The 121,896-nt window shown below is 38.8% G+C and overlaps 2 protein-coding genes and 1 long non-coding RNA gene across 3 annotated transcripts; 1 reads left to right on the forward strand and 2 right to left on the reverse strand.

Annotated features, from left to right (window-relative positions):
- Nucleotides 1-36,688: 36,688 nt before the first annotated feature.
- LOC307156661 lies at nt 36,689-37,765 on the forward strand. The gene is made up of 4 exons (XR_013820765.1): nt 36,689-36,784; nt 36,864-36,974; nt 37,056-37,121; nt 37,406-37,765. It is a non-coding gene; the product is annotated as an uncharacterized lncRNA (long non-coding RNA).
- Nucleotides 37,766-63,557: 25,792 nt separating this feature from the next.
- On the reverse strand, nt 63,558-102,035 carry LOC307157315 (NACHT, LRR and PYD domains-containing protein 3-like). Its single transcript, XM_079869182.1, has 12 exons — nt 101,955-102,035; nt 101,569-101,686; nt 94,645-94,849; nt 86,460-86,615; nt 82,840-82,995; nt 77,240-79,093; nt 76,942-77,115; nt 74,569-74,733; nt 71,704-71,874; nt 66,983-67,156; nt 66,849-66,895; nt 63,558-66,549 (listed from the first exon to the last, which is right to left on the reverse strand). The coding sequence occupies exons 3-12, from the start codon at nt 94,791-94,793 to the stop codon at nt 66,026-66,028; spliced, it is 3,570 nt and encodes a 1,189-aa protein (XP_079725308.1). The 5' UTR covers nt 94,794-94,849; nt 101,569-101,686; nt 101,955-102,035; the 3' UTR covers nt 63,558-66,025.
- An 11,846-nt stretch (nt 102,036-113,881) lies between these two features.
- Nucleotides 113,882-115,152, reverse strand: LOC307157636 (uncharacterized protein; the record flags this gene model as incomplete). Its single annotated transcript, XM_079869563.1, has 3 exons — nt 114,990-115,152; nt 114,696-114,824; nt 113,882-114,171 (listed from the first exon to the last, which is right to left on the reverse strand). The coding sequence occupies exons 1-3, from the start codon at nt 115,051-115,053 to the stop codon at nt 113,882-113,884; spliced, it is 483 nt and encodes a 160-aa protein (XP_079725689.1). The 5' UTR covers nt 115,054-115,152.
- Between the last annotated feature and the right edge of the window lie 6,744 nt (nt 115,153-121,896).

Here is a 121,896-nt window from a genome sequence, read left to right on the forward strand (position 1 = left end):
ATAAATGGGTTTAGTTAAGCCTCACCAGTGCGTCGGCGCACTGAAGCGTTTTTTTTTTTTTATTTAGTTCAAATTTACTATCAGATTTAATGTTATACCTTGACAAACTATACATCATTAAAAAGATATAAGACTCAAGTTTCAGTTTTTGACCACTATTGTATTCTGAGAAACTTATAGTGACAGTTATGTCTTAATTTGTGTCAGGAGTTATGAAATGAAAAAATGAGTCGATACCTTTGATATGAATTATGCGCGTCAGCCTGTTCCATTCATAAAAAACTCCCGTGCTGTCATCATGACAGCGATACACAAAACAACGTCCCTCAGGGCTTTTAGCTAAAAAATGTGCAGACTTGGAGAAATATTGATATATTCTCATAGATTCACATCATATTTCTATAGACAGGAATAATATTTATTGAATTTATACCCAAATGCGTCGATGTAATCATTATGAGCGCTTCTTACTGAGATGTGTTGTGTTTTCAATTCATACCAATAGCCTGAGGGCGCTATTATGCACAATAATAGTCCATATATGGAACATGAAGAAGAGCCATGATCATGTGACATTCCAGGACGTCACTGATACACACAAAGCTAACACAACAGATATCGCTGTAATATGCAGACACAGACGTTTTGAAGACAATAAACATGATTGCAATGATATTTGACTTGCCTGTGTTCTTCAAGCCATGCCAGGTATTTTCATAATAATAGATTATATTTATAATGTAATGCTAATCGATATAGACTTTGCATCGTGCAGAAAACTATAAATAATATGTTTTCTGTCTGATTTTTTTATCTGAAGCCAAATTAGATCACAGAAGATTATTTAAAACACTCGACTTGCGTTATAAAAGTAAGTTTGGAGCACAAACATGGTTTTAATCTCATAAATGGTCGTGTATTGATGGTGTGCTAAGCTAACATGCTAGCTAGCCCAGGTGCACCTGCCACCTGTTATTCTTTTATGATTTTTTTTCTAAAAAGGAATGCTTAGCAGCTACTGAAATGTTTTAGTGCATTTGATACAGTTTCAACAGTTTTTTGTGAAGTGAGAACTTTGATAAAAGAAATTAGGGATTGAAACCCTATGAATAGCCTGTGAATAGCCAGTCGTTAGTAACTATAATGCAGACAAAAGAAATGCATATTTAGAGCCATAACCAGGCTGGAGAGGTGTGAATGTGTGCAGGGGGAGACTGAGACTGAATGGGGCTCGTCTGCACCACAAAACAATAGAGACAAAAGACTGAATGGATGCTTAGAAGACGACTAAACATCAGTAGCATTTTTAGAGTCTAATCAAAATAAAGTAATTTGACATGATCTTGAAAAACATATAACTAAATACAGAGTTTTAGACTTATCATTTTCAGATTTTAAATATAACATGGTCACACATGTGGCTTTAGCTGCAGTGCATTTCTAGATTGCTAGAGTGCCAACTTCAATTGTATTTTCATGAATATGTTTCATAAAAATAAATTTCTAATAACTTTACAAAACTTTGAAGCTATTTAAAAAAAAAAAAATTCATTATGACAATAATTAATTCTACATTTACAATAAACTACCAGGTGTCAGCTTTCAAATGAGATCATACTTGTGCTTTTAGTGCAAAGGGTTCATGAACTGTATCTGTTTCAGTTTGGGTATGTCATTTCTGGGGATTTTTCAAAAGTGGGGTTGCAGCTTAACAGGTTAATAAATGCAAAACTAAAGAGATTATATGAGCTACGAATATAAACGTACGTAAAAATGCAAACAATAAAACAAACACACATTTAACCAAACAAGAACATACGTGATCAGAATGAATGACGCCAGCCACACGGGCGCTGGTGAATTAACCCCTAGAGAATAATTAACCAGAGCTGCCTTCCTAAGGACAAAGACGATGTGTTCGACACCCTCATGATTCACTTAATTTGAAACGCAGATGTCTGTATGTCATTGTTGCTACAACGAAATAATTCAAAACGAAAAAGGCTACTATCTGATTATGTAATCCATTATGTGCATTTCTCTCTAGGCGCGTTCACTATACGGAGATGGCGATCGTCAACTTCATTTGCAGTCGACACTGTCAGAAAACACTAGTTTATTAATAAAAATCAATGCACGCGCCACCGGATTTACAAATGCACATCTTGCTTGTTGGACGCACACATATTATGTCGAAATAACGAGATATTATGTTGAAATAACATTATTATTAATAATAGCCTACATCTTTTAGAATAGTTGATTGAATGCTGAATGTTGCGCTTGTTCAATTTAATCAAATTAAAACTTTAATTGTGATCATTAAAATAATTGAATATTATTAAAGTTTTGCGCAGCTCCCCCCGTCAATGATCTAGCACCCCCTCAGCACATGCGTTAAAAATTCTCTGGCGCCTCCCCTGCAGAGAAGCTACATAGGCAGTGTCTTTTTTTTTTTTCGTTACCTCCAACCCCCGTTTTGAGTCGCCGGATCCACCCCCCCTCTGCGCTCCGGGACCTCCCACTTTACAAATTAAGCACTGCTAACATGTACAAGTTCAAATAAAGTTTTGACAATTTTTGTATAAAAAGATAAACCTCACATATTTCAGACTTTAAATGATTTTTTATAAAAAGAATGAGTCAAAAAAAGATAAATTACTGACATTTACAATGCACTTTAGCTTATCTTTTATTATTAATAGTAAAATTAGGTCTGATTTTCCCGTGGCGTCTGTCGTTGCTATGCAACCATGCACTGCGCTCTACACAATGATAAAGTTCCACCACCGAAAAACGCCAGGAAAAAAACGAGCGCGTCTCTTCAATTATGAGCGCGCTTACCACGCGCCTACATTTGAATGAACTTGAGCGCGCAAAAGGCGCGATATGTGAACGGCCTGTTGGCGAGCTACCTCAAATCAGGCAACGAGCTACAGCTGCTTGATTACTAGGTTCTAACTCGTGTCGTGGCAGCACTTTTTCCCCGCTAGTTCCATATAATATTTTCCTTGCACACAAAGTGCAGAAACATGCTCCTGGTTGCCGGAGTTTTTGACACCATCTTCCAAAGGGCTTTTCGTCTCTACCCACCTCCTCTATCCAAGACCATTTATTCTTTATGCCTTTATCGACAAGTTTGGTGTCTTCCCCTGGCTTCATAAAGTTGCACTCCATGACTTTGGCTATGTTTCGCGCTGCCAGTGTGGGAAACACATTCCTAGTGTATGGGAAACACAAAACAAATTCGCACGTGGAGTGACTGCTGAATCAATCTGATTGGCCAAAACCAAAGACCAGCCCCTACCCTATTACCAATTGGCTGAAGTAGGCTTACCGGTGTGGTTTAGTGAAAGCGCCTCTCAGATCTTGGGATAATTGTAAGATCACGCGAACGCGAACCTGATTTTTTTTTTTTTTTCGCAGACACGTCTGTGCGCCGGAGCACTATCAGGCCTGTATATTAAATATTAAAGAGAATCAGTGACGCAGGAACACAGTTGCTCATTCTCCATTGACTTGGATTATGAGCTCATCTTGCTCTGCGCATCGCTAAATGTCCCCGTGTGACGCTACTCGCGATTACTGCCACCCTGTGTCCATTTTAGGAAATACATGTCATTGTGTGCTTTTTCTGTACCCTCTCATTCAGGCACGTGCAGAGGGGGGGGGGGGGGCGTTGGGTGCTCGAGCACCTGCCCCTTGGTGCCCAAAGTGCCCTTTTATCAAGGCAAAATTTCCTCTCCTTTTTTTGTAATTAAAGGCCCTTTTGTGGATGCCTGCCCAACCTAACTATTAGTAAAATTAATTAATAATAATTTAGCCATAAATGAAATGACCTACATGATGACCTTTCACCTGACGAACTCATCCGGGACGATTCCTTACGCTGCACGCACATTTTTTAATTTCGCGCGGCTACGCGTACTACCAGAAGATATCTTCAAATCTGCGGCTGTTGGTAAGTGGCGTTTCATTCTCAGCGAAGTGATTTTGATGTTTGTTTACTTATTATTATTATTTTACAAGGACGACGTGAAGAGAGCATGCAGAGATGTTGTTTATACTGCAGTGTGTAGGCTGTAGAAGTAACTGTTTTCCTGAATGCCATCAAGATTGAAACCGAGACTGATTTCATAACAGGTCAATAAACATATAGTTAAAATTAAGTCACTTACATTTGAGACGCAATGACTGTTTTTGTTCTGTTTCTGCAGCGAAAATAGTTCCAAACAAAGATCACCGCAGAACCATAGCGCATCTCAGAGCAACACTTGTTGCATTACTGAATGATTCAACGTTTTGAACGAATCGGTTGAGTCAAAGATTCAATTACCCATTCACAAACTGCCTCATTCTGAATAAATCAGCTTTTTGAACGAATCGTTTGAATGAATGACTCAATGACTCGCTCATTAAAACGGTCGCCTACCGCCTCCTACTGGCGGTTTAGTTTCATAAAGTATCATTCTTTTCAACATTCCTTATTTTTGTATATTCAAAAATATTTAAAATAATCTAATTTAATACAGTTATAATTTTTCAATGTAAATTATTTAATTTGATTGGTAACAGCCTAGTGTCTTATTTTAATTGAATATATTGATCAAATTTAAGAATTTGAAATGAAAGATGAAAGATGCATACATTTAATAAAATTAGGGGAAAGATGCCCTTTATAAAAGGTACAAAAAATTAGAGTTTTCAAACAGTGATGTAATGAAACATTGACAATTTAAGTTTGAAGGGAGAAAAGCCTCTGTTTAGGCTATTAAGGAAATGTAATTTTGCCAAAAGAAGAACTTTTATTTTATATAAATGTTAATTTTAAATCAGCCTACTTCAGTGTGATATGTTACCATATTATCATGCTTAACACTGAGAATTTGAATAATTGTAATGTGATGATCAGATGAAGATATCTAAATCAAAGAATATGGGCGGTTTGCGGGTGGATTAATTCTTTTTAACATTGTTTTTGGGTGACTCAAAGTGCACCAGATTAATGAATTTATCTTTAAAATGTACAAAATTTTCTTACGGGGGGGGGCATGCCCCCGGACCCCCCTAGAGGTAGCGAGCTCAACCCAAAAAAATACTGTGGGAAACACATTAGGCTATATGATGATCTACAAAAAAATACAAATGAATTATCTTATTATTAAAATACATTATTAGGATTTTACCACCTCCGTCTTATTTTAAGCCAGGAAAAACACAGCCCCATTTAAAGCCTTGTTCCATGTGCCCCCCTTTTATACTTTGAGCACCTGCCCCTCCAGAGGTCTCTGCACGGCCCTGCTGTCTCATTAATATTCAATTATATAAATCAGAATAAAATAAAATACTATTGCAATAACAAAAGAAACAAAAAGTAATAATCTCAACAAAACTTATTTTGTGAGTGTCACAAGTAGTTAATATTAAATTATTTCAATTACTTAGGTTAAATATTACATATACGTATGCAATATAATGTGTATTTCCATCACAGGTTTGGTCTTAAATTGTATTCAAAGTGGCATTAAAAAGGTCTTAAAAAGTCTTAAATTTAACTTGTTTATATCTGTAGACACCCTGATATGCAAGTTTGAGTGACTTTATTTAAATTAAATACATCGGCTATTGTTGTAATGATTCCTGTCTTGTGTTTCCCTCGTCTTGTGTGGACTTTAGTTATTTCCTGTTCTGTGTCATGTTTTGTAGTCCTTTGTAGTTTTTCTAGTTTATTAGTATCCCCAGGTGTTTTCTCTTAGTCACGCCCCCCTTGTTATCTTGTTTAGCTGGTTAGTCACTGTATTTATACCCTGTGTCTTGGTTCAGTGTTGGTGGGTTCTTGTTATTTGTGATGTTGTTTTAGTCTGGTTGTTCTGTTCCTTTATCTGAGTCTGTCTTGTTTCTAGTTTAATTAATAAATCTGTTGCTTTTGGATCCTGCTTCCTCCATTGATTCAACCCTGCATCATCACAATTGTCACGTGCCAGTGATTATCCTGACCTCATATATTTCTGACCTCTGATATAGATGGTCACATGACTCTCTGATATCCATGTGCATATCTTATAAAAGTTAGCAGGTTTCCAATCTTTATGTTATGAAAAAATGTAAAAACTGGATGTTAATTTACACAGAAAATTATAGAATTTAACTTGTGTTGAATGTGTTGAAAATTCCTTTAAATGTTTTTTTCCCCTGTGGAAGAAATGTTATCTTTTAGATGTGTGTGACCATCATATGACAGTAAAAGAGCACACACACAAACCTTATTCTAATATGGAATTTTATTTGACTGAAAATAGTGTTGGTACATGACAGGAGGATCTCCACTCAAAGATGCAATATGATATAGACATGACATGAACAAGTCTAAGAATGTTCCACGTATGGTTGAAAATACCATCATTGGCCTAGAAAGATAACATTCTGGGAGTCAAGTCTATAAAAGAGGAAGGATGCCCTCCCTTCACTGTCACACTTTGCAGCCAAAGTGACTGTACGACTGCTGGCCTTTTCTTGCAAGAAAATAAACCTCATCAAAGACAATTGGAAATGTTTGTCTCTTATTCAGTGATAGAATTTTGTTTGACTGTCAATCACAGGTCGTGCACACGCCACAGATCCCCCTCCCTCGCGCAGTTGGCACATTACAATATCACATGCACACGACACGCCTGAAGTTCGCCTGAAGATTGATGGAGGAGAGAAAATCTACTAACAAGCTTCCAATTCCTCGGTTATTGCCATCTATGGATAGATTAGCCAGGGCAGCCTACCTCCGAGTCCATGGTTGTTGATCGATGCTGAAGAGACGGACGCGTTCACAATAAATCAGGTACACACGCACTGACGATGGGCGGGTGCTCGTTGGTAGTGGGGGAGGGGCATGAGAGTTGTAAACATTCAAAATTTTGGCAAAGTCCACTCAATCTGCCAGACTTGCCGACTGCAGCTTTAACAGATGTAAAACTGAAGAAATGCATAAATTAATAAATACAAAAAAAGTAATTTTAGGATAAATTTGATTCTTTTCTTGATATTACTGTGTAATGATATAGGCTACCAAAATAAACAGGCTATATGCGTAAAACTCACTATTATTATTCAACACAAAACTTGTCAAGTTAATACATTTGTAACGTTGAAATCCACAGAAGACAAAGATAAATGGTTTATTAAACAATGGTTTATTAAACAAATTTATTAAAAATAAATAAATATTAAACAAGTATTAACAAAAGAACCAACAATGTGAAACAGTGTGCCAAACACAAACAATACCGGAAAAGTGAACACAAGGAGGAACTTAAATACACACCCAGATAGCACACGTACGTCGGGCCGACGTTGGCCCGATGTACGTTCCATCGGCACGATGTCGCTCAGAGATCGTTTGCTCATCGGAAATATGTCTCCTCGACGTCGGCCTTTGATCGCAAATGATCTCCGGCCGATGTTTGAACGATGCAAAGCTGTAAATCTTTTGGCAGCTCTGCATGGGTTTTATAGGACCTTTATTTATAGACTGTTAGATTTTTAATTATATTATCCAGTGTAATGACAATTTTATTCTTAGCTTTAGTCCTAACTGCTTTTTCTCAATGTTTTTCACTCTGTTACAGGTAGGGCTGTGCCGGTCAACTTGACAACCGCACCACCGCGGTTGTAAACTGTAGTCAACATTGCCCCGAGACTTAAATTGATAAAATAGCTTTGATACTGAACACATGCAACTTTCATCCCTCAAAATGGCCATATTCAAGAAAAAAAAGTGGAGTAGTTTTACACTTCCATCTTACCTCGCACTCTTTCAACGTTAAACTGATGAAATACATGCTCTGCTTCTGTGAACAGTAAACCCCGCCTTCTATGATTTGATTGGCTATCTATTTGGATGGTCTCTGTAAGGTAGACCAGCCTAAAATGTAACTTTTAAACCTTTTTGCCATCCTAAAAACAGAGCGGAGCAAGAATTTCCAATATTGAATTTCCAGTTTGGCCATTTCTAACTATTGACATACTATTGTTATTATTGACGTATAATTATACACTGCAAAAAAATGCTTTTCTTACTTAGTATTTTTGTGTTGTTTCCAGTCCAAATATCTAAACATTCTTAAATCAAGAAGCATTTACTAGAGAAGTAAAATAACATAAGAAATTCTATTTTGTTTTCAGATAAACATAAAGTAATTTAAGTAATTTTTGCTTAAAACAAGATAAATTATCTGCCAGTGGGGTAAGAAAAAATAATCTTGTTTTCCAATTGAATCAAGATTATTTTTTCTTACCCCACTGGCAGATAATTTAGCTTGTTTTAAGCAAAAATTACTTAAATTACTCTGTTTATCTGAAAACAAAATAGAATTTCTTATGTTATTTTACTTCTCTAGTAAATGCTTCTTGATTTAAGAATTTTTAGATATTTGGACTGGAAACAACACAAAAATACAAAGTAAGAAAAGCATGTTTTGCAGTGTAGGACTTGTCCCCCTCAATGTCTATGTACATATATACAGCCCTGGAGTTACTTGACTATCCAATATGAAAAAAGTAGGCTACTGACATTGAAAAACATCTTCTTAATTTTGTGTGTAACTGTCTCTAGTATAATGAACAGACACAATTCAAGTTAAGACATTTTAATGACACCAGAAAGAACTCCAGTAGAAAAGGGATCAAAAAGGAACAGCAACAATGTACAGAAGGATTCTTCCTGGCAACCTGTAACTAGGGCTGTGACGGTGGCAGTTTTTTACCACCGCGGTAGTAATGGACCCAAATATCGGCGGTGTTGCGGTGGTTGGGGGGGGGGGGGGGGGGGGTGTTTTGAAATAAATAAATAAAACAAAAACAAAGAAACAACACACTAAAGCCTGTAAAGCATTGAAATAAATATCAGTAAATACTGGTAACTTAGCCTACATAATATAATAAAGTTGAATCTATTTAAAAAAAAAAAAAAAAAAAATTCCACACAAAGGCGCGTGATATAGCCTACCGCTCTGCGCTTTGAGAGGGATGTGGGACACGAGCAGGAAAGAGACCCTCGATCTCTTTTCTGATATCTTCATGTTTTCTACTTGTAAAAGGTATGAAGAGCGAATTTTATCTTCTACAAGGGCAAGGCATTTAGGCTGTTTGCGCGCTGCCAGAGAAAGCCTAACTAAAATCACCCGCGCGTGTGAAACGCGCTTTACAAAATGAACTTGACGCGCCTTACCAATTATCATATGTCTAACAAGCACAAACTGTGTTAAAAAGAAGTTGACTTACAAGTAAAAATGTAGACTATCTGTCCTACAGCGTTTTTTCTACGTTAACACAGTAAAGAATACGAAAATAATCGACCTAAAAGCGAACAAAGGAAGAAACGTTTATAACGCGTCTTTGGGTGAGACGCGAGTGAAGATATGGGAAAAGAAAAAAGAGATTCCATGCAGGGATGAGTCACGATTTTTGAATATTCGATTAGTTTATTTAATTATAGAATATCTAATGTTCTAATGTCTGTTGTGCGATCATTCTCTAAAATAAAATCTCCATGTTCTGGTGCTGATGCAGTGGTGACGCGTTCATGTAACCGGAGGGTGACGCTGCCAATAACGCACATAACAGCTGTCACAAAGAACCGGCAAAAGTAATGATTATGAACGTGTCAAATATAGCAAGGAGACATTTGAATTGTTTATTAATAAAGTGTGTTTGTGTGTGTGTGTGTGTGTGTGTGTGTGTGTGTGTGTCAGTGTCGAGCTGCAAAGATGAAGTTGACGATGCTCACTCTTCGCAGTGAACGCGAGAGAGAAATGCACACTTCATACGGAATACATAAGCATATGCTAGTCGGTTTATTTTCGTTTTGAATTGTTTTGTTTAAAAGTAGATAATTCAAGCTTTCTATAAGGAATAACTAATGGAATATTTTTAAATTCGCTAATAATCGGGTGACCAGATCGCAAACCAGAATTCAAAGCCGACAAAGCTTAAGTTTATGGGCTCACGTAGGCTACAACTCTCTCATTCGTCATGAATTCAAACTTTTCCATGGCTGCATATAACATTTAATTGCTAACCTATTATTTCTTTTGTAAACAAAGCTTTGTGTGTCATAATAATGTAAAACAGCATTCATATACAATTTTTTTTTTAAGGCGAACCACCGCCGGTACTACTCAGCCACCGCGGTGGCGCTTTACAACCGCGGTGGTGCGGTTGTCAAGTTGACCGGCACAGCCCTACCTGTAACAGAGTGAAAAACATTGAGAAAAAGCAGTTAGGACTAAAGCTAAGAATAAAATTGTCATTACACTGGATAATATAATTAAAAATCTAACAACAATCAAAGGTACATCAGCTGGCAAACCATTTAATAGTTTAATAGGTTTAATAGTCTATTTAAAGGGAATGATTGTGGTGGGGAGTTTGCTCAAACTATGGCAGCGACAGCGAATAGTTGTGCTAAAAGACGGCGCCGTCCGCGGAGTGCTTTCAAAGGCCAGTGAAAGCATACTGTCAGTTAAATTGTAAGTAGATGCTAACTGTTTCTCATGGGTTCGTATGGTATTTTAAACATTTACAGGGGTAAGTCTGTGATTTTATTGCCATCCGAATCCATAATGTCAGTGTTTATTTTCACCCAACCCGCGTACATTTCTTAATTGCTTTTATAAAGAACACCGCTTTCTCAGTTAACGCAGTGAAGCAGCCCCTGCACGAGAGAATAATTGATTCTCGAGCCATCGATATCAGCAGATTCAGCAGCATCGCCACGGGCAGCACTGGGTAACGTCACACGTAAGAAGGAATATCTTTAGCAGCTTTCTAAGGTATGGTTCGGGGAACACGCCTATAAATGGTATACCTTTAGTTAAGTTATACCTTAAAGGCCCGTTCACACCAAGCACGACAACTATAAAGATAACGATAAAGATAACTATATATGCGTCCACACCAACGACCGATAACGGTCTTTTTATTCTAAGCACGCGCGCGCCCGGATGATCCAGATCCATTTTAAATGCGCGAGACCTTTAAATTAGAGTGGATTCTGATTGGCTGTCAGTGTTTTATCGTTTGACAGCTGGAAAAAAATCGTTCTGAAAGTGATCCCAACAATATCGTTCCTCATATCTTTATCGTTACAGTTGTGGTGTGAACTCTGTTATTCTTTAATATGGAGAACGATTTTTAGAATTATATCTTTATCGTTATCTTTATAGTTATCGTCCTTGGTGTGAACGGGCCTTAAGAGTCTTCGTAGCATGCTAAGAGACAACGCTATCGGGAAACCCAGCCCAGGTGTTTATGAATGAGACACTGAATTAATTGGTTTTAAAAGTGTTTGAATTAATGATTCAATTGAGTATCTTTTTTTTAAGTAGACTGAAACATGTTATTCTGATGTATGTTATCGTGATCTCCATTTTAAACAAAACAAATATGATTTTAAACCAAATAGATTCTCAGTTTACCCTGAATTAGGGGCCGTTCACATATCACGTCTAAAAACGTGTGGAAAGCGCTCTCTCCTTTCTACAAGCTCTTGCGCTCCCGTGGCGTCTGTCGTTGCTATGCAACCATGAACTGCGCTCTCCATGATGACAAGGAAGTATTAGCAAAGGATTAATTGATTTCTAGCCCTTGCATTAGCTTTACTACTAGATATATTTATGGAGATGAGAAATAAAAACTCGCCCTGTACAGCTATGATCGGCTGTTCGGCCGAGTTTTCCATGTTGTTACGGAAAGGCCAAAGCTGATCGGTTGGTTTTTGTCACATGACCTGCGGTGCGCTTGTGGCATTCTGAAAAGTTGAGATGTTTTCATCTCGCTGTGGCATATGCGCGCCTGGAAAAACGAGCACGCTGCATCGCATGCGCGTCACTTCTATTATGGTATTACCGGTGTTGTCACACTTTGATTAACCGGTGGGGAAATATCCGAACGTATGACTTACAGAAGGTACAATTAACTAAGAACGTTTCGGGAAACACGTATTAACGATAAGGTACAGCTTAAGGTATAACTTAGGAACGACGTAGCGTTAAGAAGGTTTCGGGAAATCCAGCCCTTATCATAATTAAAAACGTGTTTCCTGAAACGTTCTTAGTGTTGCACTTTTATTGAGCAGGTCATGCAATAACATAAATTAGTTATTTACACCAATAAGGTGATGCGGCTGCTGGGCAATCTGGTGAGTTTTGGAGGTGGAGCATTGAAGAGAGGGGTGTGTTTGTTTGGGTTCATTCCAAATATCAACAGTGTCCAACAGCGTTTTTGAAATATCGCTTACCCCACCTTAATATCTGGCAGTTTTGTGTCCATCTATAGTTGCCATCATCTGAAGTCTTCACAAGTGAGGCTGGATCCAAACTGGAGCTGCTGTAATCTCTAGTGAACTTGCTGAGCATCCTGAGATAGAAACAGGGAAGCAACAGGAGAAAGATTAGCATTGCTGCAGTTCATATTATTTCAGGCAAAAGATGATCATGTGCACTTTTTACTATTTCATCACATATTAACTGTAAAACAAGATTATGAGATGTGTTAATTGAATGCTTGGCTAAAGAGATGTGTCTTTAGTCTAGATTTAAATTGGGAGAGTGTGTCTGAGCCCCGAACATTATCAGGAAGGTTATTTATGAAAGTAAAAGAGTAGCAAAACTCAAGAGCATAAAGATGTGAATTTGAGAACTTGTCCCCTGTAAAATACCAAAGTTCAAAGTTGAATTTAGAGATTTGCACTTGCAGAACGTGACTTAACGCATAGACAGTGATATTAAAATAAATAAATGATAACTCTGTAAACACCATACTAATTAAAAATAGACTACTATGTACAGTTAAGCGTTTTCCTCACATAGAAAACTGGTATAAAACACTTAAAGGTTGCATGGTATGAAAATTTCACTTTATGAGGTTTTTTAACATTAATATGAGTTCCCCTAGCCTGCCTATGGTCCCCCAGTGGCTAGAAATTGTGATAGGTGTAAACCAAGCCCTGGGTATCCTGCTACGCCTTTGAGAAAATGAAAGCTGGTAATAATCATACATTTTTCTTGAGCGTCAAATCATCAAATTAGAATGATTTCTGAAAGATCATATGAAGCTGTGATGCTGAAAATTCAGTTTTGATCACAGGAATTAATTACATTTTACAATATATTCACATAGAAAACAGTTATTTAAAATTTGTTATATTATTTCACAATATTATTGTTTTTAATGCTGTCTTGGTGAACATAAGAGACTTCTTTCAAAACATAATTTTTTTACCAACACAATTAGTGCATGTTAGACATTAGTGTATGTTTGAAGTTTTACTTACTAATCATATGGTTCATAGCGCCTTAGAGATGATGATCCGCCCAACTCTGCTACGGTGGAGGCCAGGGCATCAACATTGAAGGATCTAGGAACACAACAAACCATTTGTCACAGAGCCAACAATATTATTATATAATGCCAGGTTTATTACAAGTAAGAAGCTATAGCTAAGCTATATTATATATAAGCTACAGCAGAGGTGAAATGCTTTTCTGAGATGAGTTTCTGAATCTATTTGACCTGCACCTGGGCATGGAGTACCTACGGCCTGAGGGAAGTAGCTTGAACTGGCAGGACAAAGGATGACTAGGGTCAGCTGCAATAGATAGTGCCTTCTTTGCCACTCTGTTGGAGTAGCTGCTAAATGTGTGAGAGAGGGGGAAAGTTAAAGCCTGCAATCTTGCTACACGTCCTAACAATACTCTCTAATCGTTTTTTGTAGACAAGGAACCAAACCAGCAGATAAAACTGAAGGTTAAACAGACTGAATAAAACAAGAATAAAACATTCTCATCAAAGTGGGGTCAATGTTAAAATTCCTCAGTCTACGGTAAAAATACATTCGCTGCTGGGCTTTGGCACAAACAGCATCAGTGTGTGATTCAAAACATAGCTTACTATCAATTATTGTGCCAAGGTTGTATTCTTGTATTATCTCAATAGGTTATGATAGTGAGGGGAAGAGGGGGACTCTGTTTCCTAAAATCAGTAATTAATTCTTTAGTTTTGGATTTCCTAACGTTACCTACCTACCTGTATTTCCTACTTCTCCAGCAGTAGCTTTCTTCAGAAATGTTGAAGTCGTGGAGCTTTCCCTCTGTTATTTTGTTGCTGCTGAAATCACAGAACATTTTTTTTAATCAATATTTGTTTACCATTGAGCTAGTTTCAACCATGTAACTTAAGTGTAAGTTCTCCATGTAAGTGACGTCACCGATTACATACGTTTATGTTTACGTTTGTGTAAAATAAATTAGCTCACTTCCAAGTAAAACCTTTACAAAACCTCTCTTATACACATAAGAGGTGATTAAAAGCCCAAACTTTCATAAACAAAAGCTCAACCGAGTTAACGTTAACTTAGCTTAACTTAAAGGGTTACTTCAGGATTTAGCATTAAGCTTTGTATTAGTAGAAAACCTGTAGTATTTTCGAATTACCGTACTTTCCACCCTCATATCCCCCTGAGAGGAGAGATTTATGTATTTTTTGTCTGGAAAAAATCCTCCGATGACGCAAAAATCGTCATTTTGCGTCATCGGAGGATTTTCTGGCCAGAGGCTAAAGACTACAGCCAGTAGATGGCGTTGTTCCGCATGTTTTCAGCCCGCCCATAGAGGGTGGGATCTCACTCACAGAATGTACACAGTGTCAGCCGTCTTTCTTTGGAAGCTAAGCTTGCAGGCTCTTGTTCTGTGGAGAAAGCTGAATAGTAGGAGAAAGCTGAGTAAGTAGGAAAAACCATCCTCCTTTTCCCGGACTTGTCCGGCGGGCGAGATCGTTCAAAATGTCCGGGATTCAGCTTTTGCGTTCTGCGGTCGCCATTCATTGTTTACATGCAGCTCACCTTTTGTTTCAATCTAACTGAATTCATTCCGATTGGTGAATCTGAATGTAGTGTTTACATGAACGCTAAACAAGTGATCGTTTGATGTGCGTTTTACCCTTGCTAAGAAAATTCCCGCACCTCCGTGAGAGATGCGAGACCCGGGGCGTCACAGTAACGACGCCACCGGTCTCGCGCTGTTCTCCCGCGGCCGTCAGCCTCGTCCTGCTCGCCACGGTAAACATGATGAATGGCGACTGTAGAACGCAAAAGCCGAATCCCGGACATTCTGGGCGATCTCTAGAGATCCCTGGCAAACTCATCACGTAGGCTAAGCCTTGTTGTTTTCAACTGCGCACTCTTACCGGTAGGCGTGGCCTCCTAAGGCAGCGAAGCAAGTGCATTCTGGGAGTTGTTGTCTTTCATCCACATAAGCCAAAAATACATTTTCTGGCTTTTCTCAGTCTAGAAAGCTCCAAATTCAAAAATTTCTTCACATTTCTTCTACTTAAATGACCTATTTTAAATACATATTCATCTTCCCAGAGGTGAAGTATCCCTTTAACTTACCTCTTCTGAAAACGGTTGAGATGCTAACGGACTTTTTCCGAAGACACAAAGCCATGTCTATAAAAGTAAATATTCAACATAAGCGTATCAATTACAAGTAAGAGAAGTGTCAAGAACAGTTGTGTGTATTATCCGTGTGATTTTAGAGACTAATATCACCTGAAAGCAGTGAATCTGAAAACAACAGCGAGAGAGGGAGTTTTCCTGCTTACCAGTCAACAGTGGTCCCGCGGCGTTTCCATGGCAACTCTGCGCCGCGGCCGCTCCAGTGTTTGAAAGCGACTTGAAAGTTCACAAGCACAACGCGACATCGGCCTCCCGTATAGTGGGCCCATAGATATAAACACTAGATGTCGCCTGGGCTACGGCAGTTCATTGGAACGAATGCGTCAATAGAGCCGCCATCTTGGAACAGGGGAGCCCCTCCTCTTTAATGCATCAGCGTCAATGTAGACAAAGGTCTAACGGAAATAAAATCACCTATAAAACCTAATAAAATCACATTTTGGTTCGTTCCAACAGTCAGACATGTATTTATCATTGAGTCCAGAGAAAATTTAAGGTTTTGCTATTAAGATAATCTATTTCTTTTTCAAAATATAATACATAGTGCTAGTAGGTCTAAGTTTATTAGTCACATTCTTCAACTTGAGTAAACTTAGAATTAACTATGGCTACTTACCTTAGCCTACTGCATGCAAAATGACTACAATGGTGTGACTATACATGTTAATTTAAACATTTTCAAGCAGAGAAATGTACACTTGACTTATAAAAAACGACTACTACCATCCACACAGTAACTAGACTGATCATATTTCTTTAAGCCATGTTTTGCGTGAATGGGGTTACTTTAACTGTAACAATTTGGTCAGAAATAAACATTTTGTCAACCTTGAAAAGAGACAAAGGCAAATTTACATTTGACGTGTTTCATGGAAGTGGCTGGCCTGAGAAGTTTTGAGGTCTGCATCTGAAGCTTATTGCCAAAACCTGACTGGAACTACACAATAATACGATACATTATTGTGCATGTCCAGTTCTCTGAATTGTTTAAGTACAATCTGGATTAAAGTAACAATATCTAGTAATCACCATCACATGTTCCAATGTATTTGGAATAAAAATATTAGAACATGAGCTAGACAACTTGGCTTATATTAATCTCTTAACTGTAGGTTTCCACTCTTGTGAAACAGAATCACATTCATACAGAACCCTCCTCCCCCCCCTTAAATCAGTGTAGTGTTTTCAGGGACTTGCCTTGTTTTCAAATGCTATACAGCGCATGTCTAAACTCAACACACTTCTATATAGATTTTAGTTGCACATAAAGTCAAACAAACAATACAATGCAGTTGTGGCATTAATACTGACAAGTTTTAATTAAAGTTTAGTTAAAGTTTTAATAACAAGCTAGTCAGTATTACAAAACAATGCACTCCCCAAACCTAATATCCATCGCCTAAACACAATATACATATAACAATACACAATATACATAGTAAATATGGTTCTAACATGGTTAGCACCTGACCTGTTATTGTTCCGTTGAAAAGCTGAGGTGGCAGAGAAAGAAAAGGAGTTCGAGGATAGCATAGAAAAACCAAAGTTTGACTCTGAGGCTGGACTTGTGTGTTATACTACAAAGCTAACTGGTGACATCCTTCCAAGACTGTCAGCTGAGTTAACCATTCTTAAAACTAAGTGTTTAGTATCCCTGCAACAACACTACCTTACACAGTTTCTTCCTTAGACTTTTGCTCTGCAGTTGCAGAGTATGAACCTTTGCCACATGGTGTTGTCTCAACTTATGAAAGGTACAGACAACCAGTGAAATTAAGCTAAAGTGGTGGTTGTCTATGCCATCTTGTGTCTCAACAATGTGATCACGAAGACCAAATATGTCCTCAGACCCTACTTCTGCTTTCACGACTCTGTTTAATAGAGACACTGGGCACTGACGGGCTGCTGAGTTGATGTTAGAGGCCCGTCGGATGCAGTGCTCAGCCGAGCGAATCACTTTAACGGTACCTTGACTTGGTATTACTAGGCCTCCGTTGTTTCTGAGGGTAAGCAGATGGTATGTATCGCCAAAAGATGGTATGGTCGAAGCTACCAAACTACTACGGCATTCATTGCATGCAAGTTTTCTCATGACTTGCCTAACTACAAATCCCGCAATGTAAACAAGCGCATTGTCAGTTAGGCACCCAAAGTTTGTTGCTAAATAGCTATGGTCCAACACAACACCAGTGACTTGCTCAAAGGGAGAGGATGCAATGTTGTCGTCATCATGGTCCTCAGCTGGCACCACAGATGACATGTCAACAGCTGAGAGACACATGGTGTCATCCTGTGGTTGAACGTTGCCTGTCGTCCCTGGAGCAATGCCACAGCGGACCATAATGCGCCGGAAATAACTCTGGAAGTGAGCAACAGTTGGATTGTTGTTCCATCCACCTGAAATTAAAAAGGTAAGTATATTCCAGGTAAGTATATTCCGTGTGTGTGTGTGTGTGTGTGTGTGTGTGTGTGTGTGTGTGTGTGTGTGTGTGTGTGATGTATATATATATATATATATATATATATATATATATATACACATAGACACATTAATTTTTTTTTAAACTTGTGTGTTTTTTATAGAATTGTAATGTTTGTTTTATCTCAATAACATTGCTCACTTAAATATCAGCTCCTACCTGAGGCCCTGATGGAATTAAAATACAATTCCAAGTGGTCTTGGCTAAAACGGTATGTGCACACATACCGCTGTCCCTCAAGTAGCTCTGGTATCATCATGGTGAAGGAGTCAATGTTGATGACAAAACCAGTCACCGATAGATACCTTTAAAATAAAGAAAAGAAACTTCAATATTCCAACACTGACTATACAAAACCATAAACTTAGTCTGTTAAAATTTACTTTAAATATCATTGTATTATTTGAACTGGTACATTCAAGGTAAGTGAGACAAATTAAAGGGAAAATGATCTAAATGCAAATGTCAGACCAGAGTGAGTCTAATTAGTGTCTGACTCCTGCCACCCCTCTGCCTCAATCTGACTAATAAAACTGACTAATCAATATCAAAATAGTTGGCGATTAATTTAATTAAAATAATTTATAATCTTTGCAGTTCTAATGCAGTGCATGTGTAATCTCTTTACTCATTTATCCAAGTTTTCCCTTTCATTTCTCACCTATCTGTGCATGTAAAATGGATGCAACGTGACCTTGTTGAGAACTTTTTTTAAAGTCACAAGAACATTGAGTAGAAGGAAAGAGAAAGATAGCAATGCGGTAGACCTATGATGTGGAATGATGGAAATAACCTCTCAATACATTACCCAAAATTTTCTCTGCAATGAAGTCCACATATTTTTTACGTAAACACTTCCCTAAAGGAACCAAACAACACTGGAACAGCAAGCGGACGTTTTTTTGAACACAACGTCAAAGGAAAGGATATGAAGTGAACCAAAAACTTGATCAAGACGTTTTAAAGAGTAAATCTGTAAGTGATTGCTTTGGGTCAAAGACCATAGTTTGTAACAAATCCAGACTCTCAATCTACTCTATGGTTGTATTGTTACTCTTTAAAACTCTTGTTCTCTTACTCCTTATAATGCAAGTGAAGGTAAATACCTGGTATGCTAATGGTATGCTAATGTTTTGGGGGCAATGAGAAGCTTGGCTACCTCAATACTGCTTGCAGCTAGATTTGGCAATGTTTTCTTCTTAAATACTGACGTCCTATTAATAGTTTATTTACTCTATTTATATTACCCAGTGAGATGGTTGATGTTAAGATTAATATATATTAATAATAAAAAAAATTACATAATTCATTATTAATCATATAATTAATATATATTTTCCCTTGCACTAACTGGTACTATTAGATTCTACTTTTACATAATGCTCAGACTTGCTGATAGCATCTTTAATAAGTATATCTAATGCAAAGTATACAATGATACACTCTTAAGGTATTTACCTTACTTGTGGAAAACAAAACTAAACTAAACAAAAAAACCTCTTTGAGCGATGAAGTGGAGTGCCATCGTTCAGCCTCAACTTGGTCAAGTAAGCTCGGGCTTCAGTCATAAAACCTAACGTGTCTTCCCAGTTGCGGAAACCTAGTGGAGCCTTGAAGCCTCCCGCACGTGGGTTTTTGCTGTTCATAATGTCGAACAATCTGTCAATCACCTTTAACACAAATATTCCTCATTACAGCTGGTTATGATTTACAGTTCAAAGATCTATAGAAGGTAGACCTGTTAGGATAGAGCAGATGTTAGCAGTTGGTTGCTTGTTCAGGAGAATGACAGGATATAACAACTCTACGTTGGGGAAAACAGGCTTTAGGTCAGGAGGCATGACTGGCTAGCATCTCTGTGCTATTGTGGTAGCCTGGAAGAATCAGCTGCTGTTAGGTAAGGGAAAAGGTTGATTGAGCAAAGACCATGTTGATGCCACAGGCATTGGCAGAGAGGAAAGACTGTTCGAAAGGATTAAGTGCTTGAACCACCAGCTGAGGGATGGATGGCGCTGATGATTTAGGACAAGAGCAGAAATGTCCACTTTTAGAAAACAATTATTAATCAATTATCATACTTTTTGCACATTTCATTTCCAACTAAAAAAAAATAATTACCTGAAGAAATTCGATCGTAGGAGAACATTCTTCAAACTGCGGACATCCAGCTTCCATGAGCACGCGAAGAGCCATCGCCACCGATCGACTCAGTGTCTGGGCCGCCACTGACACCTTCATCTTCTGCCCCTCAAAGTTGATGTGTTTTCTGGTGATTTTGTTGGCCGCATGAAGACCCTCGTGTTCCTGAACATCATTCAACTCTGATATGTATTTCCATTTAACTGTTCCTGCGGGACTGACAATGGAGCTGTAAGCTTGCAACATGTTCCTAGCCAATTTTAACATATGGCAAGGGTCCATGATCACAAACACATTTTCCCCTGAAGAAGGGTGGGCAAAATATGTCTTGAGAGGCTGATTCAGCTTTAGCTGGCATCCGAGCATCGTACACATGTTAATGTTCGATATATGTCCATCCATTGTGACACACACAACTTTGATGCCACGTTCATGAAGTGCCTCCAAGGCGTGTAGAAGCAAAATCCTTTGTGTATCTGGTCTAAGTGAGCTTATGAAATAAAAGGCAATGGGCATTTTCCAGTGACCTTGTAATCCAACTACCATGAACACTAGGGCTTCACTTGCCACACTGGTCTCATCTATCCCACTGCCAAGATCCACAAATCCAATCATTGTCTGTTTGTGTGGATCGTACTGCACTTGTCTCCTTATAGACATGCCATCCAAAACAAGACACACTCGACCATACCTAACAGGGTCTTCGTTTTTCCGTCTCTGTAGCATGTCTAACAGCGATGTATTTAACCCAGGCTTGGCATCCACAGTCTGCAACCATCTGTTACAGGTAAAGCAATAAATAGAACATATATTGACATATCAGTTTCATCTATTTCTGACAAATGTGAAGTTGTAGAAAATATTATATTTACTTTAGAAGAGTGTGAGGATGTGGGAGTGGTATCTTCATGGTTTCCCTCAAGTAAGTGTAGGCTTTAGGTCCATGCAAATGCAGCGTTAAAGCAAATTCCCTTTGAGCTGGAGTGAAGGCATGGTCGTGCTTGAACAGTTCAACTGGAAGGTCTGGAAGGTTCAGGGAAATAATTTAATAATAATAAAATTATAGTTTCACAGAGACATATTTCAGATTGATTTAGAGACAACTTGATCATATGCATTGTTTTTTTCTATGACCAACAAAAAAACATTTCACAGGTAACAATATTGAGACAGCAATCAAACTGTGTGAGATGAGACATACTACTAAAACAGGGCTCCAGACTAACTTTTTTGTATTGGTTGCACTGGTGCACCAAACTTGTTTTATTTAGATGCACCAGCACAAAATTTAGGTGCACCAAAATTTGATGTAAAAGTTTGTAATCAGTTGTGTAGCTTATTTCTGAACAGTAAGCCTAAATTAACTAAATTCCATAGCCTAGGCAGGTTAGCAACACAAACCTGAGAGGTGCAATACAGCAAATCAACTTAACTTGTTGCTGCAAGGCACGCAGCTGCAGGTTAAAAATTGTAGTTGTACTGATAAAATTGGTTGCACTCTAGAGCCCTGTACACAATTAAAAATGCTACACATGCAAAAGAGAGAGGGAGAATCGAGTCAGCCAACCAGAGTAGAAATTCAGCTTTTGTTCCAGTTCCTCCGTCAGCATCTTGTTATTTTTCAAATCCTCCAACAAGGAGCCCACTGTCTTCTTTTTTCTTCTTTCCCTGTCCTTCGCATTTCTCAAGTCCCGTTGTAACTTCTCCACATTCTCCTGAGACACAGCCAACTTCTCTTTTGCTTTAACTGGGTCAAAGGCATACTGATGATCCTGAAAAATATTTACAAACTCAGTAACTTCAATCATGTATCCTAACTTCTGAAAATGTCACTGTTACATCCACCAAACATCCAAAGGTGTTTAAATAATTTCACTTACTAAGGACTGATCAAAGAGGTCTGGTCTTTCAAACCCCCTGACAGGTGTGTTGGACCATGGGTGTGGAGATTCCTCAGTTGCTTTGTTTGAAGTTCTGCTTGACCTAGATGAACTAGGCTGCTGGAGAAAAGGGAAATTGTTTGAGCTTATATGAACACGTAATCAATTACAAAATGTTGTGTTAAAAAAATTGCTGTGACAAACTTTTGAAAGATGATCAGGAAAATTAAAAATGGATGGGGTCGCTCCTTGCCGTAAACGGATGGTCTGTCCAGTCCTGTCAAAATCTTCAGGCCGAAAATGACAGCTGCACAGTAAGGTGCGGTCTTTTGGCTCGAAGCCCTCTCTCCTGAGTGCTATTGTCCATAACTGACGTCTCTGTTTATCACTTGGGAATCTACAAACAAAACAAATCCATAAGCGTAGTAGAACGCTAACTTAGCTCGAAATAGACGGAGACTGAACTCGGCCACACAGCGCCAGTCGGAGAAACTATTGAATAGTGACCAAAACAACTGTCCACATTTCCAACATCTTACGATCATATTACATTGATATAAATACATTCTGTTCATTGTCGGGTTTCCTAACTGTCAAAAACTAATGGGTAAGTTAACTAGCTAGCTAACTAGCATGGATTAGCTGCGGTCGTTAACCAAGGATTGAAACAAACCAACGTAAGTTAACCAGAAATATAATTTCGTATCATTCAATATCATAAAACACATTCTCACTTGTGAAATGTAATCCCTTGTTGTCTGGTTTTTAGATTTCTTTCGTGTGAACACCCATACGCAGCACAAAAGTCCGGCATCATTCATATCGATTCAAAGTACAGGCGGAGATAGCAGCGTTTGAGCGTTACCTAGCTACTTCATATGACAAGACCCCTGTTCCAAGATGGCGGCGGTTTTGACGCATGCTTAGAACCCCAAGGCGACATCTAGTGTATATATCTATGTAGTGGGCCGACCTAAAGCCGACGTAACGGACGTAACGTAACGTTTCCTCCTCGTTTCAAAAGTGTGGTGCTGTGCTGCGTCTCGCCATGTTTACCTCTACTTCTTGTTTACTTCCGGTATACTACAGGCGGGTTTTTGTATGCGCCATCTCTACTCAAAAGACCAAGATTCCTTGCGAACTGAACATGCGCAGAACACAAATCAATGTTCCTTTTGATGGGGATATGCCGATACGCGTTTACATGACCAAATATTCGGGTTAGAAAAGGGGTACCCCAGGTATAATATCCGAGTTTTTAAAAACCGGGATATGAGCATATCCGGGTTTTTGTCGGTGTTTACATGGCCGTGCGCGACCGGGTTATTGCTAATATCCCGGTTTTGAACGGGTTATTGGCTGCATGTAAACGTAGTCAGTGATGACGTGCAGGTGATCGGGTGATGGCAGATTGAGTGCAGGTGGGGAACATTGGGAATGTAGTGCCATTAAGGTATGTGACAACATTTAATAAAATGTATAAAAACATTAAATGTAATTAATTATTAACCTGATTTACAACTTTTAATGTACAAGAATGCCCTTGATTTTGGGAAATTGGATTTATGCCCTTATGATAAAGTGTACAATAACTTGTTTTATGGTACCATAATGTGAGCTGTTGTTTTGCGGTGTGTACTTGATCTTAACACCTTTAACCTTATTATTATTCTCAGGTTAGGTAAAGTAAGTCGAGTCTGGCCTAAATTATAAGCCTTTTAAAGTATTTTCCCATTTTTGACAGAAGACTTCTCTGTGGTATGTTCTTCAAAGCCTTAAAGGAGAACTCCGGTCAATTTTAACATTGAGCTCATTTTTTTGTACATTTGGAGTGCTGTCAGTACAGAGAACAACGACAACAATCGGTGTTGCCTACACCGAGTTATTCTATTTTTAAAATTTGCACCCTGTTGACTTCAATGGGGCAAGTACTAAACCTGCTTTTAGCCCTTTAACATCCTTGATGTGTCATTACAAGTGCACAGAAAATGTGAGTGATTCCTTCTGAGTGAACACGAGTGAGTCTGACTGCAGTAGATGTGAAAGAAATGTATAAAAATGATGTTATTTAAGCCAGCGCAAATACCTTTGTTTACATCCTGTTTTTCGGTTGAAGTCCAAAGTAGTCGATTGCCGAGTTCACGCGCGTGATCATAGGTATTAAACCTATGCGTGTGAACTCTGCAATCGACTACTTTGGACTTCAACCGAAAAACAGGATGTAAACAAAGGTATTTGCGCTGGCTTAAATAACATCATTTTTATACATTTCTTTCACATCTACTGCAGTCAGACTCACTCGTGTTCACTCAGAAGGAATCACTCACATTTTCTGTGCACTTGTAATGACACATCAAGGATGTTAAGAGGCTAAAAGCAGGTTTAGTACTTGCCCCATTGAAGTCAACAGGGTGCAAATTTTAAAAATAGAATAACTCGGTGTAGGCAACACCGATTTTTGTCGTTGTTCTCTGTATTGACAGCACTCCAAATGTACAAAAAAATGAGCTCAATGTTAAAATTGACCGGAGTTCTCCTTTAAAAAACACTATAAATCAAAACTTCGGTAGACAGATTTTGTAATCACTTAAATTTATTTAATTTGGTAACTTCTCTTTTAATAATAAACAAAAATGTAAAGGCAAATCAAATTTCATCAATAAAGCATAAAGTACAATAATCACACTTCCAATCATAGGTGTAGTCAGCTCTGGGTTTCTCAGGGCTTGTCCACACTAATACGTTTTCGCTTGAAAACGCATCTTTTTCTCTCCATCTTGGCCTTCCATCCACACTGAGACAGTGTTTTTATTAACGAAAACTAAGCTTTTGGAAAACGCTCTCCAAAGTGGATAAATTTGAAAATGCTGTTTTTGCATTGTAGTGCGTTTGACTGTCAAAACGGAGGTATTTAAAAAAGTTTGCGTAAGTTTGGTCATGTGACTCATATTGAATCCATATACAGTGGGTATGGAAAGTATTCAGACCCCCGTAAATTTTTCACTCTTTGTTATATTGCAGCCATTTGCTAAAATCATTCAAGTTCATTTTTTTTCCTCATTATTCTGCCGTGCAAAGGCAAAAGACCGTAACTTCGTTTTTGGTCGAAAATGAGTTATTTATATTTTTGGCACATTCAAGACCTTCTTTATCATGTGGATAAGTATCTTGAATCAATTCAGTTTTTTTTTCGAGAAAATAATGATTTGTCTTAACAGTAACTTCCAAAAGCCCATGAGAAACCAAGGCAGAACACCGTAACATCAGTTACCGCTCTTTGTTTAGCCGCGCGTCAATATGAAGTTACTGTGCCGGTGTTCAATCAAATAATGCTACCTATCAGATTGTACGGTTATCTGCCTTTGTTTTAATGTCCATTAAAATTAAAATTACGGTGTAGCCTGTGTACTTTGTACATCTGCCATCAGTCGCTCTAACTTCTGATGTCCTCAGAGCGGTCAGAACATTTAGTATGGTCTGCTCCATCGACAAATGTGCAATATCGATCGCGAAGGATTATGCAGAGTTGACAGAAAAACGTTACACATTGCCATATCAGATGAATACAACCAAGAATTAAAGCTCGGCAAACTAGCTGGCAGAGTGCCAAAACTTCGCCTTCAGCCCCGCCCTAAACGCGGTCGAGTCAACGCTGGACTAATAGGAGGTATTTTGTCATGTCAAATGTATTAATAATGCCATCAGAATGCAACCAAAGCACAGGACAGCAATAAGTAGATGGCTATAAATAATTGTAAATCATACAAAATAAATGCCATGATCACTATATTTTATACAGGTGTTACTATAATGATTTTGTTAATGGTGATCAGCAACCAAATATTGATAATGTGGAAGTTACTGCCTTTTGCCTTGGCATGACTTCTCACTTTTTGCTGACAATACAAAGGCAGAGTACAGTAACTTTAAAATAGTGGTCAAAAGTCAAGTTTGAGCTCAAGATTTTTTTATGTATATAATTTCCATTACTGAGGGTGTGTTCACACCAGGAAAGTCCGATAGTTCACTTGCTTTGGTCCGGACCAAATAGGATGTTGATTTTTTTTGTTTGGTACGGTTCGCTTTCACACTGCTCTTTTTAAAAGTGAACCAAAATGTGTAAACAAAACCACACGTGTGCTAAGGTCGTCCATTCATTGGACAGGAATTCTCAAGCAGGGAAAAGCAGGAAGTGCACAAACAGGCTCAGCATGGAGATATTTCGTAATGTAATATTTGTTATTTTACTGATTTGGTGTTATTCTCTACAAACGCAATATGAAGAAACTATATGGTATAGATAAAAGCCCGCCCGCACCGACAATTGATTGCTTGGGTCCTTACATGCGCTTCGTGAGGCACACTAACTGGCACACACACGCAAGGTCTCTCGCTCCCTCTCTCTCTGCCGTGCGCGCGCTCTTGCTCGCTCGCTCGCTTTAGACACCATTATGCCAAAATGTCTGTTTTGTTAAATATCCTCATAAGAGCAGTCAAATAAAAATGCGCAGTTTTCTGCAATTGGGTCGGTTCATGTTCACACCGTAAACGAACCGTACCAGAGTTCGTTTGGAACCGTACCGAGACCACCTCTTCAGCTGGGTCTCGGTTCGGTTGTTTGGTCCGCACCCGAGTTCGATTGCTGTATTCACACCTGCCCAAAAGGTCCACACCAAGGGGGGAAACGAACTAGAGTTTGATTCAATCGAACAAAACGAGGCAGGTGTGAATACACCCTAAAACATCTATTTGCCAGATTTCCAGTGTCCTACCTATAATTCACGAGTTCACATCTACATATAATTAGTACAATAAGTTTATGCGTATTTGGCGTGCTGTCCGGGGGGAGGGCTCCGAGCTCGGAGTTAGGCCCGAACCCAGAGTACTCCCCCCAGTTGGTAAGTGTAGATGGAAATGTAAGTGAGGAGATGGGGTGGAGGAGGGATGCTGACAAACTTTCAATGAACAGAGATAGGTCTGCTGTGAATTTATACTCTGTCATTGAGTTGATTACTGATTAATCTCCAGCTGTGCACAGGGATTAAAGTGAAAAAAATTCTTCTGACTGAAATTTTTTTTCAGGCCAAGTCATATTCCTTTCAATTTTTAAATAGTCGAGACCAATAGCGTTTTAAGGGGAGACGTTTTAAACCGCTTTAATGTTGCCAGTTGGCGTATTTTAAAAGCTATTTTAATCAATGAAAAAGAAAAAAACTTAGCTTGACAAATAATCAACCATCTACATAACTTTTCAGTGCATGTTTTTATTTATCTTATAAGACCAAACAATGTTTTATGAAACTCTTAATTAACAGGAAAAAAAATAAAAAGTAACAGCACCACCATTAAAGTGCTATTCTTGTGCAAAAGTCTCTAGAGTGCTTTTCACTTTTTCTGCCTTTTGGCTGTGAAACCATATTCCTGAAGCTTGGCTACACCAGACACCCGTTTCAGTGTTTGACTAACTACATGTGCAGGAGTTGCTCCATGTGAGGTGGAGGCTGTAGCAGCAGTGCGTTTAACTCCAGGGGTGGAGGAGGTGGAGGCTGTAGCAGCAGTGCATTTAACTCCAGGGGTGGAGGAGGTGGAGGCTGTAGCAGCAGTGCATTTAACTCCAGGGGTGGAGGAGGTGGAGGCTGTAGCAGCAGTGCATTTAACTCCAGGGATGGAGGAGGTGGAGGCTGTAGCAGCAGTTTTGCGTTTAACTCCTGGGATGGAGGAGGTGGAGGCTGTAGCAGCAGTTTTGCGTTTAACTCCTGGGATGGAGGAGGTGGAGGCTGTAGCAGCAGTGCATTTAACTCCAGGGATGGAGGAGGTGGAGGCTGTAGCAGCAGTGCATTTAACTCCAGGGGTGGAGGAGGTGGAGGCTGTAGCAGCAGTGCGTTTAACTCCTGGGATGGAGGAGGTGGAGGCTGTAGCAGCAGTTTTGCGTTTAACTCCTGGGATGGAGGAGGTGGAGGCTGTAGCAGCAGTGCATTTAACTTCAGGGGTGGAGGAGGTGGAGGCTGTAGCAGCAGTGCATTTAACTTCAGGGGTGGAGGAGGTGGAGGCTGTAGCAGCAGTGCATTTAACTTCAGGGGTGGAGGAGGTGGAGGCTGTAGCAGCAGTTTTGCGTTTAACTCCTGGGATGGAGGAGTTGGAGGCTGTAGCAGCAGTGCGTTTAACTCCAGGGGTGGAGGAGGTGGAGGCTGTAGCAGTAGTTTTGCATTTAACTCCAGGGATGGAGGAGGTGGAGGCTGTAGCACAAACAGAAGAGGTGGAACCTTTCTTTACTTTTTTAACCCTAACTGCTGAGAGGACCTTCACAGCTTCCCTCAGTTTCCTTTCCTTTTGCTTGTCAAGGTTCTCCTTCTTTTTCTTCAATTGATTTTGGTATGTCCCATAAGAAGACAGGCACAATCTCCTCAATGCAGGGGTAATTTGTATTTTGGAGGCAGTTTCGCCAATTACCTTCATGTGGGACTTGATAATGGCTAAGCCTTCATAAGTCTCAATGTTTAGCCTAACCCTGTCTTTCTCAATTATGTCATCCATGATGTTAAACGATCCTTCGACAAGAGGGCCAGTGAACAATGATAGAAGAGCCTTTACCAACTTCCCTAAGATGGGGAATCTCATTCCTCCTCCTGGCATCTTCATGGCAAAGATCTTACTCCACCAGTCAACATCGATTTGTGCAATGTTCTCCTCAAAACATTTGGCCAGTGCTCCTAGATCTGTATCAATCTGGTAGGCTCGCACCTCTTCATCCAGTTGACCCAACTCCTCAGACTTCACAGCATTTGGCAAGGCATTGGCCAAGGTGTTGAATGCACCTTGAACTGATTCGTGGAGAATCAATGATGGCGTCAGCACAGATAAAGAGGTGATGATGTTGTTGTTGAGGGGAAGGTTTTTCAGGAGGAATGTTGCTGCCTTTATGTAGCCTTCTCTGAGAGAGCCGTAGACCTTCTGCACCCAGGGCTTCTTTTCCACTCTAGCCTTGTTCAAGGCAAAGAAGCTGAACTTCCCCACAGACAACCTTTTGTCAGTGTACTGCAGGTCTCTCTTGTGAACATTAAGCTTCAACAAGCCCTTTGCACTCAAGGGGATAGTTTCAGGCTTCATAAATTTTGAGAGAAGTTCCCGAACCAGTAGCACCATTTCAGCATGCAGCACATGGATCATGGGCTTTTCATTCTGCAACTTCTTCAGGAACACCTGGAAAGTTGGAAGTACACCTGAAAATCACAATAGAACCTGGTTAGAAATGTGTCTGAATATTTTATCCATTTATTCATTATCACATTAATAGCAATGTAACATACTCTTCCTGGAATATTACAACCCATTATATATTTTTTTAGCTTTATTGTTTTATTGTTATTTTCATCTGTATTAATTTACTTTGTTTTGAAATGTGCTGTTTAAATGGATACTCCACTTTAAAATAAAAATTCTGTCATCATACAATCACCCTCATGTTGTTTCAATCCTGTATGAATTTCTTTCTTCTGCTGAACAGAAAGGAAGATATTTAGAAGAATATCAGTAACCAGAAACTGTCTGGTTACTGATATTCTTCTAAATACATTCCTTTCTGTTCAGCAGAAGAAAGAAATTCATACAGGATTGAAACAACATGAGGGTGATTGTATGATGACAGAATTTTCATTTTAAAGTGGAGTATCCCTTAAAATAAAGTTTAGTAGTAGTAGTATGAACCAAAGTTATCTGATTAACAGTGATCTAAAAACTGCATTTATGGTTAACTTAGATTCCATTCCAGGATTCCAGGAAAAATAAGCACATAATAAATATACCAATAAAAGGATTTCAACATAAGAAATCTCTGTACTTTTCTTACCACTTAAAGTTAATAAAAAGTGAACATACCTCGGTATAAATCAATCAGGGTTGTGAGCTTGTCAAACTCTGAAAAAAGCATACAGATGTGCATCTTCCGATTTTTGTTGACATCACTTCCGATCTTCGCAGATTTTGCCATTTGCTGTTGCAGAAAAATTATTCTGGCCTTCTCATCAGATGTAACTGCATGCTTATCAAGAAGCTGGTTTAGGAGCCATCTGCATCACAAAAAAGCATATACACAAGGATTAAGGAGAGAAAACAGACATTGCTATTTCTAATTGCCAATACTTCATTTGTCATGATATAATTTTTGTTTAGAGGTCAAGGCACTTTCCATCCCTCATATGAAGGTTAATTTAATAATTTCACTGCATCTGTAATGAAGCCGAGCTTCAATATGTGTCCTTATTTAACCCTTTAAGTCACTACTGTATATCTATAACTTGATATAACCTAATTGATCATTGATATATATATATATATACACACACACACAAGTGAATCTCGAAAAATGAGAATATCGTGCAAAAGTTATAATTTTGATGATTATTATGGCCAACAGCTTATGAAAACCACAAATTCAAAATCTCAGAATATTAGAATTTATTACATGAAATCAATTTTAAAAAAAAGATTTTAAATACAGAAATGTGATGTCGGCCCTCTGAGAAGTATAATCATGCATATGTATATAGTTAAATATACTAAATATATTAGTTTCACCTTTTAATTTGAATGACTAAAATACACAAACTTTTGCACGATATTCTATATATATTGTTTGTTTGATTATCGCCCCAAAGAAAGAAAACAAATCCATTGCTTTTTTTCTTTAACACTGAAGGGCTAATGAGATCTTGCAAACTGGGCCTACTAGTACAGAAATTAAATAATAAAAAAAGAGAATGCTATTGCCAAGTACCTGTGTTTGTGTTGATCATGAGGAGACAGGACGCTGTAGAAGTGCACAATCAATGGATCCATAAGCTCCCGTATTCTGTTGCACACATCTAGCATTTGCAGGAACCTGCTGCTGATGGGACGTATTAGGCTCTTATTCGCCAAATGAAGTAAGGACTGAAACTCAGAAAAAACTTCTTTCTGTTTTGGTGATTTTTCAATGTCATAGTATACATCAGAGCAAAATTGTTCCACAAATCCCTGGAAAGGATTTAAAAGGGCCTTGGCTGCATTTGAGACCATATGGACAGTGTCTCCGCTGATGTCCAGAAGTGATGGATTTTCTCTCCTGACTAGTGTCTCTACTCCAGACTTTTTCCCTCTCATTACATTGCAGTTATCCAACAGTATACCAACAACCTGATTCCAGTTCAGGCTATATGACTGGAGAATATCTGTCAGTGTGTGTGTGATTGTTAAGGCATCTGCAATATTCATTTTCCTTGAGGCCATATGCTGAGTTGCCACTTTACCCATATCCTCATCAAAGTATCGAACAAGAACATTCAGAATCCTGTCCATGTTTCCATCTGTTGACTCATCTACATTTAAAGAAAACATCTTCGTTTTCAGCTTTGTTGATAATTCGTTTTTACAATGAACAGCAATGCCATGTGTGCACAAGTAGGAGGCGTGTGCATTAGATACAGATAATCTCGAAAGTGCACTCTTGTCTTTGACAGCTGATTGCATTAAATTTACCAGCGGTTGTGAGATTTTGAACGACAGGTCATGCTCCGCTATGAAAGAACATATGCGCACTTTTAGATCGCACACACGGTCGGCCATGGATGGATGAACCTCCGTTGTGGTACTTGTCGCACCAGGTAGGGAGCATGTATACTGCAGAGCACGAACGGCAGCATTGTGACTAGCTTCTGACTGATGGCGAGCAAGCACTTTTTTGCCATTATTGCCATATTGTAGTTTCCTGTGGCATACTGTGCAAAGACACGTACCTGGCCGTTTGATTTTTTTAGCCCACGAACTAAAAGGCTTGCCATTCTCACCCATTTCGCTAAGCCAAGCCCATCTCCACTTATTTTTGACACTTTTATCTATCTCCGATACATCGGAGCCTTCCTGCATTATAAGTGCGTCCATGGTAAAGTTAACCGAAATGTAGTTCTACACCAGCGCTCATCTGTAGCCTGACATGCACTTCTCCAAAACTAAGATTAATTGAGTGAACACGGAGCAGCTTTTCCGTGAGCGGGAATTGAAAACCCGGAGTGGACTATGAGCGAAGTGATTACAGAATGCTTAGAGTGGAGAGAGGAACGTGCTTTCGCTCCATTCCAGGCTTTGATCACATCCCCCTCAGCAGGGTGAATACACCTCGTCTTTCCTTAATTTAAGACCTATTCAAACTAAAATCAAGACATTTATTACACTATATGAGAAATTAAAGCCTATTCACGGCCTTAAAATGATGAAAAGTTAATTAAAAACATTAAGGACAGACGGGAACCCTGCAATTGACGGAAATCCGTCATAGACTCGCTGCAATTAACGGAAATCCGTCGTAGCGACGGAGAACTTTAATCCCTGTGTGCATAATTTGGTTAATTATCTGAACCTGCTCCTCCTGAACTTTGTTAATAAAACATCATTTAATTTGGCGGGACAACTAAAAATCTTTAAAGTCATTTTTCTCAGTTCCACACTCTAGCGACTTAAGGTCGTTTGCCTTTGTTGGGCAGTATTGTACACACAGCACCCCATATTGACAGAAAAACACAGAATTGTTGACATTTTTGCATATTTATTAAAAAAGAAGAACTGAAATATCACATGGTCCTAAGTATTCAGACCCTTTGCTCAGTATTTAGTAGAAGCACCCTTTTGATCTAATACAGCCATGAGTCTTTTTGGGAAAGATGCAACAAGTGTTTCACACATGGATTTGGGTATCCTCTGCCATTCCTCCTTGCAAATCCTCTCCAGTTCTGTCAGGTTGGATGGTAAACGTTGGTGGACAGCCATTTTCAGGTCTCTCCAGAGATGCTCAATTGGGTTTAAGTCAGGGCTCTGGCTGGGCCATTCAAGAACAGTCACGGAGTTGTTGTGAAGCCACTCCTTCGTTATTTTAGCTGTGTGCTTAAGGTCATTGTCTTGTTGGAAGGTCAACCTTTGGCCCAGTCTGAGGTCCAGAGCACTCTGGAGAAGGTTTTCGTCCAGGATATCTCTGTACTTGGCCGCATTCATCTTTCCCTTGATTGCAACCAGTCGTCCTGTCCCTGCAGCTGAAAAACACCCCCACAGCATGATGCTGCCACCACCATGCTTCACTGTTGAGACTGTATTGGACAAGTGATGATTATTAATTATTAATCATTAATAAAACTGGTTAGCTTGTTTTGCACAACTAATTGCTTAATACAGTATAATTTGTAAGAATAAAGTATACAGAATATATGTAGTTTGTTTGTCACCTTTCACCTTTATTTAAAGTGTGCGATATTGCATTGTCATCAGTTTCATGGGTCTCATACAGCAGAGCATATAAAACAGGCTATCGAGGAGATGCTGAACTCTTGGGAAATAGACAAACCCCCATGATGTTTTGCGAGACAATGCAAGAAATATGAAAAAGCAATGGATAGTATGGTGGTAATGAACATGGGCTTCATGGTGAACATTCTTCAGCTCGTTGTATATGAGGGTCTGCTTTTTTAGCGCAGCATCACAGAAACACTGGCTATTGCAAGGAAGATTGTAGGGCATTTTAAACATTCACCACAGGCCTACACACGTTTTCATTACAGAATTGAGCAGATGCCTGATCTTATGTCCAAACACACCGCACCATCTACGTCCAGTGACCTGTAAATGCCCAAAAACGGTTTCCATTGCAGTTTTGCTAAATATTCCATTTTCGAATTGTCTGAAAAAAATGCAAGCACAAAACCTTTTTGCGATTATATGGGAGTTTTTGCAAAATTGGCGTGTTTCCATTGGCCGTATTTTCAATTCGCAATTTCCATATTGCGCAATTTGAAGGGTAATGTGAACTCGGCTACAGACAGCCAGTGGACAGTAATGGAGAAGACAGTCAAAATCTCCAATAATGGAGAATGTTTCAAATGAATAGTGACTTTTAGGAGTGACAACCAATAGGAGTGAAGACAGTGGAGTGCATGTGATCTGACGCTTTTCATCTGACGCCGAGGCAAGATGAAGGAGAAGCCAATTTTAGCAGTCAGCAACTGACAATAATTTATGATATGTCTCTGATATGTCTATGTGTTCATACGGTGGTACTCGCCATGCTAACTCCGAGCCTGAATGGTTTTATGAGCCCAGATAAAACAGCATTTGCCCTTTTGCTGCAGATAAAGAGCCGTGATGGCAAAGAGCACTTGCTGTTTCTCGTTCATCTTTAATATTAGGCATTTTATCGACTGATTACATTTATATTTAGAGTTTCCTTCCAAAATATTTGTTTCCAGCAGCAAGAAAATTGATTTGTTGACAACATGATGCTGATTTTCCTCGAAAGGAATCTAGACTTCAAAGTGGGAGTAAGAGTATAGATAACTGAATGAAAGTGAGGAAAATCTCCTGTAGCATCTCAAATTAAAGCACTTTAAGAACTGGACTTCCTTGATTAATTTGTGTCTTGTGATTTTATTTTGTTTTTTCGGATTGGGGTCACAAAAAAACAAGATCGGGACATCCATAATAAATATAAAAGAGTTTTAACATGCACTGGCCTGGTTGATTAAGCCAGGATTATACCTCAGTTTAATTAGGACATTTAAGTAGCTTTTATAAACTATTATAACTTTTATAACTAATTTTTATCTACAATTTTATCTAATGTGAATGAAAAATCTACCCCGAGGAGGTTGTTGTTCAGCAGTCTTTGGGTCAAGCATACTCCTCAATGCTCCATATATTCACAGATTGGTCAAAGGATCCTCAGGACATTCGGATGCAGCTGTACATATTCAGAGATTACAAGTCAGCATTCAGAAAAGGACAACCAATTATGCATCCATTTTTACAACAGAGCTGATAGCAGTTTTGTTGGCTGTTCAATGGGTCGAGGAAGTTACGCCAATAAGACTCTCTGTCAGCTTTAAATAGGTAATGAAGTGGGCAGTCAACAAGAAGACAAGAATTAATATATGAAATACCTATAAATCTGCTTAGATTACAGAATATGGGTTTAATCCTGAGGTTCATATGGGTACCTGCACATGTGAGAGTACAAGGTAATTAAATAGTCCACAACTGGCCTAACAGGCAATGCAACATATGAACGTTGAAGTACAAAGTCCACAGAGTAAAGCAGAAATAAAAGGAAGAATTAAAGAACGCATGTATAAAAAGGGGCAAGAACTGTGGGGCAGGGAAATAAAGGGCGGCATCTCTACAATATCCAAAAACAAGTTGGTAAAGGGAGAGTATGCTTCAATAGTAGGAACGAATATATAATTATTACAAAACTCCAAATAGGACATTCTGGTAATAATAATTAATGGTTCACAATAGGGAAACATTAAACTTGATTATGTAGTGAATCTGAGACTATTGAGCATGTATTTCTACATTGTGTATTATTTATGGAGGATAGAGAGGAGTTGATTAAAAATTTGAAAGATATAAGTTTAATCAATTTCAGTCTATCAAATATATTAAGTCATGCCTCAGGACAGTCAAGAATACATAGAGAAATACTTGGTTATCTGAAAATAACAGGATTGCAAAGTAGAATTTAAATCAAATTTAAAGCATATATTTTTTTCTCAAGTCAAGTCAAGTCATCTTCATTTATATAGCGCTTTTAACAATGTAGATTGTTTCAAAGCAGCTTTACAGAGATAAGCGTATAATTTAAGGTAACAGAGATTGTTTCGGCTTTACAGCAGAGTTAAGTTATTTCCATCTAAAGTTAGTTTTGATTGATTTGCTTCCGTCGCAATGATCATTTGTTATTAAATTAGGGGCCGCTAAGACGACACCATTCCCTCTACACAGACTTTAAACGCGAACCTGTGAGAAACACTGATGGCGTTCACATGAGCATTTAGAATGAGTTCTATAGTTATGTGCGTTTGAATATATGCAGGTTTGGAATTCCCTACAAGCCAAGCCTAAACAAAGTACTTGTCTTTCCCTATAAATTTTGATAAAGAATTTTATTTTATTTTGTTGCTTTGGGGTAGGAACGCGAAACGGATTTTCCCGACAACGCCTTATCTGTAGAGTGGTAGTGGGATCCTCCATAGGGAGAGACTAGTTGGCACTTCAGCACTGCGTTGTCATCGGTCCAGGCGAAGGTCCTTCGTCAGATCTGGATACGGCCTGGATCCGGCAGGCTGCAGGAAAACCTCGGGATAAACACAGACACTAAAATTAGCGTAGATGCCATTCTTCTCATGATGTAACGAGTACATCAGGATTTTTGGGAAGTGTTCCCGGTTCCGGCTGACCTAATCTATGCAGCCTAACATTAAATTATAGAAGTCTATAATGTATTATGTGAAAGCTAGGTCAAAGAGATGTGTCTTTAATCTGGCTTTGAACTGACAGAGTGTATGCTTCCCGGACAATGGTAGGAAGACTGTTCCAGAGTTTTGGTGCTAAATAGGAAAAGGATCTACCGCCAGCAGTCGATTTTGATATTCTAGGTATTATCAACTGGCCGGAATTTTGAGATCGCAATAGACGTGACGGACTATAATGCGTTAAGAGCTCGCTCAAATACTGCGGAGCTAACCCATTTAGTGCTTTGTAAGTGATCAGCAATATTTTAAAATTGATGCGATGTTTAATAGGGAGTGTGGGGATCTAGGCAGGCATACAACTCAGCTGCATCACATTCACTCAATCAATCATGTGATCTGTTGTAAGGTCACATGACTAATCAGGAAGTGATAAATGTTTGCTGGCTGCAAGGCAGACTCTTTCGTGTTGAGGCTAGATACTGTTGTGTGAGTTGGGCTCCCTTTTTCATGCAGGTAAAATTGGTCATTGCAGAGCATGTTTAATCACTGCCATTGAATTTTAATACTTATTTATTTTATTTTATTTTATTAGGGTAATTCTAGAAGCGCGTGTCTACTCTTCACGGAGGACACATGCTTCTGCATGGAGTGTTGACATTTATGAAGTCACCCCCAGTGTGACTCGAGCTGCTGAGCTGCACTGGTAAATGCCTCTATGTACATTTTCCATTGAATGTTTTATATCTGCATTGAAACATGTTTTAACGACTTTCTCTGTTTGTAGCAACGGAACGTTCACCTTTTCTCTGCATGTGTTAACGCGCTGTGGGACAGTTGAGCATACTGAAAAGTAGGCCTATATTTTCTAGTTATGTTTTAGTTGGCTATGCTGTTTATTGAGGTTGGTAACTTACATGCTTGGTTTCTTTTGAAAAGGGACCAGGCCAGCCACTGTTTTCCTGTAATTCATAGGCATTTCTTTATTGCTTCCTGGTGTTTGATTTGTTTGTTTGTTTGGTTATTCATAATTTTGTCACTCATGTGCCACATTCAGAGTATTTCTTATTTTGACTAAGTGTTGCCATTTATGCTGGTGATTCTCCTCTCTAACTACAGTGTATGTCTTCTGCGTAGGTTATCCTTGTACAAGGCCGGATCCACACTGATGCTTTGCCCCTTCTCTTCAGGGGACCACACTGGGAGAGACACTGTATTGGTGTGTACTTATAACTGCAACACGGTGTGATATTTTGTAGTGGTATATAAAGATCTTAAGTGTGTAGTGCTTGTGTTGCATGCTTCGACTGGTGTTGGGTTGCTGTCTCCTGTTTCTGTCTCCCCAGGGGCCTCCTGAGCAGGGGTTTTGCATTGGCTGATCCGACCTTCCTAGATTGAGGAAAATCCACCAGTCATTTATCACAGTATTTTTAAGATTTGTTTTAAATAACTTTTCTACGTCTTTTGTACTAATGTAATAAATTTGGAGTACATTTACATTTCTGCCTTTTGTTGACTGTCCCTTTGCGGGGATAAACGTATTATTAGCCACACTACATTCATAGAAAGAGTTGGGGTTCCTCCTGCCCATCATCAGGGGGTGGCATAGTCAGACTTAAAATAAGGTATACTGCATGGCAGGTACCACAGGAGCCAATGCAGTTTTGACAGAACCGGGCTAATATGGTCATACTTCCTGGTTCTGGTAAGAACTCGAGCTGCTGCGTTTTGAACCAGCTGTAGTTTGTTTATTAAGCGTGCAGGACAACCACCCAGTAGAGCATTACAATAATCTAGCCTTGAGGTCATGAACGCATGAACTAATTGTTCCGCATTTGTCAATGAGAGCATATGGCGTAATTTAGATATATTTTTAAGATGGAAAAATGCAGTTTTACAGATACTAGACACGTGACTTTCAAATGAAAGATTGGTATCAAAGAGCACACCCAGGTTCCTAACCGACGACGAAGACTTAACAGAGCAGCCATCGAGTGTTAGACAGTATTCTAGATTATTACGTGAGGAAGTTTTTTGTCCAATAATTAGAAACTCTGTTTTTTCAGAATTTAGAAGTAGGAAATTACAAGTCATCCAATTTTTTATATCCGCTATGCATTCCGTTAATTTTGTGAATTGATAAGTTTCGTTAGGTTTTGAAGAAATATAGAGCTGAGTATCATCGGCATAACAGTGAAAGCTAATGCCATGTTTCCTAATGATATCTCCTAAGGGTAGCATGTACAGAGTGAACAGCAACGGTCCTAGTACTGAGCCTTGTGGTACGCCATACTGAACTTGTGATCGATGAGACATCTCATCATTTACTGCTACAAACTGATAACGGTCAGATAAGTATGATTTAAACCATGCTAGTGCAATTCCCGTAATGCCAACATAATGTTCTAATCTATTTAAAAGAACGTTGTGGTCAATGGTGTCAAATGCAGCACTAAGATCGAGTAACACTAATAGAGAGATACAACCACGATCGGATGATAAGAGCAAATCATTTGTGACTCTAACGAGAGCTGTCTCGGTACTATGGTACGGTCTAAATCCTGACTGGAAATCCTCGCAGATATCATTTCTTTCAAGAAAGGAACACAGTTGTGAGGATACTGCCTTTTCTAATATCTTTGACAGAAAAGGTAGATTCGAGATCGGCCTGTAATTGACTAATTCTGTAGGATCAAGTTGCGTTTTTTTAACAAGCGGTTTAATCATAGCCAGCTTAAAGTTTTTTGGTACGTATCCTAGAGACAAAGACGAATTAATGATATTAAGAAGAGGATCTATGACCTCTGGAAGTATTTCTTTCAGTAGCTTAGTCGGTATAGGGTCTAACATACATGTTGTAGATTTAGATGATTTAATGAGTTTAGTAAATTCTTCCTCTCCTATAGCAACGAATGAATCAAATTTTTCCTCAGGGAGACTACAATGCACTGCCTGATGCGATACAGTAGTAGACGGTTGCATAGTTATAATTTTGTCCCTGATATTATCAATCTTATAATTGAAGAAGTTCATAAAGTCATTACTGCTGTGTTGCTTGGAAACTTCTGGGCTTGAAGCTTTATTTTTCGTTAGTTTAGCCACCATTTCAAATAAATACCTAGGATTATGTTTATTTTCTTCTAATAGGGTTGAAAAATAAGCAGATCTAGCAGCTTTTAAAGCCTCTCTGTAAGCAATAGAGCTCTCCTTCCATGAAATGCGAAATACCTCTAGTTTTGTTTTCTTCCAGTTGCGCTCCATTTTTCTAGCTGCTCTCTTAAGGGCCCGAGTGTGCTCATTGTACCACGGCGTTGGACTATTTTCTTTAATCTTCTTTAAGCGCAACGGAGCAACTGTGTCTAAAGTGCTGGAAAAGAGAGAGTTAAACGTTTCTGTTGTAATATCTAGTTCTTCTAAGCTATCTGAGATGCTGAGATGATGAAACTGATTAGGAAGATTATTAATAAAGCAATCTTTAGTGGCAGAAGTGATAGGTCTAACATATTTATAACACGGAGTCGGCTTTGCAGCCTTGGCTAAATGCAAATTACACGAGACTAGGTAATGATCTGAGATGTCATCGCTCTGCTGCAGAATTTCAACGGCATCAACATCTATTCCGTGTGATAATATTAGATCTAGAGTATGATTACGACGATGAGTAGGTCCTGACACGTGTTGTCTAACTCCAATTGAATTTACAATGTCTTTAAATGCCAATCCCAATGCATCTTTTTCATTATCGATGTGTATATTAAAATCACCAACAATTAGTACTTTATCTGCAGTCAATATTAATTCTGATAGAAAGTCCGCAAATTCTTTGATAAAGTCTGTATGGTGCCCTGGTGGCCTGTATACAGTAGCCAGCACAAATCTCAAACGTGATTTATCGTTTACACTATATATTTTTACATTAAGCACCAATGCTTCAAAAGAATTATATTTAAAACTTGATTTCTTAGTGGTTTTGAAACTATTACTATAAATTACAGCAACACCACCCCCTTTGCGTTTCGGACGAGGCTCATGTTTATAACAGTAATCTTGCGGGGTTGATTCATTTAAAGTAATGTAATCGTTTGGTTTTAGCCAGGTTTCTGTCAAACACAGCACATCTAGGTTATTATCTGAAATCATATCGTTAACAACGAGTGCTTTTGAAGTAAGCGATCGAATATTCAGCAACCCAAGCTTTAGCATTTTCTCATCTGTAATATAGCTGTTTTTTATTTGTTGAACATCAATTAAATTTTTAACCTTAGATGGGTTTAAACGTTTTTTGGATTTCCAAATTCGGGGAACAGACACAGTCTCTATATGATGATAGCTAGGTGAAAGAGGCTCTATGTGATAGGATTTATCTGACCTTGGTGACGCGAGGCCGCTAGCAGACGGTCGGTTTAGCCAGTCTGTCTGCTTCCTGACCTGAGCCCCAGATTGTCATGTTTGAGCTCTAAGACTATGAGCCATATTACTAGAGAGAAGAGCAGCACCATCCCAGGAGGGATGAATACCATCTCTTTTCAACAGGTCAGGTTTGCCCCAAAAACTTTTCCAATTGTCTATGAATTCTATATTATTAAGCGGACACCACCTAGACAGCCAACCGTTAAGCGAACACAATCTACTAACTATCTCATCACTCCTGCGAACAGGAAGGGGGCCAGAGCAAATTACAGTCCTTGACATCGTACTTGCAAGTTCACACACCTCTTTAATATTAATTTTGGTGATCTCCGACTGGCGGAGTCGAACATCATTAGTGCCGACATGAATAATGATCTTAGAGAATTTACGATTAGCATTAGCCAGCACTTTTAAATTTGCTTTGATGTCAGGTGCTCTGGCTCCCGGCAAACATGTGACTATGGTGGTTGGTGTCTCTATTTTCACGTTCCGTGTGATAGAATCGCCAATAACTAGGGCACAATCATTCTCAGTGGGTGTTTCACTGAGCGGGGCAAATCGATTTGTTATGGTAATCGGAACGGAAGAGTGGTTTTTAGATCCGCGACTAGAGCGATCCCTCACTGTCACCCATTTGCCCGGCTGCACGGGCTCTACTTCAGCCGGAACCACGCCATGTAAAGTGTTCACTATTCTATGCGCATCCAAAACATCTAAAGCACTAGCACTCTTACTATCCTCAATTAAAGTTTGGATGCGTGTTTCTAATTCTGAAATCTTCTCTGTCAACCTAACTGTCTCCTTACATTTATCACATAATCCTATATTGTCGACAGAGAAGGCTATACTAAACATGTGACATGAAGTGCAAGTGACAATAACAGGACAAGACATTACTCACCGTGTTTGTTGACTGATTCTACTCACCTGAGCTTTTTATGAACTCAAAGGCGCGGACGCGCGAGAGAAAAATAAATAAATAAAAATAGCTGAGCGCACGGGTGGCGCGTTAACAGGCTAGCGAATTACTAGCGTTTTGTGCTAGTAGTACTAATAACAAAAGCTAGCGATGTCAGGTTAATCTGAGATGTTGGGTAAAATGTAGTAGTATAAACAACTAGAAATGGTAGTAAAATGATGGTTCAAAACAAAGAAATATAAGGCTAAGACGGAGCTTACAGCACCGAAGCACACAAACACACTCACAGCAGGCAGCGAGGCAGACAGGAGCAATCGATCGGCAGACAGGAGCAATCGATCAGCCTTCCAGTCGTTATAGCTTAAAGGAACACTCCACCGTTTTTTGAAATAGGGCTTATTCACCTTCTTTCCTACATTTAGATAGGTGGGCAAATGCATTTTTGTCTCAGTGCATGCATTGTTTTAGTTTGACAGGGTCGGCACTAGCTTAGCTTAGCATAATGAATGGAATCCTTTGTTGCCAGCTAGCATGTCCTGAGTAAAAGTGATATAAAAAATAAAAAAAAACCACCTAATTACTTCTTGTGGCCTGCGTATTCACAAGAAGTACAAATAGCGAGGCAGATTAACACTAGGCGATTTCCTATGCAGATATTGACTTGGGACTATATTAGGGGGAAGCACAGGCGAAGCACTGCTACTTGGGCGCAGAGATATCACGCCCAAGTAGCAGTGCTTCACCTGTGCTTCCCCCTAATATAGTCCTTAATATATAAGTCAATATCTGCCTAGGAAATCGCCTATCGTAATCTGCATCACTATTTGTACTTGTTGTGAATACGCAGTAATTAGGTGGGTTTTTTTAATTTTTTATATCACTTTTACTCAGGACATGCTAGCTGGCAACAAAGGATTCCATTCATTATGCTAAGCTAAGCTAGCGCCGACCCTGTCAAACTAAAACAATGCATGCACTGAGACAAAAATGCATTTGCCCACCTATCTAAATGTAGGAAAGAAGGTGAATAAGCCCTATTTCAAAAAACGGTGGAGTGTTCCTTTAAACAAAAAGCTCCCATGATTGTTTTGTTTTTCCTTCCCATTGATGCTTCACACTCCAGTCCAGTTGGTGGCGGTAAACCGTCAACCACCATAAAACTGGACAAGAAGAAGTGGTGTGCCCTCTGGTGGAGATTATAGGCTCTATGCTGCGTTCCAGTCCACTTTTAGACACGCACTTGCGAACTTCCCTAAGCACTTCCCCTCGGGGGAATCCCTGCTGCCATTGTGAAGTGCGTTCCACTTCGTGAAGTGGAGGAGGGAAGTTTATATGGACAGACCCTCGTTCCCTCGATTTTGACCGAGGGAGCGAGTCCGCTTCAAATGTACACTTAAGGCACCTATATGTCCCACAATGCAATACGATTGTGACGTCACCGCATATCTCGTCTAATCACCACCACAACAAACAACTCTATGATATATTAATTATAATTTTTTTAATTTAAAACAACCCAAACACACCTATAAACATTTGGATGCTGCATTAAACAAATTCTTAAAGGGAAATTTTTTTAAATAATACATCAACTCCACAGTTCCAGTTCAGCCCATTGCAGTTTCCGCCAGTAGTGGGCACTCGCAATGACGTACATCCGAGTGAACGAGACGAAGGGAAGTTAGCGAGTGAAGGGCATGACAATTTTGGACTGGAACGCAACACTAGTCTCAGCCTCAGACGTCACGCCCACGGGCCGCTGGCTGAACATCTGATGCATATGGCACACTCAACTGTCGTCTGGTTGAATTCTGAAGGATGTCCGGGAGACGTGTGTGTCACGTTCTTTAATGGTCCGTCTGGAAAACAAATGCCGGACGCCAAACCCCCTTTTGAAAACGAAAGCTGTGGTGTTTATAACCGTGACAGTGGGCGCTTAAAAGCTGCGATAGGGTCCAGACCTTCTGCTGTCAGTCTGAAGGCCTGGCCTACGTGAGACTATAGGCACTCCAGCTGGCGGATGTGACACTGGGGGATTAAATTAGAACTAAGTTGGAACAAACATTTTTATTATGTTTTAGCCATGTCTTTAACCCAAAGCATCGTACATTTTTCTGAGAGATATCCTTTCACCACTAAGTGCCAAAATGTGACTGAAATTCTGAGAGCTCTGACAACAGAAGACATGCGATTTATGATATTAGCTGATTTCTTATGTTCCTTTTTACTCTTTTTTTTCTAGCAGAAAATGATATGATTTTAAACATAGCAATTTAGCATAATTGTCCTAGCCTGTCAACAAATAGCTTTTCAGACATATGAAGCTTCTGTACTTAGATTCAGTGGGAAAGAATCTAGCCTTTATTTGACAAAGTTACAGTAGCTAAAAGAAACAATAACCAGGAAGGGCTAAGTCCCAGAATGAACAGGGGAGTAACGTGTAACTTGAGTAAAATGTGAACACACAAGATTCTAATATAAACTAAGAGTATATATATCAAAATAAGTCTGGACACAAAAACACAGGATACACATGGCACTTATCTATCTGGACATTGTTTTCCCCTTGAGATGAGGTCAGCTGGAAACAGTGAATACAAAATATACAGTTTTCATTTATATGCAAATGCTTGTTTGCACTTTTTAATGTTACATAACCGTGATAAAGCATTGAGTTTTTGTGAACTTCACTGAAACATAGGGTGTCCCCTGCCTTCAGCCCTCCAGTGATCCTACAGGGGACGGTATGGAGAATGGATGGATAAATGTAAATATAAATAAATACATTGGTGAATCTTATCCAAAAGTCTGACCTATTTTAAAAATGACTTAATGAGTTAATCATTTTTTTCAGGCTATTTACTAATATTATTTACTAGTAAAAGATCATTTTGAATTAAGAGTATTGATGGATCTTATTGTAGACTGGAACATTGTTCTTTTTAAATATATTATCTTATAAAAGGGAATGTATTGTAAAGTGAAGTGTCAGGCTTGATTTCCTGGTTCAATGACCAGCTTTACCTTCATTCTGGGAAACAGTATCAACAAGAATTTGCCTTATCTTATCTCAGAAGACTAACCTAAAAACAACTGCGCAAAGGGCAAAAGAAGAATTGAGGATTGGAATTGTTTTTTGTAAAACAATATTGTATACTTTTACCTATTCACCATGTCTACATTTATCTTAAATTAAAAGTGTATGGTGACTAAGGAATTGACATGTTTTGTTAGTTTTGTCGTGGCCATGACATAGTAAGTCGTGGGAATGTCATAGTGTGGGAACAACATCCTTATCTCGTAGCCACCAGTTTAATGGCGCTAACGGCAAATCCCTTCTTGCACTGTCCTCATTTTGATTTCGGCAAATCAGTTTGAGTGTATGCAAACAAGGTGATTATTGTTCATGAGTCCAACATTCAGCCACGTAAGAAAACATGCAATCTCCTTGAGGGAAGACATGATCAAAAAGAGAGGTCGTTTTTCACTATTGTAAGTTAATGTTGTTAAATAGAGAAAAACATTTTACATTTAAGGTATTCTTGGACCTAGTCTCAAGCTCCAAAAGCAGCCCATACGAATCCTCTAAATTATCTTTAATTGAAAAATATGTAGTTTCGTTTACAGGGCTGTACAGTGCGACAAAAAAAAAAAGGTCTGTGCGATGAATACATTTACCACTGTGGCACATGTGCGATACAGTTTTGTGTTCATAACACAGCCGCTCAATAGTGTGAAGTGATTGTTGTGCTTGTTTGTGTGTGAGATTGATGGCGCACTGCTATTATACTTGGTAGTTGTAGTCTATTGTGTGATTAAAACTTGTGTCTCGGGCTACATTGAGTCATTTTGTCCAACTCCTACAACATTTCCCACAATTCCTAAGTAACGCACCCATAATTTCTACGCAGCTGCTAGTTGACGAGAAAATAAAGCGATATTTTCAAGTGATCCACGAAAACCCCAAACGAGCCCTGAAGGAAGAATCGACAGAAGCAATTTTCCCTTATCAAAGTAAGGGAAAAACAAAAAGGATAAGAATTATCCCAAATAATGAGAACAAAGGAACCCTGACAAGGGGAGCACATGGCAGGATCACACGAGGGCCAGGGAATCACATGACAGGAAACATGACTGTGACACTGCAAATTAAGACATGAAACAAATCCAAAACAAGACGTGACAATCTTTAATACTTTTAGAGTTACAGGCGCACAAATTTTGGGAAAATACTATTTATGGCACTCATAAAAGTTCAATTGTGTTGAAAAAAAAGAGAGATACTTTTAACATTATTTGTTCTTCAGGAAATGTGTGACCATTGGAAATGTGTACTAATTTACTCATAGAGCTGCATTAACATCCCTAAATCTCTGAAAATTAACCATATTGGGCCTTTAAAAATTAAGAATTCAAAAGAAAAGTTTGTTAAAGGAACACTTCGACTTTTTGGGACTTTAGCTTATTCACCGTATCCCCCAGAGTTAGACAAGTCCATACATACCTTTTACATCTCCGTGCGTGCTGTAAGTCTGTTTGACGCACCCACCGCTAGCCTAGCTTAGCACAAAGACTGGATGTAAATGGCTACAGCTAGCATACTAATCCCAGTAAGTGACTAAATAACGCCAACATTTTCATATTTACATGTTGTGATTTGTATAGTCACAGTGTGTACAAATAACAAGGTCATATAAGACACAGACATTTTTTAAACGTTTAAATACTGGGAACTATTTTCTCAAAAGGTGAAACACTGCTACTTGGGCGGAGTGATTAGCGCAGCACCCGAGAAGTGCCGTTCTGTCAACAAAACCAACGTGACTAACTAGCTAGTAGCGAATGTGATTCGTGATCATGGCTGACTTTGAGGAATTGTCAGAGGATTTTTATTTGGTATCAAATCAAGATCCAGAACCATATTGTTTTGAGCCAGAATACACAGACGAGGATTTACAAACTTTGGAAGCTGATAGACAAGATGCCGAACAGACTGAGGTCGAGGGGAGAATCAGAACGGGAGTAGCCTACTATTTCACAAATAAGGTCACTGTTTCTCAAAAATGAAAACTGCCCATCACCCCCTCCAATTCATTAGCAAGTTGAAGGCTACAGTCCTGAAAGTTACCTTTAGCGCCGCTTATTTGTTACTGGGGCGATAGAGCGCGTTTGTGACAACACAATACTAACATTACAGGGGATACATGGAGCCGGGGAACAACTGTAATGGAGGAGAAACTGATAATCGCTGTTATTATTTTCATATAGGGACCAGTTACAAAAGAGAGAGAGCCCTGGCTGCGCGCGTGCGCGCACACACTTACCTTCACCGTTTTCAAACAACACGTCTTGCTCTCTCTCCCTCGCGCATATAATCAAAATATATTTTTTCCCGACCAAATGTGACCAAGATGGTTATAAAAATGCTGTCATTATAAAAGGTTTCTAGTGTCAATATATTGCTTGTTTTTTTCTGTTTACATTTCATGGTGTGACACAGACTTCAGAGCGGCCAAAGCGTCAACAAGCTTCCCCGTACTTTTTGACAAGCGTCCTTGACAGGGCGGCCAGAGCTTCTTTGCAGCTCAAGTCGGCGGCGATGTGAACGTACAGTAATAGTAGTGACTAATGAGCACCCTATTCATGTAATAGTGTCACTAAGGTTACATTACATCTAGCTAATGACACTGTAACAGTAGGCTAGTCATCTAAAAACATAACGGAACACTTACCGCAGCCGCAGGTGATCCACTTTGTCCTGTCTTTACTATCGATGGGATGGCCGTATCCTTCAGCACACGTTTCATGGCAAATTCCATTTTTTCAAAATAGTCGTCCTCAGTGAAATGTTCTGAGCAAACACGATAGTCCTTCCTTGATGATGTCTACAGGTGTGTTTGAATCTATATCCAGAGCCATTGATTCATCAGGTCAGCGTTTTTGGTTGGAATTCTATGAAACATCATGGTATTACCTGGTCTCCCCTGTTTATTGTCGCAGTTCTTTACAATACAGCGAATACTCATGATTGTAAACTTTGCATTGACTATCTAGTAATTGCTGACTCTATTACTTCAACTCTGAGCGAACTCTCTGCTCCTCACCACGGCACTTCTCGGGTGCTGCGCTAATCACTCCGCCCAAGCAGTGCTTCGCCTTGAGAAAATAGTTCCCAGTATTTAAACGTGTAAAAAATGGCTGTGTCTCATATGAACTTGTTATTTGTACACACTGTGACTATACAAATCACAACATGTAAATATGAAAATGTTGGCGTTATTTTGTCACTTATTAGGATTAGTACGCTAGCTGTTGCCATTTACATCCAGTCTTTGTGCTAAGCTAGGCTAGCGGTGGGTGTGTCAAACAGACTTAAAGCACGCACGGAGATGAAAAAGGTATGTATGGACTTATCTAACTCTGGGGGATACGGTGAATAAGCTAAAGTCCCAAAATGTTGAAGTGTTCCTTTAAGAAACAGAATCTAGAAGGATATTAAGTAGGGATGTCCCGATACCACTTTTTCACTTCCGATACCGATGCCGCAGCTTTGGCTATTTGCCGATACCGATATCAATCCGATATTTTTATTTCATTCTTGAACTAATACTAATAATAAAATATAATGGAAGCACTTTGCTCAATTAGCCACATAAAAACATCTCACTCAAATGGAGAACAAATACTTCTCCAGTATATAGTCCACAACAACAGTTGATAATGAAAGACTGCCAGCCTTTATTCAAAAGACCTTGAGATATGTTTGGTAACCTGAATGAATTTAAAATTAATTTGCTATATTTCAGATCAATATATTTGTTTCCTTAAACAAATTTTTATTCACTTTAACTTTATTCTCATCTGAATTATAAATAATTTATTTCTGTATAAAATAATACTACTTTTAAAAACACATTTGATTTTCTTTTTTATTCAATGTAGAATGTGTAACTTAAAAATAAACAGATTAGTGCTCTGTTTTAGGACAAGAAATGAAAACCAATGCAATGATGAATGTCCAAAAGATGAGATCATTTTTGCTTTTAAACAGCGTGTGTGTGTGTGTGTGTGTGTGTGTGTGTGTGTGTGTGTGTGTGTGATTTTGGTTGGGTGACAGTTACAGTTTGACAAGAGTTTACAGTTTGACAAAAGCACAATGTTGTGTTTTACACAAATATAAGTAGGCTAAACACTTTTTGCAGTTTTAATGATGTCCTGTATGAAAATGACGGAGTATGTTTTTATGTTTCCACTGTTCGATCGCGCCCGTGCCTCTCTCTCTCTGACACACACACACACACACACACTCCAGCATTGCAATCTTGACATCGCAGCCTGTTCATTTTGCTGCGTTCACACCAAACGCGAATAGAGCATCAAATTTGCGTCTATCGCGTCTAGTTCGATGCTTGAACAGTTTGAATCCATTCGCGCGTCCAAAGCGAATAGGACGCGCCGCTCGTGTATAATGATAAAGTGAGCGTTTGAAGCGATATAGACGCGTGTTCAGAGCTAAAGCCTGGTTTACCCCTCATTTACGGTGCGTGTCCACTACAGCGGCAAAACTCCGCTCAGTGCCGCTGGCAACGCTGTAACGCCTCCGCTTTGGGGTGTGTCTGTTGCGAGTGTGTCTAAGTTTTTTTCAACACACGGACAGTATAATCATTAGCGATGCACGCGATTACATTTAGAAATAGACAAGCTTTGTTTCCAAATGCACCAAGCAAAGATCCTTTCAATTTTATAAACTTTTATAAACCCAGCCAATATAATCACAATAAACACATCCAAAATAAAATCTTTAACATATATATAACAACTGCAAAATGTCTAATTTGTAAACAAAATGATTTACGCACTAAATCCAGCATAAACTCCGGCACAATTTGTATATTTTTAAACTCTCAAAACAGAGTCACATCCCGAACCTCACAGCAATTGGCTGCCGACCGCGTTTTTCGCTTGATATTTGCATAAAGTCAAGAACCGGCCAACCTTTTTGACGCTCTCGGTCGCTCTCAACGCTTTTTCCGGTCCGCTGTCAATCCCAAAATGCACTGCGCGAGCGTGAAGCTCAACTTCCATAGGGATGAATTGAAAACGCTCGCTCCGCTCCGCTCGCTCCGCTCCGCTCGCACCGCGCCAGTGGACACGCACCGTTACACTGCACACATCTGCGGTGCATTACGGCTGCGACAAGGTTTTATTCCATCCTCCACGCGGTGCCAACTCACACCAGGAGCAGGCGACTGGATGTGCGAGACCACGTGATTTTCTTGTCCGACGTGGTTTTTCTTAATTTTGGGGTTTCTACCGTATGGTTTCTACCAAGGATATTGGTGTGTAATACGTTTTGGAGTTTGCACGGGGTGTTTATTTTGAATTTGACAATGTTTTTTTGACTTTTATTTTGTATTTCCGGTGCGACTTAAGTCGTTCATCTTCGGATGCGGCACCGCGCGCGTTGTTACAAAAAATGTCGCGCACACCGCCAGGCGAAATTGGGTCTTGCGAACCCAACGCGCACGACCGCCCACACCGCAAGGCGCCTATATTTAGCGAAGCGGCGCGGAGAGCTGCTTCTGGGAAGCTTCTGAAACGCGCCGCGTCGCGGCCGGTGTAAACACAAGCATTGACTAGAATGGGCGCGATCAGCTCCGGTAGCCGTGTCGCAGCCGTAATGCGCCGCAGATGTGTGCAGTGTAAATGAGGGGTTATACTCGACGCGTCCGCACGAGCGCGAAGGTGCACGCGGCAAAAATGACGTCATTGCGGTGTGGGCGGTCGTGCGCGTTGGGTTCGCAAGACCCAATTTCGCCTGGCGGTGTGCGCGACATTTTTTGTAACAACGCGCGCGGTGCCGCATCCGAAGATGAACGACTTCGAGCCGAATCTGGCCGAGCTCGAACTTCTCACCACACCGGCACCCAGTTTGCACGTATAAATGAGTTGCTTACATTTAAAAAATGACCATACAATAGCATAAAAAGTATTTTTAATGAGAATAAAGGTCCATGTTTAATAAAAATGTTCACGAAACTTAATTAAATGTTTAGTGAAATTAGAAAATATGAAAGAGATCGTTAATTTAGTTATGTTTTTACACATTCTAATATCCATATATTTTGTTTTATTGTCACTAGTATCTCAGGGTTTACTGGGTTTTACCATAGACTGGGTTTTACACGATTCTTTTTGTAGTGCGGTATTGGTGGTGGTGTACTAAAATAAACATTGTCACGTGTGTATAGCTTTCTTCTTCTCACTGCTGATTCCTGATGGTTTAGAGGATAATTACTCCAGTCGCCCCCTATCGTTTCAAAGAATAGTACAACGGCGAGCGCGTCAAGTATAAACGCCTCGTCTGTTTGGGGAAGTGCGCGCGCAGTCTGTGGAGACTCGCGCTGCGGAGCCAGGCGAAAGTATAACCAAGGCTTTAGGCGGGCTACAGATTAGGTGTCCCTAAAGAACCCGCATATGCGCGTATCTAACAGTAATGTTAGATCCGTATTACATTAATTAATGTGCACGCGAGATTTATTTATTTTTATACCGTGTATTCTCTGTGTAAATCCATGCACCGAACGTACGTTCAGTACGAATACGTACCGTTCCACCCCTAATGGGTATCGGATCATAGGTATCGGATAATTTTTTTTCTCCCCTCCAATATCCGATCTAGCGTTTTGGGCCAGTATCGGCACGATATCGATGCCGTGGATCGGATCGGGACATCCCTAATATTAAGATATCTGTAATATGAGTTACAGGCATGCAAACTTTTGGGCAAAAAAACAAAACACAAAAAGTGCTTTTTCCCATTTTTGAACTGTCATATAATGCAACAAAGATAGAACAGATTTTACTAATAGAGCTACCAATTACTTCCCTACTATAACACTAGTTTTCCCTTATTCACTCTTCCTTTTTTCCCCTTTACTCTGTAGCATAGTCTTTTAACCAGACTGGAGGATGTCCACTAGCCCATGTTCTCCTTACTGGCTCAAACACCACATTATCAGTTCCAGGGTTAACCTGAGCATTCTCTAATGCAGTTTGAATGTTTTCTGGAGTTGCATTCAGTTTCTTTCCATCGCTCAAGACATGGAAGTAGTGCTCGGTCCCAGTTTCTTATCCACTGACAATGGAACAGTGAATTTCCTCCCAGCCTTTGGTACATGCATTGGTATTCTTACATGTACACGATCTCCACACTTGAAGGCTGGTGGTTTAGCTCCACGTTTCTGATCTGTGTACTGTTTAATCTTTTGTTGAACCCGCTGCACGCGGTCACTGTTATGTACGCTGTACTTATTATGCGTGTTGTGTGTGGGTAGTCTTTTGTTGTGTATATGTTTGTGTGTCTTTGAGTTTCAGATTTTCATTGGATCCACAGCCTGTCAGTCTTCATTAAAGGGATACTTCACCTCTGGGAAGATGAATATGTATTTAAAATAGGTCATTTAAGTAGAAGAAATGTGAAGAAATTTTTGAATTTGGAGCTTTCTAGACTGAGAAAAGCCAGAAAATGTATTTTTGGCTTATGTGGATGAAAGACAACAACTCCCAGAATGCACTTGCTTCGCTGCCTTAGGAGGCCACGCCTACCGGTAAGAGTGCGCAGTTGAAAACAACAAGGCTTAGCCTACGTGATGAGTTTGCCAGGGATCTCTAGAGATCGCCCAGAATGTCCGGGATTCGGCTTTTGCGTTCTACAGTCGCCATTCATCATGTTTACCGTGGCGAGCAGGACGAGGCTGACGGCCGCGGGAGAACAGCGCGAGACCGGTGGCGTCGTTACTGTGACGCCCCGGGTCTCGCATCTCTCACGGAGGTGCGGGAATTTTCTTAGCAAGGGTAAAACGCACATCAAACGATCACTTGTTTAGCGTTCATGTAAACACTACATTCAGATTCACCAATCGGAATGAATTCAGTTAGATTGAAACAAAAGGTGAGCTGCATGTAAACAATGAATGGCGACCGCAGAACGCAAAAGCTGAATCCCGGACATTTTGAACGATCTCGCCCGCCGGACAAGTCCGGGAAAAGGAGGATGGTTTTTCCTACTTACTCAGCTTTCTCCTACTATTCAGCTTTCTCCACAGAACAAGAGCCTGCAAGCTTAGCTTCCAAAGAAAGACGGCTGACACTGTGTACATTCTGTGAGTGAGATCCCACCTCCTATGGGCGGGCTGAAAACATGCGGAACAACGCCATCTACTGGCTGTAGTCTTTAGCCTCTGGCCAGAAAATCCTCCGATGACGCAAAATGACGATTTTTGCGTCATCGGAGGATTTTTTCCAGACAAAAAATACATAAATCTCTCCTCTCAGGGGGATATGAGGGTGGAAAGTACGGTAATTCGAAAATACTACAGGTTTTCTACTAATACAAAGCTTAATGCTAAATCCTGAAGTAACCCTTTAAGGAAGATGATGTCCCGGTTCACTCTGCCAATCATATTACGCTGCCCTCTTCAAATACCCTTAATAATCATCGCATGTAATCCTGCTAACGGCTATTTTAAATACATATTTCGTTTCATATACCATAAATAACACTAGTGTTTAGGAATATTTATCGATATTTAAATATGTACGCTAAGCACTGGGATTCACAGAAACTGAGTTCTGTTTTGGCACTTCTTTACACACGTTATGCTTCCCCTGTTATTTAAATGAGTAAAGTGAAATAAATAATGATAAATAATAATAGTTTGCCTACAATTTTAGTTCCCATAAATTGTTTAGTAGTTACTTTATCCATGTCATCTTTATATGTCTATGGTACATATTTTTTTCAAACGCACTAACGTACTTGGTTACTTTCGTAACCTCGGTTCCCTTAGAGATAAGGGATTTAATCTCCTCCCTTAGAGATAAGGGAACGAGTACTGCATTGCAAACGCTATGGGAAACTCCTTTCTCGAGAAATATTGAAGCTTTTATTTTAAAACGCATTGCAGCTGCACAGCAAGAGAGCATCATAGCTCGACTGAGCGAGCTAATTGGCTGTGCTGCGGCAATTGCACAAACCTATGGCGAGTCAGCAGAGGTAAGCGGTCCAATCGGAGTGCTTGGCACCTTGCCAACCTCAAGCGCGCCAAAATAGGCGTGGCTGAAGAGTATAAATTCAGAGAAAACTCGCCATATGACAGATTTAATCTCCTTCAGCTCGAGCTCTGTATCTCACCTCGTTTTCGCTGACCTCTCTGGAAAAGGAAGCCTTTCTCGTCGTGGAACAGCCTCCTCAGCGGAACAGCTTCAGCGCCGGCATTCACTTGCTGATCGTTTCCCTGTGGCATCCGACAAGATATCCTTTAAGCTTTCTTCGTCTAAAAGAGCAGAGCGCGTTGTTGCAAATGCTGTTCCTCATCTGCAAATCCTGCAGGATTCTACTCCACGTGTCGGACAGACACACCCAGTGTGCTGTCTGCCTCGGTCCTGAGCACGCCGAGGCAGCACTCACTAAAGGCGGCTGCCTTTCGTGTGACAGCATGCCGGTCTCAGCGCTTCGATCCAGGCTTGCTCTCGCTACGTCAGAGAGCGGGCCCGCCCATCTTCCGTCCCCGGTGCCCATCGAGCCCCGAAGGAAGAAGCGGCACGAGCAGAGGATCCACGAGCGCGGTAATCTGAGCACGTGCACACCAGGTCCGTTCCCGCATGCCTCGTCCACACCTTCTGACACTTCTCCTGTGTTATTCACAAAGAGCGATCAACGCCCCTCTCTCGAAGCGGCTGCACTCGTCTCTTTCGGCGGATCTGCAGAGGACCTCGATGATGTAGTTTCTGTGGTGGCATCTGAGTGTGAGGATTGGTCGGGCTCCGCGGACCCCGCCCCTCCCTCTCAGGCAGAGGGAATCGACACTAGAGCGAACTTCTCCGCGTTATCACTCGCACAGTCGACGAACTCCTCTCCAACGTGCAGCTCCATTCTTCCCTGAGGTCCACAACGAGCTTACTAAATCCTGGCGCGTGCCCTTTTCAGCGCGAAAGCACTCTTCTTCCTCTGCTACACTCTCATCCATTGGCGGCGCTGAGGAGAAGGGCTATGTAATGCTCCCCCCGCTAGAGGAAGTGGTCGCCGCTCATCTGTGCACTCCAACTGCAGGCAGTTGGAGAACAAAAGCGACGCACCCGTCTGAGCCGTGCAGGGCTACTTCCGCTATGGCCGGTCGCGCCTACACCACCGCCGGTCAAGCCGCCTCTGCACTGCACACCATGGCGATCCTCCAGGTGTTCGAAAGCCAAACTCCTCCTCTAAGCCAAACTTGTGCTATGGACGAGTCAGGACCCGATCCGGACGCCTTCAAAGATCTCCCTGGTGCTACGGACCTGGCACTACGGGCCACTAAGACCACTGCCTCAAGCCATCGGCCGCAACATGGCCAGCCTGGTTGTTCTGGAGCGCCACTTGTGGCTGAATTTATCCGAGATTAGGGACGCGGACAGGACCGCCTTCCTCGACTCACCAGTCTCCACAACAGGTCTCTTCGGCCCTTCCGTCAGCGGCTTCGCAGAGTGCTTCACTGAGGCTCAGAAGGCTCTGTACTTAATTAACTGTACTTATGCATTCTCTGTTTAAAATAAGTTATTTCCAACAATGGCTAACGACATGAAGAATGGGGTTAGACATAAGTCAAATAAATTATAACTATTTATTATGTAAATATTTTTTACTGTGCATGAAAATATTATTCTTGTATTACAGATGGCTTAAAAGCACTGATGAACTAAAGTACATATAAAATGCACACAATTCCATTGTTATATATTCAAAGAGTATGTGCAGTGTACAACAATGCATAAAAAGTAATTTACAAAGTGCATTTGTAAAAGTTAACATTAAACATTACTGGTATCGATTCTGATTATATTTAGATTAGATAGATTTCTATAGATGCTCTCTGGTCAATTTTATACATTTCTAAAAGTGAACAACCATCCTCTGGTCATTTGAATATATTTCTAAAAATCAACAATTATAACAAAGTGGCTGAAAAAACGTTTAACAATTTTTTTTTAATTTGACCCTTCTAATGAAAAAAAAAGAAGAAGCTATTTACAGACACAATATGTGTTTCTCACAGAACACGTGTTACTCTGGCTTCTTTGCCCTAGCGTTTGCAAAAGGCCCGTTTTCATAGTTTGTCAGGGGACATGCTACAGCATATCGCTGATTAATGTTATCAAAAAGCCGAAGTGGAGTCTCTGTGTCAAAGAACTTGTGTCTGTTTGTCAATGACGGAACCAGCGTACAGTGGAGAGATAAATGTAGCCCTTCGAGAGTACAGTGGGACTTGTATGCTGAGAACATTTCACAAGAGGTGATTTAGGACACTCAGCTCCGTGCAGTCCAGGATGACTGTAGTGTCTGCATATTCCTTAATAATTATTTAATAAAAGTCATTTTTGGTTTCGGTTTTCAGCCAAGTGCATCCAGAATTTTCTTTGTCCACATTAATGAAATGCAGGTTAATGACCACGACTTCTAAGTATGCAGATGACATAGCAATGGTCGGGTTAGAGATTATAATAATATAATAGAAAAAAAAGTTTCTAGAGTAATCATATTAGTTGCATATTGCAGTGGACTCATGAATGTTATGCTCTGTTATCAAATGCAAAACAGGACAGAAGATGTAATTACAGTAAAGGGAAAGCTGCCGTCAAATCAGCCCTGACAATCAAGATGTTGAAATGGTTGTAAAGGTAAAACATAATGTACTGTCTTTAGATAACAGTGACTCAACAAATACAGACTCAACAATAAAGATTTTTATTGACTTTATTGTTGGGATTGTTTTTAAAATGTTTTATTGACATGAATTGTTTCTTATTCCTTTACAAAGGAAAGGACAGTACTGAAGAAAAGAGCAATACATTCACCTGATCATGACCAAACAAGTATTTCCAAGTTAGTTTTTTTTTTTTTTTTCAAAAATAAAATGAATAATAAAATAACATTTTGAAAATAAAACACTGAATGATTGTTTGTATTAAAGTATGATTCAGTTCAATATTAATACCACTGTATTCAATTTGCTTATTTAAAACATTTCAAAAATACACATTTTAATATTCTAGTTATTGTCCTTATGGTCCTCTAGTCAAATATTACATACAGGCATTCATTATCTGTATGACTACATGACTGAACATGACACTTCTGAACCCAAGAGAGATACACTGGTTTTTGGACCAATTGAGATTCCAGTTCCCAGGAACTTTGCCTCCAGTCCACCCAGGCCAAAAGATGCACCCGTGTCAACTCCTAGTCCCAGTTTTGCGACAACTGGGCCAGCTTTTGCTGAAACACTTCCAACTTCAGCACGAGCCATCACTCCAGCTCCAATCAAACTTGCTTCAGCACCAGCCGAAGCGTTTGGGCCTTTGGCTTCTGCCTCTAATATACTCAATTCAGCGGCTGCACGACCCACTCCTGCTTCTGCAAAGACTCCTGCCTTGGGAATTCTGTGTCCTGGTTTGTCTTCCAAAGCTTTGCATATCTTTCTTCGGTTCGCATATTTGCCTTCTTTACTGGTGTTTTTTGGTCTGTCAAATGTGTCAATGATGTTTATGGTGTCTAGTAAATCAACATTGACTGATGCAAGTTGGATACTTGGTTTTTTTGTAGTTTCCTTTTTGATTTTCCATGTTTCTTTTTTAAGTAAACTCTTATTTATGTCACTTGAAATATTGAAATCTATGGGGTATCGTCCTTCACATAGCCGTTTGGTATAAATTTGATTTGATTTGTCATCTGCAGATAAAAGACAAAATAGTTGCAATGACTTTAACATGAAGGTCTATTTCAAAAGACAACTTGCACATAATTAACTTGATTTTTTCCCCACAATTGACCATTTTTATGTTGACAACTAAACAGTTTTAAAAATGTGTAAAACAAATTACAAATGTCACAGATATCTATTCATCTGAATATTTTTGTAAATGTTAATTACTGACTCCAAAACGAATTTTATGTGTTTATGGTCACTCTACTGGACTGAATTTGGAATTCCCATTAAATTCCCACAGGGGCAGGCAGATTTTTATTTTTAAAGTCCAGTTATTTCATGGATTAGCCTAATAGCTTCAGTTAGCCTAATAGTTAGTTTGAATCTTATAGAAAGTACCCCATGCCAATCTCTAGGTATGGTGAAGGGTATGTGATGATGTGGGGCTATTTTAATTCCAATGGCCAAGGGAACTTTATCAGGATGCATAGTATCCTGGATCCATGAAGTAACTGGCCTTTAAAAATACAAATCTGCCTGCCTCTATGGGAATTTAACATAGGGGTGTCCTGACTTATGCACATTTTAAGGAAGAATATATATATACAGTATATATATATATATATATATATATATATATATATATATATATATATATATATATATATATATATATATATATATATATATGCATGGATGTAGCATAAATGTAGCATTTTATCAATGTTAATAATGTAAATATTATTATTAAAATGCACTTACCTTGTTCATCTTTTTCAGCATGTATCTTACTCATTTTGCTTGTATAATGGACAAGTTTGAAAATCTCACTAGGTTTCAATCCAGTGACACGTTATTTCAGACTTTATATAAAGAGTGGCTTCTATTAAATGATTTCACATTTTATTGTCTCTGGTTTGGGGAGGAGTCAGCAGCCATAAACATTTTATTTTCTTCATGACCATAAATGGATATGAATATATTCTCAACACATTTATTGAATTTTCTAAAACATTTTATTAGATTTTTTTTTTTAAATAAATATTCAATATTTTACTTAACGTTTATTTTTTTGGACTGGAATATTGTAATTATTATTAAACTAAAATGTAAAAAATTGGCTTTTTAGGAAGTTCCATTCATATGTGATAAAAATGTTAAAAGCACAAGAATGTTTTTGAACCATCAATAAAACAAGCTTTTTTAATAACAGAACAAAAAGCATTAATATTTTGCATATTAAACGGAACTTAGAGAATTATGGGTATCACGCTTGTTATTCAGTGTTTCTGAAAAATGAGGTCCAATATTTAGAGCATGCTAAAATCATGCTAATGATTACTTAAATACATCCATCCTCAAAACTGCTTATCTGTAGGATCACGAGTAATTTTGTTTCAAATTATTGCACACTTAAACGCACAATATGTACGTTTTCGCCACCAGAGGTCGCATTTTCAAAACAATAACAAAGGCGTAGCTTGATTGACGCTATAAAGGAGAGTGGAACTGTCACAGACTGACTGTGACCCAGGACTTTTATTTTGAAGGGATTGAGCACGGGTATGTGCACACAACAAACTGTTTCCACCATTACACATACACACAAACTAAATGGCGGCAAAATATACCATCCTTTTGTAGTTGTATGTTTGTAGCCCTGATTTTTGTGTTGTAACATCCCATCAGTTGTTCTGCAAGTTGTTGGTTTATGTGATTTAGCTAACTTGTTAACTTGTTGTTAAGAATTAAGTGAAATCTCTACTCAAAGAGCATAAGAACCATTCATAACAATTAACAGGGATCTAAACAACAGACTCCCTGGAGTCCCCGCTCTCACTCCCAAGGCTTCAAAACAACAAAAACACTCTTTAACTCTTGTCTCTGCCCTTCATTATCTATGATCTATGAAGTGATTTTTAATACCTTTGGTTAGTTTTAATGCCTCTTGAAAATCATTCTCATCTTTTCTTTCTTTCTGCAATCTAGTCTCCTCTGCCTCATAATTATCTCTCACTCTAGAACACGTGTACTTTTCTTCAGGTGTCAAAAGGTGAAAAAAACTCTATCTCTGTCCCTTCTCTCCCTCCTTATTTCTTTATCTCAATACAAACGCTTTCAGTCTGCTATAACATACACTCATACACCCGGGATTTCAAACACACAGTCACTCAGCCGCACACAGAGCCACACACACACACACACACACACACACACACAGAGCCGCTCTCACACTCATTTATTAATTTCCTATTTTTCTTGTAACAAATGAAAAGACAAAGTCAATCAATCAAACTTTTGACAATATGGGCTGTGTTTCCCTATCCAGATCACAACGCTTATACTCCGGAAGATGGCAAATTGCCGACAAAGCCAATTTCGGGGAATATTCTTTGTTCTTTGATATCTTGATTTTTTTTATTTTCCTGTCATCAATTTTTGTTTTATCATCCATTAAACTTTTAATATCACTGATTTAAAAATTATTTCTTTTAAGAGTTTTATTTCATGTGCCTTTGTCTGTTTCAGCTTTCTCAGCTTTTTTCTCACTGAGCGTCAAGGCCACTCACACACATATAACAATTTCGGGGCAGTGGCTCAAATGTAATTTTATGCAGAACACAGAGCTCAGTTAAAAGGCACTTTATCTCTGCGTCTCCGTCCTTTCTATGAATTCTGCTCAAACACGGATATATAATTTCTAACTTTTAATTTCTATCACTCTGGTTTTTTTAGAAAAAACACATTATCAATAAAAGGTATTATTATTATTATTATTTTTGCTAATTTTCTCCGAAACGACTTTTCTCCTTATTTTTAAGATGAAAAATCACTTAAGCCCTATTCGGACGGGACTAGTTTTCCAAACGACGTTTGAGTTACAATTCTTATCAACCTACGTCTGTGATTTCATGTACGGATTCGGACGGGACTAACATCTCCGTGTTTATTACCGAGGTAGGAGTGTGTGTGTTTTACATGTGGGCATTGCAGAAGATCACGTGTTCAGAATGCGTGGATTGCGTATGATCATATGAATTAAAATTAAGCACTTTGAAATATAAAGTAAAACGTCCTAACGTATTTAGTGTTTTGTAAACATTTTATAAAAATTGTAGTATAAAAAACTAAACATACATTTATCATGATTTTATAGAACTGGATTCTTATAATAAACCCACTGGAATAAAAAAGTTTTAACTTATATAATTTACACGTTATGTAATTAAGTGCAGAAATGAAAGTAATCTTACCTGAAACTGATATTACAGTAGCCAGTCTTAACAGTTTACGTGATTTAACTCTTGTTGATTTACAGAAACTTCAATACCGGCGCGATAGCGAGAGATTGTACGGTAGTTCACGTTGACCAAAACACACAAGAAAAAGCGTTTTGGAAAAAACATTTTCGGCAATCACAGACATTCGCATTCGGACGGGATTAGATTTCTCTGAGGACCGCCGAGTTTGACGAAAAACAGTAGGTAATTTGCTCTGGAATTTTTACAGAGGTCGTGTGAGAAAAAGACAGACATGGCAGATTCGGACAGGATTAAAATCTCAAAGTACGTCTGTGAAACAGAAATTTCTCTAACGTCCCCCTGTGAAACTAGTCCCGTCTCAATAGGGCTTTAGACATACAAACAAAAACCACTTTTCTCCTCACATAAAACAGATCACGTGCTTCTCATTTCAAACACCCTTTTAGTTTCCAGGCGTTGCATGCACACAATACAACATATAAGACTAACAGTAACGTGCTTCTCACGTTCTTCAACGCGTCTTCTGCGTTGGGGACACGCGCTTCTCGTGTACACAAATACGTGCTTCTCACGTATTACGCACTTCTGCGTTTAGGACAGACAAACAATTACTGCATGCACTGTTTCTCAAAACCTGGAACCTACCCTCCTTTTTCTTCCTTATCTTTTATCACTTTTTAGGTTCTTTTTGGTGGTGTCTTTTATTTAAGGCAGTCACCAACCGGGCGTTAGCGTACCAGGGGCAGCACAAAACAAAGATAAGCAAAAATTTGCTTACCTTATTTTTTAGTGCACCTTTGTTTTGTGAGGCCTCTGCCAGCACGACCACCGTGGTCACTCCTCGACCCCTTGTCCCTCCTGGCTCGACTCGGCAATTATGTTGTGGCAAATTCATAGTTCTTTTCGGTTCAGGTCTCAAAGAGTTTTCAGAGTCGAGGTTCCAGGTCAGAAGAATTAACTTTATTGACAAGCAACAAAGTGAGAAGCCGGCTGGCCATCCGGACATCTGATCTTACAATGGTTTACACTCAGGTCTTATACCTTTTTTCTCATCACTTGGTGTCCAGTTACCACACTTGGTGTCCAATTAGCGTTTATACAGTTATCTTTTTCTCTTTGCTCCTCCTCGTCACTTCGCCACGATTAGAAACACCTGCATCAAAGCCTTATTCCCATTGGTGGCGGTCCTGACGCATGCGCTTTCTTAAATATGATTTCATATATGGTTTTTTGGGTACTTTTCCACTCTCGTCCTTAGACACCCTTTCACCCAGTTTTTATCCTGTCCTCACACAACCTTTTTCCCAGTTCTTATCTTCACGTACACTTTTGACAGGTTCAGTGTTTCCCATCATTTTGTCCCCTTTAACCTGTTCTTTCTACCTCCCATAATTTGGGCCTCCCATGTTTTAGGCCTAGTATCCCTGATATTCATATCATGCATTTTGGACTCATGTATGAGACAGATGAAATTCTCCAACACATCGTCGAGAGGTTAAAAGGAATTGGAATTACATATGAATTACACAAAAATGAAATATAACACAAGAAAACTAAATTTTAATCATGCAATATAGTGCAGTAATATACAGATGTATAATTCTGAGATGTTCCCCTGGTTTCACAGACCAGGCTAAAACCGAGTCCCAGATTAACCCTCTGGGGACCAAAAACGCGCCTGGGCGTTTTGCTCATTTTTTTTTTAGCAATGTAAAATAAACACTAAATGCTCTGTTAATTTTGATCTTTCATTTTCGTGTAATACATCAATCGATCCTGTTCAGTTTCTATTTTTTTTCTGTATACTCACAATAAAAATAAAGTGTTTTGCTTTTTGCCAAATAAAGAAAAATTAACATTATGCGATTTCTGCACTCTCTCTGTCAGTAAACTCCAATTTGAAACGCGTTCGAAAATGATCTATAACTCCACGAAAATTCAGTCAAACAGGCAAACAAACCCACGGGCATAAAGCTTGAGATCGCATCTTTTAAATTAAGTAATTTATATAAAAAACAAATATTCTCAGCTTGTGAAATCTGTATTAAAAGAGAGCGATTCCAGTCGAGCTCATTACGAGCTCATTCAAAAGTAATGTGACCACTCCCCGGAGAGCGCGTGCTATTCAAACGCAAATTCTGAGAACCATTTCAGACCTGTGAAACGCCCACATCAGCTGTAAACAAAGCGCGCCGCGAGTGAGGCATAATATAGCCTACCTTATGGAGAAAAGTTTCCTCAGAACAGTGCTGATATGAGGAGCAATAGATCCCGCTGAGGAGTAAGGTAGGCTGTTATCTTTTCTCAAGTGTTAATGTGGAATAACGTTATGGAATAGGCCTATGTAAACCGCAAAAAGATGAATCGCGTTTCTATAATATTTCTGTGAGATGAATGAAGGGTACATATTTGTAAAGACTGTTTAGCCTAAATATGAATCGTGTGTGAAAGAATAAAGTGCTTTGCTATAGCCTACTGAGATGAGTAAAAATCGACTGAAATATGTTGAAATAAAATGTATTTGTATAAGCAACGTATTAAACTGCAAATTAACATATGCCCTAATATTTCATAAAAACAACGTTACAGTCAGGCGAAGTATGAAAGACAACATTTTGTTGACTAGATTTGGGTAGTTTTTACTGTAGAATATACTGCCACATCAAATAAGCTTTTGTTTAGCAATTTCTGCTCATATCTATATATCTATATATATATATATATAAAATACTATTTTTGTCAAAAATAAAGTCATAGACTAAGATGTTAGATGTTCCAATGTTGGCTATATTCAAATTAATGAATACATATGATAAAATGTAGGCCTATAATCTTTTTTTTTTTTTACAAAGAAAGAGTACACTTGAAATATTGTTGAAATTGTAATTATTGTTGTAATTGTAACCTTTTTAATAAAATAGCAAAACATATTTACAAGATAGATGTAAGCGAAATCTTAAATGGTCAATATAAGTCTTCTTCTAAATATATCTTTTGTCCTTGCATTGTGGCTCAGTCAGTGTCACACCTGAATGAATGGCTCATTACACATAGTGGGTCTCATTCATGAAACACGAGCAGAACGAATTTTTGTGTAAATCGTGTGTAAAGTGGTTCTGGCGTAAATTTTCGGATTCATTAAAATGTTCGTATTTTCCAAATGTTAGTTGGTACGAAAGAAATCTACACCTGCTCCCAGCCACGCGTAAATAGTGCGTTTAACATCCGAACGTTTTGCTCATTAATAAGGCTGCCTTTTAATTCACCGTAATCGGGTACATATTTACACAGCATTTTGAAAAAATATTATATATAGTAATTACATACGGTTTTTCTTTTTACTTTTATTACGAGAGCCAGTAATAGCATCTGCAAACGGAACAAGTCCGCAAGTCTTTTTTTTTTTTTTTTTTTTTAATTTATTATATTCAAGCTGTTTATTCTTTTTTTTTTTTTTTTTTTTTTTTTTTTTTAAAGTCCGCAAGTTACAAGTGTTGCAGTCAAGCTTCATGTCAAACCATTTTCTTTTCACTTCTGGGACTGTTCGATTAACAGATGAAACTCCATTGACTGCATCTGCTGCCAAGCATTTTTACCTAAAGTATTTAGGTAAAAGCATTATTACCTAAAAAATCCTTTGTTTTAGGACCTGGTACGCCACTATGTACGCTTGAAAATAAAATGTGGCATTTTGAATGAACTTCTGATAATAAAACTTCAATTTCTGCATCTGAGAAATTTTCTCTTCTTCATTCGCTTTTGAGAGGACATGTTGAAATCCTTCGTTTCGTGTCGTAATATGATGCCCATATATAGTTGTCAGTCGGTTTTAATGGGCGGGATTTATGGTAATTAAGAATGAGCGTGCACGCGCGTCCCATTTACGACTGATTGGAATTCATTAACCCACACACACATTTCACTATCAAATCTGACGTTTACGAAGTATTTGTGAATCAGGAGAAGAATTTTCAGGAATGTCTCTTTACGCGCAAATCACTCACATATTTACTCGTATATTTACGAATGTTTCATGAATGAGACCCAGTGGGTGGGACATTGTATTCTCAGGTGTAAACCACTCCTCCTTCACGCCCCCCTCGCATATTGGCTTTCCAAGCAAAACCTGTTTTACACCATTTAAATCAATGTATTTTTTTTGTGAACGATAAAGCAAGACTATTTTCACATAATTTTGAAGCCAGAACTCGAAGCGACAACATCCATTAGTCAAAAGTCTTGTGGACACATATTTAATATGTGTTTTGTGGTCTTATTTCAGCAACTTTCATTTTTATTTTTTCCAATAACCACGCATAAACATTATTCTCTTAAAAATACAAACATCTACATACACGTTGCTTGCATATTATGGTAGCCCTGTTTGTGCTATATAGAGTGAATTTACACCTTTGCCATTAACATGTTTATAAATAACTGAAAAAAGCACAAATGTCAGGGCATGTCAGAACATCTCAAGGGCCCCAAAAACACCTTGGTCCCCAGAGGGTTAAAATGCATGTTTGAGCTGTTTAACAGAAAGAAACTTGCAATGACATATCTGTCAGTGTCTTTGGTTTGGGTCAAGATGAACACCAATAATGTTTTTTTCTAAGGCACGTTTATAAAAGCTACTTAAATGTCCTAATTGAAATAAGGCCTAATCCTTGTTTAATCTAAACCCTGTTTCTGAAACCAGGCTATCACCTTATCACATATAATGTAGCTAGGGTGTACATGGAATATTATATGAGAGACATAAAGAGTAAATCACATAAAGACTGGGACAATGACATTATACCACATAAATATGACCTCATTACTTCTAAGCAAGCATTGTTGTTGAAAAAATACTTATTCCTATCCTAGCTCAAGAAACATTATTTGAAAGCTTAATCATTTGCCTAAACATTTACTGTATTGTAAATGCAAATTTGTGATAAATATTTTTTACATCCTTCCTAATCTAGGGTTTGGGAGAAGCAACAAATAAATAAGTAAATGATTTGGCTTTCCCTACTAAGCTCCCATCTCAGCTTTTTAGACCACACATTAATGTTTTTGTAACAACAGAAAAAATAGGCAAAATAAAAAGAACAAAAGTAAATGGTGCTCAACTCCTTATATCTTCCTCACAGTTAAAAAAGTCAAACCACAAGTAAGCTTTAAACAATTAGCTTAGCAAAGAGTCGTTACAACTTTTGGGCTTCAGTTCCAGTAAACCCTACCTCCAGCCAAGATTTCACAATCACAATACAATCATACAACATACAGAACACATGAATACATCAACTCAGTCTGGGGCAGAAGGGAGAAAGGCAGCTCAGTTGGAAAAATAAACAAACATATATAAAGTGAGAGTATTTTCTTTCAGTCAGGAATGTGGGATGCCTCTGTTGTTACTCATTGGCTTTTTTGTTACTTACTGACAAAGAGACAATGAATCAAAAACAGTAAATCCAGCATAGAGAGACTCAGTGAATGCGTTGTTGAATGTGTGTAAGTGTGTGAGTGTGTGTGTGTTAGAGACACTGTAAAAGGACAGAATGCCAGCTGACACATCCACATATATTCCTACTCTCCGACAGGAGTGTGAAGGGAAACATATGCCAATTGAAATAAGATTGTGCCAGACGGTAAATTTGTCATTAAAGCATATCAGACTCCAGGAGTTTTTATTGTATCCAAATTCACAGGTACACCTTCCTCCTTTCCTGTTGATTCCTTTATATGTCACAGCTATAATAGCATTTCCACTCCATTCAGCCTCCCAGTAACAGCGTCCAGACAGACTCTCTTTACACAGAACCTGAGGACACCCATCAAATCTCTCTGGATGATCAGAATATGACTGATCCTCTTCTACATGTGTTGCCTTTCTGTTCTTCTCAGATAGAATGAGACGAGTGTGTGCTGTGTTTGGATCCAGTGTGAGATCACCGGCATCTGAACATAAAAAGAGAAACATAAAACAATCACAAAAGGTCTGTGTGTGTGTTCTTTTATACATGGTTTATGAGGACACATATGTGTATAATGACATGGATATTACAACATAAACATGGTTTATGATAACACTCCCTGTGTCCTTGTATACCAAATGGCTTAAAAATACTAAACAGTGTTTAGGGGTATGGTTAGTGTAGGAGAAGAGAATATACAGTCTGTACAGTATAAAAATCATTATGTCTATAGAGAGTCCATGTAAACCACATATACAAGTGTGTGTGTGTGTGTGGTCATACATTTGTGTAGTCCTGCTGTAATCCTCAACTCTCCTCCATGATCCACACTGTAAAACACAAATGTAAAACACACATTCTGCAGATCTGATACATTCATGAAACACACACAAGCATACACAGTAGTGTCAACATACTTAAGTTTGTCTAGTGTGCAGCTTGAATTGTTCAGTCTATCAGAGAGCAGCTTGACTCCTGAATCTCCTGGGTGATTGTAGCTCAGATCCAGCTCTCTCAGGTGTGAGGGGTTTGAACTCAGAGCTGATGCCAGAGCAGCACAACCTTCCTCTGTCACCATACAGCCAGACAATCTACAGACATACACAACAACAGTCCAATTTGTCAAATAAAAATCACTACTTATCACTACTTGCCTGGGGTGCATTTCCCAAAAGCATCGTTAGCCAACTATGGTCGAAAGTTCCATTGAACTCTATTGGTAACGACGGAACTTGCTACCATAGTTGGCCTTGGCATTTCACACAGGTTATATCCCACCCCCAGTGGGTTGCAACGGTATTGCAGGGGGGCCAGAAATTATTATTAATAAATATAAGTTTGCTAATATATGTAAAACTGTCATAATTAAATATCCTAATTCAACATATAATCAAATAATGATAAATGTTAAACGTTTACTGTGCATTCACTATTCAAACTTGCTGATTGGTTTGTGTTAAAGGGATAGTTCACCCAGAATTTTTTTTTTCTTCCATAATTTACTCATCCTCACAAGAAAGATATATTGAAGAATGTTGGTAACCAGACATTTGATGGACCCCATTGACTTTCATAGTAGCAAAGAAAACACTATTGAAGTAAATGGGGTCCATCAACTGTCTGGTTACCAACATTCTTCAAAGTATTTTTCTTTTGTGTTCAACAGAAGTAAGAAATTCATACAGGTTTGGAACAACATGAGGGTGAGTAAATTATGAAAAAAATTTCATTGTTTGGGTGAACTATTCCTTTAAGAATAATTCATCAATTTACTGACCAAACTTTTGTGACATACAGTAATTGTAGGCTACAATAGATTTAAACATGAATAATGGTTATAAACAGGGTCGTTGAACAGGAAAAATACATCTACAATCTACTCATTACAAGTAAGAATAAATCTTAAACAATGCCTGATATCGAAAAAGCTAAACTTAAAGCTAAACAGAAATTACAGTAGTGACTAGTTTTCACATGTGTGGGAATGGAGAACGAGCAGCTATCACAAAAATTAAGCTTGTCCACATTATTTTATTGGAATAAGCTTCATGTCAAACATGATCTCCATTTGCAACTTTCTTTTCTTCAGCCTGACATGCTGCACTTAGTAAATGCAAAACAAGTACCTTCACAACCTGGATCGCGAGTTGAAAAAGGTTGGGAACTACTGATCTAAATAGATTTGAAAATGCATATTTTTCTCTATGCTTTGGCCTTCCTTCCAGACTGAAATGGTGAAAACAGAGCTTATTGAAAACACTCTCCCAGGGGGAGGGATGCTGGAGAAAACTTTCTCCAGGGAAAATGCTGTTTGCTGATGTAGTGTGGTCTGCAAAACTGGAGGTATTCAATAACAATGGCACATACTTAGTAATTTGATTTATATTGTTCATATAGGTCAGTGCTTCTCAAAGCCTTAGGTGAGATTTTAATCTGTGTTCATGTTCAGTTAAAAAGGCACTGCTAACAGCATTACTCCAGCACTTGAAGAAGTATGAATAAAATAAAGGCAGTGAAAAAAAAGTTGAAGCTGCAATGTATTCTGTATTTACTCACCGAAGTATATGCCATCATACCTCAAACCTCTCTAACATGCACTATTGGAGTTTCATGTTAGTTTAATGACATTTCAGGGTGTTCTAAATGAATGCATTTTGTCAAATGAAGTCAACAAACACCTGTGTATCTTAATCATTGAGACAAGCATGTTAATGACAGGATAAAAAACAAGCAGCCAGATGGACCTTGCAATGCTCAGGCATCTTATATATGGGTCTTTTACGTGGTGTGCCCGGCTGATGATGGCTGCTCGCCCTCACTTCACAAAGCTGATGAGAGTCTACAGATCATGATCAAATACAGTATTGCTAGCCAAAGGATGTGAGGAAAGGAGCATTAGCACACAGAAAAATAAAAAAAAATAAGGCTAATTGCATTAATAATTTTTAATGCATTAAACAACAAATATTAGTCAGAAATTAAATGTTATTTTTGACAGCCCTATTATAAATATCACTTTGTTTATTAAACTAAACTTAGTAATCTGGTGCAATTCTTATCTCTTTTGTATCTTTTAAAAATATCTAAAAAATAAGAGTCCAGAGTGCATTTTGATATCTGATGCTTAGGTGCTCAGTTGTAGCTCTGTTTTTGATTTCGATGAAATGCAACTCCACATGATTCTCAAATCATCAGTCTCCATATACTATGCATGAAAATATACTATATCTATAAAGTTGACCATTAAGGAAGTTAATGAAACTGACATGTAAGAGTACATCTAAATCAGTGGCGGCTGCTGGTCTTTCAAAGAGGGGAAGCTCAATTTCGGCCTACATCATAAAAATTGTCTCCATTTATTTATACGTAAATTCTGCCCAACGTTCCTTTTCAAGAAAATGCTCTGTGACCCTATATCTTTCCAACTAGGCGTCTTTTCCAGTGACTTGACCAGTGTCCTCTCAATGGCCAGCAGAGTTAGGTATAATTGTATAAATGTAATAATATAATAAAGGTATAAATAATAATATAATAAAGTATAATAATAATACTACTAATAATATATAGGCTATTTTTAATTATTTTAATAATTGTTGTTTTAATTATTACTAATAATATTATAAAAAATATAATAGGATAAGTAATAATATATTAACCCTTTAGGCGCCAGAGGTTTTTTCCTAAAACGTTCGATTTTGACATCTTAATTTCAAAAGGCTATATCTTAAAAGTGATAAAAGATAGAGACTTTCTGTAAATTAGAGAAATATTAAGGATGACCCAAAGTTTATGTAGGGATTACATTTTCCCATCTAATTTGCATATTATGACGTCATATGGTGGCGGCCATCTTGGATTATAGAATTTTTATGGTTTTTGTTGATGTTTATTTGGTTGTTTGTTTGTTTTTTTAGCTGACAAAGACGCACACATCACAAGGACATGAACACACAAAAAAGAACACATATTGTACACTACTAAATGGTCAGGGAAATAGATAGTAAATCAACAGTGTAATAAATGGCAGACAAAAACAATTGTTGCAGGGCTTTTGCTGTAGAGATAATGACTCCCTATTCATCCAGGTGACATTTCTTGTAGTGTTTCATGGTGTGGTCTTGCGATAGACTATGCATAATAGCCCCTCTGCCCCGTGTCACATCGCCTCTTGTCCTGCTACGAGCAGCAGCGCGCGCGGGCGCGGCCAGATCTGCCTCGCGCGCGCGCCGAATGTGCACAGCTCGGACTACTGTCATTGTCATTGCGACTCCCCACCCTGCCTCCACGTTGCCCCCTAACTGCCCTATGAATACTTCGACCTCGTCTAACATACCCAGTGGCATTAGACAAAGTCTCCACCACAATACAGTACTGTCGCCGCGATTGCGGAGAGGCACGCGGTCACGGCTAGCGCGGTAAAAATCTCCCGCGGCCGCCTCGTTCCCCACAACACTAACACGCCTGCTAACTTCGCGATGAACACTCCGACCCCGGGAAACATTGTTCCCACCACTGACATTGGGCAAAGGACCATCTAACATTATATTGGGCAAAGGATTCACCGTTTGTGCTTGGTGTAGGGCTATACTTTCACTTTCAGAATCACCGTCATTTTCTGAAGGCAGATAACGTTATTCCCCTTCAGAATCAGGGTCCGCGAATAGAAGACACAACACTTCATTGCGGGTAAGCTTTATTGATGCCATTAGATAATAATAATAATAATAATCTAATGCAAATACTCGCTGATGTTGACAATATTGCTCTGATAAAATGGCTCACTCGCACACTAGCTCCGCTTTTGTTCGCACTGATTCAATGCGCTCTAGCTCGAAGATTTTGTATAGAAGCATGACTTTTTTTTGAGTCGGGGATGAAGTATGACATGTCTGCCAACTAGTGGAGGGGAGGTTGAACGAAATTTGACACCCTATTTGACAAAATCGGCCGTTTTATTCAGTGCCGCATCTTGTCGAGTAAACTCGACCGTGGCGCCCAGAGGGTTAAAGGTATAAATGTATAATTGTGTGAAATGTATTATGAAAAATGGCTAGCAATTTCGACAAGCAAATACCAAGAAAGAGGTAGCAGCAGTTTGTCTTTTGACTATCACTTGAAAAATCCGCGATGGGACTGAGCTCGAATAGCTTCAGAGGCAGCGACTTTTTATTGTATGAGATCGCTGTCAATCAAAAGGAGATGCAGCCCCTCCAATCATCACGCGGAAGCCCGGCGTCCGGGCCAGCCCACTCCTCATTCACCCCCAGAGACGCTGAGCGTCCGTGGGCGGGACATAATCGCAGCATTTATCCAATGACCGTCTAGTTTCGAAGCGCTGAAAAAAACTGTTCAGAGCAGCCCCATTGAAGTCAATGGACGCTGGGCTTCAACAGGGAAATGCACTGTCTGTGACGCTACGGGAATGTATGAGAAGGAAATCGAGTCAGCCGACCTGCTGTATGTAGCTGATTCTGAACGAACTCGTCTTTGAGATGAACGTTTTCTAACGCATTTTTAGTCAATAAAATGTTAACACAATAGTACATATTTGACCATAAATTTTTTTGACATTATAGGGGAAGCCGAGCTTCCCTTGCAGTCTTAAAGAAATCCCCACTGATCTAAATCTGTTAAATACCTCAGTATGTGCAGCTTACAGTGTGACTTCAGTCCAGTCGAGAGCCACTTCACTCCTAAATCCTGCAGGTCATTGTTACTCAGGTCCAGCTCTCTCAGGTGTGAGTTTGGTGATTGTAGAGCTGGAGACAAACTTTCACAGGACTGACCAGTGATATTGCAGGTGACCAATCTAAGCAAAACAATAAAGCAGTAAGAAACTCCTGTCACAATAACCATTAATGACACATTCTGACTGGCATTTGCAGTGATCACTTCTACCTTAAAGGAGACCTATAATGTAAAATTCACTTTTACACGGTGTTTGAACTTAAACGTGTGTCCGCAGTGTGTAACCACAGAATAATTAGAAACAATGTCTCAAAACCAGCTTCCCAGTTTTTTTGCCTACTGTGATGTTACAGTAGAGCAAGCCCCGCCCACGACCGGAGACGATTTCTACCCTTGTTACGGTTTGTGTCTCGTGTTTTCCTCTCTTTGTGATGACGTCATGACTCTGTGTTTTTTTCTGTGTCTGAGTTTGTTATTAGGTCCGCACCTGTGTATCATTATACACCTGCGTCTCGTTGGAGTCGTTTCTGATTCACTATAATAAGGACGCTGAAGCGGAGCATGGCAGGAGAGAGGAGAACCAGCAAACAAGCTTTTCTTTTTCTTTTTATTTAGTTAAATTACTTTGCTGTTCGTCTTATCAATATTTGTTACCTTCATATTATTTTGAAGTTCATTATGTTTCTTTATCTGTGATACGTGTTTCGTGAGTTTTTACATGTTTGTGAGTATAATAAATGTTAACGCAGCGCACTCGTGTTTCACGTGTCCTTCTTTATGTTGTAAAACCCTTACGTAGCCACTTTTAACAAAAGGGTTCGTAACACCCTATTAGCATAGATCATGCTCTGAGTGAGCCGCACACAATTTCCCATGTTTATCTCCTTGTTAAAGCAGCTAGTGATATAATGTTTCAGCTACCTAAACATAACTGTTCTATTGTTGCCTGTAATAATGGACATAAGAGTCTCCACAAATCCCCGGTCTCTGAGCCACTGAGAACACAGCATATTACCGCATTGTTCTGAATATAAGACGACTGCATTGCTTGACCAAGGTCTGACATAGCTCTGCTGATGTGAATGTTCCAGTGGATAGCAGTTCATGTCTGTTTTGGCTATGGACTGTTATGCATGAGACCTCTCCAGTGCTAAGTCAACTCAAGAGTACCTCTCATCATATGTGGAAATTCAGTCACTTATCCTGTTGATATAGTGCTGCTCTATAACAGATGAACATGACCTTCTTGACAGTTTGTCAGTGGCAGACATCCCTTGGTCAGCAGATACCTAAGGGACACCAGATGGCTCAGGCCCTCTCACTTTGCTAATATCCCATTTTGGGACCTAGCACTGGAATCAATCACGGTATTGTCACATCTTTTTTATTTTGGCATAAATTAGTAACATTAATTTAGACATCATTAGCTTGTACTGTAGATAACTGCTTCAAATTTTCTGTAAATGAACTGAAGTTGAATAACTTGACATTATGAGTAGTATCTAACTAGTTGGTTTCCTTGAGGTGAGAAAGAGCTTAGTTAAGGTAATGGAGTGGTGGGAGGCTTTGGTTCAAGTAAAGGAGGGTAGTCTGGTGACCATAAGTTCCCCTATGATCCAGTGCATTAGGGTTGGCAACTTCCTTCAGCGGTGCTAGACTCCTTAGGGCTGCACTATATAGGAGGACTTGCAGCATGCCATTCTAGCCTATCAGTCACAATACATGCCCTTTCTGGGAATTGGGTCCAGTGGCACAGCCAATTTGGCGTTGTTTTGTTGTTTTAAGTTTTTCTGGACAAATTTACCTGATGAAATCATTATACCACCCCTGCCTCTGGGGAAAGGATGACAATCATTTTGTACAGGGTCCCTGATCATTTCAGTCTGTAAATGTACAGTTCACTGCTGATTGTTTTGTAATTAACTGTCGCAATTCAAAGCAGCTTTGCAACAATTTTTTAACAATGAGCTTTTGAAAACCTAACACATTTCATTTTATTTAAAAATGTAATGTATGTACAGCGAACTACAGTTTGCAGCACTACAGGGAAGTTTTGGAAGCAGTTTGCAGATATGAGGGGACGAAATGCTGCATCAGTAGCTGAAGCTATGGGAAATCTGCCCAGAAGTGACCATCTCTGAAACCTGTATGACACCATGTCAGATCGTAATGGGTTAAGGTAAATCCTGAGTACTTTTTTAAAGGGCAAAAGAGGGTTTGCTCTGGTCCAAACTGTTAGTAAATCTGGCAAATAACCTTTAAGAGATTTATTTTCCCTTCCAATTGCCTTACATGGGAATAATTTATTTAGTTTGGAATGCAGTGCATATTCAATATGCAAAAATCACTGAAGAACAGGTGGGACACATGTACATGGCACATGTAAACAAGCACAGAAGATGTGGGGAAACAAGTGTGAACTCACCAACTGATCAGAACAAAAATCCAACATTTTGTGTGTTGCTTGTAGTGCATTTCTTTTTTCTTATTTTTTCTACTAGGCAGTTTTATGTTGAACATTACTTGCCTGCATACAACTGTATTATGTACATATATTAAAGTATATAATTGGATGGGTATACATAAAATATACTATATTTTATGTATACCCATCCAATTATATTCTTTATTATTTTATCGGAGCAGTAGTTTTTTTGGGTGATGCAAATTGATGTCATTAATAGCATTTCAGTTTGATTCTTCTTCCTCTGCTACAACCATGGGTGTCACAATTATTTTTTTAACTGAATTTGTTTTTTACTCAAGCTATTGTTTGTTAAAATCTCCCATTTAGAACTAAATGTGAAAGACAAACCTCAGTATGTTCAGTTGACAAAATGAACTCTTCAGACCAACAGAGAGCTGCCTCAGTCCTGAATCCTGCAGGCAATTGTTACTGAGGTCCAGCTCTCTCAGATGTGACTGTAGAGCTGAAGACAAACTTTCACAGCACTCACCAGTCAATCTACAACCTGTCAATCTGGAGAAAAACAAATTAATCAGTAATTATAACATGTGAGTACACCCAATAATTGGCAATTACAAAATCTGATATTAAATCTGTATTAACCCTCTGAGGTCGGCAAACGCGCCCGCGCGTTTTGCTGGATTTTCTTCACATTGTAGAACTATAAACTTAAATTACTCCGTCATTTATGGTCATACAGAAAAAAGAAATATAAATAAAGAATCTGTGATATTTCTACTTTTGTATGTGTCCACTTACAATCAAATCAAAACATTGTGCTTTTGTAAAATAAAGAAAATAAACAGGGTGTGCGTTCTGCCTCTCCGTCGCGGTGAACTTTTTTTTCTTGAGCACGTCTATAAACTGAAACAAAACTCAGCGAATACTTGTCACACATTTATGAGCCATATACCTTTATAAACATTTAAGTGTGTACTTTTAAATGATCGGATTCAAACTGAAAACAAATATTCTCTGTTTAAGTAATTTGTATAAAACCAACAAGATGTCCAGCTTCTCAAACGCTTCCTAATTACTTTTAATTTGAACACGCCTACTTGCGCAAAAGATATTCACATGCAAATCTCCACATGGAACGCGATCGCGCTCATTACCTCAAAAACAAAACACCAAAACACTTCACAAGTCTGCTTTTCGTCGAGTTTGAAAGGCGCACCGTGAGCTTACATTGGATTTAGGCTACCTCAGAAGAAGAAGAATGCGATTTGAAGACAAGAAAGATGTAAGGTAAGAAATTCTTACATATTAGTTTGTTATTGTTGCATAAATTTCACATTGCAGTTGAACTGTTGCTAGATATATGGTGAATATTATAATATTTAGACCCGTGTTTACTGTTACTGTGTTTGTGGATATCTGCTCAAACGTAGATATGTATATGGTAACCATAATGTTTTATATTTGAGCGCGATCGCGTTTGAATGTATCATATTTGATACATTCGAAAAGCAAAACGCACCAAACGGCTTCATGTTTTTACTATTATCTCATTTCATATCATCATAACGAATGGAAACATTTGAAGTAACATGATAATCAATATATTTTTCTCTAGCTTAGTTGTTACTGAAATATTTTGGAAGATTTATAGGCTGCTATGGTTATTGTTATTATTATTTTATGCAGCACTGCGCATAGCTTATGCCTACAAGGCACAACAAACCTGGTGTTCATTATATTATTGTTGGAAACATTTGTGTGTGTGTGTGTGTATTCTGTGAATTTTAAAAAGCAATTTTAACCAGAAAAATCTAAAATGTATTCCCAAAATCGTGCAGGCCTTTCTCTTGATATCAGTATGTTCACTTTTTTTTTTTTCAGGGCCCAGATGCCACTGAGTCCTGCTGACTTCAACATTCACACAAGTCTCTGTACATGAACATGGTAAAGTGAAAATCAAACACCTTGGAAATGAAAGGTATGGACAATGTTTTTAGGAATGGCACAAAGGTCTCTGTCTTTGGGTCATTGGTTTCAATGAGTGCTTTTTGGTCATTTGTTGTGTATCTTTGGATTATGTTATGTTGTAAATAAATCCAAACAATCAAAAAGCCATTCTTTTTTAAATCTCCTCATTCTTTGTGCAAGGTTGCTCAGAATGATAGGGCCTGATAGCTCCTAATAGGGCCGTTAGGGGAGGGTCTTTGTCTTTCTCAGGTGTGAAAAGCTTACATATTAATGATGTGATCACACCTCCCGTAAAGTTTTCTCACACAAAACACGTCGTACAAATTTTAAATCAATATATTGTCTTATCTGAATGAGCAGTCATGGCGATTTTCACATAGTTTTGGAGCAAATATTCTAGGCTACGTGATACAATTTTCAAAAGTCTTGTGAAGAAATAATCAGTATGGGTTTCATGGCCTTATTTCACTGAGATTTTTTTTTTGTATTTTCACAAACCACGCATAAATGTCATTATCTCAAAACTACAAACTTTTACATACATGCTGCTGATATATTATTGTAGCAGAGTTTGTGCTGAATACACTGTAATCAGACTTTAGCCATGAAAATGTCACAAGTAACAGAAATAAGCACAAATGTCAGAGCATGTCAGAACACCTCCAGGGCCCAGAAAACAGCTCAGACCCCAGAGGGTTAATCACAGTTTAAATAAGATTACTTTCATCCTACTAAGAGAACTATTCATTAATATATTTCAACATGATGAATGAATCAATGTAAAACTCAAACCTCAGTATGTTCAGTTTACAGTCTGAACTATTGAGTCCAACACAGAGAAGCATCACTCCTGAATCCTGCAGGTTATTGTTATTCAGGTTCAGCTCTGTCAGACAGGAGTTTGATGATCGCAGAGCTGAAGACAAACTTTCACAGGACTGAACAGACAGGTGACATCCATCAAGTCTGTAGCGAAGGATAACAATGGAGTGAAAAAAAAATTACTAAAATTGATTACATAACTAATATTCTGTCACATGGCATTAGCTGTAGTCTGAATATTAAGATGAGTCTATAAATAAATACTCACAGAGCTTTTCTGCAGTTAACCACAGCTGGTATCAGTCTCCTTCTTCCCATATCTGATGTGTTGTATTTCATGAGATCAAATTCATCCAGCACTTCCTCTGACATCTGAAGAATGTAGGTTATTGCTGAGCATTGACCAGGGGAGAGTTTATTATCTGAATGTTCACCTGATTTTACAAACTCCTGAATCTCTCTGTACAGAGTCCTATCATTTACTTCAAGAAGACAGAGGAACAGACTGATGGATCTGTCAGCTAAGAGACCATAACTTTCCTTTATTTTGTCTTTAATGTACTGTGTGGTTTCTCTGACGGTCTCTGAGCTTTTTTCTGTACGTGTCAGTAGATCCTCTATGAGACTCTGATTAGACTCCAGTGTGATGCCCAACAGGAACCGCAGAAAAAGATCCAGGTAACCATTTTTACTCTGAAGAGTTTTAGTAACTGCTGATTTTAGAAGCTCACACAAAGACTTTGGCTTAGACGTGTAGCTCTCTTTTCTTTTATCCAGAAAAAACTGCAATGACTCCATTTTCTTCATCAGATGGGAGTAAAAAACATATAAAGCAGCTAGAAACTCCTGAAAGCTCCGATGTATGAAGCAGTAGACTTTCCTGTGATGAATCACAGATTCCTCCTTAAAGATCTCAGTGCAAATCCCATAATACACTGATCCATCATTGATGTCTATGCCACACTCGCTTAGATCCTCCTCATAAAACATAACATTGCCCTTCATCAGCTGTTTGAAAGCCAGTTCAGCAAGTTTCAAAATCACTTCTTTGTTGGACTGCATTAGTTTCTTTGGATCTCTCCCTTCATACTTCTGATTCCTCATGTTAATCTGAATGAGCAGGAAGTGGATGTACATTTCAGTCAGAGTTTGAGGGATTTCTGCCTTGTCATCTTGTTTCAAGAGATTTTGAAGCACATTGGCTGAGATCCAGCAGAAGACAGGTATGTGGCACATGATGTGGAGGCTTCTTGATCTTCGAATGTGTGAGATGATTCTGGCTTGATGCTCATCACAAATTTTTTTCCTGAAATATTCCTCCTTCTGAGGGTCACTGAATCCCTGAATTTCTGTCACACGGTTGATGTATTTGGGGGGGATCTGACTGGCTGCTGCTGGTCTGGAGGTGATCCAGATGTGAGCAGAGGGAAGCAGTTCTCCTTTCATGAGCTTTGACATCAACACACCCACGGATGAAGACTCATTTACATCAGAAACTTTCTCACTGTCTGAAAACATTAGTGTAATTCTGCTTTCATCCAGACCATCAAAGATGAACACAACTTTGCGCTCCTCATACATTTTTGAGTCAATATCTTGAAGTTCAGGATGAAAGTCCAGCAGAAGTCTGTGAAAACTGTACTGATGATCTTTAATCAAGTTCAGCTCTCGAAATGGAAGCACAAATATGAAATCTACATCCTGATTGGCATTTCCCTCGGCCCAGTCCAAAACGAACTTCTGCACAGAGACAGTTTTTCCAATTCCAGCGATGCCTTTAGTAAGAACAGTCTTGATTTGCTTTTTCTCTTCACATCCTGGTTCAGGCAATGGTTTAAAGATCTCATTGCAGTTGATTGGAGTGTCTTGTGAGTGTTGTGTTCTGGGAGTTCTCTCCATATGTAAAACCTCATGTTCTTCATTCACCCCTTCACTCTCTCCTTCTATGATGTACAGCTGTGTGTAGATCCTGTTTAGGAGAGTTTGATTCTCTTGTAGTTTGATTCCCTCAAATAACCCCTCATACTTTTTCTTCATGCTGGTTTTGTGTTGGTCTTTGACTTTCTGTTGTTCATCATATACTGGTAGGTGAGAATCCTGCAGTTCTCCAGCCTGATCATCTCTATCCACACAGCAGAAACAAGAAGAAAAACACAATGAATGAATGAGTGCACAAGCAACAAAATCTTCGATTAAAGCCATGTGTGTCACTCTCAAAACCAACTGAGACACAACCCTGCTGAAAAATCCAGCATGAATTTCATGTTGGTCGAGGCTGGTTAGAGCTGTCATAATGCTGGTCTAGCTAGTGGACCAACACAGTCATGCTGTTCTCAGTCAAAACTGAGCAGATGTAGCTGATCCACCAGCACTCCCGCTTCCAATGCTGGTCCCAAATATATATATGTATGTATATATATGTCATATATTGAAATTCCATCATAATCTATTATTATATACAACTGGAAGAAAACAAAACTAGACGTTTTTCGAATTTCGTGGAAAGAGAGAGCATGATTGCATACAGAAAAGCCTTAAAAATTGCTAGATCTTCTTATTTTTCGACTCTCTTAGAAGAAAACAAACACAACCCAAGGTATTTATTTGACACAGTGTCTAAATTAACAAGAAATAAAGCTTCTACTTCAGAAGTTTCCAAAGAGCATAGCAGTAATGACTTTATGAACTTCTTTACTTACAAGATTGATAATATTAGAGAGAAAATTATAACTATGCAACCAACTACTACAGTATTGCAGTGCATTGTAGTGTCCCTGAGGAAAAAATCCATTCATTAAACTCATAAAATCATCTAAATCAGCAACACGTATGTTAGACCCTATACCGACTAAGCTACTGAAAGAAATGCTTCCAGAGCTCATAGATCCTCTTCTTAATATCATTAATTCATCTTTGTCTCTAGGATATGTACCGAAAACTTTTAAGCTGGCTATAATTAAACCTCTTATTTAAAAAAACACAACTTGATCCTAGAGAATTAGTCAATTACAGGCCGATCTCAAATCTACCCTTTTTGTCAAAAATACTAGGAAAAGCAGAATCCTAACAACTATGTTCCTTTTTGGAGAGAAATTGTAACTGCAAGGATTTCCAGTCAGGATGTATACCTTATCATAGTACTGAGACAGCTCTCATTAGAGTTACAAATGATTTGCTCTTATCATCCGATCATGGTTGTATGTCTCTATTAGTGTTACTTGATCTTAGTGCTGCATTTGATATATATATATATATATATATATATATATATATATATATATATATATATATATTGTAATTTTTAAATAGCAATTTTAACCAGAAAAATCTAAAATGTATTCCCAAAATCGTGCAGCCCTATATTTTCTCTATTGGCCCTATTCCACCTGATAGGGCCAATAAGGGAGGGTCTTTGTTTTTCTCAGGTGTGAAACACATCAATATTCATGATGATTCACATCAAGCTTTCTCTCATCAAGCTTTCTTACACAAAACATGTCTTACAAATTTTAAATCAATATATCATTTTATCTGAATCAGTACGCAGGATGATTTTCACATAATTTTGAAGCAAATATTCTAGTCTACATGATACAATTTTCAAAAGTCTTGTGAAGAAATAATCAGTATGGGTTTCATGACCTTATTTCAGTGACAATTTATTTGTATTTTTTCACAAACCACGCATAAACGTCATTATCTCAAAACTACAAACTTTTACATACATGCTGCTAACATATTTTTGTATTTTTGCAGAGTTTGTGATGAATACAGTGTAATCAGACTTTAGCCATGAAAATTTCACAAGTAACAGAAATAAGCACAAATGTCAAAGCATGTCAGAACACCTCCAGGGCCCAGAAAACACCTCAAACCTCAGAAGATTAAAGCAAGGGGAGTACAATTTTACGCTACCGGACTATAGAGGAGGCCTACTGTAAGGCCTACAGCTTCTACAACAGAGTCTCTAACATTAAATGCCTCACTTTTGGAGACATCTGATAGGGAGGACTGCAGATAGTGGCAGTAATCTCTCACAGACCGGACCATAGAGACGGGCATCCTGGAGAACAGATCTCAGCAGCGCTTTCTAACCCTTGCAAACGAGGGGAGTAACTCTACTCGATCCTGGATCTACACAGTGCCTGTGAAGGCTGGGCACTCTAAAAAGGGTACCCTAATAAGGGGATCTCTAGAGTTTACATTGCCAAGAGGCAGTGTACTCAGCAGAAGTGCTATCGACCCTTTAAAGCAAGGGGAGTACAATCTTATGCTACCGGACTATCGAGGAGGCCTACTGTAAGGCCTACAGCTTTGAATGCCACAGGCGTCAGCCCGGGCAGTGCTTTGGCTCTAAGGGAGCATACTCAAACATCCTAACTGGCAGGGAGTAACTAATCTGTCTCTACCTGAGTCTGGGTGGTGAAGGATGATAACATACAAGCTATGGTTAGCAAAGTACTCTAATTAATGACCCTATCAGCATGACCCAGAGGAATGTATCAGGGTCAAGGCCTATTGTCTTGTATTTTTTACAAGACAGATTTTATATTCTCCACCAAACCCAAGGAAATGGAGGCCTCAGTAACTGGCCAACGGCATTCAACCTTGATTCTTTCATTCAAGGGGCTCAGAGGAAAAATTATTTTTCAACTTGCTGAATATACCAGCTACTATACTCGATGCTGTAAAGGGTGGAGGCCTGAGTATACTGCTTCTTACTTTCTAGAGAGAAAGGCCTGTCAACGCCCATGAGATATCTGCATGGGAGGCTTTTTGAAGATAGCCTGCTACCTATGCTGCTATCTACCCTGTAACACCACAAGCATTTTTCACCTAATGCAAAAGGCGGGCCTTGTCGGAAGTTCAAAGCTATAATCTCAAAATGACTCTCTAAAGTGAGAGAACTACTGCTGTAGTATAAGGTGACTATCAAGGTGGCCCGACAAGGGCCAACGCTTGATTTTGTAGTTCTATCTGGAGCTTGACAGAGCGATGGCCTTAGTAGAATAACTCCGATAGGGAGGAAGCCATCTCACACAGAAATGTCTGTTTGATGCTCGGATGAACGCTGGCCTCACAAGAAATTTTCCATATAATAAAGCCAACCTGTTCACTACCACAGATTGGCACTACCCACTATGTAAACCTGACGTCTCTAAATAAGAGGAGGCCTATGGGAAGGGTATGCATAGCCTACCTATATATGAGAACTTCAGGGCCCTATTTTTACCTATTCTATAAAAACCCTACCTAACACACCCATAATACTTTTTAACAGGGTCTACTGTCCAACCTTACTAAAAACTCTTGTACAGGGAGGAGACCTGCATAGCTCAACCTGGTGCCTGTAGAGCGATGGCCTAAACGGCATTCAAAAAATGTATGCCTATCACCATTAGGAACTTGAAAGTGTGTACTTACTACCAAACCTGTCGCCAGACCTACGTTTTTCTGCACCCTTTTGACTGATAGGATATCGGCCCAGTCAGTCAATAAATGGGAGAAGAAACAAAATAACTCTTTTCAAATATATAAAATATATAACATATTTTATTGTAAATTTAAAAATAGTATATTAATTTACTAATTACTTGAATAAAGTACATAACGTACCCCCCAACACTGCTCACAACACTAGAAGTGTGACAGCTGGCTTTCTGTGCACACGCCTCAGAAAATTGCAAGTCAGAAGTTTAAACCAACAAGGTTTTAAAACCCATGCAAATAATAAACTTTAATGATGAAAAAGAACTGCGATGTTATGTGAGCATGAGCGCGATAGAGATGATAATCAAAAACAGACAGATGATTTGTTTGTTGTTACCGGCATCTGAAGCTTGAGTACAGTACTGGTTATTGTCTTACCTGGGGTTGAAGATGTCTTTTCCATCACTGAAGGTGACAGGGAGTTTCATGGATTTATCACTCCTCATAGACATACAGCTGGGCTCTGGTGATGTTGCTCTCTGGTTCTGAACAACATCTCCCTCCTCTCTCTCCTCGTAGAGACTCGATGTTCTCCTACAATTTAATCATGATTTTAAGCATTTTAGAAACACTGACAACATTAATGATACATCAGTGGAAAATAATAATAATAATAATAATAATAACTTATATTTATATAGTGCCTTTCACGAGACTCAAGGACGCTTTACAGAGTCAGAGTTAGAGTCATTCAAGGTTAAATGCCTTTTTAAAAAGGTGGGTTTTTAGAAGTTTTTTGAAAATGTCCAGAGAAGGGGCATTTCGGATGTCAGAGGGGATGGAGTTCCAGAGGGTAGGGGCTGCGACGCTGAATGCTCTGTCCCCAAAAGTCCGTAGTCTGGTGTGGGGGACAGAGAGCAAGCCCTTGTCAATGGACCGTAGATTCCGTGAGGGGATGTAGGGATGGAGAAGATCCAGTAGGTACTGGGGGGCAGTGGCATGGAGAGATTTATAGGTGAAGAGGAGGATTTTGTAGGTGATGCGAAATTTGACTGGAAGCCAATGAAGCTGAGTGAGGATTGGGGTGATGTGCTGCCACGACCTAGTGTGTGTGAGAACCCTGGCCGCCGAGTTCTGGACATATTGTAGCTTGTCCAGGACCTTGCTGGGTACCCCATACAGGACAGCATTACAGTAGTCCAAACGACTAGTGATGAAGGCATGAATGAGTGACTCTGCCACAGAGTCTGAGAGAGAAGGTCGAAGTCTGGAGATATTTTTAAGGTGGTAAAAGGCAGATTTGGCAATGAATTTGACATGTGACTGGAAGGAAAGGGTGGAGTCCAGAATGACACCAAGGTTGCGGACTTCTTGGGATGGAGAGATGGAACAACCATCCACTTTGAGTAGTAAATCACCTACCATCGAGAGCAGCGGCTTGGGAGCCACTACCATTAGCTCTGTTTTGCTGCTGTTTAGTTTGAGTAGGTTAGATGACATCCAGGTTTTTATTTCATTCAGGCAGTCAACAAGTGACAGTGGAGGAAGCTCAGTGGATGGTTTAGTGCTGATATACAGTTGTGTGTCATCAGCATAACAGTGGAAACTGAGACCATGGTGACGTATTATCTGGCCGAGGGGGAACATGTAAATGGTGAAAAGGAGGGGTCCAAGCACAGAGCCTTGAGGCACACCTTGTTTGACTGTGGCCGGGGGGGAGCTGGAGTACAGAGTACAGTACAGAGTAAAATAATAAACAATTCTAATAAATAATATCATTCTTTAACCCTCTGAGGTCGGCAAACGCGCCGGCGCGTTTTGCTGGATTTTCTCCACATTGTAGCACTATAAACTTAAATTACTCCGTCATTTATGGTCATACAGAAAAAAGAAATATAAAAAAAGAATCTGTGATATTTCTACTTTTGTATGTGTCCACTTACAATCAAATCAAAACATTGTGCTTTTGTAAAATAAAGAAAATAAACAGGGTGTGCGTTCTGCCTCTCCGTCGCAGTGAACTTTTTTTTCTTGAGCACGTCTATAAACTGAAACAAAGCTCAGCGAATACTTGTCACACATTTATGAGCCATACACCTTTATAAACATTTAAGTGTGTACTTTTAAATGATCGGGTTCAAAACGAAAACAAATATTTTCTGTTTAAGTAATTTGTATAAAACCAACAAGATGTCCAGCTTCTCAAACGCTTGCTCATTACAGTTAATTTGGCCACGCCCACTCGCGCAAAAGATATTCACATGCAAATCTCCACATGGAACGCGAACGCGCTCGTTACCTCAACAACAAAACACCAAAACACTTCACTTCACTTTTCGTCGAGTTTGAAAGACGCGCCTGAGCTTACATTGGATTTAGGCTACCTCAGAAGAAGAAGAACGCAATTTGAAGACAAGAAACATTTAAGGTAAGAAATTCTTACATGTTTGTTATTGTTGCATAAATGTCACATTGCAGTTGAACTGTTGCTAGATATATGGGGAATATTATAATATTTAGACCCGTGTTTACTGTTAGGCCTACTGTGTTTGTGGATATCTGGTCAAACGTAGATATGTATATGGTAACCATAATGTTTTATATTTGAGCGCGATCGCGTTTGAATGTATCAGATTTTGCAGTGCGATCGCGTTTGAATGTATCATTTGAAAATTTGAAAAGCAAAACACACCAAATGGCTTCATGTTTTTACTATTATCTCATTTCATATCATCATAACGAATGGAAACATTTGAAGTAACATGATAATCAATATATTTTTCTCTAGCTTGGTTGTTACTGAAATATTTTGGAAGATTTATACTGCTATCTATTGTTATTATTATTTTACCCAGCACTGCGCATAGTCTATGCCTACAAGGCACAACAAACCTGGTGTTCATTATTTTATATATTGTTGGAAACATTTGTGTGTGTGTGTGTGTGTGTGTGTGTGTATTTTGTGAATTTTAAAAAGCAATTTTAACCAGAAAAATCTAATATTTATTTCCAAAATCGTGCAGGCCTTTCTCTTGATATCAGTATGTTCACTTTTTTTTCAGGGCCCAGATGCCACTGAGTCCTGCCGACTTCAACATTCACATGAGTCTCTGGAACATGAACATGGTAAAGTGAAAATCAAACACCTTGGAAATGAAAGGTACAATGTTTTTAGGAATGGCACAAAGGTCTCTGTCTTTCAATAAGTGCTTTTTTGCCATTTGTTGTGTCTATTTGGATTATGTTGTGTAAATAAATCCAAACGATTTAAAAGCCATTCTTTCATCAAAATCTCCTCATTTACAGTATTGTGCAAGGTTGCTCAGAATGATAGGGGCCTGATAGCTCCTAATAGGGCCGTTAGGGGAGGTTCTTTGTCTTTCTCAGGTGAGAAAAGCCATACATATTAATGAGCTCTCGCATAAGGCTTATTCACACAAAACACGTCGTAAAATTTTTAAATCAATATATTGTCTTCTCTGAATGAGCAGTCAGGGTGATTTTCACATAGTTTTGCAGCAAATATTCTAGGCTACGTCATACAATTTTCAAAAGTCTTGTGAAGAAATAATCAGTAGGGGTTTCATGGCCTTATTTCAGTGAGAATTTTTTTTTGTATTTTCACAAACTACGCATAAATGTCATTATCTCAAAACTACAAACTTTTACATACATGCTGTTGATATATTATTGTAGCAGAGTTTGTGCTGAATACAGTGTAATTAGACTTTAGCCATGAAAATGTCACAAGTAACAGAAATAACCAGAAATGTCAGAGCATGTCAGAACACCTCCAGGGCCCAGAAAACAGCTCAGACCTCAGAGGGTTAATGCCGAATTTCACACAATCAACAAGAAAAAAAGAAAATATATATTTTTCCCTTTTCTGGAAAGGGGGGTGAGAAGCAGCAGGTTATTTTTAATTTAAAGAAACACTCAAGCACAAAAAGTCATGTGAGCATGAGCACGATAGAGATGATAATCAAAAACAGACAGATGATTTGTTTGTTGTTACCGGCGTATCTGAAGCTTGAGTACAGTACTGGTTATTGTCTTACCTGGGGTTGAAGATCTCTTTTCCATCACTGAAGGTGACAGGGAGTTTCATGGATTTATCACTCATCATAGACACACAGCTGGGCTCTTGTATTGTTGCTCTTTGGTTCTGAACAACATCTCCCACCTCTCTCTCCTCGTAGAGACTCGATGTTCTCCTACAATTTAATCATGATTTTAAGCCCTTTAGAAACACTGACAACATTAATGATACATCAGTGGAAAATAATAAACAATATCATTCTTTAATGCCGAATTTCACACAATCAACAAGAAAACAAGAAATTATATATTTTTTTCCTTTTCTGGAAAGGGGGGTGGGAAGCAGCAGGTTATTTTTGATTTAAAGAAACACTCAAGCACAAAAAGTGCATTTAGAACATGGTATAATAAGTGATTTGTGGCATATTTTGAGCTGAAGCTTCACATACACATTCTGGGGACAACTGAGACTTACATCTTGTAAAAAAAAAAAGGCCATAGTAGTTACTCTTTAAAGGGATAGTTCACCCAAAAATTTTAATTATCCCATAATTTACTCACCCACAAGCCATCCTAGGTGTACATGAATTTCTTCTTTCAGCCAAACAAAATCAGAGTTATATAAAAAAATACCTCGTCTCTTCTAGGGTTGGGTACTGAAACAGGGCACCGATATAGAACCGGTATCTAAATAACCGGTATGTAACCGGACTGAATCAAAATGCAGATTTCAGTGCCACTTAATGCCTCAGCTGTCGGTTGAAATATATGCCCTCTGGTTCTCCGAAACGGACGTAAGAAACATCATCATTGCATGTGATTGCTAGTTAACCCTGTGACGCGTACGACTGTTCACACTGGTGTGCTTAATGTTCAAATTGCGTGATCATCAACTTCTAAATTCAAAACTGTGTTCGCGCGTTGGCTGGCGCTGAGCCAGAGACAGACACGCTCAGCATTGTGTCATGACAACTATTCAGTGTTTTCAACCACACAAGCTTTATTTTAGGTTTCAGACATTAAAATACACATAAGTACTACCAAAACAACATTTATAGTTCGTAAAATACATACTGATGTTTATGGAAGCGGCAATAACAATCCTTTAAATTATAAATTGATGACGTGTTTAGACATTGTGTAGGTAACTATAAAATTGACTCTATTCTTCTCACACTTCGCCAGCCACTTACTTTAATGTATTTTGGGAGTTTATTTGTTATCAGATTTTCAGGTGAGATTCTCAATTAATTCAGTTAACGTATGCTCTGAGGCAAAGTCCTCAAACTTTTTAGAGTGGCGTACCCCCTTGGCGTGACATCCTTCTGCATACCCCATTCTCTGCAGTCACACCTTTTTCAGTAATGGCGAGTTCACACTGCACAATTTTCAAAGTAGTCAGGTCACTATTCTTTTCACACTGCACGACTATCTGGGGCAGCATTCAGTTGCTGCTGTGTTCACACTGCACGATTGATCGGCGACAGGAGGTTTCCCACTGCATGACTTTACAAAAGAAAGAATCGCCGACAACTTGTGTCTTTTCCACAAACTACGTTTCACAACCAAACACACACGAGAAGTGATAAGGAAATAACGCAAGTTCACGGGTGTGTAAGACCGGAGTTCTCGCGCAAGACTGAAATTGTTATTAAAAATTATAGCCTGCAAGAAGCTTGCGATCCAAATTGTCTGTGTGCTGATTTGTATCAAAAAGGATAAAAAGAAAAACAGATTATGCAGGAGGAAATGGTTGGGGAGACGAGGGGAACAAGGATTGTGTGTTCTGCAAAGAGAGTTGGGGGTAAATATATAACTTTGCAATGTGCTGCTGTTGCTGCTGGTCAAGCAAATGTGTGTGCTTTGTTTCTCTTTGATATAATTGTAAATATATATATTAAAATACTGATATTCTGATCTATAACTCCTCGCCGAACATCCCGCTGTCCTGTTTTTTTGCTCTCTTATTGGCTGTAGATCATCGCCAATGTAGTTTTCAGTCAGAACACATTCAAACTTTCAAATTTTGTATAACTGACAGGTCCAGATATTTAGCATGGCAAATATCTCACAGGCGTCAGCAACTCGTCAACGATTCTTTCATATAGCGTCTTCGATAATGCACTCTGCGTGATTGTCACTCGCGTGAACGAGCACCGATTTGCCTATGATTTTGGGCATTTGTCAGCGATCTCCCATAACCTGTCGGCGAGCGAAAATCGGGCCTAAAATCATTCAATGTGTGAACTCGGCATAAGGGACAATATTTGCCCCCTTAAATTGATTTTTCCAGTGCATTTTTTTACCTTTACAAATACCTCTATAAAATAAATAATGCTTTAAATAAATACAAAAATGTTCAATAGAGAAATAGGCAATGATGGTAAAAACAAAATGATGCTTTTAAATATTAAATTAAAACCGCCAGTAGGTGGTGGCAAGTCACTGTCTTTACGAGCGAGTCATCGAGTCATTCATTCATTAACGAAGCAAGTAGCTCTAATTATGAATGAATCATTGAATCATTGACTCACACGAATTGTTCAAAGCTGCAGATTCGTTCACAAACACTGCTGTGTGCTGCAGTTCTGCTGTGGCTTTCGTTTTGTGGTTTACTATTTTGTTGCAAAAAATACTGACAATACTGTGTTTAAAATGAACATTACTTAATATTAATACCTTTCGTTTGTTGAACTGTTGTATAAAATCAATGTCACATTTGCAATCGTGTGGATATTCGTATAATGTGATCAACATTAAACACAGGAACTCACACAGGGTATGTTTTTGTATTGAATAGAGACTGAATCTTAAATCGATCTCTATGCAGTCTGTGTCTATATTTGTTCTTTGTGTTAGTAAGTGCTAAATCCCCACTTTTACAAAGGTACACTGTTGAGAACGGCAGTATAGTGCGATTTACCAAGGCAGCGTAATCTGCACATAACCTATCATATGGATGCTGCTTGTATGAATGCAGTCAGTTTTGACCGCAAAATATGAGGTAATTTGATCAGATGTCATGTATTCACAGCATTTTACCAAGAAATACATGCTCAGTTTTAATGTTAAAGTCGTAAAATTAAATGAATGGCAAAACTCAGCATTTTGTTCACATACCCCCTTCTGTCACCCCATGTACCCCAGTTTGAATGTAAAATGTATTTAATTGTACCGTACAATCATAACTTACAATATGTACATTATTTTAATTTCATAATGGCCTTTAACATAACAATATTGTTGACCATACATGTAACGCTGTTACGTAATCAGGATACAAAAAAAGGTAACTGTAATTCGTTAGTTACTTCAAAAAACAAAGTAATCAGATTACATTTACATTTTGTAAAAAATGGGAATGCTATCAGGATTACAATGGTTTTATTTTAAAAAATTGTATTTTAACTGTAGCGACAATGAGAAGGAACCAACCACAAACTAATCTTCTTCCAGAATATTAATTCAAACAGAATATTAATTCAAGATTTGGTCAGGACTTCGTATCCTCATTCATCTTGTCACGGGATCCAGGCGCCAACCAGTCGGGCTGTTTAAAACTGACCCCCAACACTAACTAAATAGCTGGTCAATACTAAGCTTTGTTGCCAAAACGCTGACTGTTTAAGAGAAAGACAGAGACCAAGGTCTCACACAAGAGTCCTCACATTCCAGGGTCAAATCACCAATCCGGGGCCATAAAATCAGGCTCCAGCTGGTCTACGCTAACCAACGAAAAACCCCAACTAAGAACTTTTATGAGCCCAGCTAAAGGAAGAACTTGTCAATATGAGGGGGTTTTTAAAAGACAAATTGGTTCAGAAATGACACCACAGCATTCCTGACCCCTCCTCCTTAAGACCTCTGAACAAAACAAACAGAGTTCTGTCTCTTCTAAACCAGAAAACTGAGATTCTTCCTATAGTATACGTAAAACTCATTCAAGAACAATTTTCAATGGACTTATAAAAACATCATACATCATTCTATGTGTTTCTACGATATATGTGTCCATTTAATATGCGTTAATCCCATGTAAGTCATTTAATGGTTATAACTGTTAGATGTTTTGAATGAAAGTGTGTTGTGTTTCATATCAGTATGATCGTATGCTCGTGATTCAAAAGATGGCTTTAATGATATCTGTGTAATATGTTTTGATCTTCTTTTAATTAGAAATCATGTCTAAACTGGCCTCTGTTCTTTCTGCTTAAGAGGAGAGAACAGACACCCCCCCCAGATAATGCATGATTTACGATGAGACCAACAAAGCAAGTGTCTAATTGGTCCGCTCTCTTCAGGAGGGGGACAAAACTTTGAGTTTAAAAATCGGGGAAACCCTCTGTTCGCTCTCTCTCTAAGTTCCTCTCTAAGTTGCTCACTAAGTTCGTTCAAAATGTTCTGATACAGAAGACCTCTCAACGAGTGCAGAACAAAGACGGAGACGGCAGACGATGGTTTTAGTAACCATGTAACGTTAACAGACGAGCAGATCAACCCAAATTAAGATCAGATGGGTTAGATTTATTCAAGCCATCTTACTACTCTCGTCTAAATTTTCTTTTCTTTTCTGAGTTATCATTTCCTTTATTTTCCGTTGTGAGTCTCGGTTCTAAGTTAAGTTTTGCGACAAGACTTCGAGCCACGTTTCTTCTGCAAAGCCAGCTTCAGACAAAGACTTTCAATTCATCCGCCAGCACAACACGTGACTGGAACGCCGCAGACCCAGGCACAAGGAGACCACAGCCGACGAACGAACCCGGGGGAACCCTCTGTTACGCAACGAAGGGAACTCCCAAAAAGGAACGCAAAGACAAGCAAGTACCTCCAGACTAAAAGCTGCACTGGTGTATTTATAAATTTAATAACCTGTCTAAGAAACGATAGAAGGGTTAAATTAATGATTGATGGTTCGTTCAGGTCATGTCTAAGTGCATATGGAATCGTGAGATTTCATCCTTTCACTCTTAAACCCACTCTTTCCTCACTCTCTTCCTTTCTGCAACTCGTATGAATGTGTGTGTGTGTGTTGTGTGTGTTTGTGTTAGACATTAGCTGTATGTGTTAGTATATAATCAATAAAGTATTGTTTGTATTTGAAAAGAGATTGCTTGTGTATGTGCTTATCAAATTTATTGTCTTGAACTTCGATTTAAGTTACCTATGCTTTTACCCTTAATTTATTTCTTAATTTATGGTTAGCTGGGGATTATTCTTTCTTGGCCAGGAAGATATTATATTTCCTAGAGTTAATAATTGGTTATGCTTTCTGTTCGTTGGATGAACTGATAAAATTATCATACTATTGATTCTGCTACAGTAAATTCTGAAAATAATTAAATTATTAATTATTGTTCATAATTCGTTATGAAAAATAATTAATTATATTTATACGTGGGCGTATAAACGCTACATAACATAATAATGATATATTAAGCACCAGGGGCGTAGCCAACCTTTTTAAAAGTTAGGGGGACAGAATGTCAAGCGTTATACTTATACCTTTGTTGACAGGTTTTTGCTTAATTGGCTTAATATGCTATTTATGTTTAAAGAAATAAAACAGAAAGAAAGAAAGAAAGATGTTCTGTGCTATATATTGCACATAGTATTGTATATTGTACTATATTGTATATACTATGTATATTGTACTGTACTGTATTATACAAACTTCAAGCTTTTAAAACTACTTCAAACTTTCTGGTTAGGCTTTTTCAAGACAACTTAAAGTTTGTCTACAAACTTTTATATTTAATTGTAAAGTGATCAAATTATATATGGTAAACATCATGTAGGCTACACGTTACAACGCTGCCTGATTCAAGCAGATAGATAGTGGCTGTTAATGCATGAAAATCCAAATTCAGCATTAACAATCACCATCTTTATTCTAATTTAAAGGGCTTTGATAACATATCTGTGAAAATAAAAGACATTATGAATAAAAAAAGACTGAAAATAATCACACGTTTGTGAGGGTAGTAAATATTTTCAATTTCAATTTTTCAACTCGAGAAATAGGCAGAGTTATTCATCATTGTGCAACACATTTCGGATACCACATGACAACTTACAGTGCTTGACTTTTTCGTCAAAAAGGAGTGAAGAGTTTTTTTTTGCCATTTTGAACTTGTTGCGACCTCTATGAAAGTGATGGGTACAGCGTGGGTGTGAGCATGGGCGTGGGTCGTGATGCACGAGTGACTGATTACCATGGAAACGTGAAAGTCATGTATAAACTATCTTGACACTTTGAATTTTAAATCTGGATGTACAAGTTACACATTGGCACGCAAAAACCTCAAATTGTCGTGAACACACTTGCCCTATGAAAAAGTGCGGGGGATGAATTTACATTTTATAAAAAGTGTGGGGGGGGGGACACACACGTTCCCCGCGTAATCTACGCCCATGTTAAGTACTGATTGACTATAGTTCCTGGTTCTGTGTAACCTTTCTAGCAGAAAATTAGATGGTAAATGTAGAAATTAACACGAGAGTCCCTACAAAGTAGAGGTCTTCACGGGTCCAAAAATTCGTGCCCGAACCCGAAAGAGACCCGTAATGTGCTAAACCGAACCGACCCGGACCCGTCTATTATTTCAAAAGCTGGACCCGGACCCGTGCAGATCCGAGAAATGCCTAACCGGACCCGACCTGAACCCGTCTATTATTTGAAAGCTGGACCCGAAACCGCCGGAAAGACACAGACCCGACTGGACCCGATTGTCACATATTCCACCTTAAACTGCTATTACAAGTCAATAAACCTGTTGCGAAAAATACAACTTTTTGTCTTACCTAATTTAAGCCGTGGTAGTTTAGTAGTCTCCTCTCCCTTCCTTGTAACGTTACCTGACTGGCTGTGATCATGCATTACAATCCTCCGACAAGAAAGTTATTCATGTTATTCCTCTCGTTATTCCAAGTCCAAGCTTAATCCACTCATTATTTCAGCTTCAAAAGTCCACTTGATGTCACGGTGACGGATGACAAATGCAACTTTGCACATGTAATGTTAACTTAAATTCTGACTCGAGTTAACTCGCATAATAACTTTGACTGTTTGCCCTTTTGAACTAACGTTATAATAACGATTGCTCGTTCAGTGCCATGGCCGCTGACGATATTTCGTTTTATATACATCGAGTCTGAATCTGACCACTAAAACTTTAAGATTAAACAAGACGGTTGTTAATTTATATTGTAAAAGCTAAAGCGCGGTTTGGCTGTCCCTCACTGAAGCTGGTAACTGGTTGCCATAGAAACATGACACGCGCTTGAGACTGCACATGCACGCTAGCTGGATCAACCTAAAATATGCTTTTTAAAGCAATTTATTTTGAGTGTCCTAATTTTACAAGTTGCAAGTTACAAAAAAAACACAAGCAGTGTCTAATCACGGCCGGGTTTTCTCCGAGTCTGATCTGATGACTCCGATCGCACGTGTATTATACACACAATGTTAAACAGACCCGGGACCCGAAGTAATAGATTCGGACCCGACCCGGACCCGGCTGATCATTTAAAATATAGACCCGAACCCGTACGGGTCCCGGGTCGGGTCCCGGGTCGACGGGTCTCGGGTTCACTGTGAAGACCTCTACTACAAAGGGGAACTCCCACCGCTAACGCCACAGGGTCAGTCAGTGAAATTAATAAATTTCACGGCCATGTATTTTGAAATAGACTACTATGTAGATGGTGTAGAATTTTTAATGTTGTGTTTAAACTATAATTATTTTTTCCTTGTATGTTAAAGAAATAATAATTAAAAAAACATCTGTAATATAATACTGTAGCCACTAGATGTCTGTATAGCCTTTTATATAAATACATATACAGGGTTGTGTAATCTCTAGTTGGTGAAACAAGACACGGTTGCTTAGTTTTAATAGCCTAGTTTTTTATTAGTTTTATTTTAAAATTCATATTTAATAAAAGTACTTTGATGATATTGCTTTTTACTTGACTTTATTTACATATGTGACCTTAAAGGAATCCAAAAGTAATTACATCATATACCTAATCCTCCCAATCCTGCTCTTCATAGACACAGCTAGATACTGAACATGATGCATTCTGATAAATTCTAACATTCTAACAAAACATCATTAATTTCCGATGATCTCTATTTGGCACTGATATTTAATGAATAATTATTTCTCTTGTCTCCAGTACTGTCTCACTGTCTTATTGTCTCACCTGGGGTTGAAGGTCTCTTTTCCATCACTGAAGGTGACCGGGAGTTTCATGGATTTATCACTCTTCATAGACACACAGCTGGGCATTGGAGATGTTGTTCTCTGGTTCTGAACAACATCTCCCTCCTCTCTCTCCTCGTAGAGACTCATTTTAATAAGCGGTGTTCTCCTACGATTTAATCATGGTTTTCAGCCCTTTAGAAACACTGAGAACATAAATGATACATAAGAGGAAAATTAAAAACAATTATAATAAACAATATCTTTCTATTATGCAGGGTTCCTGAATCTCACATAATTAACAAGAAAACAAATAATAAAAATAATAAAATAAATCAAGAAATCTGCTCATAGGATTTTCAAATTTCTTTGCACTTCGCAAAGTGACTACGACATAACTAGCTGTAAACAGTATCACATGCCAGGCAGGTGGTAATTTTGTTGTGGATTAGTAGAATATATCCGCTGTGGCATGAAGAACCTCTGTCACTAACGTAACCCACTAAAAAATAATTCTAGGATTAATGGGTTATGTACCTTCATTTAATATTATTTTGGTTTTGTTATAGTATAGAAATTAGAGATGAAGTATTAATGGAAACTAAAGCTCCATATACTGGATCAAAGGAATACGTATGCTACTTTATACATGCATTTGTTTTATTGCCGACAACATATGTAAAATATGGTTAGATTAAGTTAGATTTTTCTTTATTTTTATTGTTTTCTGAGTTCAAGTACCCTCACTCACCTGTCTATTGCGAAATTATAGTGGTTGTTTGGGGGAGAGTAGAGGAGAAGTGCAGCAGATCAGAGATGTGCCGAGAGATTTTGGTAATGAAGTTAATTTATTGTATTAAAACATTCAATTAAGTAAATAATGTCAATACCAACGCCGGCTACAATTACATGCAACCAAATAATCCGTTTGTAATCGGATAATAATTTCGAATGAAATTTCGATCGGATTGTAAGTGGTTGGTTTATTCCTTTTCTAATCCGATCGAGAGAACAAGTAAACACTTGATCGGAAAGAAAACCGAAACTGAAAGGACTGCGCATGTGCAATGACGCTGAAATAGCGTAATGACGAATGACTCGCAGAACGAGCTGTTTTTCCTATAGAATAAAGTGTCATATAAATGTGTGTGTCCTGTCATTCTAAAATTCTCCTTTCACTGCGTGTGTGAAGTGGATAGTAACTGAGCAGGAAAACGTTCCACCAGTCCTTGTTTGTCCCGCAGATGACATGGGGCATTTTTACTGTGTGATAAATATAATCAGCACGACAGAACAGTTCATATGCTCATTTACTCCAAATTATGACCAGAAATGGATAAATATTAATAGTCCAGTCATTTTATGAAAAAAGGTTGAACAAATTGCAACAGAAGCAAACTCAACTGATTTTGTATCCTCAATATGTCCTGAGTAAGGAAAAAAAAGCCCCGAAGAATCCCATTAGGGGAAAGTTTCGAAAAAGACCCAAATATAGCCTATTCATAATTTTTCTTACGTGAATAGGGTAAAATTTTTAACTTTTAGATATTACCATGAAAATTGATTACTTACATCAAGACGAACAAAAAATGTATTACAGGTTTTTTTTAAATTGTTTGTTAACATGGACAAACGGAGCATAATCTAACTACGTATATGTGCTAATTTGCAAAAATACCACAACAGATCTAAACATTGGGTCTAGCCAGGCGAAAATGTCTTGTTGAATCTTGTTGACACATAACAGTAATATACTTAATGTTAAGGTCTGAATGGAACCCATTTAGGCCCCGTCCACACTACTGCGTTTTCGTTTAAAAACGAAGACCTTTTGCTACGTTTGCACCTCCCGTCCACACTAAAACGGCGACCCAAAACGGAGAAGTTTAGAAACGCTGCCGACCCGTTTTTCGTTTTGAATCTCCGGAGGGCGTTTTAGTGTGGACGGGTCAAAACGGAGGACTTTATAAACGATGACGTAGTAGAGGTTCATGCTCGGCTCTGTGATTGGGTGTCATCACTCATGGCGTATATCTTTGCTAGCAGCTGTTGTGCAAGTAAATTCTGCATTTTACAATGCTATAACTGCCTACATGCACCAGAGGCAAGCTATTATTCGAGCGATCTGTGACAATTCCCGTGTGCAGCGGTGGTATCGACCGTACATGGAGCGTCGGTTTTGGGTTAACCCGGGAATAACCACTGCATGGTGGGATAATTTTATCAATGAAGTTGTGTTTACACCGGCACGCGCATGCCCAGTGTTGGTGAATGGTCACGTGATCCGCGTTTTTTTAGTCGTTTTAATGTGGACGGAGATCAATTCTAATACGCAGCTAAAACGCTGGTGTGGACGGAGATCATATTCGTTTTAATTCTCTGTTTCTAAACTAAAACGCAGTAGTGTGGACGGGGCCTTAGGCTACCCATGAGCATTAATACATAGAGGCAGGAAGAAGTACTTTAGAAACCAGCCTTTATTCATTTTTAAGAGATTGGGTTTGGGGCTGAGTCCGTGGGACTGTTTCTGGGGGACGAGTCTGAGGGAAGAACAGGAGACAATGGTAAGGAGAATGCAGAAGATAGGTAAAATAAAAAGTGAATCCCCAGAAACAGTCTCACAGACTCAGCCCCAAACCCCATCTCTGCAATAATAATTAATAAAGGCTGGTTTCTAAAGTACTTCTTCCTGCCTCTATGTATTAATGTTCATGGGTAGCCTAAATGGGTTCCATTCAGACCTTAACATTAAGTATTTTACTGTTATTTCTTTCAAAAAGAAAACGTTGAAAATATACATTAAGATGTTTATTTTATTACATTTTGTTTACTTTCGGCAGTAAGTTTCTCCTGAATTTACCAAGAGGTTAGCATTCCAATGTTGACATGCTGAGATCCGTCTGTTTACTGAAGAGCAATTCCAGCGTTATGGACGTGACATTTGCAGTCAAAACGTAAAATATAAATTCTCAGAAAATGCATTTAATACCAATATATTTAAACGTCTGTTTATATGTCCATATTCCCTTAATAAAGGAGTCCAGACATTAGAAAAATATCAGTCTACATATGCGTTTTATATTTAATATGAGGGAAATGCACATGCGTTACGGACGTGACAAAAAAAAGACGTGAGTTTTTGGGAGACAACATTCTTTGTAGAAATTCTGCGAATTAAAATGGACAAGCCAAAAGATATAATACTAACTGAAGGGATGAGTGTTGGCTCTCTATAGAACATAAATTATTTATTTTATTTTATTTTTCATTTATGAGGAAAAACGGACGTTACGGACGTGACGTCTCTCCGTTATGGACGTGACCATTCCGAAATCGACACTTGGCTGACGCTGTAAAATCAGAAAAAATGCTTTAAAAACTTTAACAGTGACCTATGTGTAACTGTTGAGACATCAGTAAGGTAGGCTGCACAATTAATCAAATTTCAACTGAAATCACCCTGTTAGGTATAGATTATCTGTTCACGCTTCTCATGCAGCTAAAATTTAACCAGCATGGGCATGATATTGCTTGATAATGTGGTGTTTACTATAGACCCTGAAAGATACGGAATTGCTAAGATACATCAGCAGCTATATTGCATTTTTATCATATCGATATATTCTCCAGAGTCGAGATCGACGACTGGATCCGGCAACTCAAAACGCGGGTTGGTGGTAATGGAACGAAATAAATGTATTAAACAAATGTAAAACATTTGCAATAATAAAAAATGTAGGCTATCATTACCGATAGGACCGATCAAGCAGTTTAAGTAGCTAGGCTACCCATTGACTGGCCCCAAACATGTTTGATAAAATAAACCTATATAAATAAAATATACATTGTGTATTTGAGGAGATCTTTTCCAAAACATGATAAATCCATTTCAATAGTTTTCAGGAAAATGACATTTGTTTACCTAGACCCACACATTTTGTGAATATTCAAAATGTTAAAATGTTTTTTTTGTGTGTGTGTGTGTGTTTTTTTTTGGCTCAGTCTGAACATGTTGAACAATGAGTATTAAATCAAACAACAATATTGTTGATAAATTCAAAACGCTATAAATCCATCCATTTTTTCCCCAAAACGCTATGATTTTTATTTTTTATTTTGATTGAAAATTTTGTCTTTTATTTTTCGTGTTTGCATTTATGAGGAAAAAACAATGTTACGTGACAGTTCTTAATTACGGACGCAACTGCTCTGAAAGCGGCACTAAAAGACTTTCAAACTTTCACAGAGACCTCAAAACAGAAAGCACAAAGACTTTCTTTAAAGCGAATTTCGTTTTGTATTAATTGTATCTTAATTTTAATAAGTGTTTCATCGACCAATTGCAGGCTATTTAATAAGTAAAAAGCAAATATAGCAATAACCGTGACATGAAGGCGCTTACATTGCATTGTGAACTAGAGAGCATCATTCATCATAAATTAATGAATAGGCTTATGCCTCATACATTAGCCATTAAATATCTTTGCAGCATTGGATCATTAGTCTTTCTAGAACAGACAAGGGCTTTCTCGCGGCTCACATCAGCATAGCATTGCATTGTCAAAATACCTTGAAACAATCAGCGGATGGCGGGTGGGTGCGGCTTTTAAATTTGGTAAAAAAAAAAGTTGGTGCGGATGATGATCAGAGACTGTAATAATGGTAACATTATGCTAGTATTAACTGATGACTAAAATGTTCTGATGTACAGTAGGCTAATAGAGATCAATTTAATATATGTGCGTTTTTTTTTTTAACAGTAACAACAATGTTGAACAAATATGCGCTGGTCAAATCATGCATGATTTAACATGAAGCGTCCGCAGTCACGTCCGTAACAGTAACGTCCGTAACGCATAATTAGGTTGTATAGAGCAAAGAAGTTAGATGAATTGTCAATTATAACTAGAATGGACATATTTCGGCTTTGTACAAAAAGTTTCAAATTAATAGTAATAATAATTATTATACAATATAAACTTATTATTTAAATCGTTACGGACGTGACACAGCACTGAAGCGTTGTGACTTCCTTAATGTATCCTTTATAAATTTAAAGGGCAATGCAGTTATAACAAAGTGATTGCATTTATATCTCAGTCATGCTCCCGTCTTTCTACAAACTGCTTACTGTCACCATAAAGTAGCCTATAAAAAAAAGCAGTCTTTGATCCCTCTTTTTAAAGCATGAAATATGTTTGTTTGAAAAAGCAATTTTAGTGTCTGTGCACACCTTATCTGAGGTGAATAAAGACAGAAATTTTCTTAAAATTTACATGACAGCACATCAATACAATAAAATACAGACCCAAATGGACAACTTAGAAATGGTTTTGATATTTTGATAATAACTTAATTTTTTCATGGCAAGGTTGACATTTCCATGGAATTGCCCTGAAGTCTGTCATGACCGGCATCGCTGTAAAGCTCTGAGTCTCCTGCACAATGCTATGTAAACCAAATATGGGCATTTGCTTTCTATCAGTAACAAATCGTGAATGTCCAAAGGGGGATTTTAAAGTTAACGACGAAATCTCATTTAGAGCTATTTAAATCTTTAACTGCCGTTTTCTCAAAATGAGTTTTTTGTCATTCTCTAGTACAAACATCTCAGCCTATGTAGCACCTGTGTACACCAAACTTTCCAGTTATACACTTAGCAGTATTCTGAAGATATTTTCAGAGGGATTTGTTAATAAATCATTCCTGACCTGATTTATGTGACATTTTAATAAAAAAAATATGGCGAAAATCTATTTTTTAAGGCTATGGACAGTATTTAGATTTCCTAGGTATCCTGAAATCCCTCTGAATTTTTTTTCCATCTTGTGTATAAACAAAATGAAAAAAGAATTGTGCACCTGGCTTTATCATATGTTCAGATCTATCTACAGAAAATATATGCAAAATAGTGTATATTTAATGAGATAATGCCTAATTTGCATAATTAAACACACATTTCTAAAACTTGTAATACATTTTTTTGATATACTTGTGTAAGTAATCAACTGAGGAAGTTTCATGGTGATATCTATTATTTTAAAATTTTACCCTATTCACCTGTAGTGTCTCGCCTTAAAATGACTACAAGTCTGCTGTTTAAAACAAATGAAGAACCTATGTAGGAGAATGGTTATTATGCGCAAACAGCAGGAAAATGTATATTCACGCAGTGTGCGCATGTCAAAAATATATTCCGATTTGAAGCTTGTGACATATTAAACACGCACATAACCCGATCACATGTTTAGCGTTCATGTAAACACTAAATTCTGATACATCATTTGGAATGAATTCAGTCTGATTGAAACAAAAGTTGTGCATGTAAACGTAGCCACTGAGGAAGAATGCCTGCCCAACAAGGCTGTATAACACTATAGGGGTGGTGCGGCTCTTCTCTCTAGTATATGGGAAGTAGTCTTGAACTTGAAACTTGACTGACAGGGGCCCAGGTCAAAAAACAAAACAAAAACGGATAGACTGGCTAAACCAACTGCAGATACATAAAGAAAAAAGATAAAAAGTTAAAAAAGATAAAAAAGATATCTTCTTTTTAAATGTGAAACAGGTTTTTGACTACACACCCGCACACATAGGCCTGTAACAACACTTCAAAAAAACTTAAGTACACATTAATTCAGTACACATTAAAGGGTCAACAATGGTTATGCAGAATGTAACGCAGAAATGAAATTACGCTTTTATTGTGATTCAAACTTTAAAAGTGCATTACAAATAAAAACAATAGGCAAAGTCATTGAATATGGAAACAATAGAAAGTACATGAAATGTTGGAAGTAAGCCAAGGACAGAGCCCATCTCTCGTCTATATCTTTGCGTTTTCTTCCAACGTTCCAAAGCAATGAACACTGATCGCAAAACAGAATAAACCGACATATGGCTTAATTAATGGGCTCTCACGTACCTCTCTTATTCAGCACGAATCCAAATGTTTCCATGGTGAAGATGTAGCATGGTAACAGCAAACAATTAAAGAATGGAAGCACGTTGCCTCGGAAGGCCCAACCCAACCTGTGGCTACACTGAGCGAAATAGAAAACAAACGTTGACCTCGATGTGAATGTTGAGAAAACCTCATTAAAACCTGGACTGATTCATGTTTTGCAGAAATGTACTATATGATAAACGTTCTCTTTTGCCTCATGCCTCGAGTATACCCTGCACTGCAGTAAACTCTCAATCGAGTTTTATCATAAATAAAAATACCACACGCACAAGCATGCACACACACGTCAAGATATGTATATGAAAACTTCTTGGAAGTTATGAGAAGGACATTACTGGACTTACCAAGAAATATGATAGAACTTGTAGTCGTTGGTGCAGCAGTCTAAAATGGCGTTTTACTAAATACTTTTGGTTTCGATTTCTAAGCTGTGACTGAAGGATCAAATAACAAGTATTATCACGACTGTGACTGGTCTATCCTGACAGCAGAGGACTGTGATTGGCCAATATGAGAGTGCCACTCATCCTTTTCCTGTAACCTTCTATTTTTTGGAGTTAAACATATAATCTGCCCAAACATAGTTACACTTTACATAAACGCCAATCAGACATTGGGCTCAAGTTGTATATCATAGTTATAAAAAGTCATGAAATGTTCTATTTGGTTGGATTAGGGAATCTCTTATATTCAAAGAGAAAACATTACCACTGAGCAAATATGGGTCTTACATACTTATACATGAATGACAAAACGTGTTTGAATCTGTCAAATAAATGATTGAGCAAAAGTTCCCTTCACGTTTGTCAGTAGTAGTAATAATAATATTTGCAACTTAAACTTAAACCTTAATTTTACATTTTATATGCATGTTAAAATTAGTAGATAAACCAGTTTATTTCTGACTTGTCTACAGTGGAGGCATTTATTTAAGTTTAGTTTACTCAGGTGTGCTAACTGCTCTAAAGAAAACGTGAAGCCAATGTATAAAGTTAATAAAGATAAATTCAATAAGTTAAATTATTGTTGTTGTTTTTATTAAGTTAAAAGTGAATCTAGTGTTATTATTGCTGGTGCCCTGCCATGAACCCTGTATCGTTACACCCCTACATATAAGTGACCGAATGTTTTTTTTTATTATTATTTTTACCAAGGGTCTTTATTCACAGCAGAGTTTATGCACCAAATTTAAAGGTGGGGTAAACAATATTTCAAAAACGCTAGTCGTTCTCGAACCCCGATCCCCCAGGAAGCGAAGCGAGTGCACTAACAATGACGCCAAACACTGTATTCACTGACAGTCATCAGTGTGACTCTCACTAGCTGGCCTCTGTTCGCACACAATCCAAGAGTGGATGCCTGTTTATCATAGCAGAAGCCCAACAAAATAATGCTTCACGGAAAATAAAGTGCAGATGATGAACGAATGACAAGGAAGTACAAAAAAATGTATGTACAATACACAGAGTTGGTAGTTAGTTGCCAACAGCACAGCAACTCCAGACACATAATGACACTCAAACCCTGTGTTACATACGTGTGGAGTGAATCAAAGCAACCTCCTGTTTTCAGGCCTTCCCACTTCTCCCTCTCCAGCACTGGAAAGCTTTTCTAATATTAACACGAGTCCTAAAACTCTTGCCCCAGACATAACCCTTTATTTTCCAGTGATTTCCTCTCAGCTTTTCTCTTTTGTATTGTGTCTCATCTCTATTTCTGCAGTCTTTCTTCAGATCTCCCTCTTGCTCGTTCTTTCTCCTCCACCGTCATACGTCCCCTAATGCTGATTGGCTACGCACGTTTGTTGTTTGTTTGTGTGTCGGTCTGACTAACTTCCAAACAGCGTTTTTCAAATATCGCTTACCTTAAGGGTGCAGATAGTAATTGACGTGACCTGTGCTAGGGCTGTGACCGTACACTTGAGAATCTGCACTGGTGGTGGTATGCAAAACACTTTTTTTGTATGTGTATCTGTTTTACATTAATATTATGACATGAGTGAAGCACAAAACTTTGTTTACAAAATAAATAATAGGTTAGCAATTAAATGTTACATCGCAGTCATGAAAACATTTGGATTCATGCCGAATAACACGTGAGCTCGTAAATTTAAGCTTTGTCAGCTTTGTGTTCTGTTTTGCAATCTGGTCACCCGATTATCAGCGAATTTAACAGTATTCCATTAGGCTAGTTATTTCACTGGACATGAAATCCTTTCTTTTTCCAAATCTTCACTCACATCTCACCTATTTCCGCAGCGGATTATAAACGTTTCTCCCTTTTGGTTCACATTTAATTACACCAATTATATTCACATTCTTTACTGTGGTAAAGTAGGACAGATACATTTTCGCTTGCACATCAAATTCTGTTTAAAAGGTTTGTGCTTGTTAGACATAGCGTCAAGTTTATTTGTATAGCGCAGTTCACACACGATGGTGATTTTAGTTTCAGTTTAGTTTAGCTTTCTATGGCAGCACAAAATCAAACATAGTCTAAATGTCTTGTAAGAGACTCCTCTCCCTCTTACACACAAACTCTTCCTCCTCTACCTCTTACACACAGAAGATAAAATTCGCTCTTCAGACCTTTTACAACAAGCGTCAGTTGCTTGGAACATCAGGAGAAAACATGAAGATATTAGAAAACTTGGAGATGGTCTCTCGTGTCCCAGATCCCTCTCAAAGCGCAGAGTGGTAGCTATATGACGCATCTTGTGGGGAAATATAAAACAAATGTTTTTTTAATAATAATCTTATTTTATTTAGTTTTTATTTACTTATATTTATTTCAAGGTTTTACAGGCCGTAGTGTGTTGTTTCACTGACAGAAGTGCTAAAATACATTATGAAATGGACGATTGAGCCTTGCTGGTTTTTTAAAATATTTTTCAAAACCTATTTAATTGAGGTATATATATATATATATATATATATATATATATATATATATATATATATATATATATATATAATAGGGTGACCATATTTTTTCCGAATAAAATACACAGAGCAAATAAGAGGAACTAACGAGACTAATTAACACAACACACCTGAAACTAATTAACTGAAACTAATTAATTAGTAACCAAGAATGCATCAAAAAATATTTGACAAATGCATTCACAACCTTGCAACTATACATAAAGTAATACATCCTTTCCATTCAACGTTTGGCCCGCAACAACAGAACAATATAGAGAGATATATATATAATAGTATTTTAATAATAATAGTTTAGCTTTTAACACCTTTTACATGACACTCTTTCTTTTCATGGCCATGGGTTAAAATAAAAAAATCTACTACACTATTTCAGTAACAAATAATTTCAATCCTCCTGGGGCCTGTTTCAGAAAGGAGGTTCAACCAACTCTGAGTTAAAACTTGAACTCTGAGGCCACATTTACACATAGCCGGGTATTTAGAGAAACGAATATTTCTCCCCCTCCGTTTTCAAAAATAACATCGTGCACACAACATCGTTTTCAAAAAAAGTTGTCGTTTATGTCACGGGGTGACAAATAAGCCCGGGACTATCCCTGCTAGAGAAATGTCCCCGCTGAGATTTGGGAAGCGAAACACCGTCCCAAAGCCTGGGTGAGTCCCTGTCGCTATGGTAACCTAGTGGCAGATTGACAGCAGGTGTGGGTAATTTGCGCTGAGCGTTTGAATGGGGCCACACTAGCTCATGAGAGTATAAAAAGTCAGAGGAAGAGAAAGTGAGTGTGGTTCTTCCCCGGGACGAGCAGAGGTGAGGCGCGCAGTACGTGAGCGGCCGTGGCCGCGGGAGAGAGAGGACGAGAGAGAGACAGACGAGAGAGACAGATGAGAGAGATAGATGAGAGAGCCAGAGAGAACTTCAGCTGGAATGCGGGCGGAGGCCTTGGTACACTGAGGGTCTGTTGAGTTGCAGTTTTATTGTGGAAATGAGCACAAGTGAAACCTTACAGTGTGTGGTGGAAATGTGAGTGTGGGAATTATTTCTGCTGTTCACTCGCAATCACAGCTGTCCATTCCTCTCTCTGCCTGAGCTCAATGAAGAGCCTGCTAATGCTGGAAGAACCTGCTAACGCTGTGAGTTATACATATTCTCCTCTCTCTGTCTGAGTCCAGTGAAGAGCCTGCTAATGCTGTGAGTTACACGTGTCTATTCCTCTCTCTGTCTGAGTCCAGCGAAGAGCCTGCAAATGCTGTGAGTTACACGTGTCTGTTCCTCCCTCTGTCTGAGTCCAGTGAGGAGCCTGCTAATGCTGTGAGTTACACGTGTCTGTTCCTCCCTCTGTCTGAGTCCAGTGAGGAGCCTGCTAATGCTGTGAGTTACACGTGTCTGTTCCTCCCTCTGTCTGAGTCCAGTGAGGAGCCTGCTAATGCTGTGAGTTACACGTGTCTATTCCTCCCTCTGTCTGAGTCCAGCGAAGAGCCTGCTAATGCTGTGCTGAGAAACGCGAAGAGAACGCTGAAGAGAACACGGAAGCTGTGGATTATGTCCATTCCTCTCTCTGTCCGAAGGTGCTGAGAAATGCGAAGAGATACATGAAGAGATAACCTGAACTTGTCACAGGTCGGGGTGGAGCGCCAGCGGGCCGCCCACCCCTTCGCTTGCGTGCCGCCCCTGAGGAGCCGGCCGTGGACACGAAGGAAATGGCGGACACAGCATTCAAAATAAATATACTCTTTATTAAATAATAAAAACAAAATCTTAAAAAGTCTCTTCACTTTGTCACGGGGTGACAAATAAGCCCGGGACTATCCCTGCTAGAGAAATGTCCCCGCTGAGATTTGGGAAGCGAAACACCGTCCCAAAGCCTGGGTGAGTGCCTGTCGCTATGGTAACCTAGTGGCGGATTGACGGCAGGTGTGGGTAATTTGCGCTGAGCGTTTGAATGGGGCCACACTAGCTCATGAGAGTATAAAAAGTCAGAGGAAGAGAAAGTGAGTGTGGTTCTTCCCCGGGACGAGCAGAGGTGAGGCGCGCAGTACGTGAGCGGCCGTGGCCGCGGTCGCGGCGGGAGGCCGCGGGACAGAGAGGACGAGAGAGAGACAGACGAGAGAGACAGACGAGAGAGACAGACGAGAGAGATAGATGAGAGAGCCAGAGAGAACTTCGGCTGGAATGCGGGCGGAGGCCTTGGTGCACTGTGGGTCTGTTGAGTTGCAGTTTTATTGTGGAAATGAGCACGAGTGAAACCTTGCAGTGTGTGGTGGAAATGTGAGTGTGGGAATTATTTCTGCTGTTCACTCGCAATCACAGCTGTCCATTCCTCTCTCTGCCTGAGCTCAATGAAGAACCTGCTAATGCTTGAAGAGCCTGCTAATGCTGGAAGAGTCTGCTAATGCTGTGAGTTACACGTGTCTATTCCTCTCTCTGTCTGAGTCCAGTGAAGAGCCTGCTAATGCTGTGAGTTACACGTGTCTATTCCTCTCTCTGTCTGAGTCCAGTGAAGAGCCTGCTAATGCTGTGCTGAGAAACGTGAAGAGAACGCTGAACAATTCTGTATATTTAACATACATTTTTAAAAGGTATATTTTTAATGTAACCTTCTCCCTCTACACACTTTGGTCAATTCAAGAATAATTCATGCAATTGTATATTGTTTATTTGAAAGCATTAAAAGTGCAGTTCTTGTCTCTCCTTGTATTGTTCAAATGGTTGAGGTTGATATGGGATTTAGTAATAAGTAGACCAATGCTTTCTAAAGATAGTCATTATTACATTAATCTAATTACACTGTTGAAGATGTCATTTGTAGTCATTTGTCATTTCTAATTACACTGTTGAAGATGTCATTGAACTGTTATAATATCAGAGGTGAAACTGGAAGAACAGTATGTTATTCAACCTAATTTTAATTTTCATGTAGTTGCAATCCTGCAGGCATTAAAAGAACATGGCAGCAGCTGAAAATTAAATATAAAAACATAATTCAATCAGGTAAGGCTTGATCATATCATGGGTGTAGGCTACCTGACTTTACAAACATCTGACATATTAAATAACTAAATAGCATCCAGTGTCTAGCAGTGCAGCAGCATTTTTGGCTGAGGGAATTCCTGGAGGGACTTCAGAGCCAGTCACTCCCAAAGATCCAAGGGCCTCATAAAATGTAAGAGGTTTACATATGTGTTATTTTTAGATAGGCTATTTTTGATATTTCCATTTATTTTACTTTGAGGTTGGGTTTTTTTGTTGGTCCTAACAGATTCTGATGGTAATATCTGTCTTTTGGAGCCTCCTGTCCCAACAGAACCCCAGACAGTCGTAAGCCGCCTACTCAATACACCAGAAATGAAATAGTGTTATAAAGTGCACTCGACCAAATGCTCATCTTCACAGGACGATGAGGATAAATAGTTTCTGCTGCCACAGAGAGGCCTACAGAGGTAATGTTAACATTATGTGTTTACACATCAAACAATCTACCCAGTGCAGCAGCATTTTTGGCTGAGTGAATTCCTGGAGGGACTTCAGATCCGGTCATTCCCGAAGATCCAAGGGCCTTCATAAAATGTAAGAGGTTTACATATGTGTTATTTTTTAAATAGGCTATTTTAGAGGCCTACAGAGGTAATGTTAATATTACGTGTCTACACATCAAACAATCTACACATTCTGATTATTTCACATTTTTATGTGGAGTAGCCTATAGAATCTAAGTTAAATCTAAGTATAAACGGGTATTCGTATCTCTCCCCCCGCCCCCTGAGTGTGGAAGAACAGCAGGAGGACGGTCCATCAACTTATGTTGCACAGATGAACACAGTTCAGTGATTTCCAGTAATGCCACAGTTTAATTCTGTAGAATTAGTTTAGAACTACATTATGTAACTCTAATCAACTACTGTATTTTCAGTTGCCAGTTAAGGAATTATATAGACTTCATCTTATTAAAAAAATAGAAAAAAACTGCATTAAAAATAGCAATATTTTATTTATTAATAAAAGATTAATTTTATTAATAAAAATGTACTGAAAGAATGAATGAGGAGTTTAAACACCACTTCCTCTTTAAAAAAGGGGAGGAGACCGAATGAAACTCTGGGTTTACCGAAGAAAACCTGCTCCCGACCAGGTTAGGTTCACAGAGTAAGTTACCATGGTAACTGACTCTGAGTTTAAGTTACCTCTCTTTCAGAAACGGGCTTGACTTACTCTGCTTTCTCAGGTTTAACATACCTCCCATTCTGAAACAGAAAACCCAGAGTTTCCCTCATTTCAGGGCTAACATACTTAGAGTTTTCACTTAACCTCCTTTCTGAAACAGGCCCCTGATCTCCGCCACTTCCTAACCCTAACCCTGTTCTCTTGTATACTTTCCTTATGTGGGCTTCTAGGTCGCTAGCACCTTTATTTGACACTGACACGTACGTGCCAGCTTTGCAGGTCATGCATTCTGCTTCACATGGATCCCGACCAAAACAAAAACACCGGAATTTTCTCTGTAAATCACCTATGAATTTACATTTGGGCTTTTTTTACACCGTTCAGGTGCCATGTGCCACTGTTGATAAGCTGTTCAGGAGCCATGTGCCACTGTTGATAAGCAAGCGCTGCACTGTCTCTCTCTTGTGCTCTCTGCTGAGGGTAATGACTGAGATGCAGTTTGACCAATGTTTGCCTTACATACATGACCGACCGACCAATGGTGGCGTGCGAGAAGGCGGGACCTAAAGCAATGCAAAAATGGCGACTGTAGAAAGCAAAAGACGAATCCCGGACATTTAGGTTCATCTAGAAATCCCAGCTGGACACATTTTTTTAGTTCCAAAAAGAGGACATGTCCGGGAAAAAGAGGACAAATGGTCACCCTAATATATACATTACTGTCACGTTTTACTGTCTTGTGTTCCCCTTGTCTTTTGATATTTCCTGTCTTGTGTCATGTTTTGTCATATTGATTAGTCTCCCCAGGTGTATCTTGTTTCCTCATTACCTTGTTAAAGGGGTGGTTGACTATGATTTCACTTTTCTAACTTTAGTTAGTGTGTAGTGTTGCTTTTTGAGCATAAACAACATCTGCAAAGTTACAATGCCCAAAGTTCAAAGCAAAGGGAGATATTTGTTTTTAAAAAATAGTTTTATAAGGACTACAACAAACGGCTGGTATGGACTACACAACACTGTAACATGAGCATGAGCTTAACGTCTTATCCTTACACAAAGCCTCATTGATGTGACATTTTTCTATTGCAATGTTTATGTTGAAATGTTTTCATTATTTATAAAATAAAATTATGCTAATAATAACAACCTACTGTAAGCCTATTTAATTCTTAATTAATCCAAAAACACAAATGCTGCCGACTAACATCGGTTAGCAAGTCCTGTTTTAATTTTACGATCATTTATTTTAATTTATTTCACTGTTATGCTTCAGTTATTAAATCTAGAAACAAATTAAAATAACACAAAGTAAAAGACAAGTAACCTATTGACATGCATAGCCTTTCTAAATTATAGAAAAACTGGACACACAATGTTAACGTGTGCCTAGGCCTACTTTGCTTAAATTTGATGCAATAACAGAAGCCTATTTTTTTTTTCAGTTCTAAATTTGTACTTCTTTTCAGTACTGTGATTATGAATTAGTTTAACTACAATGTTTAACTTGAATTTATCTGCGACCTCAGCTCTCAATGCGCCGCGGCAGATTACTGTACGTCATAGAGAGAATAAACTGACACTTTTCAAAGTCTGTGATTACAGCGCCACTTAGCGGTAAAGGGCAGCAAATACACATCCCCAATTTGTTGCCGCAGGAACGGCGGCGGTAAAAGTATTATTCTGGTTGAGTATCAACTGTAGCAATCACTCAATATGACTCAAGGAAGAAATGTTAGAAAATGAATCATAAACTGATTTGTCTGTCTTTGTCAAAATAGCCTATTAGAAAGAGTACGCAAAATGTGCATGGGCTTATTGCCTATTGTTTACTGGGCAACAGAACAAAAATGTTAATATGAACCTTTAAATTAAAATAAATTACAAAATATGTTTGTAACAATATGTACATACAATACTTGTCAGGTATTGTTCATAAAAACAAGCATTAGATGAATACAGTAGGTACCGTTTAAACTGTTATGTTTCATCCGTTCCCACCCCCGTGTTGCAATCGTCCCCCCTGAAGCACAACGACCTTTCAAAGTCAATTTTTGCTTAAATCATTCTATATTTGTACCGAGTAACACATGATACTAAGAGAACACAAATGTGAGTTGTTGATCACAAAAAAAAAAAAAAAAATCTATCCTTATCTCAGAAAACGACATTTATCTGAAAAGTGTTTCAACTGTCCCGGCTCTCCCCTAGACTAAAAATACAAGGCTAAAGCCCTATTCGCACGGGATAAGTATTACCTGGCGACCTCCAGTCATTTGTAATAATTGCGGAGGTCGTCTGTGATCTTAATCCCGTGCGAATCGGCCATGTCTGTAATTTGTAAAGTAATAATTACCCCGCAAATGACCTACCATATTTCGCCGAAAACGGAGGTCCTGTGATAATATTAGTCCCGTGCGAATCGGCATCTCTGATTTAGCCAGGATTTGGCGGGGCTTTTTTTTTTTTTTTTTCAAGGTAGCTATTTCTTTCTTTTGCGCCTTTTTGTCCATCTTTCGCGAAGAATGGAGGGTGCGTTGGAGTGTTTTGACAGTGTTTTGGGTGCTGGGTCATGTCGCTATACACCATATACAATTTGCAGAAAGAGAAAGATGAAAAACACTAAGTACGAAGACAAAAAGAATGATTAGATGGAGATGGATGACATGTATAGCAGCATGCGGTATAATTTTTTTTTTTTTTTAAGTATAATTTTTATGTTTGTATCATACATCTAGAGATAACGACAAGACATCAAGCAATAGCTATTCAAAAATAATGCACAATCAAGCGAGGGCTCACTTCATAATTAGAGGTTAATGTTACAAATAAATCAAGCGTAAAGCTTGAGCTAATAGATTTTAACCTGGTGAAATGTTTTTTATCCATCTAACCGGACCCTCAACCATACGCAAAAAGTGTACAGTGCCATATAGTCGCCCATTGAAAACATATTTCCACTGGGCTACAAGAAATGTAGTATGGGTATAAACTATTTTTATATGGTTATAGTATATTTTTTTAAGTATTTTGTTTATTTATCATTGCTATCCATATATAATAGCCTACATGGCACATTTAAATAATAATAGCCTATGAATAATTATAATAAAAATGCTTGCCCATGTGTAAACTGTAAAGATACAGTGAAGAATACAGACTACAATAAAGATGTAATAAAAATGTGCTACACAAATGCAAGCAATATTGTCAGTTTTTTTCTGGTGGTCTACTTGTATAGTTATAAAGTGTAGTAAGTCAGGGCTGGGTTTAGGTTTTAACTTTAGATTGAAAATCAAAATGTCATTCTTAAAGGGATACTCCACTTTAAAATGAAAATTCTGTCATCATATACTCACCCTCATGTTGTTTCAAACCTGTATGAATTTCTTTCTTCTGCTGAAATGAAAGGAAGATATTTAGAAGAATATCATTGACTTCCATGGGACCAGAAACTGTCTGGTTACTGACATTCTTCTAAATATCTTCCTTTCTGTTCAGCAGAAGAAAGAAATTCATACAGGTTTGAAACAACATGAGGGTGAGTATATGATGAAACATTTTTCATTTTAAAGTGGAGTATCCCTTTAAATTTCTTAATACTTTTGATGTTATTGTTCTCATTTGAATCGTTTTCTGTAGTTTAGATACTTAAATTTGTAAAAAAAAAAAAAAAAAAAAAAAAATTGATTACTTGCGTCTGTGTTGAATATTAACACTGCAAACTGACATTATGTACTGATGGCCTTCTCTCTTTCATAGCAAATTCATGCTACAATGAGAGAACAACACGAGTGCGAGGCCCTTCCTTTTGGGAAACAGAGGTGCTCCAGAATTTTCAAGAAAATGATTGGTACCTCAACTTCAGAATGCCCAAAGAGACCTTCAATATCCTTTGTGACCAGCTGCACCCATACATAAAACCTCAAACTACCAACATGTTGGATCCAGTACCTCTAGAGAAGAGGGTAGCTACAACACTGCCTTTAAGAAAATTAAGTAATCTACAAGCTTGCCAGTAATGTTGAGTTCCACGATGTTGCCAACCTGTTTGGTATTGGAACCAGCACCGCCTGTAATATTTTCTGGGAGGTGTGTGAGGCACTGAGCAAACTCAGGAGGGTTTTTGTAAAGAGGCCAAAAACTGTTGCTGAAGTCCAAGCCATCATCACAGGATTTGAGAGGAAGACAGGATTCCCCATGTGTGCTGGGGCTTTGGATGGCACACACATACCAATCATAGCCCCATCGAGCTATCCCACCGACTTTTATAACAGAAAAGGATGGTACAGTGTTCTTCTTCAAGGTCTTGTAGGCCACACTTACAGCTTCCTTGATTTTGATGTTGGCTGGCCTGGGAAGTGCCACAATGCATACGTTTTTGAGTGTTCACGTCTGTGCCGCAAGCTGGAGGATGGTACCTTTTTCCCTCCAGTCACCAGGAACATCCAAGGGGTCGACATACCTGTCCTGATTGTGGCCGATTCTGCCTACAGCTTGACTAGCAACATAATGAAGCCATTCCCGGAAGGTACAGCGAGGGGTCCCAGGGCAGCCTACAAGGGCCGTTGGAGATGCATTATGAAAAGAAATGACTGTCAAACCCAAAATGTGAAGTATGTTGTGTCTGCTTGTGTAGTGTTGCGCAACTTCTGTGAAATACAGAAAGTTGCTTACCAGGAACCCCTGGAAGATGTGTTTGATCAACCAGAGGCAGGACCAGGGGCCTCATTTATAAACGTTGCGTACGCACAAAAGAAGGCGTACGCCACTCTCTACGCAATAATTGGTATTTATAAAAAGCGAACTTGACGGGAAAATGTGCGGTCCTTCACGCAAGGTCTGACCCAGGCGTGCGCACAAAAACGCACAAAAACGCAAATCCTACACCAAGTTTTATAAATGAGGCCCCAGAGCAGCAGATATTTTCTACTCTCTCCCCAGCAGAGCACATTCGGGAGGCCTTAGTAGCCCATATTAATACAAATCAGTAAATTGCAAAGAAGCTTTGGAAGCTCATACACAAACTATGCAGTCAAGACGCACATGAAATTGAAATCAAACATTTATTTATAGTGCAGAGCATCCTTCATTTCTGAACTTGGCAATTCACATAAGATTAAAGTTTTGTTCAACTTTTTTTTTTCAGTGTTTTGTTATAAAATAATTTTTACAAAATATAAAAGAAAGGTAAATGCTGGGACTGGGGCCTAAAGCACTGAAAGATCTGGAGCATTAGCACCCTGTTGTCTTCTGCTCTCTTTTCATCAGCTTCCATCTTCTTTATTTCAAAATCAAGGCGTTTCCTTTTCAGCTCCATTCTATTTCTCTCCATCTCTTTCTCCCATTCAAACCGCTCCCTATCGTAGTCATGGGTGTTCTCATTTTGCAGGAGACGGTCCAGACCCTTGTCAATTGCCTCCATTATCTGTGTTTTTCGGCCCTTTCTTCTGCGATGTGCTGCAAAGACAAAACATTTATTTCAGTTGAGTGATGCACCTGTTAAGAAATGGATGTATTTGAGCTCTCATAATTCCTTTTATTTTTATTCTCAATTAAAGTGATGCTGTGATGTGTGGTCTGTATATTATGCTATAATGGTCGTAGACTACTATAAGCAGGGTGAGGGAGACTGTCCTGGAATTTTGTAAGTGCAGATTTATTGCCGTCCACCACAACATAGACCAGACAAGTCTCGTTTCACATCCTATTCTATTCATACATGAAAGTGCGCACACAACAAAGCATCACTATAGATGAGAAAAACAATAAAAGTTATTATGGGAGCTAAAATACAATTTCCTGCTCTTAGCAGGTGCATCACTCAACTGAACCTAGTGTGTGGTAGTGTCCCAAAGGTACATTGACAAAATATTGATACTTTTAGGTATCATAGTACAGCTAACCATATCATCCATTCGCTCCTAAGCAACTACCTACATTTGTGTAGCTTATTGAAAACTATTACCAACATGAGAGCCCACCTTGTGGCTTGGGTTCAGCAGCAGGAGGAGGTGGGGGTGGTGCTTTGGAGGCTGAGCCATGACTGGAAGCCTCATCCTCTGCATCATTTTCCCTTGAGGTGTTGTGATCATTAGGGCTCTCAGATGAACCTGCTGAAAACAAAAGAAAATCAAGCAGGTTCACTCAGTAATGATTTACTATGCTTCTACTTATTTCTTTATTTAACTATAGAGAAGATACAATGTCTACATATAAATTAACACAATATAACGTTACAGTATTATGTACTGTACAGGCCAGTGTAGGCTGCTTACCACAGTCAGATTCCTCATCTGAACTCCCCCCGTTATCCATCCTTATGTCTCCGGGGTTGTTCATAGGTCGGCAACCTGTATATAAAAGCAATAGAAAACGAATGTAAAACTAATGTGCTTTGCTGTGGATCAACAATTGGCAAGTGGTTGTCTAAATTGTGTGGCATTACTAAAGTTAGCATAAAGTTAACGTTACTGTATGTTGCTGCTAAACTGGCTTTTACTGTAGCACATGTTAGCACATGTTTGCATTACGTTATCCTTACAGTAACTTACGTTAGCTGTTGAAAAGGAGAAACGTTTTATAGCGGCTAAACTGGCTATTACTGTACCATGTGTTAGCTAACGTGAGAAGGGATATGTTGAAATATGATCAAAATAAGGACATTTAATGGGGTTTGTTCCGGTCTTCTTGTTGTTTTTGAGGCTATCACGGTACTTTCTTCTCAGGTAGTCCAAACTTTCTTTACACTTGGTCCAATCTCCGAAGTCCTGTATAGACGGGCACCGGAGGACGAGATCTTTGTAAATATGGTGTGGTTGTGCACCATTTGTTCGAATTGCCTTTGATAACATGGTTCACCCCAAACATCGATTAAAAAGAGTGTCTCCTCACGCGTCCAATGTCGACTTTTCTTCTTAGCACTAGCAGCCATGTTGAGAAACAAGCGGAAACAAGGAAGTAGATGTACGCAAAGTCTTGGCGTCATATCCGGGTTCCGGCTTCCGGGAGATAAGTCAGTAAATTCGAGTAAAATCACAGGCTTCGCTTATCCCGTTCGAATGCGCCAGATGAAAATCAGACGTGGGTGGGTAATTTTGTTTTTGGGGTCCTTGAGATGTTCTGACATGCCCTGACATTTGTGCTTTTTTCAGTTGCTTATAAACATCAATGGCAAAGGTGTAAATTCACTCTACATAGCACAAACAGGACTTCCATAATATGTGAGCCACATGTATGTACATGTTTTCATTTTTGAGAGAATAATGTTTATGCATGGTTATCGAAAAAACTAAAAATTAAAGTTTCTGAAATAAGGCCACAAAACACATACTAAATATGTGTCAATAAGACTTTTGACTAATGGATGTCATTGCCTAGATTTTTTTCTTCAAAATGATGTGAAAATCATCCTGCCTAATCATTCACATAAAACGATACATTGATTTTAGTTTTGTAAAACACTTTTAGTTTGGAAAGCCAATATGCGGATGGGGCGTAAACGCTCCAACAGCATCATGCATATTTAGTAGTTCACACCTGGTGAGACTACGTCCCTGCATACTTAATGAGCCATTTATTCAGGTGTGTCACCTATAGCTAACTTAAATATACAAGCTTCATAAAAATGATCATTCTAGGAGAAAATTTCAGATGGCATTTAGAGGCTTTTGCATCTGAACTCTTCATATATACACACACATATATATATGCATGCACATACATACTTTATAATCTTTTCAAAACTAGTCAACGTCTTTCAGAACTAAAGTATACATTTTATCATACGTATTTCAAAGTAAAGGATTCATTAGTTAGTTGATGACTTTATTTTTGACAAAACACATACAGTATATATTCCTCATCTCAGTATAGCAATAGAGTTTGCTAAAAGCTGTTCATTCAATACAGCAGTATTTGAAAATTGATCATATTTTGTAAAATTACATTTATATTTGCATTTATGTCAAAACCTAGACACTTTTAAACATCAAAAGGACATTTATTTATATGTATTCGTGTCAAAATGACAAATAAACAGATTTTCCTATTCAATTTTGCATGGAAACGCTTCCAAGACGCTTGCGTGTCGCGTGAAAAATAGGCGTTGGTTCTATTTCTAGAATGCACGCGTTTTCCACGCGGCTCGTGCCGCGCCTGAGATGTGCGTCTCACACAGGTAGTGTGCAAACTCTAAACTGTTAACATGGGAGCCGAAATAAAAACGGACACGCCACCAGCTGAGACGCTTATGCCACGCATCCAGTGTTTCACCGGCCTTATCCAGCGGATGTGGGCGTTTCACAGGTTTGTATGGATCGCCTCACATTTGCGTTTGAATAGCGCGGTCTCCGTAGGCAGAGTCACATTAAAACTTAATTAGCTGAGATGAGAACGACTGACATCTCTCTCTTTACATACATATTATATAAACTGTGAATATGTGTTTTTTATAAAAATTACTTCATTTAAACCAGGGGTGGGGAACGTTGATCCTGGAGGGCCATTGTCCTGCAGAGTTTAGCTCCAACCCTGAATAAAACATTTGGCTGCCTGCAACTTCAGTAATCCTGAAGACATTGATTAGTTTCAGGTGTGTTTGATTAGGGTTGGAGCTAAACTCTGCAGGACAATGGCCCTCCAGGATCAACGTTCCCCACCCCTGATTTAAACGAAGAGAATTCAAGCTTCATGCCTGTGTGTTTGTATGCCTGTTTGACTGAGTATTCGCTGAGTTACAGGTCATTTTCGGACGCGTTTCAGAATTGACTTCACTTACGGAGAGTAGGCAGAACTCGCATCATGTTTATTTTTCTTTATTTAGTGAAAAGCACAACACTTTGTTTTTATTATGAGCACACACAAAAAAAATACACACTAAACAGGATCGATTTATGTATAACACAAGCATATAAGATAAAAATTAATATTTTTTTTTATTTATTTTTTTGCACTCATACGGAAAAAAACGAGCCTATCGCAGCCGACCCCAGGGGGTTAAGCCTCATTCATTGTTACTTGTTTCACTGTCCCTAATTGGATCCAGGGATTTAATGTCCCGAATTGGACCCAGGGATTCTGCGGTCTGAATTTGCTCAAGGTGTTGAACACTCAGCATACGGTTATTAATGTGCCAGATTTTTTATTTAATTGGACGTTGCTGTACCGAGTCATTAATATTGCCTGAGTAAAAATGACTTGGTACAGGTGTAATCTTCCAATTCACTGTCCAGAAGGATGAGCATCCCGTCATCTTCTGACACTCCAATGATCTCCAACTTGCCTTGAGGATCTGGCGCTCAACAATCTGGTGGAGAAAGGAATGCACACTTAGGGTTAAGGTTAGTGTTACAGTTAGATTCTTATAAACAGTGAAAATGTGTTTAATTGAACATTCATTAAAGGTGCTGTAGCCGTTCTAGAACATCTGACACTTAGGCCCCATTTACACTGCATGGTTCAAGTGACCCAATTCCGATTTTTTCCTCTCAAGTGGCACAGATCGGATATGGCCGGTGAACGTGTAAGCAGGAAAAACCGCATGGATTCCGATTTTCTCAGATCGTATTCAGGCCTCATTCATATGTGGTAATAAATCGGATATGAATCGGATACGTGCATTTGCGTGTGCCATGTAAGCAGACAAATCGGATATTCCCCAGTAAATGCGAGTAAGTATCCGTACCCGATGGTCAAATTATGTATTCGTATGTGTTGTTACGCGTGAGGATAAATGGATGATCATCACCTTCAACAGCGGACTCGAGGCGACGGTTGAAGCACGCATCTCTAATGGTAACATAATACACTGATGAATGAGCGCTGCTTTTATATGAACATTTCTTTAAAACGAAATTTATTTGACAGAATTTCATTTTCTTAATGGCATAAACAGGCTTTACTCCCTTGAAACTTAAACTGGAATGGAACATACTCATATTTTAGAGAATGTGGTTAATATTTTCGTTAATAATGATTTATCATATCCACCCGCGACCCACCCGAAATTAATCAGAATGTTATTTTTATTAGCCTACTTGACCCGCCCGATCCGCGGATTATCCGTCAGAGCCCCCGCGGATATGACCGCGATCCACGCATCACTATAATAATTTTGTTTGCTTCTGCATCCATTGCATATTGAGCTGTTTTACTTCATTTTCCGGGTCAGAACGTCTACATTTGGTTGTTTTAGCAGTGTATAGTGTAAATGCAAATATCGGATACGGGTCACTATTTAAAGATGATGTAAGCGGGTCGTCAAAAAAATCGGATATAGTCAGCAAATCGGAATTGGGCATCAAGACCTGCAGTGTAAATGCAGCCTTACTGACCCAACGGTTCAAGTTGTTTTGGCTTTTCCTGAAATGTGTCAATTTTGTAGCAGAGAAAATGTATAATTTTTGTGATGTCAAAAGGTGTTGAACAATCTTCTGTAATGGAAGAAACTATTTTATTACTTCTTTAAAAATAACTATTGTTCAATTCTCCATTTATTGCACTTTAAACAATGTAAATGAAAATGACAGAGTTCACAGTGTTGAGCAGACCAACGTTGTTCTATCTTAAATGTGAAAATATTGTCATTACTTTTCCAAACCTGTATGAATTTCTTTATTTTGCTGTCTGGTTACTGACATTCTTCTTAATATTTTCTTTTGTGTTGAACAGAAGAATCATTAAGGTTTTGGACAACTAACATTTTAGTTACACGTTCAATATACTGCTTTTCCAGACATGATTGTAAAGTTTTCTGTGAAGTCAACGTCATGATTATATCCGATCAATTCTTCCATCTCACTGTAAAACTCACATTTAATGACACCTCGTCCAGTGGATTTATTGTCGTGTTTAATTTTCTTAAAGGCTTCCTCCAGAGTTGCCCACGCTCTTGCTACCTTTGCCTGATCACGTCAAATGAAACGTCTCAGTGAGTTTCTAGGCTATTTCTGACCAGGGGTGCGTTCTCCGAAACTACCTTAACGCTACGTCGTTCTTAAGTTGTACCTTAAGAAGTACCTTATCGTTAATACGTGGTTTCCGAAACCTTCTTAGTTAAGTATACCTTCTGTAAGTCATACGTTCGTAAGGTTGGTCTGGAGCGCTCTTAGCTATACCTCATCGCTGCTGACGGTTCATACCGCTAGTGGCCACCACTACGCAAAAAGCTTTTTTACATCGCAGTTTAATTACACATAGAAAATTTTATATGAACATTTAATATAAAATCTGATTTAGTATTAAAATTACATTTTTACTTTACTTTAAAATTTTACACATAAAATACTTAAGTTGTTATAGCCTACACCCAGTGTATGGAAGTGTTTTCATTAATAAAGTTTCCATACACTAATGGTTGTTAGCTTTTTTAATTACTATCCTAAGGCACATCAGCTGGCGAACCATTTGACAGAAAAGGCTTAGGAGTCTATATAAAGAAAGATGAGTTGCACAATCTTTATAGCTATGGCAGCGAGACAGCGAGTACTTGTTTTAAATCAAAGACGGCGCCGTCCGCGGAGCCAGTTAGTGTATGTCAACTACATGGCTGGTGGATAATCAGCATACGTTGTGGAGAACATTAACACACTTATGGCCGTGAGGGTTTGGGATTGCACACTTGCTAAATTATAAACACATACTCATATTTATTTCTGCATGTACATATTTCAATGAGCCCCGATAAATGCAGTTTGTACTATTTCTAAAACGCTTCTTTATAAATAACATTGTTTTCTCAATACTTTACCTATACCGCTGTGAAGGAAAGAGCGCACAATCGATCATCGAGGCATCGATATCAACCTATTCAGCGCCTCCACCATGGACAGCGCCTGCTAAGGTCGAACTTAGGAAGGTTTACCTTAAGCAACATCCTAAGGTATAGTTCGGAGAACACACGTAGGAAAGGTATACCTGTAGTTAAGGTGTACCTTTTGAGTCTTCGTAGCGCGCTAAGAGACAACGTTATCGGAGAACGCACCCCAGAACAGTTTCAGATTATAATGGTTATATAAATAGAATATAATAGAATATAAAGTATATAAAAATATAAAGAATTATAATAGAATATAAGGTTCAATGAACAGCATTCACGTGTATTTATTCAATTTATTAAAGCATTTATTAGATATAAATATTTTTTAACTGTCACGGTTCATGAATCGGCTGTCTCATTTCTGGTGTGTGTGTGTGTGTCTGTATGTGGGCGTGGTTACTCATTGTAGTGATTAGTGTTGCCAGCTGTTATCAATCCCCGTTCCCTTTATATGTGCAGTAATTCCCATCTCATGTTGTCAGATCGTTGTGGTTTCCCCGGTGTCGGGTCCTGTTCCCGTGTGGCTCTCTGTTCCCCTGCTGTGGATTTCGTCGTGTGGATTCGTTGTGTTTCGTCACCTCGTCTGGATGTTCCACTGTTTCCTGGTTTCCAGAGCACGCTTCACTTCACCACCACCGGAGGCCATCGAAGTCCCTGTGCCACAATCGTCATCTGAGTGTGTTTTCCCCGACCTGTGTTTGTGCGTTTCTGACCTTTAATAAACGCCTTTTTACTTGCAATTGCATCCGTTCTGATTTCCTCACAGAACGATCTGACCAAATATGGATGCAGCAAGCGAGTCTCGTCTGAGTGAATTCATCTCCCATAGCATCACGCGTATGGATCAACAAGAGGAGAGCATATCTCACACAGGTCGTGCGGTCCAAGCACTCGTGGCACAGGTGTCCGAGCTCACCCAACAGCTACAACATCTACGAGCTCCCACTGCGCCGCCCACACCTTCCCGTTCCCCCAGCACCAGCACCAGCGACAGAAAATCAACCTGAGCCTCGTCTACCCATACCGGAGGGGTATTCTGGTGAGCCTGAATTCTGCAGAGCCTTTCTCACAAGATGTTCCATGCATTTTGCCTTACAGCCGCGCACCTTTCATAGTGAATCCTCCAAGGTGGCGTTTGTACTGACACTGCTGTCAGGAAAGGCATCTCTCTGGGGAACGGCGGTGTGGGAGAATAAGGACGACTGCTGCACCTCGTTCCAGGCACTCTCCGAGGAGATGAGGAGGGTTTTCAATCGCGCAGTGGCGGGTAAGGAGGCGGCCAGATTACTCGCCGATCTGCGTCAAGGTGAAGGCTCGGTGTCGGATTATTCCATCCGTTTCCGCACCCTGGCCGCAGAGTGCCATTG

The sequence above is a fragment of the Squalius cephalus genome (genome assembly GCF_949319135.1).
Source record: "Squalius cephalus genome assembly, chromosome: 4".
In the NCBI taxonomy this organism is placed as follows: Eukaryota; Metazoa; Chordata; class Actinopteri; order Cypriniformes; family Leuciscidae; genus Squalius; species Squalius cephalus.

What these genes read in the sequence shown, in the direction of transcription:
- LOC307157315 (XM_079869182.1), bottom strand. Translation starts at nt 94,793, where the DNA reads ATGAGTCTCTACGAGGAGAGAGAGGAGGGAGATGTTGTTCAGAACCAG. An exon ending in AAAGAGACCTTCAACCCCAG is followed by an intron (nt 86,616 to 94,644) that starts GTGAGACAATAA and finishes ATTAAATTGTAG; the next exon opens with GAGAACATCGAGTCTCTACG. An exon ending in AAAGAGATCTTCAACCCCAG is followed by an intron (nt 82,996 to 86,459) that starts GTAAGACAATAA and finishes ATTAAATTGTAG; the next exon opens with GAGAACATCGAGTCTCTACG.